Source organism: Marmota flaviventris, chromosome 2 (genome assembly GCF_047511675.1).
Source record: "Marmota flaviventris isolate mMarFla1 chromosome 2, mMarFla1.hap1, whole genome shotgun sequence".
NCBI classification, from domain to species: Eukaryota; Metazoa; Chordata; class Mammalia; order Rodentia; family Sciuridae; genus Marmota; species Marmota flaviventris.
In genome coordinates this window covers 122,757,011-122,878,906 of record NC_092499.1, presented here as the reverse complement: position 1 = coordinate 122,878,906, position 121,896 = coordinate 122,757,011, and the positions used below count along the sequence as shown (strand labels likewise).

Here is a 121,896-nt window from a genome sequence, read left to right as displayed (position 1 = left end):
CAGTCCAATCTCATTGTGCTACAGATGAAGAAACTAAGGCATAGACAAGAGTAGGCCATTTGGCACCACAGAGCTGGTCAGGGCTTGAGCAGACACTTCTTAGTTAAGACAGGGTCCAGCTTGAGGTCAGCCTGAGATGGACTGCTGGGTGACATCTGGAATCACCCAGTGGACACCTAGTAGCCATCCCTGTGTGGCCAGGTCACCTCCTCACCTGCCTTTTGCTTTCAGCCAGTACTGACCTTTTGAGTGGATCTTAGACTCCACCCATGAGACCCAGCTACAACCTGGTGGCCCTGTCTCTAAGGAGCCCTCAGAGTCTTGTCTAGACACCAGGTCTGGACACAGGGCACTCAGGTCTCCTGCTCTGGTCATTCCCTCAGGCTAGGCTAGCTGTTCCTGAGATCCTTCCTGTTTTGTCCTATATCCTTCCTCACCCATGTGTCCCCACCTCTATAAGGGTGAGCACCTGGCTAGCTGTCCCCCTCTGCACTGCCTCCAGAGGAGACAGAGACCAGAATTAACCATCTCCAGATGGAAGATCATAGGGGCCCCTCCTCTCCACCCCAGACCCTGGGCAGACTTGGCTCAGTGCACATTTGTAGGGAAGATCTATCCTTAGGGGCACTTGGCTATGCAACTTTCCCTTCAGAAAAATGGGCTATGAATCCTTACTCTGGGAGGAGGAGTTGAAAGCAAAGGTGCTAGCCCTGAGTCCACAAATGTTAGCAAGAATTATTGTTATGAGTGAAATGGAAACAATCCTCCTCTGTCCTTTGTGGGGCTCACTGGAAAATGTGAGGCATAGGTGTGGTATGCCTTCCTCCCGAAGGCATAGCACTGAAATAAAAGTCAGAGTCTGAGGCGAAAGAGATGTGTGTAACCTTGTGAGGCAAGGCACTCTCAGTGGGATTTTAAGGACCAGGAGAATAGGTACCACTGAACATTTCCTAATGTTGGCAGACACCGAGTGTGTGGGACACAGAGTGTTTTACTACCAGGAGTTCACAAATCTGTGGACAGCACACACCAGTGAGGATTCCACATCATTGGGGAGGTTGGATAGGGTGGTGCTCAAACTCAGGGACAGACAGGGACAGAGCCCTTTGGACCCACCGCTCACACAGCTTCACATTGGGGAGTGGTGGGAAGAGGAACAGGCCAGAGTGGGGCACAGCTCAGCCTTGGATTTTGGAAGAAGATTATATAGCTCATTAAAAGCCTGACCTCTCTCTCTCTCTCTTTTTTTTTTGTATTTGCTCTGGGTGACTGGGGTATCAACCCAGCACATGGTCAAGTCAGACCCCACCACTTCCTGTTGGGTTTTCTTCCGTCTCCTCCCAGGAGGGACATTTCTGATGGGGAGAGAGGGGTGGATGGAAGGATCTGCTCAGGGGCTATGTGTCCTGGGGCTGGACCACTGGGAGCCCTGGGAAGGGTCCTACTCCTCACAACCCACTTCTCTCGTTAAGGTTTTTTCTTTCTTTCTTTTTTGCTGAAAGGGCCACAGGAAATGTTCATGGGTGTAAACCCCAGAGGCTGCCATTCCTTTCCTGGGAAGTATGCAGCCACACCTGTATAGGCAGCAGAGCTGGGTGGTGAGCTTCCAGGTCCTACAGCCTTGGCAGTGTCCTCAGATCCGGATGTGGAAAGTGCTGGAAAGAGAGCAAGGAAAGGAGAGGGTGAGAGGTCCTGGATGGGGCAGGTAGAGGCTCCTTAGGAAAAAAGAACTGGCCCACCCCTGGCCAGTTCCTTAGGGTAATCTGCACAGAGGCACAATTAATCACCCCAAGGGAAGGAAGGTTCAGAGGAACCAACAGCTATCCTCCCGGTTTCCAGCACCCGTCATAACTGAAGGACCTTCCAGTTCTGTATCCTTCCCAGGAGAGTCTGGTCCTTCAAAGAACAAGGCCAGCCACACATGAAGGGGATCTGAGCCTTGAAGATGACCTATTGCTTCCTGGTCTGCACATCATTAACCATGGAGGTACCATAAGACCAGTCCTCCTGGATGTGGCCCCAACATTCTGATCTTCCCTCCCCAAGCCCAGTCCCTGGGGTGACAGCACCTGAGGAAATCAGGGGCCTTGGCGATCATGTCCTCAAAGTCAGCAAAGCCCAGCTTGCCATCGCCATCTAGGTCAGCTTCCTCTATGACTTTGTCACACACGAGCACCACCTCGTCCTCATCCAGCTCTGATTTGGTGAGCCGGGCCAGTGTCAGCTCCAGGTCCTCCTTGCAGATGAAGTTGTCAGTGTTGAAGTCTGTGGGGTGGGTGGCATGGATTGGAGATGTTTAGGCCAGGGGTGGGTTCCTTCAGGTCTGGTCCTATAATACCCCTTCCTCCTTGCTGGTCACACTGACCTCTCCAAGCCTCTAAAGTCCCCAAAGCATTTCTAGGCACACTTTGGGGATACTGGATCTTTGTGCCAGCTGATGGGGTGCAAGAGGGTCTCACCCATAAAATATGGCTTAAATATCCAGTTAACAAGTTAATATTCAGAGTACCTACAAAACCTTACAATGACTATATGTAAACCCAGTCAGAGACAGTTCCAAATCTGAGGCTCCCCAGGAACTTTGGGCTAAGGCCAAATGTCCCTTCTGGCCTTACCCCCTGTGGGCTTCTAGAGCTGAGGAAATCAAAGCTCAAGAAGGCCAAGTGACCGATTTAAGATCACAGAGACAGTCAGAGATGGAACAGAGATTCTGACTGGGGCCTATATGACTTTAAGACCTCTGCTTTTTAAATGGGACCACATTGCCTAAGGCAGGCTTCAAGTCAAACATGTAGTCACACATCATGTTGTACAAGATAAACACATACAATTTCACCTGTCCATTAAACACACACACACACACACACCAAGTCAGGAGATGCAGAAGCCCCTCAGAGGCTATTGGCTGGCCTTCATATGCACAGAGCAGGGAGCATGGTTTGATTGTACTGAAAAAAAAAGGCACTACCACTGCCCCAAACAGCAAAATGATTCAAGGAATGAGCTACACAAAGGATCATCATGGTGATGAACTCCACCCCTCCTCACCATTCTCAGCCCAACTGCCAGATCTTTGCACCTGCGGTTTCTCCTGCCTGGGATGCCTTGCCCAGCAAACACCTGGGGGAAGTTTCCCTAAATTCCCCTCCCCCCAAGAGGGGCTTTCTAGACATAAGGGTCCCCTTCACTGAGCTCCTCCTGACACAATTGCAGATTAGCCTACTAAGCTAACTGACATTAATGGTAGTGAGGAAGAGAATAACTGCAATATGAGCACAGCATGCTTTTCCTCATTTAGTTTTTAAATGATACCTACTAGATAGGTAAACCTAGAATTCTCACTCTATAGATGAGGAAACAGAGTTGGATCGGATGAGACCTGTCTGAGGTCCCCGGCCGGTGCTGGTACTAGAGCCTAAAGCCCTTGGGAGTACCCTGTACTGTCCACCTCCGCACTTGCTTGTGATGGCCTCCAGAGCAGGCACACGTGGGATTCATTTTTGCCGTTGGAGGGACACGCAGGCAGTTCTCTGGAAAGACTTGCTGGCTGGCTGGATTCCTCTGCCCATTTTATGAAAGGAAACAAGCCTTTGTGTGCTCTTCCCCGTCTTTGGTGGATAATAACCTTTCCCAGAAACAACATGTTGGGGTCTAAGTTTGGAGGGATGATGGGTGGAATTTGGGAAGCATTTTATATGGTTCATACATGAACCATGAAGCCACAGTTTGTGGAGGGTAGACAAGCAGGTACTATCTTTCTCATATGCAAACACAATGTGAGTGCACAGATATATCTAAACCAAAATCCTTTGAAATAAACATGACAATGACAAAATGAAGACATCCCCTAATGGGTCCCATTGCATTAGAATCCACCAGCTGCTCAAAATACCAAGGACAAATTTGTCATTGGCTTCTCTGGTCTAGGAAAGGTTCTAGCCCCTCCTTGGACTTCAATGTCCCCCATCTAAGGATAGTCTGAGGATTTGACACCAATGCCCTTGGGCCTGTTGGGCTCATTGCCTCTGACACAGCAATGTAAGCTATGTGAAGTTGTATCCTTTTGAGACTCCTGAGTGCTCAGTGCCCTCTGGTGGCCAGTGAGACAACGGGGCAGAGGGCTGTGCTGTGCTAGGGTGAAATGAAGAGCCTCCTTACCCTTGGCACATTGGGGGCCTCTCTTGCGGCTCAGCCTTCCCACCACGGGCCCACACCTCATCTCTGGGCCCCAGATTCAGTCTGGCTCCTGTTCACACCCCAAAGTTTCTGAGAGATCTTTCAAAACACAGCTTCCCTTCCCCTGGACACCCTGCAGTGCCCGGTGCCCTGAGCATTAGACCCAAACTCTCAAGATGGCTCCTTATAACCTGGCCCCAGTTTACCTCTCCAGACCCACACTGCCACAAGCCCCATCATGTCCCCAACCTCTTTTATCTTATTGAGTCCTGTGCCTTCCTGTTTCTCTGAGTCCTTATAGGCTGCCCCTTCTGCCAGGGCTGACCACTCCAATGTGTCCAGTGGACAAATCTCAAATCCTCCAGGCCCTGATTAAATGACATCACATGTGACTCCCTCCTCACACTAACCCCAACCCATGGTGGGCAAGTCTCTTCCTCCTCTGCTCTTAGGACCCCTGAGGATGGCTCTCAGGCAGAATGTGTCCCTCACTGCCCCCATGCTGGACCAGCACTCTTTAAAAACACACACACACACACACACACACATATATATATATATATATATATATATACACATACATTTTTTTTCTTAGTTGTAGTTGGACACAATACCTTTATTTCACTTATTTATTTTTATGTGGTGCTGAGGATCGAACCCAGGGTCTCACACGTGCGAGGCGAGTGCTCTACCGCTGAGCCACAACCCCAGCCCTGGACCAGCACTCTTTAGAGGTCAGCCTTGTTGTTCTTGGTGTCTCCCATGGTGGGAGCCAGCAGTAACTGGATGGCCAGATGGCCCTGAATACCACTTCCCTGCCTCCAGACCCTTCTTACCATAGATCTTGAAGGCATAGTTTGCCTTGAGCTCTCGGGGAGCTGACTCGCAGAGCACGGAAAACATGTCCACAAAGTCATTAAAGGTGAGGTTCCCTTCGCCATCCTCAGAAAAAGCCTCCACGATCCTTTCCTTGAAGGGATTCTCCTGAGGAAAATAATCACAGCAATCAGCAGACTGCTGACAGGCAGCGTGGCCTTAAATAAGCCTCTGAGCCTCCATTTCCCCATCTGCAAAATGGGAACAGTAATAGCACCTACTCCAAAGAGTTGCTAGAGGATTCAAGAAGTTAAAGTATGTAAGGCCCAGCATAGAAGCATTCCATCAGTCACATCATATAACTAAACAAGCTCTCCAGCTCAGCAGAGCCTCTGTGCACTCATGGGAGGCAGAAGCAGGGCCTTGTGTCATTTCCCAGGGCAGCTCACAGAGGCTTCTGCCTTGATGGATAGGGTTCTGTCCTTGGCAAGAGAAGACATTCCCTGGCATGGGCAGCTCAGGTCATGTCAAGCCAGGATGGTGGGAGCCAGAAGTGGAGCCCCAAAGGGTTGGATGACAGGACATGCTGTGGGAGTCACAGAGATGGCTCAAATACTAGGCCTGCAACCAATTCACCCAGACCACCCCCAGTACTGCCTCCCCGGGGGGCTGTACACTGACTCCTTTCTCTAATACCAAATCGTGCAGAGTCCCACACTCCTGGGTTCCTTCCATCACAACTGGGCTAGCACTTGGCCAGCCCCACTCAGTGCCCAGCCCAAAGCTCAGACACAGAGCACATGGTTTCTGCCCATGAGTGCCTTATGCTCTCCATGACCCTTTGAGCCTGGTCTCCCACTCCTCTTTAGGCCAGGCTGGTGCTTGTCCAGAGGCAAGGCTTGGGCTCATTGTCTCTCATGACTCCAGTCAGCCAGGTGCAATCCCATGAGGATGCTGGGTAATGCTGTGGCCCCACGTCCTAGGAGAGGGGTCATCTGCAAAGCACCATGGCATGTGGAGTTGAACCCAGATATATTTCTCCCCACCTTTGGAACTGGGGATCAAACTCAGAGGTGCTCTAACTCTGAGCTACATCCTGGCCTTTTTTATTTTTATTTTGAGACAGAGTCTCACTAAGTTTCTCAGGCAAGCCTTAAACTTGCAATCCTCCTGCCTCAGCCTCCTGAGTTGCTGACTTACTGCAGTGTGCCAACACACCCAGCTCCCAAATGTTTCCTTAATGTTGGAATACACTTTACATATTCTGGGTGAGGAACTCATGAAATGAACCATTCAAATGTATGGGAGGTTTGAGGACCAGCCTCACCCAGGAGCTAGTGAGAAAATAAAATGTTGACTTACCCCAGATGCACTGAACCTGAATCAGCATTCTGAAAAGATTTTCAGGTGATTTGTGCTATGTTCAATTCTGAGAAGTGAGCCATGGATGCCCACGCTGACCTTGCAAGAAGCCACAGCCAGACAAAGCAGAGACAGAAAAATTGTCTAAAAGGGCAGATATAACATCTGTCAAGTACAGAGGCCACTTCATGAAGGGGCAGGCAGGTGGGCACAGGCCAAAGGCTGAGCAGCAGGGCAGCCACTGATCCACAGCAACCCTATTGATTCCCCACATTTATTCATAAGAGTGCAGATGAGAAAACTGAGGCCCAGAGAGGTTCAGTGGTCAGCTCAGAGCCACAGAGCCACAAAGAGTGCAGCAAGGATTCACCCAGAGCTGGGTGCCTCTGCTGCCCATCCAGAGGTTCAGATTCCCCATCCCCACAGCCCAACTGGGGAGGCCTCTTACATACCCGGAGCTCTGGCATCTGGATGATGAGGCTCATAGGCACATGGACAATGGGGCTCTTCCTGTAGTCCATCGGAACAAGGTTGGGGGCCAGTTCGTAGAACCGTGCATGAAGCCTTTAAGGGAAACAGAGGAAAAGCACTGGAGGGGGTGCCACCCTGATCCTCCAGTGGACCAATGCTGCTGTGTGTGGGCCTCTGCCCCAGAAAACCTACCTCAGCTCTGCCCACAAGACTGTGAAGCTTGGGAGGGAAGAAGATTCTGCCTGAACCCCCGTGTTGACAATCAGACTGTGTCCAGACTCTTCCCGTTTCCACTACACACCACCATCACCATCACCCTCATCCCTGGGACCTGTACCGCTTTGGACTCTTAAGAGTCTTCTGTGCTTCACGCAATATGCTAAGCACTTGACATGTCACCTTACTTGATATCCTCCTTATCATTGGGCAGAAAGATGCATTGTGACCCCATTTTATAGCTCAGCAAATGAAGCTGAGGATAAGAGTGATCTGTCTAAGACCACACAACTAGGACATGTAGAAGGCCAGGGAACAAATCCAGAACTGGAAATCCAGAGTAGAAATTCTTAACCACTCTTCTTTCTGCCACTCCTGCGGGTCTGCAAAACCAAGGCCCAGTTCCCTCTTCCCCAACATGGGCCCTCAGGGTTGGTCTCTGAAGAGCTCCAGCAGCCCTTACATCCTCAGGAAGCCCCTGTGAATGGGCCACCTGCAACTTGCCTAGAGCAGGGAGCCATCAGAACCAAGCCCATTGCCCTGGGTCCATCCCTCCTCACTGATGGCTCAGTTTGCAGGCTCCTATCCCATCTCCTGCCCTGGACTCAGGAACACAAGACCACTTCAGCATGCTGCATGGACCCTTGGGGATGAGAAGCATCCTGACACCATCTCACTTAGAAGGTCCCCATTATCCAGGCCTCCTTTGCCTTATGTCCCTTGGTCCAGGTCCCTGCCATTCCAGAGAATAGCCTCCATCCCAAGGCTGGTAAAATTGCATTCATAAGAATTGTTTCAATGAAGTGCTGCTGGAGATTGGGGAAAACAAGTGATCCTCTAGGGGTTGTGGTAGGTAAACTGTACAAGGTGAGACCCCAGGCTACTGGGATTAGATCAGGTATGGCCCCATATCACCTGGGCCTGGGCTGTCCAACCACCTCAAAGTCTGGGTCAGCCTAGGTCTTCTAAGTGGCCCAACTCAGAACCTCTCTTAGCAAATCCTTCAACACAGCCACCTGAACCTCACTGGGATCCATCCAATTCTTGGTGTTGAGCAGAGCATTTAATTACTGCCCCAGCTCACACACAAAAGGAACTCAGCTCTCAGTGCTGACTTGTGCCAGGCCGTGAGAGTTATTTTTCTTATTTTAATTCCCAAACCATCCTGAGAGGTAGATATTAGCCTCCTATTTTTCAGGTGGGATAACTAAGGCTCAAGGGTTAAATGCCTATTCCCTACTTAAACAACCAGTGAGAAGTGGGGATGAGACTTGAACCTGGATCTCCATGTTTCCCCTGCAAGTCAAGCCACTCTGGCAAGCAGTATGTCATCAACACCTGGTTCAGAGACTGTCCAGGGCAAACAAAAAGCAAAATGCCACAAGCCCACTTCCCATCCTCTTACAAGGGCCTGAATTCACAAAGAAGCTCCATGGCTTGGAGGAAGCTAGAGGTGGGTAAGGCCCGAGAATTTATCCCTTAGGTGTGAGGGAGTCAACAAAAACCAGGGTGGCAGGACCAAGTGGGGATTTTCCATAAGAGGGTGCTCAAGGACTTTCTTTGCTTCTATTTCCTGCACTGAGAAAAACAGTCCCCAAACCCTACAACCACAAATTGTTTTGCAATCCATATATCGACAGATCCATTGTGTTTCCAATTTTTATATTTCCCACTTGACTTTGACACCTAAACACAGTATATGTGCAGGAGTATGATGCTCGGCTATTTCTGGGGGCTGGCTTAAATCTCCATTAAATCACCATTCCCCCAATAAAGGGTACTGAGTTCAAGATGATTTATATATTTGTCTTATACATCTAGGACCAGAAATAATATTTGTGCTACTTGAATTGCTCCAGAGCCTAAGGTAAAATGTGAAGGCTGGCTTAAAGCCTCATGTCAGGCTGCAGCAGGAGCCTCAGGTCAGGCTGAGGTTGGAAACACTCTCTCACTAGCAGAGTGGCTTTGGGTAAGTGGAGTAACCTTTGAAAAATAAATGGTCATTGTACTGTCATGTGTAACTAATTAAAACAAATTAAAAAAGAAAAAGAAAAAGAAATTTCTCTTTCAGAAATGGGGGCCACCCTGCTATTGTCACACTTGTGAGAACTAAACAGGATGATACTCATAAAACCACCTGGCTCTTGCTGAGTGATGGTGGCACACACCTGTAATACCAGTGACTTGGAAGGCTGAGGCATGAGGATTGCCAAGTTCGAAGCCAGCTTCAGTAACTTAGCAAGGCCCTCTGCAACTTAGTGAGACTCTGTCTCAAAAATTTAAAAAGGCTTGTTAAGCACCCCTGGCTTCAATCCCTAGTACAAACAAACAAACAAACAAACAACCATCCTGGCTCTCAACTGTAGCTATTAGCATGTTGCCTGACATGTGTGGGGCTTCCTGGAAGGAGAGGGTTTGGGAGAGGGGCTGAGAATGCTTCTCCAGGGTTGAGGAGGTTCTGTTAGGGTGGGAAGCCAGCTTCTGCTCTAGTACAAAGATCTGTCCTAAAATGATGAATAATGTTAGAATTTTTTTCCTTAAGGTAAACCTAAGAAGAATTTGAAATCCTAAATCACTCTGGAAGATAATCTAAACATTGTCACCATTTCCCCAATAAAGGGTACTGAGTTCAAGATGATTTATATATTTCTCTTATCATACATCTAGGACCAGAAATAATATTTGTGTTACTTGAATTGCTCCAGAGCATAAGGCAAAATGTGAAGGCCTCCAAGTTTATATTAAAGAATCAATAAGAACCCTGATACCAAAACTCAGTGAGTAGCATCCAGAATGAATCGAGGGCACTTGCATGTGCAGATGCAAAACTCTTTTTAAAATAACATACCGGTAAATCAAGTCCAGCAGTTTTTAAGAGAATAATACACTGGGACCAGGTGGGATTTATTCCAGAATGCAAGCATGGTTCAATGCATGGAAATCTTTGACTATAAATGATATTAATAGACAAAAATTTTGATCAATTTGACAGATGCATTTATGACTGTGTGGTTGTACACACCACATGTTCACACTGAGATCCCCATGAGGTGGAAGTGGAGAAGTGTAGTTAGAGGAAAGCTGACTTATTGCTTAATCTATATTTAATTTTTTTTTCTTGGTGGTGGGGGTGGAAATCAAGGCATTATGCATGCTAAGTATGTGCTCTGCCACTGAGCTGCAGCCTCAGTTGCAAAGTTTTTAAATTTTTAAAAGTATTTTTTAATAAAAATTAAAAATGTTAAAAGCATGTGGATTTTTTATTTTTTATTTTTTTGTCAACAGAATCTTAAAATTCTTAGTAAAACAGAAACAAAGAAGTTTCTGCTTAGAAGCAGAACTAAAAGGACATCTTCATTGTAAATCAACATCAAACATCATATTTAGCCAGCCAGGTGTGGTGGCACACACCTGTAATCCCAGGGGCTTGGGAAGCCGAGGCAGGAGAACAGTGAGTTCAAAACTAGCCTCTGCAAGTTCAAAGCCAGCCTCTGCAAAAGTGAGGCACTAAGCAACTCAGTGAGACCTTGTCTCTAAATAAAATACAAAATAGGGCTGGGGATATGGCTCAGAGGACAAAGTGACCCTGAGTGCAATCCCCAATTCCCCCAACAAAAAACAAAAATCATACTTAAAATACTGAAAATAAACCCATAAATGTGGGATGCCTATAATCACCATTATTATATAACATGTTCCCTCTGGAGTGCTAGTTAATATAATTAGTTAAAACAATAAAAGAGTACATATAAATGTTGGAAAGAAGGAGGTAAATCATCATTACTTGTTGGAAAACAAAAAAAAATTATATTTTAATTAGAGCTTAGAAGATTTTCTATGTAAAACTTTCCTATATATCAACATTAGCCTAATAAAAATTGATTAGAAAGACCTAATTCAGTGGCTGGGGATGTAGCTCAGTAGCAATGTGCTTGCCTAGCAAGGGTGAGACCCTGGGTTTGATCCTGGGTACTGCTAAAAATAAATAAACAAACAAAAACACTAATTCACAATTTTAAAGAAGCAATAAAACAAAACCAGCTAAGTATAAAATTAATATGAAATGAATACTAAAAACATGAAACTTTATCAAGGGGTATAATATTTTAGGTAGTTAAGATAATTAGTGTATATTCCTAATAAGAAAGAGTTAATACCAGGAGCTAGGGATATAGCTCTGTGGTAAAGCACTTGCCTACCATAGGCAAAGGCCCTGGGTTCAATCCCTGGTACTTAAAAAGAAAGAAAGAAAGAAAGAAAGGCAATACTCTAATGATGTTGTGTTTTACTTTCACACAGTACTATAAAGTAATTAAATTAAAAGCTGAATTAAAATTTAGAATTTTGTTGCCAACATGTACAAATTAAAAGACTTTAAATTATGCATCTGGATTTGCTAATTATGCTGGGACTGAGGAGCAACTGTTTCTGCAGCTGCTAATTTTAATGAGCCCCAGACTGGGCAGCTTCATATATTTACAGTGCATGCTGGCCCGCAGGCAGCTGTGTTTCAGACTCAAGTCAGAAGACAAAAAGACCTGTAACGATAGTGTGGGCAAAATTCAAAAGTCTTAAAATTCTACTTTGATCCTGAAATCTGTATTTTAAGGAAATAATCCCCAATATGCAGTTATGTGAAGGTGCCTCAGAGATAGTCACCACAGTACTAATTAAAATGGTGAAAACTTGGTCACCTGGATGTCCGCTAAATCAATTAAGGGACACTCAGTAAACACAGCTATTTAAAATGTTCTAGAAGAATACCTAATGATCTTGAAAGTTGGTTGGGGGTGTTGCTGTGGCAGAGCACACGCTTACCAGGAAGAGGCCCTTGGTTCCATCCCCAGCACCAAAGTCCAAAAAAGTTGCTCACACAATGTAAACTGAAAAAAGTAGAATGTACAGTAGGAGTCCATTTAATAATTTTTTAAAAGCTTGTATAAAAAAAAGAAAGACAGAAAAGAAGGTTGTTTACTAAAATGTTAGTAGTGGTTATCTTGGGTGGCGAGGGTGGGGACAGATATATTGTTTTATTTTTTATTAGCTATTTTTTAGTTTTTTAAAAATAGTTCTAAAATAGCAAAATTTACCATCTTAACTACTAAAATTATTTTTTAAAATTTTTTTTAGTTATAGATGGACACAATATCTTTGTTTTATTTATTTATTTTTGTGTGTGGTGCTGAGGATTGAACCCAGTGCCTCACGTATGCGAGGTGAGCACTCAGCCACTGAGCCCCAGCCCCAGCCCCCTAAACTTACTTTTAATGGTAATAAAATGCACATAAAATTGACTACCTCGCCCATTTTTAAGTGTACACTTCATGGTATTAAGGACATTTACACTGTCAGGCAAACATTACCACCACCCATCTCCAGAACTTTCTTCATCTTGCAAAACTGAAACTCTACACCCATGAAACAGTTAACTCCCCACTTCCCCCTCTTCCCAGCCCCTGGCAACCACCCTTCAACTGTGTGTCTCTTTGAATTTGACTATTCTGGGTCCCTCGCAAAGGTGGAATCATACGGTACATCTTTTTGTGACTGGCTTACTTCATGTAGCATAATGTTCTCAAGGTCTATCTAGTATTGCATGTGTCCCAATGCCTCTGTTTTAAGGCTGAATAATATTCTTTTCCCGTGTATACTGTGCTTTGTTCAGCCATTCATCTGCTGAGGGGCACTTGGGTTGCTGCCACCTTTTGGCTACTGTGAATAATGCTCTAAGAACATGAGAGTACAAACTTGTCTTCAATTCTTTTGATTATATACCATAAATTGAATTGCTGGATTGTATGGAAATTCTATTTTTAATTTTTTTGCAGATCTACCATATACTTTCCATAGTTCTCTTGTAAATTCTTACAATTTGTCTAAAAAAAAACCCAATTTTAAGCATATTACAAAACAACATTGTTTGACTTTTTGATAAACAAAAAAGAAAATAAAAGATAAACTTAAAACAAAATATTAGCAGTCATTATTTCATGGGGGGGGTAGGATTATAAGGTACATTTTTTGTCTTCTGTTGACTAATTTTCCTTTTTCTTTTCTCTCTCTCTCTCTCTCTCTCTCTCTCTCTCTCTGTGTGTGTGTGTGTGTGTGTGTGTGTTACTTCCTGGGGATCAAACCCATGGCCTTGCTCATACTAGAAATTATATTCTAATTTTTTTACAGTAATTTATATTACATGTGCAACAAAAAATTAAAAGTAACTAAAAATAGATTACACAAAGTTTTTTAAAGGCTGAGAAAATAAACAGTAAAGTAACAACAAGATGAACATCTGGGGTTACTAACTTGGTGAGCCTTTCTCTGTACCCAGGGGACAAGGACTCCTAAGCCACTCATGCACAGTGTAACGGGGGACGCCACAGTTGAAGCTTCAAGCATCTGATCCACAGACAGCAAGGAGGCTGAAGGGACAGGTGGCCCAATGGGGTGGGCTGCCCATTTGGGCTCAGAGAGCAGGTAGAAGAGCTGTGTCCTGGGGAGCAATTGGATCTACCAGGGTAGGGGTGGAGGGAATAGAGAGAGAATCAGCTCTATGGTTATCTGTGACTCCATGTCACTGACCCAAGGATGCCAGAAAGCTAGGCCCCAAGCTGCAAAGAGCCTCCTGCTCAGGTTTCATCCTCGCCATCTGGTCAGTACTCAGGGTGCAGCTTACCAAGAAAACCATCCGGGTGGGGGCAGGGTGGCTGCACTGAGGTCTTGGGAGGAGGGCAGACTAGCAGAGGCTGGGCCTGGTCAGTCTGGCCCTGCTGCTGCCCTGCTGTGCATTGCTGGGCAGGTCTTTGCTCCTTGCCCTCTCTGGGCTCCAGGTCTTAGTTGAGCTACCTGGACTTGAGATGTAAACAGTAGGGGGGGGGGGGTGCTTCCCTGGGTGGATAGGGATCAGTCACACTGGCCTCTACTAGTACCCAGAGAGAAGGCTGGAGAAGAGTAAAGAAGCTGATACTAAAAAGGAACCAAAGTGGCCATGCCTGGTTCCTCCAGGGACAGGTAATCCCACCTCCTGCCTTATCTCACGGCCCTTCCCTGAAGGTACACAGGTGGGCAACAGAACTCCAAGTAGCTCTTAGTTGTCTTTAAAATACCATTGACATGGCCCTCCCAGAAAATAGCCCCAGCAAACACTGCTGTCCCTACCCTGAAGACGTGGCAAGGAGACACATAAGGTGCCACATAGGAGGGACCAGATGCCAGGCTTCGTCCCTCCCCTTCCCCACATGATCACTTCATAGGAAAAACACTGGGTCTACTCCCTTGGGTCCCCAATGATTAGTAACACAGAGTCTGGGCTTGAATACACCAGTGACAAAGCAGTGGGGTGGGTGTGTCCAGGTGTGTGGAGAGGTCCTTCACTGCTTTTGGGACCTTAGCTGTGGCCTTTGCTCTGCTGTTGAATTATAAAGGCTGGGTACCAAAGGGTGCAGAGGTGGGCAGATGAGACTGCAGAGAGCCAGGACAGTCCTCCCTAAGCACTCTCACTGCCTGGAGTCCCTCATTTGCAAAGAGGCCAGGAACACCCCCAGAGGTCTGTCATATTGACTCCCACTCCTAACCTTGAGCCACTCTTCCCTCGTCCCCCCAGGGGCAACCTTGCTGCTCTCAGTAAAACCACTGGAGGAAAGGCAAGGATCGGCCCGCAGGCCTGCTTCCTTGTGACGGCTGCTCCTCAGGCTGGATCCATCTCCATGGCCAGTCGTCCTTCACCCTCACACTCTTCCAGTCCTCACCAGTGATTTACAGGGGAAATCCCAGGAGCAGCCTGAGAGACCCAAGTCTTACTTGACAACAAGTCCAAGGGAAGCTGGCATCAGCCCACAAACCCACAGAGCACCATTAAGTTGTAAGAACTCTGTGTGATCACTGGGCTGGCAGGGAGTTGGGAGGCTCCCCGGAGAAGGGAGTGACTGAAGCTGGGTGTGGACGGAAGTATGGCATGAGAAAGGGCACCCTGGGCAGTAGAGATGGTCAGCACAAAGACTTGGGGGGAAGGGGCTTTGGTGGCCAGAATGGAAATGGTTGTGGACCTAAAGGAAAAGCAGTCTGGGTCTGGCATCTACAAAATGGATGTTGGGAGCTCCTCACAGCAGAGGACAAATGTGGCAAGGCTTAAATGAAGCTTTGTGTCGAAACTCTGAAAGGTCAGAGATGCCACCAGATCACTAGGAGCAACTGCTGCAAGATTACATTCTGAGAGCCATCTTGTCCCAATGGGGTCCTCACCCTCACAACACTCAAGCTCTGGCCAAATCCCAGTTATCAGATACCACGCTGGGGTTACTGCCTCTTGACAGCAGTACTGTCATCCCATTTCCCAGAAGCAGCTGAGGCTCAGGCAGGGTCAAACCTGACTTGAAGCCATGGAGCTGGGAAGTGGAAGGAGAGCCCTATCTCTTTGAGGGGATGGAAGTGGGGTACACCTCACCCCCCTCAGGGGACAAGTTGAAATGGCAGCCTGGGAAGAGAGGAGCACTGCCTGTCCAAGCAGAGTGGTAGAGTGGTTAGGGCAGTGGCAAACTACAGAACAGCTATCTTGAGAAGCTGCACCAAACTCCAGCCCCAGCCTGTCCATCGATCTCCAAGGAAAGTGATCCTGAGACTTCTCTGGCTTTTAATGCCACCTGATAGCCTGAGCAAAGGAGCCCAGCCAGGGCTATGGAGCAGGTTTCCTGGCATTCTGTGATTCCACTGTCTGGTCCTGGGGCTCTGAGACTACCAAGCCCCTTCATTTTCCTGTCCAGGACCACCCCACAACCTGCAAGGACAGGGAAGGAAGGAGATCCCTGGTTTCTGGACATCCCAGGAGTCAAAGGACATCAAAGCTGGAACTAGAGAGCCCTAACAGGGGATACCTGTGGTAATAGGCCCCAAGATGCAGGGACACAGCAAGGGACCTGAAGTCAGAAGCCAGGTCTCCAATCCCTGGCTATGTAACTTGGGCCAAGTTGCGAGTCCCATCTTTAAAAGGGGATAACAGAATCTTCTTATTATAAAGTCACAGTGAAAATTAAATGAAAATGTACCTGAAACCCCCCACCCCAGCATGTAATGAGTAGATGCTCCCTCCATTCCTGGCAGGAGGATCAGGGCCTTGGGAGCAGTGGGAAGTTCTTGAGTCCACAAGGCAGGCGCTGGGTATAGCTAAGGCCTCAAATGCATTCCAATGCTCTTTCTCAGCTCCAGCTTCTACAGTCAGCCCACATGGGGTCCCCGGCCCCACCCCTGCTGCAGCCCCAGCCCCAAAAGGGTGGACAAGAAGCCACACTTACTTGAGAATGTCCTTCTTATTGAAGAAGGTGCAGTCCTGTGGAGGGAAAATATACACACACAGTGGGCTGTGCGGCCCAAGGCTCCTTCCTTTCTCAGAGCCCTTGAGCCACAGGTCCTCACCACACAGCCCTGTGCTGGGGGCAAAAGAGACTCTATTTCCCCTCCCACATCTGCCCACTGGCCTGGGAAGCCAAAGCATGGGTGGAGTGGGGCTGTGAGACATGCTTGGGGGTGCACAGTAAAGAAGGAGCTGGAGTTCACAGGTGAACAAGGTTGTCTTAAAGACCAGTGGAATAAGCTGTGAGAGAACGGGAAGGTGGCTGGGACACAAAATTCTGACCTCCACTGAGGATCCACATGGCCACCACATTACACTAGTTCAGGTCCTGAGGATGGGGCCTCATGGAAGTGTGCAAGGTACATTGTGCATTCTGGATGGTCATGGGAAGTAGCCCTATGTTGGGAGACAGTAAGTTCCAGGAGTGTGGACAGAGGAAGCAACAGTATATATCCAGTGTCTGAAGCCACAGAAATGGGTAAGGTCACACAGTGGGAAAAGAGGAGGGATGGAGGCTGGGGAAAGAGGCTATGGAGGAGGAGGGTGGGCAGGGAGCCTTGGAAGCATCTGGACAAAAGAAAGGGTGGAGGCTGCTAAGGAGGCCCAGGTGGGTTACCCAGAATGGGCAGCACTCAGCTCCTGAGGTCATACAGATTATAACCTCCTAGGACTTACCTGGTGGCCTGGTCTGCCTATAGTGGGTAAAAACCACTGGCATCTTTGATGGTGTCTATTTATTTGTCAATGGACCTTTATTTTTTATTTATTTGTATGCAGTGCTGAGAATCGAACCCAGTGCCTCACACATGCTAGGTAAGCACTCTACTACTGAGCCCCAGCCACAGCCCTTTGATGGTGTTTTTTATGCCAGGCTTTGGAGGGAAGCAAAGAGGTAAAAAGGATCCAGCACTTCCTAAAACAGTCAACGGAGAAGGCCTTTATGTGTATCCTCCACTGTTGGGCTCCTCTGTCTTTGTCCACTGTTGCAATATGAAGGAAGAAGGCCTCTTAGGCTCTGCAGAGCCCAGAGCCTGAAGGGCCTCCTGGGGCCATATGCTGAGCAGAGCTGCTCTGATGCAGGGTGAATGGCTGCAGCCCAGGCTTGCAGACAGCCAGGCTGGCCTGGATAAGACCTGAAACCTCTGGACATCAGGTCAATTGGATTGCATGTTGAGGCAGGCCAAGAATGATGCCCATAGGATGCCCACAACAGGGAGGGCTCCATTGGGCACCTTCAGCTGGGGATAGTTGGTAAGAATGTCCGGGTCCCATGAAGCCCAATAAATCTGTCCTTCTGAGCAACCTGCAGCTCTCTGGGAGTTAGATGAAGGACTCTATGCTGCCTTGCCCTTCTTGGAAATGTAAGTGCTGCTCCTGGGGGGACTTGGCTTTGCTTTTGGCAATGGCTCCTCTGAGAGAGCCATGAAAGGCTCAGGTTGGGTGGCTCTACCTTCCACCCAGCAGGCAGAAAAAACCTGCCTGGCAGGTCTAAGACTCAGAGAGGCTGGGAACCATGTGGGCTGATACCCTGGAGACCTGGTTCAGGCAGCCTGACTGAGCCTTCCAGGTACAGATGACCCTCTGCTGCAGGCTGGTTCTGAGGTTGGAAGGTGTCAGTCACAAGGGCCAAGACTCTGCTAACTAGCCAGGAGGAGGTTGTTGGCAGACCTGGAATGAAGAGGTCCTGGTTCCTGATCTCCTCTCTTCTGATCTGTCTGCTCCCTCCTCCCCTCCCCTCTCTCATTGGCCCTGGGTTAGAAAGGAAGTATTCAGGTCCTGACCCAAGGGTTCTACTGGCAAAGATGCAAAAGCTTCCCATATAAACCTGGGCCCTTATCATGATTATTACATCTCTCTACATCAATGGTCCTTAAGATGGGGTGCCTGGATCAGCAGCAGCACTGGGACCTGAATTTTAAGAAGATCCCTCCTGTTCTTTGTCTCTGCATTGTTGCACCGAGTCCATAGTCCATAAATGGTTCCCTAGGGTCTTCTACAGCAAGAGGGGACTGGCCAGTGCAGTCAATGCAACTCTTTGTTCATGGATTATTTTCATAGAAAAAATTTGTTTTACAATGATGATATACAGTGTCCACTGAAAGGAAAAGGGAAGAGAGAGAACAGAACAGAAGAGATGAGATAGAAGGGGAAAGAAGGAAGAGGGAGAAAGAGTGAGAGAACCAAGGAACTGTGGCAAAAGCAAGTGAGTGGCTGGGGTGGAGGGAGCAGACAAGAGGGGTGAGGAAGGAGCAGTTAGACCTCTCATTCCCAGGAGACTGAGGAGGTCTGGACCAGGGCTGGGCCCTGGGGTTAAAGGAGAGGTACCCAGATGAGACACAAAAGAGACTTGTTTTTAACTGAAAATGGGGGCTAAAGGAAAATGGAGAGTTGGAATGGCTGGAAGAGCAGCGGTGGGTTCTGGGAAAGGTAGTGAGGCCTGTTTGAGAGTTTGAAGGTTCTGGGGAATAGATTTACAATTCAGAGTGACCTAGACAGAAGCTTAAACTTTGGGAACCAATGACACCTGGGAACTAGGAAGAAGGCACCCTTCCTTAGGAAGAGAAGAATGTCAGGCTGGAAGTCCCAAGAAACCTGGTGATCACTCGGGGCAGAGGTAGCTATAACTCAGGGTCACCCCATCCAGTACTGGCTGGCCATTTTGGACAGCCAGAGGGAAGGAGATGTGGGCCTCTCAGATTTCATGTCTCTCATTTCTCCCACCCGCCTGGCAGGGTCTAGCCAGGCCTGGCAAAGGATCAGAACCCAACACTGGGACTGGCTCTGATGGGTAACCCAATAGGCTGGTCTGAGTGGGAACCCGGGCTCCCTACCCCCGCCCCAGACCATTCTTTGTTTCTGGGTATGGGCTGCTTGCCCATGCCTACCTCTAAGCTTTTATTCAAACTGCCACCTCCACCTGGAATGTCTCCTTCCATGCACTGCTGAGTAAAATGCACCCATCTTCCAAGGGCTTGTTCAAGCACTGCACTGTTTCTAAATCTTGCAGACAAAGCAAAAGCCAGCTACCTCCAGGCATTCCCCTGCCTGCTAACGCTCCTCCCTAGAACACACTCCACACCTGCCTCTATCACAAGGGCCACACTGGAGGTAAAAGTCTGTCTCACTTAAACTTTGAGTGTCTTCTGGACAAAAAAGCACATAGTCCAGCCCACTTCATCCCAAAGGAAGAAAGCCAGCCTTGGGCTTGCTATTCAAATTTCTAAGTGAGACCTGAATGTCCAAGGCTCCTTAGCCTCTGTTTACTCTCCTATAAAATGGAGCGTATGATCCACCTCACTGTGATGGTCAAGTGAGTTGATGCGTGGAGGGCATTGACTATAGTGTTTGATAAACATCTAGCGCTCCATAAATATAGTTCCTCTCTTCCTTCCTGAGCCTCACAAGAGGAACTGAGAAATCTGTGTTACTGATAAGTAGGAGACAAAGGGGCACTTATTTTACCTCCACCCACATCAAAGGACCCACACTTCAAGCTTGCTTTCCTTCATACCAACACAAATATTCATGAAAGCTCCAGGTATCTACTATGTTCCTCTCTCCCAAGACAGTGGTGACAACAGGGTCCTCTCAGTCCTGCCTGGGGGAGTCAGGGGAGGTATCAGAGTAAGGCCTTGAAGGCTGGGAGAGATCACCTGGAGACAGGTGTCTCAGGCCCAGGAAACTGTACAGAAAAGAAAGAAATGGAAGGAGGGAAGGAGGAAAGACCATGGCCAGTTGGGGGATTGTAGACTGTTCTGAGGTGGTGGCAGTGCAGTCAGCAGGCAAGGGACCTGGAGAAACTGAGGCTGCAGAGGTAAGCTGGGAAGTTGGCCAGGGATCCTGGCAAGTCAGGGGTGGGGGCTTCATCTACAACCACAGAAGTTTTTACATGGGTGGGAGGGCAGTGGGATCCTGGATCCTGACAGCTGGTTCTGGAACCTAGAAGGATCTAAGGAGTGCTGTTGGGGGTGCTGACAGAGATTAGAGAAGTGCCATGTAAGAATGGTACCTGGCTTACCTTCTTGTTCCAGTTATTTCCATGTTGGGGCCAGAGGGATAGACTCCAACAGATAAACAGCCCAACTTAAGACCACAATTGGGGCTATAACACCCCACTTCCAACCCTTCTTGGGACTGTGGGGACTGACAAGGCTTTCAGCCCACGTTTTCTGACTCTCCATCTCAGTGCCAGGTGGTCGCTGGGAGGGGTGGCTTGGGTCCAGCCTGGACCCAGGCTTAAGGCTGGATGGGGGAGAGAGGAAGGGAAAGGGAGCAAGGTGTCCCCGACACAAATTTCCACCTGGAAAGCACTGTGGTTCCCCAGGCGGGGAAACTGAGGCTCTGAGAGGGGTAACTCACCAGCCCAAGGTCAGGCTGCGCGCTGAAGGCAGGAGTAGGATTTGAACCCCAGAGAACTGGCTTCCCCGCGGTCTCGGGAAAAGACAGGAGGGCGGAGGGCGCCGCTTCAGGGACCGGGGCGCGCCGGTCTCACCTGGTAGTTGTCCAGCTGCTCTTCGGTGAAGATGGTCTGCTTGTTCCCCATGGTGGCTGCGGCGCCGTCGTTCGCCCGCGGGTGCGCCGCCTCCCATCAGCGGCCGCAGGAGCCGGGAGCCTCGCGCCCCGCGGCCCTCTCCAGCCCCGCGGCGGGCAGCGTCCCCGGGCGGCCAGACCCGCCACCCCGCCCCGCGGCTCGCCCTGAGGAGGTTAGCGGGGGCCAGAGGCGCGGACCGGGACCCGGCGTGGCAGCGACTCCGCCCCCGGAGGGGAGGCGACGGGCGCCGGACTCCGGTGCTGTCGTGCGCTCGGGGCCCGCCAGGCGGCGGCGTGGCCGCGAGAGGACTCCTGGTGCCGCCGTGCGCGCGTCTGCAGGGCCCACCCAGGACTTCCGGCCAGCAGGGCCAGGGTCGCTGCGGGTAAGGGCGCCGGGCCTGGGAAATCCCTTCCAGGGATGGAGTAGGGCGAGTGACACCATCTCGGTGTGGGGCAGGGGTCCCTGTACGGTGAGTGCGGGGACCTGGTTGGAGCCCGACTCTGCCACCGTCTTGCGTGGCGACCTTGGCCAAGCCCTTCTCTTGGGCCCGGTGGCTCCGATGAAGTGGGGGTGGGGTGGGGTCAGTCGAGCTGACCTCCAAAACCCTCCGCGGTCCGATTCCCGCAAACCTTTGGCCGCAGCCTGGGCAGGGCATCTCAGGTCTTCTAGGCTCCTCAGGGAGGAGCACAGGATTTGCTTGGCATTCTCTTGAGAGAATTGGAAGAACTTATTGTATCCAAAGAAGTGTGACAAAGGCCAGTACGTTTTCTTGGGGTTTTAAGCAACTGCAAAACTTGAACCTCAGAAGATGTCAGGGGGTGGTGAAAAAAGCCGGCATGGTGGTGCACCTGTAATCCAAGCAGCTGGGGAGACTGAGGGAGGAGGATGTAAGTTCCAGGCTAGCCTCAGCAATTTAGCGAGGCCCTAGGCAACTTAGCCAGATCCTGTCTCAAAATAAAAAATGAAAAGAACTGGGGATGTTGCTCAGTGGTTGAGCATCCCTTGGTTCAATCCCTGGTACAAAAAAAATAAAACAAAACAAACAAAAAACACCTCAATCTGGGTCTGAGAATTAATTTGGCAAAAGGACAATATTAACAGCAGAGAAGCATACCCATTTATTTAATTAAGTTTTACAGGACATGATAACCCTCATAAGTAAATGAAGATCCAAAGAAGTGGCAATACCTAAATACTTTTATACTAGGTTGAATAAACAGAATTATTGAAAAGTAAAATATATGGGAGGCTAAAGAAAGATAAATATTTTAATAACATCTGTACATATATCTTGTAGAGGTCCAGACCATATGTGTGCTATTTCTTACCTCAAGAACAGCTGACTATAGGTATTAGCTTCAATTTACAGGTAAGGAAACAGGATAAAAGAGGTTTAATAGTTTGCCCGTGGTCCTTTAGCTGAGAAGTAATAGAACCTGGGCTGGTTCAACCCACTATTTTATACCTGCCAATGGACTTTGAGGAGGAGATCAAGATCTCATGGTTTGAAAGATGTGCTTTGCAACAATAATTGTTGGTGAGGATGTGGGGGAAAAGGTACACTCATACATTGCTGGTGGAACTGCAAATTGGTGCAACCACTCTGAACGCAGTATGGAGATGCCTTAGAAAACTTGGAATGGAACCACCATTTGACCCAGCTATTCCACTCCTTGGTCTACACCCAAAAGACTTAAAATCAGCATACTACAGTGACGCATCCATATTATAGCAGCTCAATTCACAATAGCTAAACTATGGAACTAACCTAGATGCCCTTCAATTGATGAATGGATAAAGAAACCATGATATATATATATATACACAATGGAATATTACTCAGCATTAAAAGAAAATAAATTATGGCATTTACAGATAAATGGAGATGGAGAATATCATGCTAAGCAAAATAAGCCAGTCCCAAAAATGCAAAGGCCAAATTTTTCTCTGAAATGTGACTACTGATCCATAATGGGGGGCAGGGGGAAGAATGGAGGAACTTTAGATTGGGCAGAAGGGATTGAGGGGAGGGGAGGGGGTATGGTGGTGGGAAGGGTGGTGGAATAAGACCAACATTATTACCCTATGTAATTGCACAAATGGTGTGACTACATCATGTACAACCAGAGAAATGAAAAATTGTGCTCCATTTGTGAACGATGAATTGAAATGCATTCTGCTGTCATGTATAAATAATTAGAACAAATTTAAAAACAAAGATGTGTTTTGTTTCTTAGGTTAGTGGTTCTGAAACCACTTGGAAGGTGATGCCTCTGGGAGTTTTTGGTTTAATAGACCTGGGGTGACTAAAAATGTGGGTATTCAACAAGTTCCATGGTGATGCTGTGGCTACTGATCCTTAAACCACATTTTGATCCTTAAACCTTCAGTTTAGGCTGAAGGTTCTGGGTTGCCATGGAAACGAGTCTGAGTTTGGCAGATGATCCTTGGTATTTTTACTTTCCTTTAATACTAGAGGTTGATGGTTAGGGCTTTCCAACATTATTTTGCCAGCCTCCAGTGAGAACAGCAGCTATTAGCTAAACAGGCCACCCTGTTGAAATCTCAAGTGTCCCTCAGAGGCACAATCAATTGCTATTGGATGGGCAGGAAGCAATTAAGCATCCCAGGGGATTGTTGATCAGCCTTCAAAGGCGGCCTCATCAGCTTTCATTCATTGTAGACACATCCAATAGGGGCCTCAGCTGCAAGAAAGAAGGTAGGATGTGTGCCCAGAAATTCAGAGAATGTGGAAACGTAGAGCCAAGATACCTTTAAAAGACTCCACCTGCACTCCCCCTTTCTCCCCTGTTATGAGTTGGGGAAACTGAAGCCCTATCGTAACATGATAACTGTTACAAAAGTTTTCCTTCTTTCCATCTTGGAGTCCACATACCCACCCATGAGCAGGCTAGAATTCTGTATGTTCAGATCCTGTTCTGGGACATTCTTGAATAATTGCTAACATGATGATCATTTACATACCAGATATTCCAGGTAGAAAAGCCAGAACCTCTACAAAGAGGAAAAGTGTTTTCAGTCCTGGGAGCCTCTCCTCTCATGGGAGACGGTCAATGCAACCAACCTGAATAGAAAATTCCCTTTTAAAAATCCCTTTTAATTGCTGTTTTCTTTGGTCTAATTGAAGCCCACTCTTCTGAGCTATTATAATACTGTGAGGAAGGCAGGGTATACAAGTCCCATGTTACAGATGAGAAACACAAAATGACTTGCCTGATACCTCCCAGCTAGGAAGTGGCAACGCAAAGCTCTAACCTCATTCTCTGAATTCAGTCCTGTGCATTAGCAGCTCTGGATGTTGGGTGTGGTCCCTGAGAAAGGCTGAGTGTTTGCAAGGAGAGTGGACAAAGGGAGAAGAAACACTGATTACCTATCTGGTGTCCAGGATTGTGTTAGATATTTTATATTTACCGAATATGATTTTTCTATAAACACCTCATAGGTCAGTAGAGTTTGACATTATCATCCTATTTTATAGATGGAGAAACAGTCTCAGAAAAGGGAACTTGTCCAAGGTCACACTGCTGGTAATGGGTGGGTTTAAATCTGAGCCCTGACTCTCCCCTTGATCATACTGTCTAGGGCAAGGGAACATGTAGGTACCCTATTTACAGGAGGCAGACAACTGGTTGACTGCAGTGTTACAAATGGTATCACTCAGGAAGACAGTGACAAGGGGGAGGTGGGGATGTCACTGAGGTGCCTGGTACTTTGCAAACACTCCATAAAATGTTAGCTTTTTTTCATTTCTGACTCACACAATGAAGTCTGTTTTTAAATTTGGAATGGAAACAGATAAATGCTACCAAGTACTCCAAGGAGTACTTGAAAAGAGGGAAAGGGTTTGACTAAATATAATATAATAAAATATATATCTAATAAAAATTAAATTAATCTCTTTTTTTTCTTCCACCTCAACCACATGCTATTCTTTGTGATGAAATACTGTTGATCTGCAAGTTGTTCTTCTAAGACTTGAAATACATATAAGTGGATTGTAATGGTAGAGATTGAATGCGGTAGGCCCAAGGTCTGAATAGGAACATCTCCTAAGCAAATTAACAAACCTGCCTTCCACCTGCCTAGTTGTCTCAGCGACCACTTACCAGTCCTTCACTCAAATCCTTTGCTAGCCTACCTTTACTTTTAAAAAAATTTTTTTTATAGTTTTAGATTGACACAATGCCTTTATTTTATTTGTTTATTTTTATGTGGTGCTGAAGATCGAACCCAATGCCTCATGCATGCTAGGCAAGCGCTCTGCCACTGAGCTACAGCCCCAGCCTCCTACCTCTACTTTTTTTATCAGCTTCAAGGTTCCTGCTGGTTATATCCTGCCTGCTATCATGACTCATCTAATTCTTCTCTATCTTAGGAATAATTTATGAGTATGTTATTTTTGTTTTGTATTGTGTGCATTATAATTATACACAATAGTGGGATTCATTGTGACATATTTGTACATGCATATAACATAATTGGGTCAATTTCATTCCTCAGTACCTCATCCTTTTCTCCCCTCCTCCCTATCTGACCCCCTTCCTTTACCAGTCTCTATTCTGTTTTCATGAAATTTCCTTACATAGTAATTTCTTAATATTTTGTGGATAAAAATGAATACCCAGACTGGGACTGGCTCTTTTGTGGGGAGAGGAAGGTTTATTTCTTCTCAACCACTAAGGTACAGGAGGGCTGGGACCACATCTTGGCCCCAGTTTTTGGGTTTTTCTCATTTGTTTATTTTGTTTTTTGCTGGGTTTTGTTTGTGGTTGGTTTTGGTGTGTGTATATGTATGTGTTACTTGGGATCAAACCCTCCCCTCAAACATGCTAGGCAAGTGTTCTATCACTGAGCTACAATGAATATATCTTCCTGGACCTCGTGTGACTCAATTACATCCCCAAATAGTGTAACTTGGAAAAGATTTTCCAGCTAAGAGATTGAATGACCAGCCGTTTGGTACAGAGCAAACAAAACAAAACACCTCCCTTCCTGAATGACACCTAGGCTTGTTCTGGTCTCCCCTAGGAGACCCTGAATGTGAGAAGTTCTCAAGTAGCCTAGAATGGGACCTCAACCTGATGGTGGCTGTCCTGTTGTTGGGAGGAGGGGGCCAATCTCCCCCAAAACCTCCTACAATCTGCCCTACCCACCTCTTTCAGGTGCCTTAAAAATCCTTGGAGGCATCCTTGATTCCCCTTTACCTTACCCCACATACTCAGTCTGTCCGGGCAGCCTGGATGCACTCCATCAATATCACTGTCATCCAAGCCATCTTACCAGTATCCTGGACTATTATGGTAGTATCTTTCATGAAATAACCTAAGCCATTTCATGCACAATGGGGTTTCCTTGCTGCAGATCTCAGTAACCTACAGTAAAAGTGATAGATAAGGACAATAGCTTCTTTCCTCAGACTTTGCAAAGAGTGGGCCTGACACACTTCAAGCAAATCTCAGACTGAATTCTGTACCCTTTACCATCACTTATTACCAAGCAGGCTCCCAACAATCAGATAACCTGTTCTGTGAACTCAAGGAAGGCCTGGCTCCATGTCCTTTTGGGTGACCAATGGAAAAATAATTCAAGTCATGAATCCCAAAAAACTAAAGGCTGAATATTTTCTCTGATTAGTGGATGCTGATCTATGATGGGGGCTGGGGCATGGGAAGAATGGAGGAACTTTGGATTGGGCAAAGGGTAGGGTGGGGAGGGGTTAACAGGGTAGGAAAGATGGTGAAACGAGATGGGCGTCATTACCCTAGGTACATGCATGATTGCGTAAATGGTGTGTCTCTATACCATGTACAACCAGAGAATTGATATTTGTGTTCCATTTGTGTATGATGAATTGAAATGCATTCTGCTGTCACGTACAACTAAGTAGAACAAATAAAAAAAATTAAAAAATGTTAAACTCTCTAGTAGCCACATTTTAAGATGGAAAAAACAGGTGGAATTGATTACACTGCTATTTTTATGAAGCAGATATATCTGAAACATTGTCATCTCAACAGTATGGTCTTGGAATTCAGTGCACATTTTGTGTTAAGCACACATCTCAATTTAAACTAACTTTATTTCAAGTGCTCATAGCCATTTGTGGCTAGTGGCATGAGTTTTGAACAGCACAGGCCTAGACATTCATTTGATGACTATATGAATTGACTCCCTCTCAGACAATTCCAATGATCACTGCCCTGGGGATACTTTATTTTTTCTTTTCTTTTTCTTCTTTTGGCACCAGGGATTGAACCCAGGGATACTTTACCACTGAGCCCCAGTCCGAGCCCATTTTATTTTTTATTTTGAGACAGGGTCTTACTAAGTTGCTGAGGGTCTCACTAAATTGCTGAGTCTGGTCTCAGACTTTTGATCCTCTTACCTCAATGTCCCAAATCTCTGGAATTATAGGCACATGCCACTGCACCAAGCTGATCCCCACACTTTTTAAGAATAGGTTACATCCATTATTACTGGGAGTAGCTCTTAGTCACCCAAAGACTCATAGAATCCCAGTGAGCTGGCTAGAGAGGGGCATTGGGTCACACTAAAAGAACAAAAGAATCTATCTAGGAGTCCCCCACCTTTCTCAAACTCACCAGTGAGGACCATACTTATGCTTCCAAAGCATTCCATCCTAATATGTACTATCTATGCAGCACCTTCGGATGACCATGGGCTTTTCAAAGCCAGCCCCTAAATGATCAAATACTCATTTCTGTGTTTGGAGGATTGTTTACAAGTCTGCGTAGCAAGGATTCTGATTTAATTCATTTTTTCTTTATCTTTCAGGAGAATGAAATATTCCATAGGTCTTTTGCCATTATACTACCTTCTGCTCACTCAGCATTTTAAAACATTATGCTGGGTGTGGTGACCTGTAATCCCAGCAGCTCAGGAGGCTGAGGCAGGAGGATCACACATTCAAAGCCAGCCTCAGCAACTTAATTGAAGCCCTAAGCAACTTAGTAAGACCCTGTAGCAAAAAAAAAAAAAAAAAAAAAGGGCTGGGGCTGTGGGTCAGTGGTAAAGTGCCTCTGGGTTCAACCTCTGGTATCAAAAAGAAAAAAGAAAAAGAAAAAGATTAGTTATAAGGTGTTACTTACATTAATCAGAGTCCTCAGAACCCTCTCTGGAGTATCAATAACTTCGTTTATAAGTGAGGAAATGGAAATTCAAGTTTATACATCTAGAGAACGTCAGAGTGAGAATAGGGACACAGGTTTACTTGGGGATCTTTCACTGTGACCCTGGCAGCTTCGCAGAGAATAGACAATGTCCTTTTGAAAGCAGCAAGGAGTTCTTCTGTCCCAGTTACTGTGGAAATAAACTTTCAAGTGTTCACTTCATTATCATTGAAGCCTGAGGACCAGCTATTCTAGGAAGAGTGTTAGGCTGGGAGTCTTTATCTGCTTGGAGGGAAGCTTTATCTCTATCTATATGGTGTCCTCTGCACTTGACCTGTGGACTTGGGCAGACAGTGCAAAGCCAGGTCCTGGGGTGTAAGCAAATGGGAGACAGGTCAGGTCAGGTGAATGCAAACCACTACCCAGGATTACATTTCCAGGTCTTATTTTGGGCAGCTCTTGGGATGCTATCCCAAAACAGGCCTCAGGGGGCAAATCTTTTGGTCAGAGTTCACTGAGTAAAATAATACACTCACAAGTAAAATACATGGCTTGTCATATGGTGGCCCGTTAGCTCCTTAGGGCAGAGTCCAAGCTGCTTTCCATGACAGATGTGTGAGGGCCTAGACTCCATCTGTTTCCCCCACTTCTTACCACCTGGCCCTTTGCTGTTGGCCCTTTAGTTCCCAGATACAATCATTCACCTCTGTGCTTTTGCTCATGCTGTCCTTTCTGCTTGACTCCCTTCTTTCTGCTTAGAAAATGGGAAAATGGGCCTCTCTTAAGGTTTTTTTTTTTTAATCAGGGACTGAATTCAAGGGCCTTAACCACTGAGCCACATCCCCAGCCCTTTTTTATATTTTATTTAGAGACAAGGTCTCGCTAAGTTGCTTAGGACCTTGCTAAATTGCTGAGACTGACTTTCAACTTGAGATCCTCTTGCTTCAGGTTCCTAGGCTGCTGGGATTATAGGCATGCAACACCCGGCCTGGCCTCTCTTAAGTTTTGTTTGCTTGTAACAATCTGTCTGCTTTAAGACCCATGATACTCTGTTTCTTCTCCCCTAGTTCCTAGGAATTTCAGGCTTGGGGCACCCACAGACCCTGGAGTTCACATGACAGCTGTCTAAATATCTGTCCTCTAGACCATGTTCTTATGGAAGGGGTACTGCTGCACAAGGAGTGTTTTGAACTCTGTGAGGTATTTTGTGGGTGCAATGATAGGAAGGTGGAATGAACCTCATTCCATTCAATGAATGTGGTCTGAGAATGCTGGGTGTCCCGCAAAACTGGGACAATCCTGCATAGTAGCAAATGCCTGTGTCCGGCAGGACTTTGAAAAGTCCAACCAGATAACTCATGTAAGTAACAAACTTATTTATAATAAATGCATTTGCAACCTAACTGTTTTACAAATAAACTCAGTAGTTTTTGGCATGGCTTTACCATATGCCGATTTTTCCCAGGAATGCAACTACTGTGTTAATCAAGGGAAAACTAAACTTTACTTCCTCACAAACTTTAACTAGAGTTGACATCAGTTTGGAAAACTGTATTATTGATGAACACATGACTTCATTGCTATAACCAAAATTCCTGACAAGAACAATCTAGAGGAAGTAAGATTTATTTTGGCTCATGGCTTTAGAGGTTTGAATCCATGGACAGCTTTCTCCATATCTTTGGGTCTGAGTTAAGAAAGAATATCATGGCAGAAGGGAGAAGTGTGTGGTGAAACAAAGCTGTCAGCTCATGGCAGCTGGGAAGCAGAGAAACAGAAACAGAGAGGAGGAGGGGGCAAGAGGATTCTAGGAGGAAGGAAGGCAGGGGAAGGAGAAGGAGAGGCAGGAAGTAGGAAAGGGAGGAGGAAGGGCCTTCCAGGGCAAACCTCCAGGGACCTACGTCCGCCAACTAGATCCCACCTCCCAGAATTCCATTCAACTATCAATGGACTAACCCATCAATTGGATTAACCTATCAGGGTGGTAGTATTTAGCTGTCATCCCAGCGATGTGGGAGGCTGATGCAGGAGGATTGCAAATTGCTAGCCTAGGCAATTTAGAGAGACCCTGTCTCAAAATAATAAAATATAAAAATGGGCAGAGGATGTAGCTCAGTAGTAGAGGCCCCTGGATTCAATCCCTGGTATGGAAAAAAAAAATTGTCCCCACTGATGAGCTCAGAGCCCTCATGATCAATCATTCAAAAGCCCCATCTCGGGGCTGGAGATGTGGCTCAAGTGGTAGCGCGCTCGCCTCGCATGCGTGCCGCCCAGGTTCGATCCTCAGCACCGCATACAGACAAAGATGTTGTGTCCGCCGAAAACTAAAAAATAAATATTAAAATTCTCTCTCTCTCTCTCAAAAAAAAAAAAAAAAAAAAAAAAAGCCCCTTCTCTGAACCCTACTGCACTGGGGACTATGGTTTCAATGCAAGACATTCCAGATCCAAATCATCACAGTGACTCATGATTTAGAAAGAAGAAATTAACCTTGAAACTGCTGGCAAATCATTTTGAGAACTTTAGCTGTATTCATCTGCATTTGTGGATGTCAATGTGATTTGGTATAAAAGTCTACTTTTTTAGTTCTTATTTTTAAAAGAAAATATTACCTGAATCTTATCTCTCTTAAACTCAAATTTCTTTTTTCAAGTAAGTGCAAGCATATAAGTGCTTTGGCATGTCTTCCAATGAATTGGCATGAGCATTTACATATTGAAAGACAAATTATTTGTTTTAGTCAGCTTTTACATCATTGTGACCAAAATACCTGATAAGAACAACTTAGAGGAGTAAAAGTTTATGTTGGCTCATGGTATCAGAGGTCTCAGTCAATAGACGGCTGACTCCATTACTCTGGGCCCAAGGGAGGCAGTACTTCATCGGGGAAAGGGCATGGCAGAGAGAAGCTGTCCCCTCAGGATAGCCAGGAAACAGAGAAAGAGGCCACAACAAAGATGCACCCTTCCAGGGCACTCCCCCAGTGACCAACCTCCTCTAGCCACGCCCTAGTCAGTTCATTCAAATTAGGATTGACAGATTAGGTTACAGCTCTTTAATCATTTTACCTCTGAATATTCCTACCTTTGCAGGAGTTTGGGCTTGGGAGGCTGAGACAGGAAAATCACTAGTTCAAAGCCAGCCTCAGCAAAAGTGAAGCACTAAGCAGCTCAGTGAGACCCTGTCTCTAAATAAAATACAAAATAGGACTGGGGATGTGGCTCAGTGGTCAAGTAACTTGAGTTCAATCCCCTGCACCAATAAACAAACAAACAAACAAACAAATATGAATGATGAAGTTCATGGTGATACCTGGAGTTATGTTTGGGCCACAAACCAGGTAGGTGATGGGGTCCTTCGCTGAGATGGGGAACACAGAGAGAGATCAGGTTTGGAGGAAAGTGAAGAGTTGTTTTCAGGGTGAAAGTTTGGAGAGCCCTGGAACTTCCAGGTGGAAGTGCTAAGGAACAGTTGCTCTGCAGGCCTTGATTGTTCTCTAAATGACATTGAAGAATTTGAAGTGCAAAGTCATAGTATCAATCTACCTCTTTGATGGGTAAACATTGATGACTTCCTTACAGCATGAACCAACCTGGGGAAGGAACTCAAAATAAAGGTTTGTGTCTCTTCTGGTGGTGATATCAGATCTTCAGAGGGCTGGGGCTCCTACAAGGTAGGGGATGAACTCCTTCATCTTTACACCACACAGCTTCCAGCTCCCGTCTGATACAGTAGGTGCTCTGCAGTGATTACTTGAGGAAACACACAGCAAATCCTGTTTGTGGAAACACCGAGATTCAGGGCAACTGTTCTTTGACCTGTAGTCACCGCAGTAGAACAACTGGGATCAAGTTTTCCCAGAGCCCAGCTCAGCCAAGCAATAACAGGAAATTGTGATAAAGGGAAAAACTGGATGATATGAACTTATCTCAGGCATCTCTTCACTCCTCAAGGCAAAGGTACAATTCCAGGCTTTAATGCCACATAGGGCATAGAAGGTGGCTGTACCTCAGGCAATATATGCCCGGCCATGAGGTCAAGGTACAAGGATTCTTTGAACACATGATTTTTATTGTATAAATAAAATCTGAGGAATACTAGAGGAGATCAAAAGGAAATCATATGCTCTTTACAGCATTATTCATAATAGCCAAAATTTGGAAATAGGGGTAAGAGTGTAGCTCAGTGGAAGAATGCTTACCTAGCATGTATGAGGCCCTGGATTTGATCCCCAGCACTGCAAAAAATAAAAACTAACTTGGAAACAGGGCTGGGGTTGTGGCTCAGAGGAAGAGCACTCATCTAGCATGCTTGAGTCACGGGGTTCAATCCTCAGCACCACATAAAAATAAAATAAAGACATTGCGTCCACCTACAACTAAAAAATAAATGTTTAAAAAAAACACTTGGAAACAACTCAAATGTCATCAACTGATGGATAAATAAAATGTGGTATATCCATACAATGGGACGTAACTTGGCAATTACAAGGAATGAAGTATTGATACATGCTGTGCCACAGATAAATCTTGAAAACATACAAAGTAAAGGAAACCAGCCGTAAAAGACTACACATTGGGGCTGGGGTCGTGGCTCAGTGGTAGAGTGAGGCCTAGCACATGTGAGGCCCTGGATTTGATCCTCAGCACCACATATAAATGAATAAAATAAAGATATTGTGTCCAACTACAACTAAAAACCAAACATTTAAAAGACTATAAGATAATACAAAACCAGACGTTATTTAAAAAAAAAGACTACACCTTGTATGATTCCTCTTATATGAAATGCCCAGAGTAGGCAAATACATAGAAAGCAGCTTCATGGTTGCTAGGTACTGGGCAGGGAGCTGAGGGAGCAAGCCTTACAGAAGAGCTTTCGAGGCTTGGGAATAGCAAGTACAAAGGATCTGAGGTGGAAGCATGGACTGATCCATGCACAGCAAGGGTAGCACATGTGCAAACCTGTAATTCCAGCTACTGGGGAGGCTGAGGCAGGTGAATCAAAAATTTGAGGCCAGTTCCAGCAGTAAGACCCTGCCTCAAAATAAAAAGTAAAAAGGGCTGGGAATGTAGCTCAGTAGTAGAAAACCACTAGGTTCAATCTCCAGTACAAAAAAAAAAAAAAAAAAAAAAAGACCCAAAAAACAAAATAGCAAAGAGGCAGGTATACGTCAAAGGAGACAGTGATGGGAGGCGAAAGCAGAGAATGGATAGCAGGACAAAATCATTTAGGGCTGTATGGATCACTGTCAGTACATTGTTTTTTTTTTTTTGTTGTTGTTTATTGTTTTTGGTCCTAGAGATAAAGCCCAGGGGTACTTAACTACTGAGCCACATCCCCAGCCCTTTTTTTACTTTTAATTTTGAGACAGGGTCTCACTAAGTTGCTTAGAGCAACTTGCTAGTTGCTGAGGCTGGCTTTGAACTTGTGATCCTTCCTGCCTCAGCCTTCCAAGCTGCTGGGATTACAGGTGTGCACCACCAGACCCAGCAGGACATTGGCTTTTACTTGGAGAGAGATGAAATACTATTGGCAGTTTTGAGCAGAAGAGGGTATCTCAGGTTGTGTGTGTGTGTGTGTGTGTGGGGGGGGGTGTTACTGGGGAATGAACCCAGGGCTTATACATGCTAGGAAAGCATTCTGCCTTTGAGCTATATTCCCAGCTCTTCTATCTTACGTCTTAGCAGGATCCTACTGGCAGAGATGGACAGACTATAAGTGGGCAAGTTTCAAAGAACAGGAACCGTTTAGAATCTACTGCATTAGTTCAAGCAAGAAATGACTCTGACTTGGGTCAAGGTGACAGTGGTAGCTATAGACATAGGGAGAAATGCCCAATCTGGCTCCATTTTGAAATCAGAGCTGACATCCAAGCATAGTGGTACACAACTATAATTCCACTGACGCAGGAGGCTGAGGCAGGTGGATTGCAAGTTTGAGGCCAGCCTGAGCAATTTAATGAGACCTGTGTCAAAATACAGAATAGAATAGGCTGGGGATGTAGTATGATGATAGATTGCCTTTAATCCCAGTGGCTTGGGAGGCTGAGGCAGGAGGATCTCAAGTTCAAAACTAGCCTCAGCAGAAAGTTAGGTGCTAAGCAACTCAGTGAGACCCTGAGAAATAAAAGAAAAAGAAAAAGAAAATAGAGCTGACCTTCAAGCTGTTGACCTGAGCAACTAGGAGATTGAAGTTGGATTTTATTGAATGGAGGAAGACTGTGGGAAGAGTCCTGCTCACAAGTAGAAAGAAGGTATAGCAGAGCATAGATCAATTTAAAATCTCTTTTTCTAAACATTAAACCATAATCTTTTACTGAGAAGCCAAGGAATCTTCATAATAATCACTTTTGAGGGCTGTGTGTTCCATTCAATTCATTTAACCTAAATTATACAACTATTTCCTTTGTTAATCATTAAGACTTTTATTTAATTTTCAAAATTACAGATAATACTCTAATGAATATCTTGTGCTGATTTTTTTTCTTTCTGGGTTTTTTTTTTTCCCAAGAGATTAATTCTCAGAAATGGATTTACTAGGTAAAAGAGTAAGAGTACTTATTGGCTCTTGAGACACATTGCTGAACTGTTTTCCAAAAAGATTGTGGCAGATTTTAAGGTCATCCAAAACTTAGAGTGTAGTAATGTCACCACAAATTGGACAATATGTGACATTAGAATTTTAATTTGCCCCAGTAAAAGGGTTAAAAGACTCCTGTTTTTAAAAATTTCGTACACATATTACAGTTAAGATTGAACACATTTTAAGTTCCTTTGTGTGTCTCTGGCTGTGAATTGATTGTTCAGGTCCTTTGCCCACTTATTTACTTAGGTCCTAATATCTCCCTTACTTATTTTTGAATTTTTGCCTAAAATGAAGATAAGGATGTACCCTTTGTCAATATTTTTTAGTAAAAATATTTAAAACAAACAAGTTCTGTTGAAATGATTTCGATGCCTTTTGTGAAAATGAAAAAAGAAACATTATATAATTTTATTCTATTTTGATGGTTTTTTAATTTAAAAATTGCCATCTTGATTGAAAAAAAATTCTTATGGCACACCTAGAATGAGTAGTAGTGGTTACAGATAAGGGCCTACCTTCTAGATCCTTCTCCTGAGTGGCCAAGTTTTCCCATAATCTGGTACAAACTTATCTTACTGATGATGTCTTGGGGCACTACACGGTGAAGGATTGGGGGCAGAGGGCTTGTTCAGAGGAGAGTGGCCTGCATCTTGGAGGAACTGGAGAATGTGTATGAGGAAGACTGATTGGCTTCTGGAGTCTAGGGCCGACACAGAAAACAGATCCCAGTTCTATCCTCCAGCTGCCCCCAGGCAGAGCACTTGGTTGTGGGAATTAGTCCCTTTCAGTATTGAGAAACTGAAGTGCTCAGGGTTCTACACTTCTCTGCCTGTAAGGCTTTGTGGTACCAGTCTCTTCTATATCCCCTTTCTCTCTCCCTTTTTATGAGACAGGATCTCACAAATTGCCTAGGTGGCCTAGAACTTGCAATCCTCCTGCTTCAGTCTCCTGAGGAGCTGGGATTACAAGTATGTACCACCACAGCTGACTGACATTTTTACCTCTTTAAGGACTGAGTCAGATGCTATCAGCTGAGGAATCTTAAATCCTCCCTCCCCTGCCACCTGTCACCATCTGAGACTTCTAAATTTCTCCCTCACTAGACTTGGAGGGCAGGGTTGGATCTTAGTTATTTCTTTGAACCCTCAGAGTACACCATAAGGACTCAGCTTGGAAACCTTTGTTGAACTTAAAGGTCCCTGGAGGAAGTTTCCAAATCAAGAGTATTGCTCCAGTACTTGGGAGATTTCCTAGTGTGGATGCCATCATGCATCATAATTTACTATCTGTGCCTCAGTTTCACAATATGGTTGTTGTGAAGATTAAATGGAGATTGGATAAAGCCATTCAATGTTTGGTTTGTTTTATAATCACCGAGCAGTAAGCACTTGGTGTACTAGTCTCTGTTCCAGAAACAAAGCTATAAGAGGTGCTCTCTGGGCTTGATGGTACACAGCAGGAAATAATTTATTAGGGTTCTCAGGACAAATAGGAGCTGAGTATAGGAGCTCTGAGTAGGAGAGAAGACACATGGATGGGTCTTGGGGGCTTCCCAAAGGAACGAACAGCTGAGCTGAGTCTTGACAAGTGGCTGGAATTTCAGCAGGTGGGAATGGGGCAGAAGGGCACATAGGCAGAGGGAATGGCATCAGCATAAGGGCAGAGGGTGAAACATGGGCAGCATTTGGGGGCTGGGGGCTGGCCAGCAGTCCTACTTGGCAGGTGTTACAGAGCTTTGGGGCTGGAAGGAGTAGTGGAAACTAGGATGAAAAAAGACAGCAGTGGCAGAAGAAAGCAAGAGTGAGTCAGGAGATTTTTAAAAGCAGGATAAGCCCTAGTCAGAGCTGTGCCTGAAGGAAAGGGCTGAGAGAAAGGACTGGAAGAGGCAGGTAGCTGGTGAGGCGGCTGTTGTAACAGTCTGTTCAAAACATAGTCGGGCACAGCGGGGCAGTGAGGATGGAGAGGACTGTAAGAGAACACTGCAGGGCTCGGTGCAGGACGGGGTTTGAGGGGAAGAGATTGATGACAGCCCTGTTTTCAGACTAGGTCGCAGATTAAGCTGCAATTTATTTTATCTAAAGAAAGTATTTGGCATCACTTCTCCAATGCACTCATTGATTTTCTAGGTGGATAGTTCCTCTCCTGATAGAACCCTTTCCAGGATAGGGTGGGAGGAGGAGACCTGGTCGCAGTTACCCTTGGCACCCAGCTAAGGGTCCTGGGGTGGGGAAAGGATGAGGGGGAAGGTATTTCCTCAGAGAAGCCTTCCCGGCCTTCCACGATTGGTTTGAATCATAAGCCATAGTTGACTGGACATTTGTGAGGTACTTGATGGATGATTGTCTTTCCCACTGGAAATATGAGCTCCAGTACTTAGAACAGTGCTTGACATCTGGTTGGCACTTAGAAATATTTGTAGAGCTGTAAAAATCTAAGGACCGATCAGTCGTTGCCCCGGACTGAGAATGGAAGAAGGGACTGACTGCAAATGGGCACTAGGAATATTCCCATGTCAAAAACTGCATTGTGGTGATGGCGGTTCAACTGTTTACATTTACTAAACAATCAGCGAGTACATTTTTTTAAACCTTTATTTTATTTATTGTTATGTGGTTCAGAGGCTTGAACCCAGCGCCTCGCGCATGCTAGGCGAGCGCTCTACCACCTGAGCCACAGCTCCAACTTCCAGAGGGTATATTTTAAGATATATAAATTATACCTCAATAAAGCTGTTAAACATAAAAATTATGATTTGTGGAATGAGTAAATGATTTCTCGGTTCACGGGATTGTAAACTCCCGCGCGTGAGAGGCGCGATCTCTCTCCAACTCTAGAAAACCGGCACTTCGTAGGTGCACAACAAACATCTTACTGAAACAGCGAATCAATGAATGAAAAGGGTGGTGGCTTCCCGGAGATCCTGGACCCGCCTCTTCCGGGTCGCAGAACTGTTCCTGGATCGGTGCGTCACTGCGAGACGAGCCCGGCGATTGGCTAATAGGAACAGCAGGGAGTGAGCGCGGAGAAATACCGAGGCGGGCCGGAGGTGGGGCGGGGCATCGGGGGCGGGGCCACGCGGGGCGGGCTCCGGAGGCCGGTGGCGCGCACGCGCCCTACTACCACCGCTGTCGCTGCAGTGAGAGAAGCTGAAGCGATGGCCGGGTCCGCGTGGATCTCCAAGGTGAGTGCTGGCAGGCCGGCATGTGCAGGCTGGCAGCAAGAGCAGGCAGGCCGGCGAACCGCGTGCTGGGTGAGGACGGCTTACGGGACCCGATGGGCAGGTGGCTCGCGGTCCTCGTAGACAGTTTGGGAGTCTGTTCTCGCCGCTGGTGCGAGGCGCTTGGTGGCCGGCACCCAGGGTCTGGGCAGCCCTGAACCCGGACAGCAGCGCCTCAGGCGACGACGACGTCAAGGTCAAGGCGGGGGGAACCGGCCCTGCTCCGGATATTACCATCGACCTTCTCCAGGGCCACCGCCCGGCCTAGCGAGCTGGGGAAGGTCACGGAGCCCCCGCCTGGGCTCCGCGGTCCTGGCTGCGGCCCTGCGGATGGTACCCATAGCCCCAGAGCACGGCTCAGGCCTTTCTGGGGTCTGCTTGGCTCTCGGCAGGATAACCGCAGGAGCAGGCGTAGGGTAGTGGGATTTCCCAGGTGAGGGAATCCCGGGGCTGTTTTTCATGCCAGATTTTGTCCTCCTTGGAGTTCTTCCCAGTCCGACTCTGTGCTCTTGTGTCTATTTCCCCTTTAAAGGGCACAGGGCATTTACATCTTGGCATTACTATTTGAACCCTGGGAGAGGGAGACTCACAGCATCTTCCTTTTACCTGTTTATTAGTGGGAGTCTTGCGATCTGGAAAGCTCAGTTGCTAGAGCTGGAGAGGATTTCAGATTATCTTCGCAGTTCCTTGGTTTTTCAGAGGAAAGAACCTAACAGATTTGCTCAAGGTCACACAGGAAGTAGGTGGCAGAGCTGGGAGAGGAACCCGAGTGTCTTGATTCACATTTTCAACCTTTTTTAAAAAAATTTGTTCCCCAGTACTGGGTATCAAACCCAGCAACGCATGCGTGCTAGGCAAATGCTCCAAGGTAGGCAGGTGCTATAGAGCTACCTCCCCAGCCCTCTCACTTCCATTCTGCCTGCTCTGTGGCCAAGGTCACATAGTAAATTATGTGTAGTACAGGGAATAACATGCCTTATTAGTATCCTGTTGCTATTAATGGGTGGTCCCCTTGGAGTCTACCATAAGCAACTTAATTTTTCTATAAAACTTGTTACTATTTTTCTCCTTTTTTTTTTTTTTTAAAGTTTAAAGATAGGTTCAGGGATACACTGTTATTTAGTGATAATATTTCTACACTGGAATTTAGGAGTCCTAGGTTTAAATCCTGGCAGTGCCATTCTTTGGTTGCATGACTCTAAGCAAATTAACATCTCTGAGCCTTAATATGCACATCTGCAAAATATCTGTACTTGTGTTGCCAAGTTGTTGGAGACTTAAATAAAATAATGAATGTGAAAACACCTAGAACATGCAGAAGGAACACAAAAATATGAAGCTTTTTTAGCCATCAGAATATTTATCTTGGCAGTCATCAAGAACACAGTGGTTTGTGGGTATCAATAACTGGTTTTTTTTGCTCAGTAACTAGATTGACTTTGTCACTCTTCTCAGATTGGGATTTGCTTGGGATGGTAGCTGTTATATTTACTTCTAAAGGTAAAATAACCTCTGTTTCACTGTTAAAACAATCCCTCAATCACTGGGCTTGCACTTAACACCTAGTTCATCTTTGGTAGGTACATTAAACCTTCAGAAGTGTGATCTGCAAGAAAAAACTCTCATATTGGGAGTCTAGAAAGCGTCAGGCTGTGGGTCAGAAGATGAAGTTCTCTGACATGGACCCCCAGTGTGATCTTTGGCAGAGTCATCTGACCTCTGGGCCAGTTTTTCCCTTTAGGGATTGGTGCCTCAGAGGCTGACCCTAGGATGGAGGGAGTGCTAAGTTGGATGCTGGGTTCAGAGCAGATCCTTTACTGGGTTTTAATTTATTTATTTGAAAAAGGGGATCTGTACCTTAAAAAAGCTTTTCTCATAGAGAAAATAGAGGGGTTCTAAAGACTTCTGACTGTGAAATACTATAATGTCTGAGTTGCCATTAGCAAGCACTTATTGAGCCTGCCTTACATCCATCCAACATTGTATCTATTATGTTTTTAAGATGGTGTATTAAGGTTAAAAAAGGAAGTAAGAAGCCAGGGATTAAGATGGCCCACTGAGCCTGAAGTCAGAAGTTCAGGGATCCAGTAAAGGCTCTGCAAGCCTGGCCTCAGTTTTCTCATCTGAGAATCTCTCTCTCCAGGTTTTATCAAAATACATAATGTGATATATATATGAGAGAGAGAGAGAGATATGTGTGTGTGTGTGTGTGTGTGTGTGTGTGTGTAATATAGGAGATAGGGCTCTAAAAACTCTTTAAAAATTTTTTTTTAGTTGTAGCTGGACAATATCTTTATTTTCATTTATTTATTTTTATGTGGTGCTGAGGATTGAACCCAGTGCCTCATGCTTGTGAGGCAAGCGCTCTACTACTGAGCTATAACCCCAGCCCTAAAAAATCTTATTTTATTGAAGGTTCTAGGTCATCCTAATGTCTTTATTTTTTAAAAAATTGTTTCTAATGTCTTTATTGATGGAGTATTGCTTTAAAAGCTTGGAGGAAAGGTGACAAACATGGAAAAAAACGGTTATTGAGGAAAATTGTTTCATGTATTAAGTCTGGGATACAGGCTATGGCTGTGGCACTGTGGCAGAGCGTTTGCCTGGCATGTGTGAGGCACTGGGTTTGATTCTCAGCACCATGTAACAATAAGTAAAATAAAGGTCCATTGACAACTAAAAAAAATTTAAAAAAATTTTTTAAAAAGTCTGGGATAGAAACAGAAATATGATTGAGGTTGGCCTCAGTGTTTACAAAAGTTTATTGGGCACCTCCTATGAGGCAGGCAATGTCTAGGTACTGGAGATTCAACAGCAAACAAATCATAAAAAAAAAATCTTTGCACTCTTGGGGTTATATTTAAAGCTAGGTTTTTGAAGTCTTGTATCACAAGGATGTGAGTCTATTTTGTGTGTCTTTCCCTCTTTACTGGATGAGGTGGTGAGGTGGAAAGTGGGGAAAAGAACTTTTACAGAATAGCTTTTAATTGGCCTCTTGTCCAATAATCTACCTGCTGGGTGGATGCATCTATGTTCTAGGATGATGATTTGGCTGAGAGCTTGGCATAGACCATTCTTTCAACTTGGCCCTGTCTTTTATTTTTAATCCAGAGACATGACTATGTATATATAGGATTATAGAATACAATTCATACACACTTTCTTGAATATTGGTTTTTGTCCCATCATTTGTAGGGCCAATATTTCAACAAAGGTTCAGGCTCCATAAGGGAAGACTAAGATAGGATGTAACAGATGTCTCTTTGCTCTTGTATTTAGCATGAAAAAAAGTTACATTTAGCATTTTTAGTGAGTTTTAATGCCTTTATTATAATGTGACTTTATCAGTCCTTAAAGAGTGAGTTATTAGAGTTTGAATTAATCTTTTAAAATTTATATTTTTGATGTATGATAATGTTGATTGGGGGACATTACCAGTGGTGATGTCTTGGAGTGGTGGGATTACTGGGTGGCATTTTTTTGTATCTTTTTCTAGTCCCCCCCAAATTAACAATAGTGACCATATTATCTGTATTAGCAGAAGAAATAAAGTTATTTAAAATCTTCATTCTGCATGGCATCAAGTGGTTAGGAATAAACTTTCTTAGATTTTATCATACAGTGTATTTTCTTTCTTTCTTTTTTTTTTTTTTGTACTGTGGATTGAATGCAGGGGCACTTAATCACTGAGTTACATCACCAGCCCCCCCCCTTTTTTTGTTATAGATAAATACAATGCCTTTATTAATTTATTTGTTTATTTTTTATGTGGTGCTGAGAGTCACACCCAGTGCCTCACACATGCTAGGCAAGTGCTGTACCACTGAGCCACAACCCCAGCCCATTTCCAGCTCTTTTTATTTACTTTTATTTTTTGGTACCAGGGATTGAACCAAGGGGTGCTTAACCACTGAGCCATATCCCCAGACCTTCTTTTTTCTATTTTATTTGGAGACAGAGTCTTGCTGAGTTGCTTAGGACCTCACTAAATTGCTGAGGCTGGCTTTGAACTAGTGATCCTCCTGCCTCAGCCTCCTAAGCTGCTGGGATTATAGCCAAGTGCCACTGCACACAGCTTTATTTTTTTGAGACAGGATTTCACTAAGTTGCTTAGGGCCTCATTAAATTGCTGAGGCTGGCCTTGAACTTGGCATTTTTCCTGCCTCAGCCTCCCGAGTCCCTGGGATTACAGGTGTACACTACCACACCTGGCATAAAGTGTAACTTCTTAATATTCATAGGAGAAGAGTAAATGTAAAGTATGGTTGGAGATACACTGGCCAATGAGGCAGAAGAACTGGATTCTGGTTTTCCATTTTGCCAGATAGTCGCTGTGACTGTAGGCATATTGCTACCCTTTGGACCCAATGATTCCACCTGTGAAATAAATGAGCTGTGCTTTGGATTTCATAAGGATCTTCCTGGATCTAAAGTTATTGGTACTTTTCTTAAAGAATATGTTATCCCTAAATTGACCTGGAGGTTAAGAATGTTGATGTAAAACCATTCATATCAGAGAAAATTTCAGTATTTGAGCTTAAAAAGTATAGTTTTATTCTCAGATCATAGATAAAACATGAAATATTTAGGCTTTCAAATCTGAACAAGCTAGCTACATTGAGCTAAGATGTGATAAAGATATTCCTAGGAAGTGCCCAAATTTGCAAATTTGCAGCACTAAATGTTGTTTAATTCTGTGGATAACATTTCTCTGTTGATATTAATGTAGGTCTCTCGGCTGCTGGGTGCATTCCACAATCCAAAACAGGTGACCAGAGGTTTTGCTGGTGGTGTGAGTATAATTATGTCTTTTATTTTTCCCTTTTAGAAGTTTCTCAAGAAAGATGCTCTAATACATCTATTATATAGCATTAATCTCCATTTATTTAAATCTAGGGAAATTGGGCCATGCTTTTAATGCATATTTAAATTATTGGCTAACATATACACAAACCTATTAGGTCACTTGCATATGTAAAAGAATCATATTACAGCTGGCTATGTAAGCCTGTCACATTAATATCTTGAAGGAGCCTTGTTATAAAAATAGAATTACCCTTGAGCCTGTTACTTTATTTCACAATCTCATTTTGGTAAGACAATTTTTTTTCCTTAAAACTAGTGCAAATTGAGAGAAAATTGTTGAGAAGCTTCAAAACCTGCTTTGCATTTTTAATTTGTGAGCTTCCCTAAAAACAGTAGATTGCCAATTAGGAATTTCTCAAATACTTATAAGCCCTGTAGGCTTATACTTTCCTTATACAGTCTTTATAGACTATCATTTTAGTGGATCATCTATTGCTCATTAAATCTGCTGCTTTTAGAATTCCTAGCATTAGAGTTCTGTGCTTTCAGAACTGATACCACATTTTTGGAACATTCTGAGACTGTGGGTCAGTGATTTCCTGTTCATTTTTATTTTATCCCCCTTTTATAGAATCTGATTTGATTTGAATTTCATAATTCCTATACTCCCATATAACATTTTATGCCATGAAGAATTTATAAGACCAGAGTACATTTTTTCCCTTTATTTACTTTTTGTGCTGTGGAAGAAAATTCTAATTTTCTGATGGCCTGATGACATTGGGAGAACAGGAAGAAGCCAAAGGATTCTTTTGGCTCTGCTTATGCAAAAAATGCAGAATGAGGCTTGCACTTCAAGCTCAAGGATGGCTAAGCTGGCATTTCAAACATGTTCTGAAAGCTGATAAAGATGATCATTGCTATCTGCTGTTATTTAATTTTCAGTTATCTGTTCTTTAAAAATATTAGCTTGGTGGAAGGGATTATTTTCAAGAGAAATAAGAGGAGATATTTATTTTTTAAAAAACTTCTTCAACTGTATAGAAAAATTGAGAATTAGTCCACCTGCCCAGGAGGGATCATTGGAAGGCAAAAGCAAGAAACTTCTTTCAAAAAACATATAGATCAAGCAACTGGAGCCTGTTGAAATGAAGTTCCCAAATAATAAAATGATAGTTCCCAAATGGAAAGAGAGGGTCATTAAAATCTTCTGATTTTCCCCCCTTACGTATTTTTATTTCTACATTTGAAATGCTGGCTAATTTTGGACAAATCATTGATGTTACATCATAAGTAAACTTACTGTTGTTCTAGGTCTAATTCAGGCTTTGCAGGTCTGCTCATGTTTTATTTTTATTGGTTACAAATCACATTGCTTATCATTTATATTATACTTATCATTAAGAAGGCAGTTTTTAGGGGAACTAAGAAAAGTGAAGGCCCTCTCTTGATGTAAGGCCTGTTTTTTTTCTTTTTCTGAGTGTCAAACAGAGCTCTGATATTCTAGAAATGTGTCTGAAAGAGCTTTGTAAGCCTGAAGAAGTTGCAGAGGGAACTTTTCCAGGATTACATGGACAGGAAAGTTGTCTTCATGAGGAACTCTTCTAAATTTTAGTGTGAGAACATTGTTGAAATGTTTTTGCTATCTTTGTTTTATAGAATTAATTAGTCTGGGAGCTTGTCTGAAAAGAAATATCAGTTGGGAGGTCTACTTGGTGGTTTAATTTATTTTTGTTTTATTTAAAAGAGCATCATTTGGGTTCTTTTTAAAACCTCTGAACTCAGATAAAGAACAGTTAGGGAAAAGAGAATGTGCTGGAAGATGGAATCAGATTTCCCAGCCTCACACAGCAGAGGAGGAAGTGAGGGAGAAAAGCGTGGCAGTCCCCATGAGGAACCAGGAAGAAAAAGGAGCAACCGCAAATTCAGACTTGAGGTGTCTGAGGTCCAAAAAGCGGGCTTGCAGCCTTGACTGGAGAGTAAATCTGAGCAGAGAGTCACTGGAGGTGCCAAGAGATGGGCAGAAAACCTAAAGAAGGATAAGGACACAGTATACATCAAGTTAATAAGGAAGCAGAAGTCACCAGGACAGTGAAGATATTTAGCAAAGAAATTTTAGAGGGAAAAATATATAATAAAGTTAGTTTAGTGATAAATGTTTAGTATAATTTTTGATACCAGTATAAAAGTGAATTCCGTATGTAACGATATGGGTGTGTTTAAGGGAAGAAAGAATTTTTGGACTCTGGTTTGTCTTTAGAACCCTGCAAGGGGTCCACAAGGGGCATTGCTGCCCAGTTTCTCAGTGGTTACAATTTATGTCTGGGGCAGCTGGGCAAAGCATGTTTCCTTCATATTGCAGAATAAAGCCCTGCTTCCTGAAAAAAAAAAAAAAAAATGAATAGAATTGTGGAATATCTTGTCTATTGATTCCTATCTCCACTTTGATTGTCCTGGGGAAGGTTTGTCTATTTTCTTAGCAGCATTTGAATCTTTCTGAAGCATCCCTATAAAGTGGATTTCTGTCACTGATGTTTTTTTTAACCCTTCAAAAATCAATTCTTACTATTTTCCTTTAATGATTTCTTGTATTCAGGTTCAGACAGTAACTTTAATTCCAGGAGATGGAATTGGCCCAGAAATTTCAGCTGCAGTTATGAAGATTTTTGATGCTGCCAAAGTAAGTTGGCTTTAAAAAAAAATCTATATAATAGCAATTTGTGGAAGAGTTTCTATGAACTCTTTGGATGAATTGCATACCATAGAGTTGGTAAGGTCTGTTAGTCTCCATGGATTTTCAGTTTAATAATGCATGTTTCAGCATTATTTGTTACCCACCATTTTATTTTTGATATATTTCACAGTGCTTATCACTGAGAAGCTTAGTGTTTACTAGATTTAAAAAATATATATCCTTTAATGGATATTCAGTACAATATTGTTAATATAAATTACACTAATATAAATTTTGCCAATATAGTTTTGTTCATGATCATGATAATACTTAATGACAGACTGAAGCAGTGGGCTTAGAAATAGAGTAAAAACTTCCAGACCTGTCAGACCTAAAATCAAATTAGGGCTTCAGCTCTTACCAGCAACTGCCTCACCTTAAATAAGTTGTTTTATCATTATGGATAAATTTTCACACAAGGTTATAAAGATTAAATATTAGGAATGTAAAGCCCTCAACTCAATAATCTCATCCTTCACGATCCCTGAATAAATGTGTTTTCTAGGTGTACCAAACATCTAAGTTTTAGATGATCAGTGTGTAAATCTTAGTGCTAACTTGAGCCTCTACTGCTTGAAGTTCTTTCTCCCTGTGCTCTGACTGGAGCATAGCTCCCTCCTGTCCTTTGACACAACAGATACTATCTGAGCTGGTGGTGCCAATGGCAGTGTGTGTGGCAGAATCTCAGCAGTGTCTTGGCACTTAGTCCCATAGCAGCTTTGAATTTGTTCTGTGAGCTACTCCCAATAATTCTTTTTATCTTTAAGCAAACAGTTCTTATTGTTTCTAAACAAGACCTCTAACTTGTATACTTTCATAAAACGAATGAACTAAATTAGAAACAGTGCCATGAAATTATTCCAATCTTTTCCTTTGTGACTAAATATACATAGACAATGGAATTAATGAGTTTTTCTGTTGTAAGAGAGGTGCAGTATATCAAATTCCACTTGTTGAGTTTTATTCAAATAGTCCTCCAGAGAAACATTTTTTCCCCTTACTAGGGATTGAACCCAGGGGCATTTTACATTGAGCTACATCCCTAACCATTTTTGTTTTTTATTTTGAGACCGGGCCTCACTTAGTTGCTTAGGGCCTTGCTAAATTGCTGAGGCTGGTCTTGAATTTACAATCCACCTTCCTCAGCCTTCCAGGTCACTGGGATTACAGACATGTGCTGCTGTGCCTGGCTTGCATGAAGATGCCTTATACCCAATATTTCTTAAATAAGGAAGAGAGTCTAAGTGTTATTAGCGTAACTTTCAAGTTTCTGGATTTTTTGATATGCTTCATCATCCATATTTTTTTCTCTTTCATCAGTGATTTTCTTAAGCCATCAGTTAGATTATGTCTCTGACAGCCTTTCATAGCTTCGTTGCCACAGGCTGATATGGTGGATTATTACAGTATATATTTTTCACAGTTTTTTTTTCTTTTTTCTAACACTGCATTCATAGTAGTCCAGTTGTTTTCTCAGACACTTGAGTCCTCAACTAGCCTGAGCCAGTTCTGCATTGAAAACTCTCAGTGCAAAAGCAGAGCTGGAATTCTGCAGGAAGCAGCCAGGAACATAAGTAACTTTCATAATCTCATTTCTACAGCAGCTCCAGGCAGTAGTGGTCAGTACCTGAAGCATTCTCAATCTGCTGATTTCCACCACATTCTGCTGGTCATAGTATAGGTGTTCAAAAACCCCAGGGCTCTGGCCATCATAGGTACAGGTGATCGAGGCTAAGCCACAGCAGGCCGGGCAGAGAACCCAATGTGGAGGCTCTTGTTACTGTCATTGTTGGTAGTTTAAAATCTGCTATATATTAAGTTATTGAAAATAGTACTGCTGTATTTGTGGAACTTTGAACCCTGCCTGGATTAAGGTTCTTAAGCTCTGCCAAGTTACCTGTCTATCTTGGTATACCTTCATGTCAAAACAGAGAATATAATTGATGTTTAGTTAAATAGAAAACTTTTAAAAAATCTTTTCTTTTTCTGGTGCTGGGAATTGAACTCAGGCCCTCATGCACATGCTAAGCACATACTCTATCACTGAACTATGCACCTCTCCCCCAACCCCCTGAAAGCGTATTTTTTAAAAAATTCTAATGTGGTATTTTCATTAAGACTGGGATGGGTTGTGCTCTATATGTGTAGTAAGAATTGTAATGCATTCCGCTGTGTGTACTTAAGAAAATAACAACAATTAAAAAAAAAAAAAAAAGACTGGGATGGGGTATTACTACTTCTGGTAGCCCAGCCGTAGATTTAGGTAAATATTTTAAAATACTTTTGGGGGTTTAGGAAACTTGATGCTTTATTATTATTTATTATTATTCCTTAAACATGCTAGGTGAAATAATGTGTAAAATTAAATAAGTGCCTATTATAATACTAATAGTTATAAGCTGAGCAATGAAATCCACTTAAATTATACAAACATTTTTTTTCCTATGTTAGTTTCTAATTAAAACTCCTATAGGTCTGAGGTTGTGGCTCAGTGATGGAGCACTTGCCTAACATATGTGAGGCATTGGTTTCAATTCTCAGCACCACATACAAATAAATAAATAAAGTAAAAGATCCATCAACAACTAAAAAATATTTGGAAAAAAGCAAAAACAAACTCTAACAGAGGACACAATGCTTATAAAGTGATAGATTCCCCAAAAAAACTGCAATATGATTGCTCAACTCGCTCTTAAGCTCTATAGGAACAAAGACCTTGTCTTATTCTGTACTTTTGACCCTAGGACATGCTCGATGTGTTGGTTGTCGAATATGTGTGTACATACACACAAGGATGTGGGTAGAAAGAAAGGGGACCCTGGTTTATACCTTAAGTTGGTACCTTTAGGTTATATAACATTTCTGATTTTTTACAAACAGTTTTATTGAGATATTATTCTCCATACTTTTCTATCATTAAACATATACAATTCAGTTTGATAGTTTTAGGTATATTCACAGAGTTGTGAAACCATCTACAGAATTTTGAAACTTTGTGTGCGTGGGGGGTACTGGAGATTGAACTCGGGGCCTTGCACATGCCAGGCAAATGCCCTACTACTGAACTACACTCCCAGTCCTAATTTTGGAAAATTTTTATTTTTCTTATTTATTTTTGGTACTGAGTACTTAACCCAGGGGCACTTTACCACTGAGACATATCCTTAACCCTTTATTTTTTAATGTTTTGAGATAGGGTCTCACTATGTTGCTGAGCTGGTCTCGAACTTGAGATCTTCCTGCTTCGGACTCCTGGGATTACAGTCCTTCACCACAGTTCCCAGCTTGAAAGATTTGATCAACCAAAAAGAAAACTATTACCCAAGAGCAAATTTTTATACCCTGATCCCTGATCCTTTCCCCTCCCTTGCCCTAGGCAACCACTCATCTACTTTCTTTTTTTAAGAATTTAACCTTTATTTTACTTATTTTTACATGGTGCTGAGAATCCCAGTGCCTCACCTGTGCTAGGCAAGTGCTCTATCAATGGGCTACAACCCCAGCCCTACTTTCTATTTCTATAGATGCCTTTTCTGGACATTTCATGTAAATAAACTTCTATAACATATGGTCTTTGGAGCTGGGGTTGTAGCTCAGTGGTAGAGTGTTTACCTAACATGAGTGAGGCCCTAGGTTTGATTCTCAGCATCACCTGTAAACTTAAAATATTAAAAAAAAATATGATCTTTTATGATTGACTTCTTACACTTATTGTAGTATTTTCAAAGTTCATCCATGTATCAGTACTATAAAGTGTTTCTGTGAACCACAATTCTCCACTCCTTAGGATAGTTTAATTATAGCCACCTTAAGAGTCCTTGTAAAGAAAATAAGTGAGCAGATGGCAACTGGGAACATTGACTGGGCCAGAGTAATGTGGAGACTCCCTGTGGGCACGCTAGAGAATGACACCTCTGTTCTCGTGCCATTAACTATTTGGACCTTATTGTATGTGTTTTTACCAGTTGTGCCCCAAATTCCAAGTCTATTTATCAGACCGTATGTTATAGAAGTTTATCATTGTAGTGTGAATGTCAGTCTCATTGAGTCTTTCCAGTTCACTGTGCTCTGGTGTGGCATCTAGGCACCTATTCAGTGGGAGGAGCGGAATGTCACTGCCATTCAAGGACCTGGAGGAAAGTGGATGATACCTCCGGAAGCCAAAGAGTCAATGGACAAGAACAAGATGGGATTGAAAGGTAGCACTGAAGTGGAAATGATGGTTATTATTGATTTCTGCTCCAGGTGTCACATTTTCAAAAGTTCCTGCACATAAGCTAAATAAGACCTGGCATCAATTAAAGTAAAGCAATCCTTTTGTAAAGTCAACCCTCGGAGTAAGATACTTTGTTTTTTGAGACATTCTTTTCAAACTCCAGAAAAAACATTGAAGTATTACTAGCCAATACCAACGGACAGTATGTGTTTATCTTCAACTAGATTTGTCTTGTGCCTAATTTCTACATTTTTATTTTAATACACATTTAAGGTCATGATTCAAAATTACTAGCATGTGACATAGAAATTTGGCACAGGCTATAAATCCATAGACAGATCCACATATGAATCTCATTTTGCCACTTACTGACTGAGAAGCTTGGGCAAATTTCTTATCTTGGAATTGTTTTTCACCCTTCATTTTTGAATGACCCTTGTTCAGTGACTGAGGTTTGGATAATGTTCAGCAGCTGTTATAGTGCTTGTCCTCAGGATGTTCTGAAGATGAGAAATGCAGTTCATGTTCCAGAAAACTCCTGGGAGGATATGTTCCTCCTTACCTGGATCTGAGGGAGTGGGTAAAGTTTGAGACAGAACACAGTTTATAAGGGGGCTTCTAGTAGGATAGTAAGACTAGAATGTATTCTGTTGTCATCTGGGTATTCTTTATTACAGGCCCTTTAAAGACCCCAATAGCAGCCGGTCACCCATCTATGAATTTATTGCTGCGTAAAACATTTGACCTTTATGCCAATGTACGACCATGTGTCTCAATCGAAGGGTATAAAACTCCTTACACTGATGTAAATATTGTCACCATTCGAGAGAACACAGAAGGAGAGTACAGTGGAATTGAGCATGTGGTATGTTCACTTCAGATACTTTTCTGTTCTTAAGTTGCTTTCTGTGTACTTGGGACAATTGTTCAAATTCTCAGTTGAAAATGTCTTCCAAAGACAGCTCAGATTTACCATGTGAGGAGTTGTGTGTGTTTGTCTTGGTGCTGGGTCTCTGGTTGACTCTACTCAAATGGAGGCCAGGAGGAACAGAGCTTGGTGTGGCTTAGGGTACAGGCCTGGGCATCTGGGCATTCCCCATTTCTTGGGCAGGTGACTACCTCTGTACTTCAGTTTTGCTTCTCTGTACAGTTGGGGCTGATACCTACCTCAGGGCCTGGTTTAATGTTAACTCCATTGACATACTATCTGTGTGATGTGGCCATGCTGGCCGACCCCATGCAAGCATGCCACAGTGATGTGGTTTACATGTGGCTAGCCAATGAGTTGTTGCCACATCCTTTCCAGTGTGCAGGGCTTTTTCTTCTTTCAGATTGTTGACGGAGTTGTGCAAAGCATCAAGCTCATCACTGAGGAGGCGAGCAAGCGCATTGCTGAATTTGCCTTTGAGTATGCCCGGAACAATCACCGGAGCAATGTCACAGCTGTGCACAAAGCCAACATCATGTGAGTTCCTGTAGGGGCCAGTGCTCCATTTTGCTTTATTGAGGGGAGAGCAGTGACCAACCATCCCTTCTCTCCACCTTGCTCCTCCATCTAGTATCTTTGAAAAAGAACCTTGTACCAATCAGAGGGTCCAGCATTTCTCTTCTGTTAATCTGCTATTTGTTGGGCCTCACTGGGTATATGACAGGAGTAAAAGGCAAGGGACAGAATTGAGGTCCTGGAAGTTAAGAAGAGACTAAGGGTTACCCGAAGAGAAAGGTGGAGAAGATTTGGGGTCCTCAGATGCTGTGTCCAGTTAGCAGAGGCCATGTTATTTATGCTTTAGAAATAAACTAGTGGGGATGTTTTAGAAATGGCCTCATGCTCAGGGTCTTAAAATAGTCAGTGCTAATGTTGTCTGATATGTTCCTCTAAATAGTTCAAATTATCCTCATGCCCAGGCTATTAAAGGCCATCTCTGAATATATAAACACTTCCTAACAAAGAAAAGTTAACCATTTAAATAATGAAATTAGATTAACCTTTAATATAATTTTAATAATATTAATGGGGTCTGGGAATGTAGCTCATTGGTAGAGTCCTTGCCTAGCATGCCTAAGGCCTTGGATTCAATCTGAAGCTATACACACACATACAAGTTAATAATATTAATGGTTATTTCTTAGATCTTGCTGGGTTAATATTATAAAGATCTAATCTTCTCTATCATGATCAAACTGTTTTACATTTTTATTCTTTTATGCTTTCAAAGGGATCCCAAAATATTTTGAACTTGCATTTTATTAACTGCCTAAGAAACCATTTTGCCATAATGAAATCAGACATCTTAGCTTTTGGAACTTAAATTTCTTGCATATAATTTACTTCTTTGATTTGATCCTTTTCTTTCTGCAAGCCTTTGTTTTTCAGCAGTTTTTATTTAATTAAATACAGGCGAATGTCAGATGGGCTTTTTCTGCAGAAATGCAGGGAAGTTGCAGAAAACTGTAAAGACATTAAATTTAATGAGATGTACCTTGATACAGTATGTTTGAATGTAAGTATATATTTATACTTTCCTTTCTTTGAACAGTGTGCACGGTGTGCAATTTTTGATTGCTAAACGCACAATTGTATTCCTTGTAGATGGTACAAGACCCATCCCAATTTGATGTTCTTGTTATGCCAAATTTATACGGAGATATTCTTAGGTAAGTCTCCCCACTTTTTAAAATTTTTTATTACCTATAATTTATAAATATTTGTGTTAGCTTTCTGTTGCTGTGACAAAATACCTGAGATAAATCAAGGGAGGAAAGGTTTTTTTGGCTTACAGTTTCCGATATTTCAGTCCATGGTCTCTTGGAGCTATTGTTTTTGAGCCTGTGTTAAGGCAGAACCTCATGGTGAGGAGGGCATGATTGTTCATCTGCCATGAGGTGAACCAACTACCTTTTGACATAATTTCAGATTTTCTAGTAAAGTTACATGAATAGTACAGAGAATTCCCTTATAGTCAGCACCTAGATCCCCCAGATGTTAACATTTTACCTTACTTAATCTTTTCCTCTTTCTCTCCCTTTTTACTTCCTCCCTTTCTCCTCCTTTTTCTTCTTCCCCTCTCTATTTCTCTCTCTCGCACGCGTGTGCATGCGAGCGTGCACACACACACACACACACACACACACACACACTTGTACACAAATATGATGTTGGGGCTGGGAGTATAGCTCAGTGGCAGAGTGCTTGTCTAGCATGTGTGAGGCACTGGGTTCAAGTCTCAGCACCACATAAAATAAATAAAGAAAGGTACGTGTCCATCTACAACTAAAAAAAAATATGATGTTGGCCAAATGGTGACTTTCTAGACCCATCTTTCTACGTTTGTTAGTTGGCATTTTAATATAAAGATAAACTTTCCTTCTCATTTATTACTTGTTTACTTATTTATATCAATGTGGACTCATGGTTTTCTGTTTTCTTGAGTGGCATGTCCATGACTGCCATCACTAATTGATACTCAGATTGTTCCCACTTGGCCAGGGAAGCTCGCTTCCCCATGGCTCCTGGGTCCTTTGAACTCAGCCCTTATTTGGGCCTCATTTTGCTTCCTGGCATAGTAAGCTGCTCCAGGATTATCTGCCTTTTTCTAATCTTAGCCTGGAATCAGCCATTGCTCCAAGGAATCCTGGTTCTTTTAGTGGTGAATAGTATTTATAAACTAAAATTTCAATGCTAGAGGTGAGATGTTTCTTTTTAAAATGTCCTTTGAAATGTTTTTCTGCCCCCAGTGACCTGTGTGCGGGACTGATTGGAGGTCTTGGTGTGACCCCAAGTGGCAACATTGGAGCCAACGGGGTCGCCATCTTTGAGTCGGTAAGAACCCTCACACATAAGCAGAGTTGGGGTTGGATTAGCATGAGAATTCGGGAGGGATTATCAGTATGCATAGGCTTTAACTTGGGAGTTTTGCCAATGTAAAAAAAAAAAATGACACTTTGTGTATTTTTTTTTTTTTTAGTGTGGTGCTAAGGATCGAACCCAGTGCCTCACACATGGTAGACAAGTGCTCAACCACTGAGCTACAGCCCCAGCCCCTGTATATTGTTTTTTATATAGCCTTGTTTTTGATCATTTCTCTCTAGATATATCTTTATATATCCTTCCTCACTTACAATACTTTACCAAAAATTGACTGGAAAAAGATTGTTGGTCCATATTTTTTGAAATTAAATTAAAAAGTAGCTCTGTTTCTCCAAGGCTTTTCTTTTCTTCCTCTCCTTCCTCTCCTTCCTCTCCTTCCTCCCTCCCTCCCTCCCTCTCTCCCTCAGTACTTAGAGATGGAACCCAGTGCCTCACTCATGCGCTGAGCAAGCCCTCTACTACTAAGCTACATCCCTCCAGCCCCTTTTATTCTTTAATTTTTATTATTGGTATTGGGGATTGAACCTGGGGCCCAGCATATACTAGGCAAGTGCTGTACCACTGAGCCAACCCCAAGTCCTATTTCTAAGATCTGTGTCAGAAGAATTGCACATAGTAGTTTTCAATAATTTTTTTTGTTGTTCTTGATGAGGAAAGATGATTGAGACCCCAGCTTCCCCAGAAGTAGGCAGCTTGATTTTTTTTTTTATTATTCATGCTGGGGATCAAGTCCTGGAGCTTCTGCCTGCGAAGCACATGTTCTACATCTGAGCTCATCCTCAACCAAGGGCTTCTTGTTCTTGTCTCTCTCTTGCTAATGTTACTTTTCTTGATGTGTAGGTTCATGGGACTGCCCCAGACATTGCAGGCAAGGACATGGCCAATCCCACAGCCCTGCTGCTCAGTGCCGTGATGATGCTACGCCACATGGGACTTTTTGACCACGCTGCAAGAATTGAGGCTGCGTGTTTTGCTACAATTAAGGATGGAAAGGTATCTGTAATGTGACCTACTTGTGCTAGGTAAAATGCATTTCTTTCATGTGCATTATCTGCATGAAGGGTACACATAATAGCTCTTAAGAGAACCAGAAGATTTGACATTAAACAGGTATTCTAACTGTGGGCTCCCTGAAATGTGCGCACACACGTGCATTTTCTGAGGTGAGGATCTGAACACTTTATCTGAACAGGGTTAAGGAGCATTGATGGACAGTGTGCAATGGAAAGAGCAATGGGAGCCAGCCCAGGTATCCTGTTGTTAACTGTGTGATCTTGGCCAGCTCCTTTTCTTCTTAGCATAATGTTGTCAAAGCTGACCCCATTAATAAGAAACAAGGAAAGAAAGAAAATCTTATAATTTGAGATTACATTTTAGTCAAAATATAAGAAATGCAAGCTTTTGTTGTTGTTGTTGTTTTTAAGTGCTGGGGTTTGAACCCAGAGCCTCTGGCCTCTTGCATGCTGGGTAAATGCTCTACCACTGGACCACATTCTCAACTTGAAGCTTGTTTTTAATAAGCTGACAGTAACTTTAGGGGTGTTGTCTTTTTTCTGAAGCTATATTTGAAGAATTATGTTCTAGAACCCAGCAAAGAAATGCTTAACTTACACAATAGACCTTCTTAATTGTGTAGAATGCAGATGTAAGATAATTAAACATATCAAAATCTGTTTATATTAAAGAGAGTGAGTTGTTAGAAAACAGATTGGTTGTATGAGAGATTTTTCTTGCAAAGAGTGAAATGTCAGAGTTAGTCATTTAAGTATTTCCTTAGTATTTGTTTCTCAGCCTCCAAAAATAGATCAGAGCCTGTCTAAAATTTTTTCAACTTTAAAAATTCCCCAAGGACTTTTCATGAAACCACTTGTTTAGATTTGTTTTCATTTAAATATCCATGATCAAGCACTATTTTTCTTAGGGTCTAATGTAAGAACAAAGGGAAAATTTTGGAAGATTTTCTTGGTTACTCCCTTTGTAGCAGGAGCAGCTCATTTTTTGTGTTTTTGTGTATGCTAGCTAGTTGGGTTTTCCCAGGCCTTTCTGGTGGGTGGATGGCATGTGATGGAATGACTTTGAAATGAGGAACTAAGCAAGTTATAGCAGGCAAGTTCCTTGCTCAGTTGGCATCTCACTGAGGGCTTTAAATAAAAATTCTTTGCTTTAGTGTAGTATGTGGAAATGTTTTTACTTTTGCCTTTTTCTTTCCTCAGAGTTTAACTAAAGATTTGGGAGGCAATGCAAAATGCTCAGACTTCACAGAAGAAATCTGTCGCCGGGTAAAAGATTTAAATTAATGCCTCTACAGATGGCACTAGCTGCAGTCACTCCCAAGGGACACCACCGCATAAACCTCTCTCTAGAATACCTGCTATTATATGTGCATTTGGTTTGCTTGTTCCTTGACAGAGTACATTTTAGATCTGACCTTTTCTTAGGAAAGTCTGTGCAAAGGATGCAGGTGTGATGTCCCTAGGCCTGTTTTCGAAGGACTTTTTCCAAGTATTTCTTTTATTTATTAAATGTCTATCTGATAAACCTTTTTTGTAAACTGTACGTGGACTGTATCATTTGCCATTGTTAACCATTTTACACTTCAGTTAAAATAATTTTTCCTCAACTGTAAATATTATGATACAGATTAATAAGAGAAAACATCTAACTTTTTAAACAAAAGTCCTATTTTTTTTGGTATATGAAAATAAACTGGGATATTGGCATAATAGCACAAGATGACATAAAACTAAATGGGCATAAGAGAAACTTCTTGGGAAAGTTCATATCAAAATAGTGAAATGATATATTCCTTGATGGTATGGAAAATAACAGATTTGTCCTTTACATGAATTAATATGAATAAAAATTTCAGATCCAAGAAATATATAATGAGCAATGTAATTTTGTTAATAAGATATATAATATATTGGGTTCAAATCCAAAACTGCATTGTGTATTCAATTATTTTGTTAATCTTAAAATTTAATATTCTTTGCAAGAGCTCTTAGTGAAGCAAAGTAATTCTTTTTCACTGGACACATCATATGTGTCATGAATTGTCACAGCTTATGAGCCCCTGTACTGACACCCTGAGTTCAGGCCAAGGAGCTAACCATTGTGCACACTTACTCTTGCATGTCACTGTCTGGAAACAGACCGCACTCCAACTGGTACTGCCCAGGTGACACTGCTTAGTGGCCTGATCACTTTTTTGGCTGCAGTTAAGGAACTTGGGATGTTGGCTCTTGATTTTGCATTTCAGTGGCTTCCCCTTCGCCTCCCTCTGAGCACCAAATCACTGCCCTCTGCCACAACAGCACCAGTAAAAGATGCCATTGCAGAGACAGGAGCTGACAGCTCGAGCTGATTGACAGAATCATGCCATAATGGGTCCTGGGCTTATCCGCTTATGACCTTCAGGCATCTTCTTTCCCCAGCCCCCTCTCTTCTGCTACAGCATGAATAGTTACCCTTTGGCCCCATACCAAATGCAACTCATGTCCTCCCTTGGCTCTTGTGTAAATTTGCAAACCCGTGGCTTTGCATAATGTACCCAGGTCACAAGGGTATTTCTTAACAACAAATATCCCTGTCTGGGTCAGTTTTTAAGCTTGTAACCAGACTTATAATCTTATGTGTATTTTACTTTGTTTTAAGCTGCCGCTTCCTCTGTTTTATTGGAATGTGCTAATAATCAGTGGCTCTTGGGTTCACGGTAATAAAGAATTCCAAAACCAATTGAGATGTATGCCTTCTCTGCCTGTTTCCTGGTCAGGCGCCTTAGGGCATTTTGGCTCAGCTTGTTGCTAAGAATGGAAGGGGTGGCCTGGTGGCTACAGGCTAACACTAGAATTGGCGGTTCCACTTGACCCTATCCCTGCACCTTTGTTTATTCCAGGGCACTAATGGTGCACTAATGGTCACTCATGCCTGTTGCATATAGTCCTGTGGGTTAAATACTACTCTGTCCAGCCTGCTCAATTGACACCCCCCCCCCCCCCCCCCGCCAAAAACAAAATTCAGGTACTTGTTGACAGTTATGTTAAAAGTTTAATATTCAAATTACACATTAAATACAGCAGCAGTTTTATTAAGCATCAAGTCGGTGTGTGCATGGTAGAGGAGTGCCTGGTAATGGATAATGGCATTGGCAGTGTTCAAGAAGATTCCAGAGTAAGTCAGACCATTAGGTGAACTATGACTTTTTGCTTTCCTTGCAGCCCACACTAGCAGCACAAGCTGTCTTCCCCTCATTCTTCTTCCCCAATAGCCTGTCACTGGTTGACCTATTATGTGAGCTTGTTAAATCTGCCTGGAACTAAGGCCAAAAATTAGCCCTTTAGTTTTGGAAGGAGAACCAATCTCACTTGTCAACTGAACATGAAACAATTACTTAAGCAGGATTTAAACTATCCACACATGAGGCTTCTCAGATTTGTAGATGAAAGTGCCATACCCTGACCTTGAGATAATAGATTTTGACAGTTCCCAGGCCCAGATTGAAGAGAATCTAGAGCCATCTATTCAGTAGAAACCACAGGGATGACTCCTGATTACTTTTTTTGCGCTTGGTAAAAGGAATCGATAATATCTTTGTACTTCTCCAGAACTATGAGCCGTTTTAATTTCATGGTGGGACCTAAAAGAGAAATTGGAAGAAATGCATGAGAGCCAGGCTCTGATAACTGAGGTGTATGTCAAAGATGCAGACTTAGTGAGTCCCCTAACTCAGGAAGCCAGACAGGTATTGAGGACCAGCTGACTATCCCACCTCCAAGACAGTGGGCCCCCCTCTGCATCACACCCCTTGCGGTGTTCCAGGGAACCCAGGTCTGTGTGACCAATGAAAAACAGGAAGTGATGTGATGTCACTTCCAGGAATAGGTTGAAAAGACTACATTTTCCAGTGCCTAATAAAGTGGTGTAAACCACATGCACCTTACTCATTCCAGATCCTCAATTTATTGCAATTGTCTCTTAAATGAATACATGCCTTTGTATCCATGGGGGATTGTTTCCAGGAGCCCCTTTGAATACCTAAGTCTGAAAATGTTTTTAGGTCCTTATATAAAATGATGTACTATTTGCATACAACCTATGCACATCCTATATATTTTAAATCATCTCTAGATTACTTAAAATACCAGATACAGTGTAAATAGTTGTTACACTGTATTGTTTATGGAATAATGACAGGAAAGAAAGCATGTACTGTATATGTTCAGTATAGACATAATTTTTTTTTTCCTGAAATTTTTCATTTGTGGTCTGTTGAGTTCATAGGTTGAGGAACCCATAGACACAGGGCCTCTTGGATATTCTACAGATTATAAAACCACAAGTCCATGCACTGAGCAATCACTGTTCTCCCCAGGAGAGAGATGGTGTCATCCAAAGCCTTGTCTGAGACCCACTGCCCACGGCTACTTCCCAGCACTGCCATAGCCACTGTCTTCCCACACAGCCCCTGGGAAAACGAAAAGAAAAACCTACCCAACTCTCCTCCTGAAATGGAAAAGTCCCTCTCGAGAATGGCCCACTTCTGGATATGGTAGGGCCGGGCGGCTGCATTGGCATTGACCCTCTGGATCCCCTCTTCAATGGCCTGATACACAGCTTCGTCCTTCTTCCCCACGATTTCAGACACGGTGCTGGCTCTGCTGCCCACCCTCTGGCAGAACTCCACAGCTTGTTCAGTCAGATTATCAGTTGGGTCAGAGGTGTCTGGGTCCAGGGTGCACTGAAAAGCCACAGGACAGATGAAGACCAAGCCTTGCTCTATAGGACACAACCCATGGTCTTGGAGGTCTTATTGCTGAAAGCAGAGGTGTGGACCACTGTGAGCTACTTCAGAGAAATGGGTCTATAATGAGCTGAATATCACCAGGTTGGGCTCTGTGGTGTGGTGGAAGGGACAGTGATCTGAGAGAGACCTCAATGAAGTCATCTGTGAAACAGGGCTATCCTCCTGCCTGTCTGCAGCCCTGGGAGCCCAGGAATGCAGGAATGCAGGGAATTCCTTGCTGCAAGGAATGCAGGTAGGCAGCAGCACTTTGCACAATGAAATGCACTGGTAACAAGGAAAGGATCTTCTCAGTGGCTTGTTGGGGACAGAGGAATTTACCTGTGTATAACTGCTCCCGGAGTGCCAGTGGCACTGACTGCAGTGATTCCAGAACAAAGCCTTGAGATCCAGATGTCTCCTGGACTGAATGCAGATTCTGCTAGGCCCAACCCTCAGAGCACCTACCAGCTGCTCCTCCAGAGCAGTGTCCACCCCACACATACCTTCAAGGTGAGCAGCATGGACAGGAACTTCCTCTGGTCCCCGATCAGCATGGCATTGCTGATGATGGGCAGCTCCATTTTCACAGCCTCCTCAATAGGCACAGGGGGTACATTCTCCCCTCCGGCAGTGATGATCAATTCTGGGGAAGCAAGACCAGGCTGCAGCCTAGCCTATAGTCCAGGTGCCCTGGCTAAATGTGACCTGACCTGAGTCACAGCCTGGGAGGCTGGAGAGCAGGAAGCACTGCTGGGGATGCCTCTGGAGGAAGAGGCAGGCCAGGCTCTCCAAAGCACCTTGTGCCTGCTGGGGGATGGCAGCAGTTTCCCAGAGGACAACTGCCCACCCAGTATTCCCACTCTTCAGCTCATCTTTCAAGACTTTGCCTGCTCAGACAGTGTAGCCCCAGGCCCCTTCTGTTCTTAAACAGGCCTCCCACCCCATTCTCTGAATAGCTGGTGTTGTTCCCCTCCTTCCTTGTGCTTTACCACCTCTCCATCACTCACATGGCACTCACCACGCACCAGTCACCGTGCTAGGTGCTTCAACAGTCATTCACTCAATCCTCGCAATAAGACTAAGAGGGAGGCTGTCTTATCATTTTGCAGATGAGGAAACTAAGGTACAGAGAGGTTCAGTAACTTTTCTAAGATCATATACCAGTAAGTGGTAGAGCTAAGATTTAAATCCAGTCCAGTTCCAAAAGTCCAAACCCACCCTGCTATGGTGCTTCTTGCTGTCCTTGTGTCTCTCACGGTATGTCCTCCTCCCTTCCCATCTGTCCAGCTCCGTTGCCTCCATCAAGAAGCCTTCTCCAACTCTCCCAGCCACACTGACCTCACCCTTCTCAGAGCTCTTCTAGCATCCTTTTGCCCAACCATTAGTGATAAAAACCTTTAGCAGATGAAATATGGAAAGAAACTTTTTAAATCTGATAAAGAATACCTATAAAAAATCCACAGCAAACATACTTAATGTTGAGAAGTTTCCCTCTGAGATCAGGACTAAAACAAATAACCACCATCACTTTTTTTTTCTCCCTCAGTGCTAGGAATCAAACCCAGTGCCTTATGCATGTGAGCATACACTCACCACTGAGCTACACCCCCAACTTGACTTTTGCCAATTCTGTTCAACATTCCTCTGGAGAGAGGTGCTAACCTGTGCAATAAGGCAAGAAAAATTCACAAGGGATGAAAGGAAGAAATAAAACTGTTATTATATACAGATGATATAATTGTGTCCATAGAAAATTTAAAGTAAGACACACAGTACTGAACTACTATGTGAATTCATCAAAGTCATTTGATATGAGGCCAACATACCAAAAAAAATTGCATTTCTATTACCTGCAACAATTTCCCCTGTGAAATGGGGCTATGGGATTCCCCTGTCGGTGCTAGGGGAATGACACCCAGTTGGGCAACAGGATGGAAACACCTTTCCGTGGAGGGATCTCCAATTTCCTTTCTCCACAGGATAATTCTTTGAAGTCTAATGTTTCACTTTAAATTTAATATTTGATTTATGTGTTATTCTCTATCACATCCATGTTTGCATATAAAACTATATAAGATTAATGCCTTGAATGTTCTGAAGGTCTTGCCTTTTTGCTCTCTCTCTTTTGGGGGAGGGTATAGGAGATTAAATCCAGAGGCACTGAGCTCCATCCCCAGCCCATTTTCATTTTTTAAAAAAATCTTTAAAAAAATTTTTTTTAAAGTCTCACTAAATTGCTAGGCTGGTCTCAAACTTGCTATCCTCCTGACTCAGCCTCCAGAGTTGCTGGAATTACAGGTGTGCACCACTGCACCTGCCCTTGCCTTGTTTCTCTCAGAAATGTAAATCCACCTCTACCATTTACCAGCTAGGTGACCTTGGGTAAGTTACTTAACCTCTCTGGATGTCCTCATTAAGGCAGGGTAGTAATAGTCCCTGCCCTAGGGGAGAGTAAATAGACTAAAATTATGTCAGGAAATGTGTGGCATGTAATAAGGGTAGGTAACAGGTAGCAGGTATGAATAATGGTGGAAGCAGAATTTCTCTTATGCCTCACTGCGGCCTCCAGTGCCCAGCTGCAGCTGCCATGGGGGCTTACCTTTGAGGCGCCCAGTGATGTAGAGGAAGCCATCGGTGTCCAGGCGGCCAGTGTCACCTGTGTGCAGCCAGCCTTCAGAGTCTATGGCCTCACACGTCTTGTCCTCCATGTTCAGGTAGCCCATGAAGATGGTGCGGCCCCACAGGCAGATCTCTCCAATGCCCTCAGTGTCCTCATTCACCAGCTTCACCCTGCAGCCTGGCACCACCTTACCTGAGCTGAGATGGAGAGGTGGGCAGGAGGGTCAGAGGATCCCATTAGGGAGCCTCAAGTCCCCAACCTCTCAAACTTCACTGATGACCAGGTATCCCCTGCCAGGGTTTTGGGGTTTTAAAGGGGGACTTAGAGCCTATAGGGCCAGCTAAAGGTTTTTCAGTGAATAAATGAATGAAATGCTAATGTTAGAATTTGGAGCGCTGTGATAGGCCGGCCAGGGAGGGAGGAATCGGAGCACAGCAGACGAGCCTTCACACCACTCCCCAGCCCTGACTGTCTTCCTTGCCTACTGGAAGGCTGGCCCTGACCCCTGGCTCCCACCTCAACTGAAGCCTGGCCATCAGCTCTCCTGGGACCCCCTCCAATACACCCCATTCTACTGGAGGCAATGGGGGAAGGACATTCCTTCATCAAGAGAAGCCTGTTCAGGGGGTACTGAGCTGTTAAGGCTATTTTCAGCCATAGATCCACATGTCATGGTGGAAAAGACCCCACTGCACCAAGGAGGACAAGCAAAGGGCCTGGCCCAAAATGATGATGTTGGCTCTTGGAGGCTCCCAGCCCAGGGGCCAGATGTCCAGTGTGGAAAGAAGAGCCAGCTCTTGGGGCACTCAATAGGTAGGCACAGGGACATGCGGGCATGCGTACATGTTGCAGCTTGGGACCTCACCTATATAGCCGGTAGGTGTAGGGGCTGGACATGAAGTGGGGGCCTGTGGTCTCACTGAGGCCATAACCCGCATATAAGCGGATGTTGAGGCCCAGGAAGAAGCGCTGTGTCTCTGCAGTCATGGGGGCAGCCCCGTAGAAGCTCTTCTGACACTTGGCAAAGCCCAGTGTCTGACGGACCTTGGCTAGCACCAGGTAATCTGCCAGTCTGGTTGTGAAGGGCTTCAGGTCACTGGTGGGAGAGGAAGAATGGTCCATGGAAAAAAGGGAACACACAGACATGTGAAAGGGTGTGTATTCCATGTGTATATACTGGCACAGCCATTCTGGTTGTCTAATTGTTGATGTCAATGCTGAACCTGTTGTTAAATAATTTGAATATTGGCCCTGCCATATCCGTGTATGCGAATGAAGATGCAAATGCATACAGTTTTGGGCAAATATGCCTTGAGCCAGGAAATCAGATAAGCAGGTTCAGCTGTATACAGATGCACAGGCAACAATCAGATACATGCAAATTTGCAACCCTATAACACACACACACACATAGATTTTAAGTCTATATTCACAGACACACAGGTATAATTATACACACAAGTATGATCCTATTTGAGATCCACAGATATTTGCACGCATATTCACTTCATGTGTATAAATGAAGCTGTAGGTGCATAGATGTGTCCACAGTTCTCATGAAATATGACACTGTTTCATAAACATACTGGTAACAGAAACTATTGCTATTTGAAATTGAAACCTCACTAGATTTATATGGTTACCCATGTAACAGTACTTTGTGAGAATTTAAAAAGCTATCAGAAAGGGTGGGAATGCCAGACACGATGGTGTACGCCTACAATTCCAGAGACTTGGGAGTCAGGATTGCAAGTTTGAACCCAGCCTGGGAAACTTAGCAAGACCCTGTCTCAAAATAAAAAAATTAAAAGAGCCAGGTACTGTAATCCCAGAGGCTTGGGAGGCTGACAGAAGGATTGCGAGTTTAAAACCAGCCTCAGCAACCTAGTGAGGCCTTGAGCAACTTAGCGAGATCCCATCTCAAAACAAAAAAAAAAAAGAAAGGGCTGAGGATGTGACTCAGTGGTAGAGCGTTCAAGCCATAGTCTCAGTCTCTTTCTCTCTCTCTCTCTCTCTCTCTCTCACACACACACACACACACACTCACACCACATGGGTTGGGGGTTAAGGAGAGGTCTGAGTGGCCGTGTGGGATGCCTGAGAAGGCTGGAAAGGATGAACCTTCATAACAGTGGGCTCTTCTATCCCCACCTATCGAGGTCAAGGGACCTCAGGAGACTGGTAGGGCTGCTGCCAGGAAGGTGGACTTCTCTTTAGAGGGAGACAGTCTTCCCATCCAGAACCCAAGATGCCAACTGTCCCCATAAGGGCTGCAATGAGTAAAGGAGTGCAAGTCTCACTTGTTGATGTGGCCTCTGCACAGGGGTCCTCAGAACTTTCAGGCCCCTGGGGCTGGGACGAGCCTATTGGATCTTTGGTGTATATAGATAGTGAGCCAGCCCTGCTGGCTCCTATTCCCTGGCCCTCTGTACCTGGTAGGGCAGGTGAGGTTCTGCTCTAAGGTCACCGACATGGCCCACAGCAGCATCTTACGACGGATGAAGCCGGACTGAGCCGCCACCTCTTGGATCTTTTCCATGATCTTCTCCCACACGCGCGGCACACCCATGTGGGAGGTGGGCTCCACTTCCCGCAGTGTGTTCACCAGACTCCCCTGTTCACCAATTGGGAGAGTCAGGCCTCTTGTTCAGGGCCAGCCGGGTCCTGCATCTGATCAGGTGTGCACACACCACACAGCGCAGCTGCTGCACACAGATGTGTGCACACACTCACACCCGGCCTGCAGCACAGGCTATTGGCTGTGGCTCAACAGTTGTCCCCTCACACTCCACTAATAGAAACTTGGTGTCATTTGGGTACCAGATGGCCAGGTGCTTCAGAAGTACCTTGGTCTCTTTCTGCCCCCGAGGTTGGTGACTCTTTGTTTGTCTAACTTAAATCTAATAACCTCATTCCTCCGAGTAGCTAATGCTTTAGGATTGAACATGGTCCTAAGGACATGTGGCATTGTGTGGGCCAATGATGCTGGGTCAGGAAAGCCTGCTGAAGGGTTTCTGGGAAACTTTTCTCATGGTTAAAATAAGGATCCAAAGAATAGGTGTAGTTTATGCAGCGGGAATACAGGGAGGGGCTGTGGCCACCTGTGATCATCTCATGATCCTCCTCTGAGGAGGTCTCCTTGATGGTGCTATAGACCCAGCAAACCATTCTGACTCAACTTACTGTAAAGCCATCAGTTTCCCTATTTGTTTGGTCATTTGAGTCAGGCTATGCAATGTGCAGCTGGGAGAATTCTGCCAGATAAATGCACAAGGAACTAGCAGACCCACAGATGTACACGTAAGGTCCCAGATTAGAGTATGGATCAGGCATGCTCTTGCTCATACACTGGACACACACACGGCAGAGAGGCAGACTGACCTTCAGGGCATCGGGCTCAGCAAAGCAGACCTGCGCTCCCCACTGGATGCCCGTCCACAAGTCATAGATCTGGGCAGCAATGTGGCTGAGGGGCAGGTAGCTGACCACCACCTCTTGCTGGACTTCCGCTGGCTGGATGTCACCAGCCTGGCTGCCAAATCGTGCTGTCCACGTGATCTGGAGGGCAGGCAGATGGGCCCCAGCAGTGTTCACAGCCAGCTCTGGCAATGCTCACAACTGTGGCCATGCTGGGGACTTGGAGCTACTTCTTTGGGGACCCACTGAGTGGATACCCTCCCAGGTCATTCTGCAGTTCCTGGAAACAAACCTCCATGGATAGGCCTCCCCTCACTCTTTCCCCTCCCAATTTCTGTGTTCAGTCTGGGCCACAGACCTGTGGGCATTAACTTATCCCAGCTCCCTGAGCTGAGGACCTCCCCAGAAGTTATTGGGACAGAGCCACCCAAGCCACCCATCTTGCCATCTGTCCTACATTGTCCTGACTCAGCATCACGCCCTTGGGGTTCCCAGTGGTGCCCGACGTGTACACTAGTACGCAGCACTGGTTGGGCTGCTGAGCATCGATGATGGTGTCCAGGGTCTCTTCGGATATCTCATGCCCCAGCTCCATGAATTCTTCCATCTGTGGCCAGGTGGGGAAGAGCAACCAGTCCAGATCATCTGGGTGGGCCCAGACAGCCCCATCTGTCACCCAGGGGTATACACACTACCCTACCGTATACACATTGGTTATCTTCTTTGAAGGAGATTCTCCGTATATCACTACTGCCTTCAGATGTGGCAAATTTTTCCAGATCTGTATTGACAGGGGAAGCAAACCAGGTTTCAGCAAGAAAAATGTTACTTTCTGAAAAGAAATCCCATCCTCCCACCAGCAACAGTCTGTTTGGCAGGCACTGTGTGACAAAAGTCTCTGGGTTCCCTAACTCTGATCTTTGACCCCAGCAGAACAATTGCCACCCTTTGTCCATAGATTTACATCATGGGAACTTGGAAGCAGTGTCAGTGGGGACAGGCAGGGGCAGGGGAAACCACCAAATGATATAGGACCTGGGTGAATACAATGATCCAGCTGCACAATGGAGCACTAGGTAACCACAGGTTAGAGAGGGACAGTGCTAAACACTGGTATAGAGTGGGTTTTTAAAAAATATTACTGACAAAGGAAATGTGTACAATAAGCATGTAGCATGCTACCTTTGTATAAGAAAGGAATACAACGCAAACATACATGAATATATATATATATATATATATATATATATATATATATATGCAAATATTATTTGCTTATGTTGTCAAAAGGAACCCTGGAGGGTTAAACCCCAAACTAACAGACTAAGTATAAGCAGAGAAAGAAACAGGGGTAAGAAGCAGGGGGGCAAGAATTCTTTGAGTGTCTCATAGAATTTTGATTTTGTCATCATGTAAATATTATAATCATTTGAAAAATAAAATTATGTAAAAGATGGAAACAACAATTCTCTAAGAGTCAAAAAACAATCTGAAAGAAACTAAGATTATAGACGAAGTTGGTGACACAATCATGCATATGCACACATATGAGCACATGAGCACAGACACACAGAAAATTACATGAAGGGATTTAAAACGGTGCACTTTGATTCTTCTTTCTTAGTGGAATGCACTCTAAGGACAAAAGAGAATTCCAAATTTCATTCTGTAGTCTTATTGTTGGGAATAATATCTACATTATTATTCGGAAATTATTTGATATATACCATAAAATTAGGTTGATGTAATTAGGAAGTAGGATTTTTAGGGTCAGATAAAAGAAATGCAAGAATAAATCAAAGAAAGTAAGTTAAAATCCTTCCGTGTAATGTTTGAATCCAGAACTATCATTGTGAACTCATGATTTATATATATATATATATAATTAGATCAGAGCTCAGAAAAGTCAAGGTGGCTCAAATGTGTGAGACACTACACCAGAGGGGAGAGAACTATATAGAGAAAGTTCCAGAAATATTTCTAGGGGTCTTCTTGAGCAGTGTTCATGGCCAGCTCTGGTAAGCTGGGTGGGCCCAGATAGCCCCATCTATCACCCAAGGGTATACACACTACCCTACCATAGTGTCCTACATTGTCCTGACTCAGCATTACGCAGAGTCTTATCTACTTGCACAGACATAAGGGGAAAATCCATGAGGCTGGAGGAAGCTAAGGACTGGACCGACAAGACAAACAAGGAGGCACCTAGGAATTCTTCAAGCTTCCATCAACCAGTCATGGGGGACCTCCTGGGGCATTAAGCAGAGACCCAGAAGGGTCATGTCTACTATGTGAGGCTAAATTAGCCTTGGTAGAGGCTATCTACACCAGTACTATAGTGCCTCAAAATGAAGTTTAGAAAAGAGAAAAATTATTTGTAGGACAATATCAAGACATCTAACATCCATGTAACTGGAGTCTCTCCCAAATTTTTTTTCAAAAAAATTTTTTAGTTGTAGATGGGCACAATACCTTTATTTTGTTTATTTATTTTTTTTATGCAGTGCTGAGGATCGAACCCAGTGCCTCACACATGCTAGGCGAGCACTCTACCACTGAGCCACAACCCCACCCCCCAAAATATATTTTAAAATAAAAGAAGTCTGAGAAATTTCTAAGTTGGATTAAAACAATAAATCTACCAATTCTAGAATCCCAAGCAAAATAAACATCAAGAAAACCTACTCCAAGACACAACATAACCAAATTGCTGAAAACTAGTGATTTTAAAAGAAACAGGCACATTCTGTGGAGAGGAACAAAGATAGGAACTCACAGACTTCATACCAAAAACCAAGAAAATGGGACTGAGATCTTTAAAATGCTGAAAGAAAAGAGGAAATCTTGTCAACCCAGAATTCTATACCAGATGAAATTATTTTTTTCTTAAATGAAGGAAAAAATAAACACTTTTCAGACAAAGAGACGCTGAGGATATCTGTTGACATCCAGCCTGGAATGTCAGCAAGGGATGTTGAAGGTAGTTCTTCAGTCAGGAGGAAGACAATATCCAATGAAAACTTGGATCTACACAAGGAAGGCAGGGTCAGGAATGGCAAAAATGTGGGTGAACGTAAAAGACCCTCTTCTTTTAAAATTTCTTCACAAGATATTCAACTGTTTAAAGCAAGAATAGTACCAATGTATTGGGGTTTACAAGCTATATGGAAGTACCGTGGATGATGATAAAGACGGGGGAGTGGAAGTGCTATGGTCTTCTGCATCAGAAGGGGATTTTGCCCAGGACTCCCTGGTATTGGAGGATACCAAAATCCAAGGATGCACAAGTCCCTTACATAAAATGGCATGCTATTGTGTGTAACTTTTGCACATCCTCTCACAGATTTTAAATAATCTCTATATGATTTATAATGCCCAATACAATGTAAATGCTATGTAAATAGTTATTATTATTATTATAATTGTATTGTTTAGGGAATAATGACAAGGGAAAAAGTTTGTTCATGTTCAGTACAGATGCATTTCCTCTCCAATTTTTCCATATGAGGATGGTTGAACCGCAGATATAGAGGAACAACAGTATGTTTTGTGAGTTCCACATTACATGTGAAGTGATGTGATATTTAATGGTAGTAGCTGGATGCAGTGGCACACTCCTATAATCCCAGTGGCTCAGAGGGTGGAGGCAGGAGGATCATGAGTTCTAAGCCAACCTCAACAGTGCTGAGGTGCTAAGCAACCCTAAACAAAATACAAAATAGGGTTGGGGATGTGGCTCAGTGGTTGAGTGCCTCTGAGTTCAATCTCTGGTACATGCCCCCCCCCCAAAAAAAAAGATTATACCATAATGGGGGTTAGGGATGTAGCCTAGTGGTTGAGTGTGTGATTAACATGTGTGAGATCCAGGGTTCAATCTCTGGTAAACCTCCCTATCCTAAAAAGAAAACAAGAAAAGAAAGGAAAAAGAAAAGAAAAGCATAATGTGATAAATTAAAGATGTATATTTTCTCAGGAGATTGAGACAGGAGGATCACAAGTTCAAGGCCAGGCTAAGCAACTTAGTGAGACCATCTCTCAAAATAAAAAATAAAAAGGGTTAGGGATGTAGCTCAGTAATAGAGCACCCTGGGTTCAATCCCCAGGACTGAAAAAAAAAAAAAAAAAAGCAGCAAGCATATTGTAAAGTCTACAGCAAACAATGATATAGAGGATAGCTAATAAGCCAATGGAGATAAAATGGAATACTAAAACAAAACGAAAACTCAATACAGAACAGGAAAAGGGAGAAAATGAAAAAAGAACAGGGCTGGGATATTGTAGCTCAGCTGTAGAGCATTTACTTAGCATGTGCGAGACGCTGGGTTTGAGCCCCAGGACCTCAAAAGAAAAGATGGAAGGAAAGAAGAGCAAATGGGAAACAGAGGAAATAACCTAGTTATATGCTGCCTACAAGACATAGCTAGGTTAAAAATAAAAGAAATCTAAAAATGTATCCATGCAGGGCTGGGGTTGTGGCTCAGCGGTAGAGCACTTGCCTTGCACTTGTGAGGTACTGGGTTTGATCCTTAGCACGGGCATAAAAATAAATAAAGACATTGTGTCCATCTACAACTAAAAAAATATTTTAAAAATGTATCCATGCAAACATTAATCATAAGAAATCTGGAATGTCCACATCACTTGAGGCAAAGTAGTTTTAAAACCAGAATTATTACAATGGAGAGGGAAGGGTTAATTCATCAAGGACATAACAATCTAAATATGTGCATGTCTAATAGCAGAGCTCCAAAATCTGTGAGGTGAAAACTGGTATAACTGAATGACAAAAATACATAAATCCAAAATAACAACAGAAGATTTCAACACTCCCTTTCTCAGGATTTGTTCTTGTGTGTGTTTGTGCTGGATATGGAACGCTGCACCTCACATATGCTGAGCAGTCTCTCCACCACTGAGTTACACCTCCAGCCCCTTTCTCAGTGTTTGATGGAACAAGCAGGTGAAAAATCCATAGGTATACAGAAGACTTGAATAACATTATAAACCACAGACCAGATCAACATAATTAATATTTATAGAATACGAAATAACATATTCTTTCTAATCCTCATGGAACAATTGCCAAGATGGACGATTATTTCTTCTACCACACCTGCTCTGTGCAAACAGTATTTCAGGTACCAAAGAGCCTCAGGAGACAGCAAGTTCTTCTTTTGGAGAATAATTCTGGCTGATGCATTAGCAAATCAAATCACCAGCAAATCAACATTTTCCACCTCTCATGAAATAATTAGTTCAGCCAAAGCAAACCAATGGATGCTAAAAGCATCAGGGGAAGGTTGCTGGGGAATGTCGCAATGAAAGAGAAGGTGATCACCACTTGGGTCCAGATGTTGCTCAGCATCACTGAGAATGCTAGCACCTGACATCTGAGTCGCTTGAGGCCCAGCATTATGAAGTACACAGCGCCACCTAGCGGGTGTCCTTGCCAGAAAAATTCTCATCTGAAACATTTTCCCTTAGGAAATATAGAGGTTACAGGAACAAGTTAAAGGACAGCAAGAGAAGACACATCCAGACCGTGAAGCCTTCTGCAAGATGGCTGACCTGGCTTCAGCAGCACCTCTACAGCAGAGGTTATCACCTCCAGTATGCTTCAGAACCCCAAAAGGGCTGGCTAAACACAGTAGTCCTAGAATATATTTAATAGGGCAACAGGGGTGAAAAAGAATTTGCTTGACTCTGTCTCATAAAGGAATAATGGGTGAACTATTACTAAGGCTGTAATAATGAATGGTAAAATGAAGTTGAATATGAAGAATTGTGTCTTGGTTGCTTTATCTACAAAAAATCTACCTCAGATTCATTCTAAACTAGTTCTATTGTAAGCAATAGCTGAGAGATTAGTAATTATGGTTCCCCTCGGAAGGATACTTGTCCTTACAGTAGTATGTAGCCTACAAATTCTGTTGCTGTTTACTGTGAATAAAGAACAATTCTGATATGTCATGTTGTTGATTTTCTTTTTGGTTTTGGGGGTTGAAAGACTTTTTTTTTTTTTTTTTTTTTTTGAGACAGTGTCTACACTAAGTTGCTGAGACCGGCCTCAAACTTGCAATCCTCCAGCCTCAGCCTCCCAGGTCACTGGGATTACAGGTGTGTGTCACTGCACCCAGATGACATTTAATGTTTTAAAATAGGTATAAAAGCCATAGTAAAAGTCTAAGCCTACATGTAAGAATAAACAGATAAACAATATGGAGGCTCTATTTGCATGTAGATATCAAACAAGTCAGTCATACATTATATCTCAGAAAATGTGGGTGGTAGAAGAAAATGGAGTTATTGCACTGGACTTATAACTATGGCTATAAAAAATGCCATGAGAATTTGAATGATGAGGCATACTCCTAGGAAGGAGCCACAACTTCATCATGCCCAGATTTTACATGGGACTGGTAAGTCAGTGAATGAGTGGTTGATAGTTTTGATTAGGGGGTAGGTTTTTGAATGTTAGTTATTAAAGTTTCTATAGTTGAATAACAATGATGATTTTCATGTCATTAGTCACGGTTGGATTCCATGGAAAATAATGACACATACTGTATTTTTATTAAGTATACTTTAAATTTTTTTTCGTAGTTGTAGATGGACAGCATGCCTTTATTTTATTTATTTATTTTTACATGGTGCTGAGGATCAAGCCCAGTGCCTCACACGTGCTACCTATGGGGTGTCCTGCCACTGAGCTACAGCCCTTAAGTATACTTCCCCCCCCAACAAGATCTTCTTCAAAACCTCACCAATTCATGGTAGGTTGAGTTTAATTATTAGTGCAGGGAGGATTGGTTGTGGGATTGTGTATATTTTGGTGGGTCGTTTATAGGATTAATAGTCTCTTAAATTTATTTAAGGGGAATGTAATATTTGGGTATAGTACAGCTATAGCTATGGAAGAGTACCCTGAAACTAGAGGGTCTGATATGATAATTTGAGGTGCTTTGTTGTTGGGATTTTTTTTTCAAAGTTTTCACTTAGCGTATATTTAAAAAATATTTTTTTTATTATAGATGGACACAATACCTTTATTTTTATGTGGTGCTGAGGATCGAATCCAGTGTCTCACATGTGCCAGGCAAGTGCTCTACAATTGAGACATAACCTCAGTCCCTGTGGTTGGGATTTTTAATGGAATTAATAATTGTAATTTGTCAAGAAATGGAAATTGTTATTTAATTTAAAAAGTTATAGCTCAGTTGGTAAGTGCTTTTCTAGCATGCACAAGGCCCTGGGTTCAATCCCCAGCACCACAAAAACAAATAAACAAACAAATAAATAAAAATTTTAAAAAAAGAATTTAGGGGATGGAATTGTGGCTCAGTGGCAGAGCACTCATCTAACATGTGTGAGGCCCTGGGTTCAATCCTCAGCACCACATAAAAATAAATAAATAAAATAAAGATATTGTGTCCAACTACAGCTAAAAAATAAATATATATAAAAAAAGAATTTAGAGGATTGGGTTATGTTTGAGGGTGAAGAACTTGGTTTCACTCATGAAGATTCTATGGGTGTGGCTGCACTGTATAGTTATGGAAGTTGGGTAATAGTTGTAACTGGTTGATCTTTGTTATATTTTCATTGTGATTAAAATTACTCATGGAAAAGTGTTGAGACTAAGATTATAGAGAGTATAAATGATAAGAAGTAAAATTTAATTAGTCCCTTTTGATTACAGGTGAAGGTGGAAGCTATAATTTGAATGTGGGAGACAGATTTGGGGGTTGTTTTTTCTAGTCAATTAATTAAGTCCAGTATCTAGGAGTGGTGGTAGGTGGTGGATAATTGTTGGAAAGAATCCTAGAAGATTTGAAAATTTAGAGACATTAGAGTAGGGTTTGATTAAGATTTGTTTAAGATTAAAGGTCAGCAGGTGGAGATTTATGGCAATGGTAAAATCTAAAGTATTAACTACTAGAACTGTCTATGGTAAGTAGGGTGATATAGGTATAAATGGGACGGTTATGGGGGTGATGTTACTGAAGATGCAGATGCCAGCAAAAATGATGCCAATTGTGAGATGCTTAACTGAGTTAATTAATAAAAAGCTATTTTCATTAATACAAACTAATGTTAAAAATGGTGTCCTAGTAGAGGGAAGGAAATGATGCGTGTCCTCTGAACAGCTGTGAGGGAAGCAGCAGTGAGCATGACTGGTAGTGGTCAAGGTTGGTATAGGTGTGTTTGCTGTTGGCGGACTCGGTGATGAAGTCTTTGGAGTAGAAGATGCTAAGAAATTATGTTCCTGTGAGTGGCCAGCCCCACACGAGACCTGGGTGGGGCCTGAAAACTTGTTTTTCTGGAAAGTTCCCATGCAATGCTAATTTGGGGACAACACTATTCCATGGGAAATAAAAGGCAATGCTTTGCTCTTAATTAATAGCCACCTAAGAGACACCCCACATGCAATGTGTGGGCCTGCTTTAGAGCCTGATTCAAATAAATCAACTGTAAAATGATAATCAGTGGGGAGACAGAAAGCAGAACAGTGGTTGCCAGGGGATGGGAGCAGGTGTAATGGGGAGTTTTTGTTTTTGGGGGTTATTTTTTTAATTAAAATTTTAAAACTGACACATGATAATTATACCATGTGCTTTTTGGATACATGTAATCATCGTGTAAGGATCACATCAGGGTACTTCGCATAATAATCACCTCAAACATTTATCATTTCCTGTGGTGAGAACATTTCAAAATCCTCTTTTTTAACTATTTTGAAAGGGAGCTGTTTAATGGGTACAGAGTTTATTTTGCAAGATGGAAAGACTCTTGGAGATGGACAGTGCCTTCTAAGAAATATTGCCCCGAAGATCTGGATCATAGCCTGAGCCTGTCCTGGGAAGGAATTCTGCTGCCATCTATATAGGAGTGACTGGCTCCAGACTGTGTTTTTGTTTTTGTTTTTCTTTCGGATTTGAGGAGACTTCCCACTAAGGATGAGGGAAAGCACCCACCCTGGCCTCTCTGGAAATCCTGTGGTCCTGGAAGGTTGGAGACCACTAGACCTTCAGGTACAGATGGGGAGACTGAGACCCAGGTGACATCTTCAAAATCAGAGCCAAGCCAATAAATCCATCTGAACTCTCCTCTGGAATGCAGGGAGACCTGGCAGACCTCACAGGCTTCTGGGTGCAGTTGGGGCACATAGGCGTCACCAGGCCACTGCAGCCCAGAATGGAGCATGTGGGATGGAACCAGTCACTGGCCGGCTTTAAATGAATTAGGGAGAATTGACAATGCTCCAGAAAAGATCCATCTGGCTCAAGAGGTACTTCAAGCTCCTGCCATTGCCCATCATTGGAAGGCACTGGGGTGCTTGCTCTGACTTGGCGTCACCCCCACCCTGAGGCAGCCCTCATCCCCATTCCCATTTAGACAGGATTGCTCAAGCTGTTAGAGCCCAGAGCGGCCCTCATACACACATCCTTTCCACCAGCAGAGGGCCCCACTGCCCACCACTCTTGTTCCCCTTCTGGGGAGACCCTGTCCTGAGAAGGGAAGCTATGGGAGGCAGTGGGCTGCCAGGAGTCCTAGTCTAAGACCTGACCACTCATTTCCTGAGTGACCTAGTCCCTTTAGCTTTGTGGACCTCAATTTCCTGACCTATCAAATGGGTAGGTAACTATCGCTTGCTCCATGCACGGGTGTAGGTCGTGGGAGATCGGAGTTGCTATTGAGGATCAGGGGAGACTCTGGATGGGAGCAGGGAGCATCCTTGGTAGGCTAGAGTAGAGGTCCATGAGAACAGCCAGCCTCTGACCCCATGCCCACTTCCCCGTTCCCCCAAACCTTCAGGATCTTCTCCAGCTGCTTCTGTGTGTCGACCACAATGATGTTGGCGCGGCAGTCACGGGCGATATATTGGCAGGCCTCAGGAGAGCTGGTCGTGTAGATGCCGGTGACAATGCCACTGAAGGAGATCCGGGAGGATTCATATCTGGGCAGGTGCCAAGGGGGCATCCCCTGGCCTTCACTCCCCCATAACTGTAGCCCCGGGCCCTAAAGAGCTCCCATGGTCAGAGCAGCCAGGGTTCCCTTGTCATCTCAGCACAGCTGCCTCTGGCAGAGAGGGGACAAGAGGAAGGTCCCAGGGAGAGAAGGGATGTTGGGAGTGGGGGACCGCTACAAAGAGAAAGTGATCTTTTTTCTACTTTCTGCCTACCACCAACCCACTGCAGACACCACCCACCCCTACCCAGCCACTTACCCTGCAAATACTGTGCCCACTGCAGAGAAGAACCACTCTGGGGAGTTGAAGCCGAGAATGGCCACGCTGTGGGCTCGCTCCAAGCCAAGCTCCAGGTCAAAGGCAGACAGTATAGGTCAGCCAGACAGTGAAGGGGGCCTCACCCCACCTCCCCTGTGCCCTGGGACTCGGCAGGTTTATCTTAGTCAGAGATCCCCCTGGGGGATCACGCAACAACCCTTGTGGCCCCCTCCCAGGGCTTTCCTAGGGAATCCAGCCCAGCACACGAGGCTTCCCAGGCCTCCTTGAATGTGATATCAAATGTAAAGCTTTATGGAGTTCCTGGTACATGAGGAAGGCTCAATAGATATGAAATCCTCAGTAGAGGTCCCAGCACAACGTATTCGTTCAATGAATGGGGATGTTTTTTAAGATTATGACTTCTAAGGGCCTCCTTTGGCAGGGAGTCAGGGAGGAGGCCTTTGAGGGCCCAAGCTGGAAGGCAGGTCTGGGGAGAGGAAAGGACATGCTCTGAGGGGCTCCTCACCTTCAGGAAGCCCTTGGCGACTTTGCGGGCAATCAGGTAGTACTGAGAGTAGGAGACATGCTCCCACTTGCCCTGGCGCTTGAAACCCAGAGCATTGAGGTCCCCATATTTGTCCAGGGCCTCATAGAACATCCGGTGCACGGTGTAGGGAAGCTGTGGGCAGCAGGGGTCCAAGCGCAAGCGGACTCGCCCATCAGCCCGAGTCGTCCATAGTGCTTCTTCTGCAGGGAAGAGACCACAGCTTGGTCAGGCCCTTTTGGGGTTGTTTCCAGGGGAATTGCTCCTGTCCTGGGAAGAACTTCCCTGCCCTACTGGTGCTAGAGGAGGAGGTGAGACTCAGCCTTCAAGGATGAGCAGAGTCTAGGGATGCAGCAAGGAAGAGGAGAGGGAATGGCTACAGGAGAGCTGGGGGCCCTAGGGACGCTGAACTTCCAGACCTCGTTCACCCCAGCTGGGGTTTGCCTCCCAAGTTTGGGTGGCTGGCAGCGGAGCTTGCACTGTCTGGGAAGAGTAGGACTGTCACAGCTCCAGGGTTTTCTTGCTTTCTGGGAATGGGTGGGGACAGGTTCAGTTGGACAGAAGGTCAGAGCATCAAGGAGAGAGAGCATCCCAAGGACCTTGGGGGTGGTGGGCTGGAGACCAGCAGGTCCTGGTTCCTAACATGTAAAGTCTTCAGTGCTGGAAAGTAAGAGCAGCAGACTGCTCATTCCGCCTCTCTTGAACCCTCTCACCCAGGCTTCATAGGATGGGCTTGGAGAGGCCCCATTCACAGATGGGCGGCTGCAGCTCAGACAGGCCAGGCACTTGCCCAAGGTCACACACCAAGGAGTGGCAGCAGAGTCAGGACTCCAACACAGGTGTGCCTGATGCTTCAGCCCATACTTGGGACACTTATTGAGGCACCACCCAGCCTTTGTGGCTTTCTTACTCTGTATGGCAGATGGGGACACAGACTGGCAGTTTAGTATGTGAGATTTCAGGCCAGCATCTCACCCCTGAGTCTGTTTCCTCAGGGGAAAGGTGAAGATCCCATCCTCAGGGTCAATTTGATGGTTGAAACAAATGGTGTACATCAAAGAGTCCTGGTATATAGCTGGTGCTCAGTAAATGCACTTTCCTTCTTCCTCCTTTTCCAAGTTCTTCAAATTGTTTAAAAAGGAAGGTTGGGGCTAGGGTTATGGCTCAGTGGTAGAGTGCTCGACTTGCAAGTGCAAGGCTCTGGGTTTGATTCTTAGCACCACATCAAAATAAATAAAAAAAAGTTAAAAAAAAAAGGAAGGTTGGATGAGTGATCTGGAGCCTTTGGGTCTCCTTTCCTGGGGCAAAGATGGTCATCCTAGAAGATGACCACAGAGAAAGGAAGGGGCAAGGTTGGCCAGGACAAATGGGGTTGCACTGCTTTCTGCTGGCCAGACCCCCACCAGTTATCCATTTTGGAGGTGGCACTGAAGCCAGAATTAGACAGGCAGTCAGTATAGATAGGTAAATAGAGTCAGGTCAGATCTAGTTAGGCCAATTTTGAGTGAGTCCTGGGAAGTTGGAGACTGTCCCCTGAGGGAGTGAAATATTCCTTCCTTCAGAGCCCTTCCTCCACCCTTATCAAGAATCTCCCCCTGCTCCAACCTGTTGCTAAGGTAACCTGTCCCAGGGATTGCCCCTCCTACAGGGAGCCATAAAGTTGTTAATTAATGTGTCCTGGGCTGCTCCATTCTGCCCTTCCCCCTTCAGCCCACCTGTTTCCTACCTTTTGGCCAGCCCACCCGAGCATTCCTGGGCCAAGTCAAATGCCTAGTCGGTATGCAGGAAGGAGAAAGATAAGGGGAAGAGGCAGGAGAACAAAGGAAAACTAGGTGTATAAAAAGGCAAAGCACTCTCGCTTCTTGGGATACCAGGATACCAGCTATGGCCTCCTTCTCCCTCCCAGAAGAAGTCTATGTTATCCCTTTTTAAATAAACTCTGCTTTATTTGCTGGTCTCGGCGTGCTTCTCTAATGTTCAAACTTCAACATGTGAGGAAGCAGAACTCCACAGATAACCGAGGGTATCAGCACAACAGGATGCCCTGTCATTGGTCCTTATCCAAGTTCGAGGGCTGGATGCCCTCATCCCTTCTCTTTGATACTCATAGGTTGCATGCAGACTCTGAGGTTGGCAGAAAGAGGTAATATCTGGGGTCAGAGTTAGGACAAACCATTTCTCTTCTTCTGGAGGGCCAAGTGTTGGGGACAAGGGGACATATCCAGACCCAAATAAGAGAAGAGAATATGCCTATGGCTACAATTCCAGATACTCAGGAGGCTAACGCAGGAGGATCACAAGTTCAAGGCAAGTCTCAGCAACTTATCAAGGCCCTAAGCAAATTATTGAGGCCCTATCTCAATAAAAAGTAAAAAGTGGGCTGGGATTGTGACTCAGCGGTAGAGAGCTCGCCTAGCACGGGCGGGACACAGGTTTGATTCTCAGCACCACATAAAAATAAAGGCATTGTGTTGTGTCCATCTACACCTAAAAAATAAGATAAAATAAAAAAGTAAAAAGTGCTGAGATGTAGCTCAGTGATAGAGCATCTCTGGGTTCAACAATCTCCAGCTCCAGAGGGGGCGGGGTGGGGGCAGCGTGCCTCTGTATATATGAGGCAGGAAGGTGACAGTCTGTGGGAAATGCAGATTGGGCCAGGGGAGGGCAAAAGAGAGGTCACTCATCAACAGCCCTGTATTGGTAGAAGACATCCTCCACCCCCTACCTGTTTGGGACTGAGTTCCCTGGGCTGGCCACTGCTGGAATCCAGTGCATTTGGGCTGCTGACCCTCCTCCAATTCCTTCTCACACTTCCCCAAATTCTTTTTCTACATCCTGCAACCTCAACCTGGGCAGACTCCATGATCAGCTTCAGAGACTCCAACTTCTACTTTTTGCTAAAGTCCACGAGAAAGCACAAAGATGGAAGCAGGAAGGACCATGGAGACAGGGAAATTTGGGTTCCAAACCCTGATTCTGTCACTCCCTGCCATGACTTGACAAGCCATTCTCCTCTTGGCAGCCCTGTAAGCAGGTAGAATGATCTGAGAATGGGAAGGGGTTGGCAGGGAGAAGCTGGAGCTGAGACTTGCCGTGAAGCTGGAGCCCTTGTGCCAGTGAAGATGTAAGATGTACAGCCGTGTTGGCAAACAGTTTAGCAGTTTCTCAATGCATTATAGACTTATCACACTCCAGCAGTTCCATTCCTGGTATTTACCCAAGAGAAACAAAAACACACATCCCTGCAAAGACTTATATACATATATTCATAGCAGCATTGTTTATAATATAAACATTATATTGTTTATGTAAACATTGTTTATATATAGTCAAAAAATGTTAACCACCCAATGTCCACAGACTGGTGAATGGAGAACAAAATGTGCTTTATCTCTATAGTGGGATATGATTACTCGCTAAAAAGGAACAAAGCTATACTGGCTGCAACATGAATGCAACTCAAAACATGTCCAGTGAAAGAAGCCAGATGCAAAAAACGATGGGTCATATGATTACATTTGAATGAAGTACCCATAAAAGACAGAAGCATATTAGTGGTTGCTTGGGGCTGGGGGTGAGAGTGAGGAGTGACCCCAACACAAGTGCAAGAGACCTTTTGGGGAGAAACATTCTAGAGTTGGATTTTGGTGATGATTGTGCAAGTCTATAAATTTGCTAAAAATCTTTGAATTGCACATTAAAATATATAAATTTGATGGCATATAAATTACACTTAAATAAAGCTGCTTAAAAAAAAAAAGGGAAGAAGAATGTTTACCTCCCAAACAGTGCAAGGACCCTAGGGAGATGGCCCAGGTAGTGTGCATGGAACCTGTATCCTGTCTTTGCCCCTCTGCCAATTCTTCCTTCCCCAGCACTAAGTCTTCCCGCTGCCCAGCCTAGAAAAGGTAATTTCCTTCTGAAGCACTTCTAGAAACTCATGCACCACTGCACTCACCTGTTCCCCAAGGTTGCCAAGACAAGCAGAGGTAAGTTCAAGCCTTGTGATCTGGTCCTAAATCCTCCCTCAAGCCAAAATTCTTAACTTGAACATTCATCATCTTTTTTAATATTTATTTTTTAGTTATAGTTGGACACAATATCTTTATTTTATTCATTTATTCTTATGTGGTGCTGAGAATAGAACCCAGGGCCTCATATGTGCTAAGTGAGTGCTCTACCACTGAGCCACAACCCCAGCCCCTCATCATCTTTTTTTTTTTAATTTTTTAATAAAAATATGATACTTGTTCTAAGAAACATAAAACAATTCAGTAGTCTATGATATAAAAAGTGATAGGTTCGGGGCTAGGATTGTGGCTCAGCGTAGAGCGCTCGCCTAGCGCGGGCAGGATCCGGGTTCGATCCTCAGCACCACATAAAAATAAAGGCATTGTGTTGTGTCTATCTACACCTAAAAAATAAATTAATATTAAATAAATAAATAAAAAGTTATAGGTTTGTCTTATACAAATATAAAGCTAGGTTTTATTTTGTTGTTGCTGCAGTTATTATTTTTTAGTTATTTTATAAGTAAACTAAATATATTTTACAATATATTTATTTAACTTATTTAACTTATATACATATTTTACATATATATATATTTACAATATATTATTTTTACTTATAAAATAATTTACTTATAAAACTTACAGGGGGTTGTGCTTGGGGCCTTGGGGCCTCATGCAATTGAGCCACACCCCCAGCTCTGCTCTGTGTGTGTGTGTATGTGTTTGTGTGTTTTAGTTAAAAAGGGGGGAGTCTTACTATTAACATATTAATCAAGGGCAGAAAACTTCAAAATGCCCATGAGACATTTTGGTGGCTACTGTATCAGCACCATAATAAATAACGTATAATAATAAATAATAAATGAATAAAGTGCTCTAGGATTTGCAAGTGAAACCAGAGGCACAGTCTTTATTTTCACAAAGAAACAGGCTCCTTCCTATCTTCCTTGAGATGCACAGCCATCAAGGTCCACATTTTGTTTCTCTGCCTCTGATAGAAACCCTGAATAGCAAGATATTTCTCTATTATGAGAAAAGTTTCAGAGATCTATTGTACAACACAATGGCTTTAATTAATAACAATATGTTATATTTTTGATAATAGCTAAGGATAGATTGTGTTCTTATTACAAAAAAATAGTCTGTGAAGCAATGCATATATTAACTGGCTCAGTTCAGCCATTCCACAATGTATACATATTTCTAAATATATTGGCCGCCATAAATACATACAATTTTAATTTGTCAATTAAAAAAGAAATAAAATATTTTAAAAAGGAAAACAAAGCAACAATACAAGAGCGATGATAATTGTACTGACCAGCCTCAGTGTCAAGGAGACAACGGGGATTGGTGGGGACTGAGCACTTAGGAGAGTGTGCGCCCCATCAAAAAGGGATGTTGTTCCACAGATGTAGGATTGGTGCCCAGTAGGAGTGGAGACCAAGAGTTACCAGAAATCTGTGCATTTATATTTTTTAATTATGATTTTATTTGAATACTTAAATATTTTTACAATATTATGTGCACTGAATCAAACATGGCCATTTGCCAAAGTGTCCCTCTTTGGCTTTGGTGACATTCATGTGTCTTTCTCTTCATGTGTGTAGGTTCACGTGGCTGCATAATATGCTCTTCTTGAAACTTATCAAGAATATCAAGTGGTTTGCTCAACTACTTCCCCATTGAAGGACTTGGTTATTTTCCAGTTTTCAGCCCTTGAGCTAGGCTTTCCAGAGGCTAGATTTTTATGATTGGTATCACTGTATCAGAAGGAAAAATGCTTAAAAATTTTGGGAGAATGGTGCTGGGTGTCTCAACTAGGGCCTCCTGTATGCTAAGTATGGGCTCTACTCCTGCGCTACATCCCCGGTGTGTTTAAAATTTCTAAGGATATTTTTGGACATAGTTCTTCATCTAATCTTCTTCCTCTATTAACTACATGGCTCTGTCTTTTTCCTGTTGTAATCCTGGGGTTTTGTGTGAAGTCATCTCACATTCATTTTGGAATGGGAGGGGAAGGAAGGTTAATTGGTCTACAAGTCCAGTCTCATCTTAGCCCAGCTGTTTCATGATGGATGTGAGAGCCCTGACCCCTATAAGACCCCAACAAGGCAACAAGGCTCACTGGCCAGCAGCTTGGCTCCGCCCGCTTTGTCGACAGGCCCAGTGGAGCCAATAGGACCCGTTGGAGCCCCTAGACCAGCCAGAAGCGGAGACTCTATGGGAAAGGGCCTGCCCTCCCTTTCCTGAGGCCCCAGTATTCTCCTCCACAAGAAGGATTTAGCAAAGTCACAACTTCTACCAAGCCCCTGCCATTGTCAGGTGGACTTTGTGCCATTTTGTTGTGTGCCCACAACCTTCTGTCACCTCCTAGATAAAGCTGTTGGTCTCAGACTGAGTGCAGGCAGAACTGGAATCCAAACCACACAGTCTGTCACCCACACAATCTGTCGCCCAAATCCACCCATTCTCATCAGGCCTGCTGCCACAGGTGGTGATCTTCATGGTGAACCCCAGCACCCACATTCTCTGGGAAAGCACCATCATGCCTCCTGCCTAAGTCCTGTGCTGGGGTCCAGACAGGGTAACCTTGGGCAGCCATGGTTTCTAGCCACTGGCCTTTTCAACACTCCTGAGGCACCTGGAATGACCTCTCTAATTCAGAGCTGACCTGCTCAAAAGCCTCCCTCAGCTTTCCTTGGCCACAGGGTTACATCCACCATGGCCTCTCAGACAGGCCCTCCCCAAAGCGGTTCACTTTCCTTTCTGGGACTTAACACACCCTCACGGCCAGCCTTCCCAGGTCTCTTTCACTCCCTGCCTTGTGCCTTTGCCTGTGCTCTGACTCTGGCTAGAATGCCCTTCCCTGCATCACATGGTCACTTTCTACAGGGCTGCAGGGTCCACGCCTCCTCATTGAAGACTTTGGTGCCTGAGTCTAACCAAGTGCTGAGTCCTGGTCCAGCTGCCTCTCCTGCCACACTGAAGCTCTCCAGGGCAGGTTGCCTCCAAGGGTCCTGATTGCCAGCAGCAGCCTGGCTCAGAGCAGAGGCCAGAGGGTCTTTACAGAAGAAGGAGTTGGTCTCTTTCCATCCCAGTCCCAGGAGAGCTGGGCCAAGTGACTGTGTATCATCTTTCTCTGCCTCACCCTTGTCCCTGAGGAGGTCATGAGGCAAAACATTTTGCTGTCCAGGTGCAGCGAGTGACACCTGCAGAGCAGGTGCACATGCCAGGACATGCCAGGCTGAATCGCCATCCTGTTGGGCCAGGTGAGGCCCTAGCTGTTCATTGTCCCTCTGACCTGAATCCACCACAACTCACTGGCCTCTCAGTTGCTGGTGTCAGCTGCTGAGCCTGCCCTTGGACTTGAGAACTGAAGGAAGGGAGGATAAACAAATCCCCCATCCTCCCTTTTTCTCATGTCCATGCATTCCCATCTCTGAGCCTATACTCAGTGCCCACTTTCAACCTCCAACTCTGTGGTTGAAGAAGAAATCTCTGGAGAATGAGTTAGAAAGCCTCAGCTCAAGCATTAGCTTGTGCTAAATGTAAGAAAGAGCAATCTGAAGGGTCCCTTGACTCTGACTCTGACTCTCACATGTGCTGAGCCTTGGATAGTGGCCCTGCTATCCAACCACACAAGTGAATTCAGGGCTCCAAGCCCTGGCCACAGGTCTATGAAGTTGCTGTGCAGGAATGCAGACCAGCAGGAGTGTTGTATAGGTAGTGAGTGACACAATCAGAGCCTCTCTCATACAGAGTTTGGAAGTGACTTGCAGATATCAGAAGGGACAAGCTTAGATAAAGAGGTGGTAGAAATCAGAGCCTAGTGTGTGGAGTGGAGAGAAGCAGAGGGTAGCAACGATTCAGAGAGGAACCATGTTGCTCCAGCAGGCAACCATGGAGGCCCACTTCTTTCCACTCCCCACAGGTCTCTTTCTGAGCCTCTTTTCTTCCCTACCTGTCCTCTTGATAACTCCCATTCCCTGAAGCCACCTGAACCCACTTACCAACCTCCCTACCTCCCAAGGATTCTCCTGAAGGAAAGGACCTGAAGCAATAAAGATATAGCCAGGCAAATAGGCAGTCCCCATGCATGGTGGGACCTAAATTGATACCCCTTTCCCAGGGATTATTGGCAATGAGTTATCAAAGGGCTTGAAAAAGGACTGTCCTTGGAACCAGGAACCACACTTTTAAGAAGTTATGCAAGGGAGACAACCAGAGTCAAGTACCCTAAGAATGTTGGGATAGGCATCTTTACAGCCCCAGTGCCTAAGAGGAGACTGGTAAAATTTATTATGGTATGGCCATAGCATGGATTTCCATGGAGCCAGTAAAATAAGATGTTAAAAAAAAATACTTGATGATATTAAGAAAGGTTCACAGTACAGCATCAAGGTAAAAAAGAAGCAAACAGCATATAATGTGTGTAGATGAAAGTGAAAATATTTGCTAAGAGGCTTAGCATATTGTAGGGCCCAAGACTTGGCACTCTAGCCTTTCTAACTAGACTTGGCCTCTGGTGTAAGCATTAGACTTGCAATAGGTGTTAGCCAAAAACACAAATAAAATAAAGCATGTGATATCTCTACCCCCTCTGGAGTATAGCCTGAGACCTCAGGAGATGGGTCATCCTTGAGAAGTGAGGGCAGGGAGTATATAGAACATGGAGATGGTGCTTTCACAGATAAGTAAACTGAGTCAGGGGAGGCATGGATGGCCAACATCACAGCAAGTTAGGGGGAGGGTTGGGACAAGATCTAGATTGGTCCTGGAAACTGCCTTGTGTCCAGTAATTGGGGGGAGGGGGAGAGACTGGGCAGTGAATGTGGTATAGCTATGGGCTATGGTAGGTGGCTCAGAATCAAGCAGGAGGAAGGCATCATCAGCCGGCCCAGGTCTGCTGTGGGCACCTCTCTTGGCCATCTGTCTAGGGGTGAGTGATCTGCTAGGGCAGGAGAGACTTAAGAAATCAGGTTGGGTTGTCAGTGTTTGAAGGACCCCCCATCTCCCCCATCAAAGTTCAATAGGGGCACAACCATCATCTCTGTCCCATGTCCAAACTAAGATCACTGCTGCAGTCATAGCCAAGAACACCACCAGGACCAAGTCGAGATCTCTAGCACCCAGCAAGGCTCCCATAATGCAACCAGAGCTGACTTCAAAAAGCAACCAAAGCCGGGTGTGGTGGCGCATGCTTGTAATCCCAGCCGCTTGGGAGGCTGAGCAGAAGAATCACGAATTCAAAGCCAGCCTCAGCAAGGGCAAGGCATAAGCAACTCAGTGAGACCCTGTCTCTAAATAAAATACAAAATAGGGCTGGGGATGTGGCGCAGTGGTCGAGTGTTCCTGAGTTCAATCCCCAGTACCCAAAAAACAAACAAACAAAAGAACACCCAAATCAGATCTAAAATGCAGCCAGGAACCTAGCTAGCCCATAGCCTGTGCCAACCACCACAGCCCTGGCACACAGCTCAGGCACCCACCTCACCCACCAAGACCAGGTGTCTGAGGGCTTCTGGTGGTCTTCCCCCAAGCCCAGGCTATATTTTCTGCCACCTTCCTCTTCCTCCTGCTCTCTCTTGTGTTGACCACTTGACTTGACTGGACCCTAGTCTTTTTTTTTATCATTCTGCCCACTATGCTGGGAACAGCTAGGCAGGCAGAGATCTGTGTTCTCTGGGATTCTGAAGGGAGGCATCTGCACAGCAGAAGAAATTACTCAATTTGCTGGGAAGGAGAAAAACACCAGCTCAGAGAGAGGGAAGCCAGTAGGGGGCTGGGGGTGGGGTAGTGTTTTCTGTAGTCTGTGGGAACAGCTTTAGCAAAGAAGTGTATTGTGCAGATGGAGGGATAGAACAAGGTGGCACTCTGGCCACGCACTGATCTCTCTCCAAGAGTGCTCTCTCAAGGCACCAGACGCTACCGCCCCTCCTCCAGTGGCTAGGAGGGCCTCTCTCCACACAGGAACTTTGGCACCGGCACAGCCCCATGCCAAGCAGTCTTGGGAATATAGAAGACAAAGAAGTCACACTGACCTTAGGACATGATGAAAGATAAGGATAAGCCTGGCATAGAACAAACTGTCAGGACTTTGGCAATGTGGTACAGAATGTACTGACCGAATGGCTGCTGATTTTGTTCTGTGCTTGGTGGGAGAACACCTTGCAGCTGTCAGCCACTCCCCCGCCTTCTCGCTGAAGGGTCAAGAGCTCTGAGTTTGGGCCACTACAGTTACAGTAACCCTGAGCAGACAGATCCTTGCCATCTCCGGGCCTCTCTCCTCATCTGAATTACAGTGAGGATAGACAAAATAATCTCTACAAGCCCCTCCAGGTCACTGTTCTAGGTTTGATGGCCTGCCCCCATGGTTCCACACAACCTGGCCTGGACCACTGAGTTGGGGTGCTGAGATGGCTGGGCTACCCCTGTGGTAGGAAGACTTAGGAGGAGGCCCTGGGCTGATTGTCCACCTGCTGGGGAGGAGTGAGGTCTGGGAGATGAGTTCAGACCTTCCCTGCACAGGCAGGGTCACAAAAGGGGACAGTGGGTGGAAGACACCAAGCAGAATCTGAAGAATGTCCAGGCAGGGGCAGAGTGGGTTCCTTGACCCCTGTGGAAAGGTCTCTCCAAGGATCCCCAGAGGCTGGCAGGACACGGATCACCACCCATTCCCATTTCACAGAATAGGAATCACCTACCCTTGTTTCCTCCCACTTCTGGGAAGTCCTTCCTACCTTCCTCCAGTCCCACTCCACCAAAGGCTGAAGCAACAGATGGTCCTTTGCCTCCTTCTGTTCCTTAGCCCTCTTCTTGATCCTCAACCTCAGACTGTGATCTCCCGAAGGACAAGGTAATATTCTGCTCCTTCCTGGTTCCCCAGCTCATAGCTCCAGCCTGAGACACCACTTATACCCTTAGGACATTGACGAGGATGGGAGCAAGGGACAGAGGGAGGCACAGCAAGATCCCTGGGCCTTCAAGAGCCTTACTGGGCTGCAGACCAAGCAGGGCTGAGCATCTAGCTTCCCAGTCTTTAGCTCGGTGCTCTCCAGTGGGTGCTAGAATTTCCTAGGGAGAGTGGGGGTGGAGAGCTGGCCCTGGGCAGTACCTCTACCAGCTCCGGTCCCAGAAGTTGCTCTCCCTAGGTCCCCTCCCCTTCTTCAGCCTGGGTTCATGCTCAGCCTTGAAAGGCTAGAAAGAAATGTGTCCCAGGACCTGGCACAAGGCTGCCTTTGTGTGGAGGTCAGATTCCAGTAGCTCCATGGCCTGGCTCATGGGGGCTGCTCCCTGGGAGCACAGCTGTTTGGGCAACTTGGAGCCTAGCCTGGGGACCAGAGTCAGAGACCCTCAAGCTTCTTGGGAATTCAAGGAGACTAGGTAGCTTCCAAGGACTCCAGGTGAACCCTGATTCCTATAGGCAAGACTCTAGGAGCTCCTCTGAGGGGCCACCAGCTCAGCAGTCAGGTAGTATGGAAGCAGGAGCTAGCCAGACCTGGAGGGGGCCATACTGTGTGTGACACAGTCAATCTAGTTCCCAAAGAGACAGGATGGCCAGTTAAGAGTTTTTGTTGTTGTTGTTGTTGTTGTTGTTGTTTTTAAGTACTGGGAATTGAACTCAGGGGCAATGGACCACTTAGTCACATTCCAGCCCTATTTTGTATTTTATTTGGAGACAGTGTCTCACTGAGTTACTTAGCACCTTGCTAAATTGCTGAGGCTGGCTTTGAACTCATGATCCTCCTGTCTCAGCCTCCTGAGCTGCTGGGATTATAGGCGTGTGCCACCAAACCTAGCAAGAGCTCCATTTTTAGTAAACTGTGTGACTCAAAGAAAATCAGTAAGCCTCTCTGAGCTGTTTCCTCTCTCAAATGAATGGTCAATGTACCTTCCCCACAGCTGCAATAAGATAAAATGAAAGACTTAAGAAAGTCCCTTAGCACAGGGCCCAGCTCATAGTGAATGTTCAATGAAAGTTTGCTCTTCGTACTAAGGGTCAGTTCTGCAAGAGAGGACATTCAGCCTTATCCCAATCCTACAGATGCCCCTCTCCAGGTCTTTGAAATGGAAAGTTGCCTTTTCTAAATCTTATGAAAAGTGCGTTGAGAAAGAGCAGCTTCAAGCTCCCTCTCAACCTGTGACTGCTCCCATCTCCTACTCCAGCAGCACCTAGAGCCCAGGGCCCTGGAACTTCTGGGCAGATGATGAGGTAAAGGACTCCTAACTCCAGGCCTGGCACACAGTGGGCATTCAGTCTGTGCAGCCCCATCCCAGCACCTTCCCCTCGCCCAGGGTTGCATTAGAGGACTGGGGAGAATGTGGCTATACACCAGGTCTGTGGGAGCCCAGGAGCTGTTCAGCACTGCTGGGGCATCACCTAGGGGCCCCTGGGACCCTCTGCTCCCAGTGCCTGTTGACAGCCATGGTACCCAAAGGCCCGTTAGTTCCTCCCAGACTGTCCCTTCATTCTTAGCACCATCCCCAGATGCTGAACCCAAAGGGCAGACCATGCAGCCCAGACCCAGGCCTAGATGGACAAAAGGTTCCAAGGACAGCTGGAGATCCTGTTCATCCCTGATATCCCCATGACCCCCCAGTTTCCAGAACACAGGCCTGCCTTCCTCTGCCTGTCCCTGCCCTCAGACTGGCAGTTCTTCAGGGGCAGAAATGGGTGTGTTTAGCTCAGCAGTCCCCAAAGCCCAGCACACAAGAGGAGGTCCTGGTGCACATTTAGCCAGGCCATCCCTGACAGTTTCCTATAGTCCCAATAAACTAGACTGAGGTGGCCCTGTCACTGCCTCTGCAGAGACCTACCCAACCTAGCCCAGCTACTCTCCAGCCCCTCTGTTTAAAAGCTGCCCACTCCTGTGCCATTGCTGCAGATCTGTCATGTGACAATGACTCAAATTGAACAACTGAGGCACCCAGGGCTGCTCCAGGCACTTTTCAGGGGCTCCAGGGGACACTGATCTTGCCACATCAGCCCCCTTCCTGCACTTGAGTTACAAGAAGACCAGTGCTACCTTCACACCCAGCACTCCCCGAGCCCCAGGGCTTCACTGTGCCCACGTCCCCTGAAACTGACAAGTGCCCCTTGCGTGCCCCAGGGAAGCGATTAGGGAGTCTTGGGTGTCTGGACCGGAGCCAGCAGTGGGGCTGTCTGAAGAGGCCAGCAAGTCAGTGGGGTGCCCCACACATCTTGGGAAGATGGACACTGAGGCTGCCTGGGCCTTGCCGAGCCCATTCCTGGCCTCCTCCTAAGCCTTTCAAACCACTCTCTGAAACCAGGGAGTCCCCACCTAGGACCACTTCCTTCTTCACCTCTGAGGAGGGGCATGAGAGGCAATGTCCACCTCTGGAAGGCACCTCACCCCTCAGCCAGACCAGCCAAGCCCACCCCGAGACACTCAGCCTGGGAGAAGGACGTCTTGCCTGATGGTAGCAGCAAACCCAGCTGGAGCAAGGGGACTGGCATTTGGTCTCCAAGGAGGCTAGTGGCCTGGGGAATGGAGTGCCCAAAGCCCTGACCCAGGGTCTCCATTATTATACTTCTGTACACCTTAGTGTCCTCGCTGAGAATGAGCATAGTGACCAGTGTCCTTTAACCCATGACGATGCTGTGACATAGCAGAGGAGGCCTGGCCCTGGCCTTGTCCTCTGCCCTCATCCCAGGTTTCAGGAAAACCTGGTCAGAAGAAACCCCAAAGAAAGAGGACTCGAACAAAGGCCCGATGCCTCCCCTGCTTCCCTGGCCCTCTGGTTCTGGCCTCATCACTCTGCTGGTTCAGAGACCCTTGGAACTGGCCCTTCTCCAGCTGGGCTCACTCCAAACACTACTGCCCACTCCCCTCAGCCATTTGCCCTCTAGGTGTGAGGAAAATGGCCACACTGAGCGCAAGGACATTCTACAAGTCATGCCAGTCCAACATGGCACCCAACAGGCAACCTGTCTTCTCTGCAGCCAATTTTCACCTAAAGGCCCAAAGACAGGCGGCCTGGGGTGGGGGTGTCAGCCTGCCTGCTCTAAAGACGGGCCTGCAGCTGCCCCAGCCAGGAAGTCCAGCAACACAGGGAACACTCTGCCCTGAGAGGTGACCCAGGCCAGGGGCAAGAGCTAAGGTCCCAGGGCAGCACCAATAGCAGGAGGAGGGACCCTCTGTGTTAGGCACTTACTCTTTCTTTAAAAAAAAAAAAAAAAAAAAGCTGTTGTTGCTATAATGTTGTTGTGCAGCCAATAAAGTGAACAAAAACTGTATTGTTCCTGTTATTATCTTTCAAATAACTTTTCAGGGTAAATGATAACTCTCTCTTCCTTGAGATGCACATATCTAAGAGGAAGGTCACTAAAAGAGCATGTGACTTTCCAGCCTTCAAAATAAACCCTGCTAGCCTCCACCCATCTGATTGCCCTGTGCTCCAGTTATCCAGGCCAAAAACCCCAAGGTGCTGCTTATCTGTGCTTCAATGTCCCCCAGCAACCCCAGCAGCTGTGATTTGGCCCGGAGGAAGCTCTGGCTGTGCCCCTTCCCTGGCTTCTCTCCTTCCCGACCTTACTGAAGAACTCTTCCCCCACTCTCTTCCGCCATGCCTGGCTCTGATGGTGTCAATAGTGGCCATGAGGGAAGAGCTTGGTGAGGTCCCTGGGAATGTGGAGATGGCAGGGTTTGTGCCTGCCCCTCCCCCAGTTTTATGCAGTGCTCGGCAGAGCCCCCTGTAGCACCCCAGCGTAGTTCCAACCTCCCTCCAGCCTGCCCCGCCCCGCCCAGCTCACCTGGACAGTCCAGCTGGGCATGCTTGGTCTTCTTATGGGTGGAGAACTCAAGATCATGGCTTAGCGACTCTCTGGAGAGCGTCTGCCTGTCTGTCAGGGAGCTGGCGGGGGTTGGGGAAACAGTCATTAGAACATGGTGCATGACCTGGGCTCCAGATTCTGACCCAGCACAGACCTCAGCACCCCCAGGAACCATCTAAGAGAGGGTCCCGATGGGGGCCAGGGGAGGAGACTTCAGTCCTTGCCAGGTTAACACTGCTCTCCCCGGCCACCCCCCATAGGCTCTAAGGGCTCAGTAGAAAAAGAAGTCAAGTCCCACTCTGCTTTAACATGCTGTGTGACTCTGAGCAAGATCATACATCTCTGAGTCTCAGTGTCCCTATCTGGACAAGGAAGGCATTGGAGTCTGGCACTCTCCCCTCACCCCCCAATACCCACTAGTCCTCAGCCCTGCTTAGAAACTGAGTGGAGCCAAGGACATTGCTGAGATTCTCGGGGGTCCTAAGTGGGTCCCTAAATGAAGGCCTCACCTTCTCAGTCGTGCTTATGAGTGCACCCCATGTCTGTTCACCTCATGGAGAGAACAGGCATAGACAGGGAAGGCTGGAGCCCAGTGCCATTCATCTTTGCCCCTGGCCCATATTTCTCTTGGTGGCTCTGGATAAAGGGCCTTTTCTCTTAGCCAGCACAGCTCAGACTCCCATTATCATCTCAGCCTCACTGTCCCTTATTGTTTACCCGGCTACACCTCCACCTCCTGGGTGGATGAGCAGATACGTGTTAGTACACACCTCAGGACCGCATAGGGCTGCAAGACTGCACAACCCGGAGGGACATTACAAAGTCATCAAGTGTGTAAACAGAGCACCCAGGAATTGTGCAGCGGGCAATCTGTGCAACCGGTCACAGCAACTCTGAAAATATGTCCCTGGCTCCTGGGAGTCCCATCTATGTGTCAGGGTGGGGTTAACCCCATCCCTGACTAGTTCCCAAGAAGCCAGGCCCATTACCTGCTCTGTACATTCAGCCTTACTCCTTGCTGGTACTGCAGGTGCAAACTAAGTTTCCGAACACACCGTGGCCCACCTGGCAGCAGTCTGCTTAAGAACCTGGGGTAGGTTTTAAAGCAAAAGACATCAGGAGGTTATGCAGGGGGTGAGACCGGGGCAGGGGAAGGAGTGGGGCACCGAGCTGGTCCCCCTTCTTGGGACCACAGGGCTGGAGCTGCTCTTCTGTTGTTATGGCAACCTGCTGCAGAGGAGACAGGGTGACATGTTTCTGGGCGAGGCCACTGTGCTGGGCAGAAGGAGGTGGGGTTTTCGGAGTGCTATGGGACTAGACCATCAGGTACCTCCTCTACTTTCCAGGGTTGTCAGGGACAAGCTGTCCTCACTGAGGGACAAAGAACCCTGTAATGTTCAAACAAACAGCCATGGAGCTCTGAGCAGTGGCCTGGTAAATGCAGGGACCGTACACCAGGGGGTTGGGGTCCCCCGCTGAGCATCCAGGGAAGGCACTGTGAACTTGGTTAATGTCCTTGCTCTATCTCAGCCTGTGTCTTCAAAAGATGGGGCCCAACAGCAGGACAAACCCTGTTCTTAGAGCTGATGGGCCTTTGAAATCACCAGCTGGTGGGCCACCCCCCAATTAGCAGAGACTGTAATCTCCCACCATCTTAACTGCCTGTTCACAAACAAGAGTGTTTTTAAACCCTCACCATTAAAGCTACAGGCAGCATTTCCCCCACCTAATTAACTTTGGGTAAGGTGGTTCTGGTTTTAAAATAGCTAAACAAAGACTAAATGAAAAGAAAACCACCTAAGGAAGCCAAGGGCCAAGTGTGCTCACGAAGATTAGTCTTCAGTCTATGAGGGTTGAGGCTGGTGGAAGTGCCCCTGTCCCTGGGGGCCTCTTCCCTGGTGTCTGGCACCCACTGCCCCGAAATCTGTCACTCGGACACAGTTCTTATCCAGCCACCCTGTTCTGCCTTTTCCCTCACTGGACCCTGGTCCTCCGCCAGTCCTTGGTGTGACAGGGACTGCTCACTTACCCTCGTGGCTGGCCCAGGGAGGCTCTTATTCAACTCTTTATGCTTACAGAATTTGGGGTGCCCAATGAAGAGAAAATCGAAACCTAATTTTCCCCCCAAAATTAAGCTTACTCCGCCCGCTAGTGGCTCTGAGGTGGGTCCTCTGAGGGAGATCATGGGGATCAGCATGCGCTGGCCCTCCCTGCTGGCCATCCCTGCAGCTCTCTCAGGGCTCTACCCAGAGCTGACTTCCTGGCCCACAGAAGTGGGTCAAATGGCGTCACGGCTGGAATCGTCCCTTCCCAGCACGGTAGCTGCCTGAGTTTCCCTTGTCGTCGTTGGCACGTTGGCAGAGGCTAGCTTGGTTTTCTTTCTTTTAATTTTTAATCCTTTCTGACATTTCTAGCAGTCACTTCTTGCCACTGTCCCCTGGCTGGCTTCTAGCCCTCGGTCTCCCACTCCCTCTTGCAGAAACCAAATGAAGCTCGCTGGGATCGTAGGACAGGAACCCATCACGTTTTGCTCAAAACCCTATTGTCTTTCGGCTCCTTAAAAGCATTTGGGCCCTTCTCCTGATTCTTGCTGCTATTTCCCTGCAAGGACAGGTGGCTAATAAATGGCCCCAGCAGGCGAGGTGACACTGCTGTCTTCGAGGTCCCTAATGAGCCTGTCAAGGAAGGTGATTAACACTTCATTCCTGTCATTCTGGAAACTCATACCCTCCTGGAATGCGGTGCTTCACAGTTGGCAGGTGTCCCAGAGGAGGAAGCCATCTAAAGTAATAAAGTGACAAGAATGGTGGAGAAGGGCCCGAGGAGGCCGACTTGCTTCTGTCTGGGTTTTGAAATCCCAGGAGGGAGAAGAAGACCCTGAGAAAGGGCAGGTGAAGGCTCCCTTTCACTTGGTGAGGACGCGGTCTGTGCTCATTCCTGACACAGGGATGCACTGGGAGCGCCTCCACTCACCCTCACAAAAACAAATGAATAAAGCCCAGCTTCCTCAGCACCTCCCCAGGGGCACTGGAGCAACATCCAAAGGCAAGCTTGAGCAAATGCACACAGCCTCTCTCTTTCAATGCCTCCTTCAGGAAGCCCTCCCAGATTTCCCCAACAATCTCTCACCCCCGTGGCCCTTGGACACTCAGGTTTGGGCTTGGATGCTCCTGGAAACAGGGGTCACTCTCGACTCTGCTCTGTCTTCTGGCTATGAGTACTTGCTGTGGGAATTTAGTAAATATTATTTGGACCTACCCCTTCTCAAGCCATCACTCTGTGTGTGACATGTAAATCACGGAGAGCCCCTCATTTTCCATATGAATTGCTTATGGAGGAGGACCCATTTCTTATTTGTTATTCTTTCTTCCCATTCAGTCCTCAGCTGCCACGCTATGGCTCTATATGGAGTAGGTACTCAATAAATGTCTTCTTGAAACAACCTAGGATTGCAATTCACCCCAGTCTCTCTGTCTGCCTAGGTTCAACTCACTTTATTAGCTGTGTGACTGTGGCCAAGTCACTGCACCTCTCTGAGCCTTGATTTTCTAACTAGATTGAGGAGATGAGGTGATACCTGAAAACTAAAAGTGTTTAGTGCACAGGGAGCTCTCGTGGTCACTGGTGGGTGCTCATGGACCTTTTTAAGGAATGAGAAGAAAATTCTCAGTGAAATGGGGAGGTGACTGAATGAGGTTAAAAAATCCCAAACCCCAGTCTGGAGGTCCAGCAGCTATGCCAAAACCTCCTCCTGGGAGACAGGGTGGGGGCTGGGAGGCGGGAGGGAGGAGGGACCCTTATTTCTTACACAGTCCTCAGGATGGAGCTGGCAGACCTGAGCAGAAGCACCTCTGGCATGATCCCTGTGGGGCAGCTGCAGCCCTCAAGTTCACCCGGGAGAGAGCGAGGACCTCAGAGAGTGTCCCCCGGCGTCCCCCGGGGAGAGCCACGGGAGCCCCAGAGAGGCCCAGCGCCACCAAACCGCCCTGCAATAGAGACACTGTGTGAGTCACGGCCCCAGGCCTGGCTGGGAGAGGGGTACTTGCCCTCCTTTCAGGACATGACTCACTGCTCCTGAGGCTGGCACCTGGCTGTAATTTACTGCCTCACAAGCCCACAGGTTTGTAGGATCAGGCTGACAACAAGGTACACCTCACAGGAGGTGGCTGCCTTGGGGCTCTGGCCTCCCAGAGGGCCAGTCACTCACCAATAAATCAAATTTCTAGGACTCCTGCTTTGCAAAGACTTCTGACCACCCTTCCCTACCTCACCTGTTATCCTCTCCTCTCTGCACAGGGTGTAAAAAAAAGAATCCATGTCCTAGAAGGCCAAAGAAAGTTCTCAATGGAAGGTGCTGCCTAAGTACCTTCCCCTATTCTAAAAGCCCCAAAGAGAGGAGGGGTGCCTCCTCCAAATCCTATGGCCCTGGCCACATGGGCCAGCCCCGGCACTAGCTAGCATTCCCGATAGCCACAGCCTCATCTGCAAGCTTGATTTCACCCTGGCCTCCTGTCACCTCGCATGGCAGACCCCATGGCCCCCACCACCTGCTGCTTCCTTTTGGTTTGGATGGACTACCTCAAAATCAGGCCTCTGGCAGCTCTCTCCTGATTTCTGGCTTGCAGACCCCACAGAAGACTCAGGGCAGAAGCAGAGCCAGGGGGGTCTGGCTGTCCCGGGGCGCTCACCTTCCTCCTCCTCGAGGTTGGCAGGCACTGGGTTTGGCATCCCTTTGCTCCACGGCTAAGCCATGGCAAGTCTGGGAGCCAGTCGCTGCGGTGCCTCAGGTTCCGGGGCTGGGCATGAGTGGGGACCCGCCCCAGACCGCCCTGGGGTGGCTAACAAGGTGTGGCCCCAGATACCTCTGACCCACATGGCATAGGTCCCAGCTGCCCACCTGTGTGACTCTTACATAAGAGGGACGGGAAGCAGGACAGGGACCTGCCAGTGCGCGTAAGGGAGGTGGTTTGTTGGCTGCGATCCTTGGCAGAGTCTTGGAAGAAATTGCTCTGTCTACTGGGCCATTCACCTGGAAGCCACCCCCAGGCCTCTGGGGCTGGGTGGGAAGCTGAACATTTTGTGCACGTGCCATTTTTACTTCTCTCTCCCAAGGACACACAGCAGGTCAAGTGGTTTGCAGGGCCTGCATAATAGGTTTTATCAGTAGTCCCATTTTCCAAATGGAGCAATGGAGGCCCAGAGAGCTCTAGACTTGCTCCCTGTTACATAGTCAGTAAGAGGCACAGCTGGTGTTTTAAACCCAGGTCTCCCCCGCTGGCTCTGAAGCCAAGAAGACATCACTAGCTTTACCCCTTATTTATTATTTGCATCTTTACATCTTGCCCCACCTCTGGTAACAAATGTCCCCATATCTTGCCCTTGGCTAATGCCACCCCCCCCCCACCTCCTTCTCCATTCCAGGGTCTAGGACATTTGTGACAGCAGCCGGCCCTTTTCAGCTCTTTCTAAAACCAGGACTTCTGCTCCTGGGAGAGCCCCTTCTCACCCTGTGGCCCTGCCTTCCCCTCCCCCTCCTCCAGAGTTCCCTAGGGGTGACCTAGTGCTTGCCTCCTGTCTCCCTTGGAGGGGCTCATCTACCTTGTCTTTAATTATCACCTGGGAGCTATAACTCCAAATCCTAAACTGCCTCCAAGGTGAGTGGGTGTTTAGATGAGGGGAGAATGGCATTGGGGGAAATTTCAAATCCTCATTTTAAGGCCACGGGGCAGGGCATAGAGGCAGCAAGGGGGAGAGGAGATGGTTGTTCAGTGGCCCTGGTGGAGAGCCCCCAGATTGAAGCTGGTAGGTCAATGCTAGCACCTTACTTCAAAGGAATTGGGCCCTTGAACAAATTCCAATCCCATAGTGATCCCTGTCTATCGCCACTCAGGACACCTGAGTATTAGCCCACTCCTGGCCCTCATCCCTGCATTTCTGAGACTCGTCCTGCCTCAGATTCCCCTGGGGCTCTAGAAGCCCAAGCTATTTTAACCATACCCACCCTGGTTGGGTCACCCTCAAAGGAATCCAGACCTCTCCCCTGTCCTGGAGAGCTCAAACTGAAATTGTTCTTCCTCTTTTACACTAGCTTTACCCATCATAAAACTCATCCAACCACTCCATCTTGCCCCATTATGGTAACAAATGGGAGGGCTGAGCAGTGGTGTTCATGATTGGCTTGTCGTGGGTAAAGATTGGCAATAAATGTCTCCACCTCAAGGTTAGCAGGAATTCCATATCCAGAGCCTTAGCCCCTGGATGGCTTGATGACCACTGTGGATGTAGTTTCTAAACTGATGAGATTTTGAAACCTCAACAGTTGGAGAGCGAGCACATGCCTCCTTCTGAGGCCAGGAGACCTGGGAAATATGTAAGTCCCCTTCTATCCCCTTGCAAAACCCCCCAGCTGGCCTACTCTGGCAGAGCCTCCTAATTCTTCAGTCCCTTCTTCCTCTGGGAAGCAGTCATGATTCCAGCCCAAAGCAAAGGTGACTGGAAGATCTCCATCTTCCCATTGGTCAGCGTGTTTATTTGAAGCAACATGCTTCAATATGAGACCCCAGCTCTCATGCTTCTTCCTGAAGCTGCCCTGACTGATCATCTCCCAGGACACTAGCATTTAGAGACTGATATTGCTTTCTAAAACATAATTATATGCTATGCAATAAAAATATTAATTAACTTCTTGCTCCCAGAGTTGGGAATGATCTCTTCCTGTCCCAATGACTGACAGTTCCCTAAGGATCTTCTTTTCCTACAATGAATATTGATTTAGTGCTTCTTATGTGAGGGATAGAGGTGAGCAAGCTGGTTGTAGCTTACAGAGGATAGAATGAAAGGTCAATTAACACAGATACATTCAAGGTCATGAAGGATCATCAATCCCAGGCTGGGGGTAGGGTACATTAGAGTTAAAGGGAGACAGATGACAAGAAGTGAATTTTGATTATTCCATGTGAGGCTGTGGGACAGTGGGGGAGGCTGGTGCAGAGGTTCAGAAGGGGTAGGGCCGTGGGCTGAAGCAGTCATCTTCTGGGATGCAAGGTCTCTTTCAGAAACAGTCAGGGTAGGGCAGCAGTGGTCCAAGACATGTCCCACAGGTCCACCAGAAGGAACACATTGGCCCACTGAAGTCCTAACAAGAGTGTTTATTGAGAAGCTTCACCCTCCAAAGGCTCACCCAGCTTCTCCTCGGCTCTTGCCTTGGTGGGTGGGGCAGTCTAGTTAGACAGCTGACTTTTAACCCACTTGGCAGTGCCTGGCGGGTCCAGCCCTTCAAGCCAAATCCCACTGACTGCTTTAAGGAAATAAATGTGTCATTCATCAAGTGCTACTACAAAGCCCCAAAACAGTCAGCAAGCAATGTGATTAGCCGCAAGACAAAGTTCTCTGGGCACTTGGGCCTCTGGATTCTAGCTCATACTCTGATTGTCATGTGATCTTGGGCAAGTCCCTTCTCCTCTCTGCGACTCCATTTCCTCAGATGTCAGAGACAAAGGGCCTCACAGTTTTCTGTCTGTGATTGATGATTTCGGGGCCTGGACTGATAGTCTGTTGTACCAAATGGAGACAAAGCTGGAAGATTTGGTGTTACTGGAATCCCAGGGGGCTGGGGAAATCAGGCAGGAATAATAATAATACTTATACTAGCTGGTTGCTAACATGTATCCTGCATTTCCTGGGTGCTGGGTGATGTTCTATGCACCTTGCATGTACAATAACACCTCTGACTCTCACTATAGTCTAATGAAATGCTATCACTCCCTCCATGTTACAGATGAGGAAACAGGTACAGATAATGGAAATGGCCCATGGTCTTTTGCTTAGCAGAATCAGGATGCAAACTCAGGCAGATGGGCTCCGGAGTTTATGACCTTATCTAACCATCTATATGCAAGAGCCTCAGGTCCTTTGGGTGATTGGTATGAAGGGGGCGGGAAGGAGTGGGGAGATGTAGAGAAAGAGACATCTCAGAGTCCCCTGCTTCCAACCACCTGTCATTAGACCCTTTTATCATACCCTCCCCCATCGAATGTTTGGAAAATGCTGTGTAAAGGCAAAGTGCATGCATTAAGTCATAACTTTCTTAAGTTGTATTGGTGATAGACACAGATAATTGACAGTTGGTGGATTTGATCAGCAGAGAGAAGGCAGTGTGAAGCTGAGAGCTGACATAATTCCAGCCCAAAGCAAAGGTGACTGGAAGATCTCCATCTTCCCATTGGTCAGCGTGTTTGTTTGAAGTAACACAAGCATGGCTTTGGGCATGTTCCTCTTCCTGTTAGGGCCTCAGTTACCCTGTCTATGAATGGGGGGGTGGATGGGGACAGTGTCTAAGTACCAGCTCTGATGATAGGTGACGCTCCACGTTTCTTCCAGGGAGACAAGAGGAAGGAAGAGCCCTGCCTGTTATTCCTCAGGCTCCAGGAGCCCACAGTCTACAGAAGAGGGTAAGGAAGAAAACCATACACCTGGTCTACACACGTGAGAGGCGTCTCTGAACAGGGCAGGTGAGAAGGGCATTCGATGGGGCCACAGGGCAGCAGGAGACAGGTCTAAAGAGGACTGTAATTTCGCTTTTTCAAAACTGAGAACTCACATTTATTGAGCACTGGCACTATCCCAATGGCTTTACATAAAATGAGTATTTAGTCATCTCAATCCTATCAGGGAGGTAGTGACTATGATCTCCATTGTATAAGGGAATCGAAGCATAGGGAGGGATGACGTAAAGAGCTAAAGGTTGCTGGACATGGTTGTGTGTGCCTGTAATCTCAGAGGCTTAGGAGGCTAAGGCAGGAGGATGGCAAATTCAAACCCAGCCTCAGCAACTGAGCAAGCCCCTAAAGCAACTTAGTGAGACCCGATCTCTAAATAAAATATATAAAAGGGCTGGGGATGTGGCTCAGTGGTTAAGTGCCCCTGAGTTCAATCCTGGTACCCACCACCCCAAAAGAGCTAAAGTTTAGGCAGCTAGTAATGGGGATAGCTGGGATTCCGATCCAGGGAATCTGACTCCAGATTTTTTGTTCTTAACTACAATCTGCACTGCCAAGGTTGAGTGAAGCTCTGTGGATCCCCTGAAGCTTCTCCACATGCCTCAGCAACATGGGATTTCCTAGGAACCACTGACTCAGAAAGGCAGAACGCTGTGACTAAAGCAATATTTTAATGTGCACTTTTGTTTTTTTTAATTGACATTGTAATCCAGGTATTCTTACATTTTTTTTATATCTTTATTTCATTTTTATGTGGTGCTGAGGTTTGAATCCAGTGCCTCATATGTGCTAGGCGAGCATTCTACCACTGAGCCATAACCCCAGCCCCTTGTTTTGTTTTTTTAGTACTGGAGACTGAACTCAGGGGTGCTTTACCATTTAACTACATCCCCAGTCCTTTTGTTTTTTATTTTGAGATAGGGTCTTACTAAGTTCCTGAGGGCCTCACTACATTGCTGAGGTTGGTTTCAAATTTGCAATCCTCCTGCCTAAGCCTCCTGAGTCACTGGAAAAACAGCCATGTACCAACCACCATGCCCTGCAATGTGCATGTATTTTAAAATTCTTCAAATCAGTGTAGTCCTGATATCATTCATGATATCAGCATACAACAAAAAATGACTAGACAGCTGAAAATTTTCAAACTATGAACCAAAACTAAGGAAAAAAGCAGTTAACACAAAGAAGCAAATCTTTCTATGACACAGATGTTGGAATAAGCATAAGGATTTTTTTTGTGTGTGTGGGGGGATACTGGGGATTAAACCCAGGGGCACTTAACCACTGTGCCACATCCTTTTTAAATATTTTATTTAACTCAGGGTCTCACTGAGTTACTTAGGGCCTTCTTAAGTTGCTGAGATTGGCTTTGAACTTGCGATCCTCCTGCCTCAACCTCCCAAGCCACTGGGATTATAGGCATGTGCCACCAAGCCTGGCATCACAAGGACTTTGAAGCAGTTATTAATACAAGTTTGAGAATTAAAGGAAAAACTAGACATAGGTGAATAAAAGGAGAATCTTATTATAAAAATGGAAGTATAAGTAAAGTATAATCTCTAAAATGAAAACTTCACTAGATGGGGTTGACTTCATATTGAAAGTTGAAAAAAGAAAGTGTTAGTGAGATTGAAGGCAAAATGATAGAAATTATTTAACCTAAATTAGAGTAGAAAGAAAAATTATTTTTAAATTGAGCATAACAAAACATTGCTGAAAGAAATCAAAGATTTTATGTCCTTTTTGTGGTACTGGGGATTGGACTCAGTTATTTTTACTTTTTTTTTTTTTTCTTTTATAGTACTGGGGTTGAAGCCAGGGCTTCATGCATGCTAGGCAAGTGCTCTACTACTGAGCTACATCTCCAGTCTTGAATCCAGTTATTTTGACATAGGATCCCACTAAATTGCGGAGGTTAGTCTCAAACTTGCTATCCTCCTATCTTGACCTCCAGATTAGCTGACTTATAGGTATGCACCACTGCACTCACCCTGAATTTTTAAAAATTAAATGAATGGAAAGATATGTCAGGATCAAAAAAATTAATATTGTTAAGATGGTAATATCCCCCCAAATGATCTATAGGTCATACAATTTCTATCAAAATCCCAGCTGGCTTTTTGCAAAAATGGACAAGCTAGTCTGAAAATTCAAGAAACTTAGAATAGCCAAAACAATCTTGAAAAAGAACAAAGTTGGAGGATTTCAAAACAAAATGCAAACCAGAAATAATCAAAGCAAAGAGGTACCAGCATAAGAGTAGACATATAGATGAGTGGAATGGAATGAGAAAAGCAGAAATCAGTTCAAATTTACAGTGAATTAATTTTCAACAGGGATGGCAAGACAATCCAATGGAGAAGGAAAGTCTTTTCAACAGTTGGGGCAACTGAATAACCAAAAGCCAAAAAATGAAGTTGGGAGTCCTTCCTCACACCTTACACAAAAAATAATTCAAAAGCTATCAAAGATCTAAATGTAAGAGCTAAAACTGTAAAAGTATTAGAAGAAATTATAAATAAATTTTTGTGACCTTGATTTAAGCAAAGCCTTCTTAGAAATAACACCAAAGTGCAAGCAACAAAAGAAAAACAGATAAATTAGACCTCATCAAAAATAAAACCATATATGCTTCAAAGGGTACCATAAAGAATGTGAAAAGTACCAAGTGCTATGGTACACACCTGTAATCCCAGCAATTTAGGAGGCTGAGGGAGAAGGATTGTATATTCAAGGCCAGCCTTACAAACTTAGTGAGATCTTGTCTCAAAATAAAAAATAAAAAGGGCTGGGGGTGGGCTGGGGTCGTGGCTCAGTGGTAGAGTGCTCGCCTAGCATGCACGAGGCACTGGGTTCGATGCTCAGCACCACATAAATATAAAAGAAAGATATTGTGTCCACCCAAAACTAAAAAATAAAAAAAGAATTAAAAAAAGGGCTGGGGGTATAGCTCAGTGGTAGAGTGTCACGGGGTTCAGTCCAGTCTCTAGTACCACACACACACACATACACACACACACACACACACACACACACACTCACACAGATACCATGAAAAGTCAGCCAAGAAAATACTTGCAAAGTGGATATATGACAAGGGAATGATATTTAGGGTACATAAAGGACACTTGCAATTCAGTAATAATAATAATAAAAAAGACAAATAATCCAATTAAAACTGGGGAAAGGATTTGCATGGACACTTCTCCCAAGAAGATATTCATATAGACAATAAGTACTTTAAAAGTTGCTCAATATCATCAGCCATAAGGAAATAACAAATTGAAACTGCATTAGAGACACTTCATACCTGCTAGGAGTGCTGTAATTAAAAGGATAATAGTGTTAGCCAAGGTGTGGAGAAATTAGAACCCTCATACACTACCAGTGGGAGTGTAGCTGCTTTGGAAGACAAGCTGTCAGTTCCTCAAAAGGTTATGCCTTGAATTACCATATGACCCAGCAATTTGGCTCCTAGGCATATACCAAGAAAAATGGAAACAGATGTCTAATAATAATGTCGATAGCAGCAATACTTTCAAAACATGAAAACAACCCAAGTGTCCACCAACTGATGAAAGGTAAACAAAACATGCTATGTAACGGAATATTATTCATCCATAAAAGAAATGAAGTATTGCTGCAAGCTACAAGACGGATGAATTGGGAAAACATTATGCTAAGTGAAAGAAGTCAGCCACAATAGATCATATATTATATCAGTCCATTTAAATGAAATGTCCAGAAGAGGTAAATCTATAAAGATAAAATGTAAAGCCAGGAATGGTGGCACATGCTTGTAATCCCAGCTATTCAGGAGGCTGAGGCAAGAGGAGCACAAGTTCAAGGCCATACTGGGCAACTTGGTGAGACCTGTCTCAAAATTAAATAAATAAATAAATAAATAGGACTGGAAAAGCAGTATGGATATTCCTTAGAAAACTTGGAATGGAACCACCATTTGACCCAGTTATGTCACTCCTAGGTCTATACTAAAAGGACTTAAAATCAGCTTACTAGAGTGAAACAGCCATATCAGTGCTTATAGCAGCTCAATTCACAAAAGCTGTGGAACCAACCTGGATGTCCTTCAACAGATGAATGGATAAAGAAAATGTGGTATATATACACAATGGAATATTACTCAGCCATAGAGATGAACGAAATTATGGCATTCAGTGGCAAATGGATGGAATTGGAGAATATCATGCTGAGTGAAATAAGCCAGTCCCCCAAAATTATAGGCCAAATGTTCTCTCTGATACATGGATGCTAATCCACAACAAGAGAGGGTAGGAAGGGGAAGAATAGAAATTCACTGGATTAGACAAAGGGGAATGAAGGGAAGGGAGGGGGATAGGAATAGGAAAGACAGTAGAATGAATTGAATATAACTTTCCTATGTTCATATATGAATACACGACCAGTGAAACTCTACGTCATGTACAACCACAAGAATGGGACCCTTATTAGAAGACGTCATATTCCATATATGTAATATGTCACGGTATACTCTACTGTTATGTATATCTAAAAAGAACAATTTTTTTTAAAAAAAGTACTGGAGGTATAGGTGAGTGGTAGAGAGCCCCTGGATTCAATCCCCAGTATAGTAGCAAGGGGAAAAAAAAAAAGTAAATTTTTGGTATCCTAGGGCTAGGGAAGTCGAAGGGAAATGGGAAGTGATTGCTAATGGGTATAGGGTTTCTTTAGGGGATGATGAAAATGTTCTAAAATTGTTTATGAGGATTGGGGTGTAGCTCAGTGGCAGAGTACTTGCCTAGCATGCATAGGCTCTGGGTTCCAGGCCCAGTAACACAAAGATAAAATAAAATTGGTTGCAGAACTCTGTGAATATATTAAAAAATATTAAATTGTACACTTTTTAAATGGGTGAATTTTATGATGTGTGAATTATATCTCAATAAAACTGTTATATTTTAAAAAAAAACTGAATCAAGCCACAGTGACCTAAGGAGACTATATCAAATGGTATACTATACATATACACCCACATATATTTTTGGGTACCAGGGATTGAACCCATGGGAGCTTAGCAACTGAGCCACATCCCCAGCCCTTTATTTTTTCTTTATTTTGAGATAGGGTCTCAATAAGTTACTTAGAGCCTCAATAACTTGCTGAGGCTGGCTTTGAACTTTCGATCCTCCTACCTCAGCCTCCATAGCTGCTGGGATTACAGGTGTGTGCCACCATGCCCGGCCTCTCTCTCTCTCTCTCTCTCTCTCTCTCTCTCTCTTTCTTTTCCAGACATGGGGATCGAACATAGGCAAGCTCTACCACTAAGCTATATCCCCAGCACTTTACATTTATTTATTTAATTTTTGAGACAGGGTTTCTCTAAGTTTCCCAGGCTGGCCTTGAACTTGTGATCCTCCTGCCTCAGTGTCCTGAGTAGCTGGGATTTCAGGTGTGCACCATCACACCCAGCCAGGACTGGTTTCTAAAAAGTACAATGTGGGAGAAGTAACACTATATGATTTCCAATGCTACTTATAAAAAGTGATATATGTTTCTTCCTGACTCTCTTAGATCACAGAGTTTTGGATTCCTTTTTTAAAAATACCTTTATTTTATTTATTTATTTTTATGTGGTGCTGAGGATCAAACCCAGGGCCTTGCACGTGCTAGGTGAGCGCTCTACCACTGAGCCACAACCCCAGCACCAACCCCCCCCCCCAACTGTTTTGGATTCCTGACCCACCTTGTCAGAAGTCCATCTAGCTGGAAGGCATGAAATTGGAAATCATAAGGAGAAACTACATAGAAATAGAGTTGTCAAGGAGCCCCAGCTGGTCCAGGTCCCAGTTTATTAAGTCTTCCCAGCTCAGGCACCAGCCATTGAGTAAGGAAGAGTCTCAGGTGGCCCTAGACCCATCACAAGCTGCCATGTTGGAAGGACTCCAGCAGCTTATGGGGAGGCTCACTGGCAGAGAACTAAGGTATCCAGTCAGAGCCAGTATGTAGGTTGAAAATGTACCCCAATATATCCACATCCTAATCTCTGGGGGCCTATGAATATGGCCTTATAAGGGGGAGAAGAGAGAATTTTGCAGATGTGATTAAGGGGGAAAAAAGTTTGTCCCGTACTATCCAAGTGGGCCCTAAATGCAACTACACATATTCTTGCAAGAAGGTAGCAGGGGGAGGGGCTGGGGTTGTGGCTCAGTGGTAGAGTGCTTGCTTTACATGCTTGAGGTACTGGGTTATGAGCCTCAGCACCACATAAAAATAAATAAAATAAAGATATTGTGTCCATCTACAACTAAAAAATATATATTTTAAAAAAAAGAAGGTAGCAGGGGTGTGCAAAATAATGGACTATCGAAACATTCAGCAATATGGATGACTCTCACAAATGAGTGAAAGGATTCAGACCAGAAAAGTGCATTCTCTACAATCCCATTCATGTGATATTTGAGAACAGCCAGAATAGTGGCTGTTCAAAAGAGTGGCTGCTCATGGGAGAAGGGGGTAGACATGAAGGAGCTTTCTGGGGTGATGAAAATGTTCCATATTTCAATTGCAGTTTTGGTTACATGGATACATTTCTCAAAAGTCATCAAATTATACCCTTAATATATGCACATTTTATTGTATGAAAATTGGACTCTGTGAATAAAAACTTCACGATCCATTCATTACATTTTACAGTTGTAAACTCTGCAAATGTAAGTTCATAGTTCACAGCCCCTTGGGGCCAGAGTCTGAACAAGGCCCCACACGTCCTTCACATGGCCGTGACCCTTTCCATTTCCTAAGCACCTTCCCAGTCCTGTTCTGGAGTGTTCTTCACAGCCTCCTTTGAAAGGAGTCAGAGCCAGGACCCAGTGTGAGACAGAACTTCCTCCCACCACTCCTTCCCCAGATGAAACTGGTTTTTATTTTTTATTTTGTGTGTGTGTGTGTGTGTGTGTATGTGTGAAAAAGTAGGTAGCAAGCTCCTCTTCCCTGAAGGGATTCAAGTCAGAGATTGATAATAAGTGGATGTTGTAAAAGAGTGATTTGGACTTTGTGACCTAAGACACCCCACTGGCCTGGAGTCTGCCACTCAGAGAGGCTTGCCTGGGGACAAAGTGCTTAGGTTCAGCATCCTGACTCCAGGCAAACTTGGGTTTTGCTGCCCCTGGGCAACAAACGGGCAGCCCTATAAGGACCTGTAGCCAGCCTGGGTTGGTGTGTATCCTTAAGACATCCAGATCTATTCAGATGTCTGGGACCCAGGCTAGTTTGCCCCAGGAACTCTGACTTCCGGTTTTGCCCAGCTCTTTATTCTGGTGCTCTTGACCCCAGCAACTCACCTTCCTGTCGCTCTTATAATACAGTTCCAAATCTGTCCTGTGGCCACCTTCCTTCCTTCCTTCCTTCCTTCCTTCCTTCCTTCCTTTCGATTGAACCCAGGGACATTCTACCTCTGAGCTACATCCCCAGCCCTTTTTATTTTTTATTTTCAGAAAGAGTCTCACTAAGTTGCTCAGCCTGGCCTCAAATTTGCAATCCTCCTGCCTCAGTGTCCCAAGTTCCTGGGATTACAGACATGTGTCACCACACCTTGCTAGAATGGCCTTTTAGTTTCTTAGATACTACAAGCTCCTTCCCACCTCAGAGCCTTTATACATGATGGGCTTTTTTTCTCCCTACGAAACTCCCCCCGCCCCCAGTACCTATGTATCTTTCAGGTCTCAGTTTAAATGTTGCCTTCTTAGGGAAGTCTTCTTTAACTCCCAAGACTAAGTCAGATCTCTGTTAGATTCCATCCATAATTTTTTTAAAATTCCAACATTTAAAAAATTTTTTATTGTAATATATATACATATATCATAATAGTTGTCATTTTAACCATTTTACTTGTATAATGCAGTAATATCGATTACATTTTCTCCACATATTTTTAATCCTTCATGGTGCCTATCACAATTAAAGTTAAACAGATAGCTGTATAATTATTTGTTAATGTCTGTCTTCTCTGCAAGTCTGAAAACCCTTCATGGCAGGAATTTGCTTGATGTTCTATGATATTCACCAGTGCTTAGCACAGTACCTGCCTATTCAACAATAAGTAATTTTGAATACATGAATGTATCATTCTTAGGAAAACCGAAAACAATAAAGATAATAAATACTGAAGAAAAAAAGCCAATCATGTTCATATAACGTGGGAAAACGGGCTGTGGGAGTGGGAAAGAATTCCAGAACTAGAAGGTCCTGGTATTCCATGTTCCGTCGGAGTAGCTATATCCTTTTGGGTACATTTTCATTATGCTTGTTCCTCCTGGGCTAGCACACTCCTGAGACTGGGAGCTCACTCTGTCGTCCTTGGAGGGTTTCGCCAGTGAGAAGGGCTTGCTCGCTGGGCTTGCAGCAGCCTCCTGTGAGTGTCCCACATTCTGAGCTCTCGGTCTTTAGCAGGCAGGTTGGGACAGGCAGCAGGCAGCCCTGGTGAGTAGGTCAGTTCAGAGCCTGTCATCCTTTCCTGAGCCAGGAAAGACCCTGGGGCTCCCATCTCCTGGCCTCCAGCCTCCAGCCCACCCCAAGTCTAGCCTGCACTCACCACTATGAGCCCCCCAGACCAGGCTCTCCCAGGCTTCTACTACTTCCACTCCTTCTCTGAGCTTCTTCATCAGGCCCCGGCTGTCCTCATGCCTCGCTGCCCCTAGCCTGGCCACACTAGCATCTCTAGACCCAGGACTAGAGAGACCCAACCTCTCTGGTCTGGTGATCACCTGTGACTACTCCATAGCACAGCTTCAGCCAGCACAGTGCCCCCTGCCTGCCATTCTGGGCATCCAAAATCTTTCAAACCCTGGATGTACTGTCCTCTTCTCAGTTTCCTTCAAAGACTTTCCTCCATCTTGTGCTTCTCCAGGCTCAGTACAGAGGACTTAACAGGCCCAAGACTCAAGGCCAGGTCAACAAGTGTCCCTGATGGGTAGGCCTCAAAGAGCACAGAACACAGATTGAGCTGTGCCAGATGGGTTCAGCTGGGGCCCAGCAGGTACTGCCTCTCCTGGCTCTGGCCTGGCTGCCTCTCTCTAGAGCCCCTCTCATTCCCAGCCCTGCAACTGGGATGGCACAAAAGGAAATTCACATGGGTCAGGCCAAGGTAGAGATCCTCCTCTGGCTCCTAGACTCCCTTCTCTACCTCCAGCCTCCTGCTCTGAAGTGCTGGGGAAGGAATGGGGAGCTAAGTCCCTCTCAGGCTGTTGGAGGATGCAGGCTCACCTTTCCCCAGATGCAGCTGACTCTAGCTACATATAGGCAGGCCTGGGATGGAGCCTTGCTGCTACACTTGGCCTGCAGGGGCAGAGGAAGCGAAAGTATCACAGCAGCTGCAGCAGCAAGTGCCTCTGACCTTAGAGTGATGCTTAGCGAGGGTTCAATGTCCTTTCCTTGCAGTAACTCTGCAGGGCTGGCAGAGCAAGTTTATCTGCCCCATTGACTAACAGGTGGAGGAACTAAGGCTTAGAGAGGGTGTCTTGCCCAGGGTCACAGAGTAGGTCAGGAGGGTGTCTTGCCCAGGTCAGGAGCAGAACTGGACTGGAACCAAGGTATGTGCCTTCTAGCCTTCTGCTAAGAGAGCTGGGAGGTGCTCCAGGGGTTACCAGGCCTGTAACAAGTTTTTGGAAGCACTTTAATATTCGCTAGTGGATACAATCCATTCAACCTTTCCTCCTGTCATGGAGGTCGGGCCTTTTACTTGCATTTGCAGAAGGTGATATTAAGGCTCAAAAGGGTTCAGCAATGTACCCAAAGTCACTCAGTCAGAAAGTAGTGGAATTCATATTCCAACCTGGGCTCTTTAGCCCTTCTCTTCCCTCACTGGGTCCTGAATCTATTTACCCTAACTTAAGGGAGTCCTTCCTGCCCCAGGCTAGGCTCTGTCCCAGGGTTGTCCACGTTCCTTTAGTGGGATTTGCAAAATAGTCCTAGACCTCTGGGAGCCCATGTGCTTGGCCTTCCCCTGATCAGGGGCCGGCCCTTATCAGGTGCCGCTCTTCTGCACATGAGCCTCAAAAACCACTCAAAGAGCTGGGCGCAATGGAGCAATCCTGTAATCCCAGCAGCTCAGGCAGCCCAGGCAGGACGATTGCAAGTTCAAAGCCAGCCTCAGCAATTTAGCAAGGCTCTGAGCAACTTAGTGAAACCCTATCTCAAAATAAAAAACAAAAAGGGTTGGGAATGTGGCTCAGTAGTTAAGCTCCCCTGGGCTCAATCCCAGGTACCAAATCAAACAAAAAACACTGTGTTCCTGACCTCCCTGTGGCCCCTCGTTCTCAAGGTTCCTTCTTCAGGGAACCTTGAAAAGAGAAAGCGGCCTTGTTATATTCAAGGACTGAGATTTTGAAGCATGCGTGGGAGCATCGGGTGGGGTGGGTAAGCCAGGCTCTCTCTGAGCCCATGACCCGAGGGAGAAGGATGTGGAAGACAATCAGTGCCCAGAGAGATTCAGCCACCCCTGGCTGAGGAAGTCAGCTTTCCTCCAGGGGCTCTTGCCTCTCTGTGCAACTGGTCCATGTCCAGGGAAGGGCTGGTCCTGGGCTCTTGGAGGTCTTGCAGGTGTCTCTCCTCTAGGAGACAGGAGTCCTCGCTGGCTTGGGGAGGTTGTCCAGAGACCCAGGCTGCCTGCCCTTGCTAGGACCTGTTTCTGATGACGCGTCAACTTTCACTCCCTTTCTACCCACCCGTCTTTCTCGTACCCCCTGAGAACAGAGACCATATTCTTGTAGCTCAAACACTGGTAGTAGTTTCTCCCCATTACCACCGAGAACTCAGATCCTGGCGCTTGCTCTGTTCTACCCTCCAGCCACCCATCGCTCTCCCATCTCCAACCTCCCGGTCTTCCATTGCTGTGGTGTTCTCCTGCCTGCTGCTCTTTATCTCTTCTCTGATAGCCCAGGTCCTCTTGGCCACTCAAGGCGTATCTCAAGCACCCCCAGATAGAGACTTCTCACCCTCCTCCCCTAGACACAGGTCTCAGATCTGTGTGGCCCTGGAATTCCTTTCTCCCTACTGCTGGGTTGGAGAGTCCTGGGGCTGGGACTATGTCCTATCTTCTCAGGATCCCCCACTCCTGCGATTGACAGGGCATGGGCCAGAGTGGGCATTGGCGAAGGCCTGACAAAGTGAATCCACTTCCTTGGCATTGCAGACTAGTAGGACATACAACTTGGAAGGGAAAACTTCAGGGAAACTTCAGCCACCGCACTTAAGTACCGATAGTGAAATCGCAGCCTAGAGAGGCTCAGGGACTTGCCAAGGTCACACAGCACACTGGAGTGGAAACCTCTGGCTCCTCCCTGAACAACTTCTCCCTCACTGACCCCACATGCCAAAGCTCCCCTAAGAAGACAGGGAGACATTTTTATTGACTAAAAATTCTTTCTTCATGTAACTGTAGCCCCCAGCTCACACCCCTGGGATGTGATTCATTCCTCAGTTGAACCGCTCTTGGCCACTAGGGGAGCAGACACACTAAATAGTGCTCCAAATGACAAGAGTCTGCATCCAGTGCTTACTCCATCCTAGACACCCATCATCGAGACCCTTCCTTTCATTCTTTCCCAAGTGAAGAATCTGAGGCTCAGAGAGAGAAGTGGTTTGCCCAGGATCACACAGCAGCATAGAATCTAGAACTTGGCCCCATAGTCTTGGTCCACTGAGACCCAACCACCAACTTACCTGGTTCCCAAATTGTCCTGGGTGGTCCTCACACTCATGCCTTGCAGGCTCTCCTGTGTGATCTCTCCGCTATCCGGCATGCTGGGGTCCTTAAGGATGCAGCTATGTCCGGCTCCAGAATTCTGTGGCATCTGCTGCAGGCATCTGCTGAAGAGAACTGGGTCTCCCACGACAGGGAGGTTGGCCTTGAGTGGGCAGTGGAGGCGGGCAGGGGGCGGAGGAGGCGGGGCCTGGAGTCACCCAAAGGGGCCCATTTCCTCTCTATTTTTAGAAGCTCAGAATGCTCCTCAACAGCAAAGTTGTTCAGGACTAAAACTTTCTTTTTCTTGGTGGTTTTGTTTCACTCAGGATGAGGAGAATTTCAATGAAGCCAGTGTTCTTTTTGATGCAAATCTGCCCCGGTTCTCCCAGGAGGTCTGGCCAATGGGCTCTGGGCTTCTGGGCACCCCCAGAAAACCTTCTCACTGGCTTTAAAAGGGCCACTTTGGAGCAAAGGGTTCTCAGAACAAAACCAGACACTGACCCTGGGGTGTCTGTGTACCCTGGTGCCCACACTGCCACCTCAGCTTCCTGGGAGCCCAGTATACCCCTGGGGGGGGGGGTTGCTTCTCAGCCCACCTCTCCCAGCCCCTGAGCTGGAGGCTGGACACCCAAGGAGGGCCCATAGCTCCGGCTCTCTGGGAGCCCAGATTGAGGGAGGAAAGTGACATCACCAACACCGAGGGCTGTCATGGAGTTCACAGAAGCATTTGCACTAAAGCGGACAGGAGAGAAGAGACCCCAGGGTGTGACCACCCAGTGACACCTGAATACAAACATGGTTCTGCCTCTTCAGCTAAGAGAAGGGGGAATGCTAACAGCAGGGTTTTAGGCAGCCATAAATACATGCGAGAAATTCATGTAGGGCAGGGGCTTTCTCTGAATACCAGAAATCTCCCCTCTAAGATTAACTGCGCATCAGTTCCTATGTCTGCCATACCAAATACGATGGCTTAACACCACCAAAATGTATTCTCTTACAGTTCCAGAGACCATAAGCCTGAAATCAAAATGTGAGCAGAAGCCCAGGTGTGGTGGCTCACACCTATATTCCCAGCAACTCAAGAGGGTGAGGCAGGAGGGTTGTGAATTCAAAGCCAGCCTCAGCAAGTTAGTGAGGCCCTGAATAACTCAGCAAGACCCTGTCTCTTAGTAAAATATAAAAAAGGGGTGGGGATATAGCCCCGTGGGTAAATACCCCTTGGTTCAATCTCTGGTACAAAAAAAAAAAAAAAAAAAGAAAGAAAAGAAAAGAAAGGAAGAAAGAAAAAGAGAAGAAAATGTGAGCAGGGTGAGCAGGGCCAGACTTCCCGCAAAGCTCTAGAGAAGATTCTTTCCTTGCTTCTCCTAACTTCTGGTGGCCCCTAGCAACCCGTGGTCTTCCTTGGCTTATAGAGGCATCACTCCAGTCTCTGCCTCTCTCTTTACACGTCTGTCTTCCCTATGTGGGTCTAGGTCTCTGTTTTCTTTTCTTGTGAGGACACCAGTCCTTGGACAAGGGGACACCATCCCGCGTGACCCCATCTTGACTACTTTCATCTGCAAAGACCCTATTTCTAACTTAGGTTATATTCTGAGGTTTTGGGTGGATGTGAATTTTGGGGACACACAATTCAAACTGTGTACAAGAAATGTCCATGGGGATTCCTCTAAGATATCCCCAAGAGGGTCAGTGAGTCTAGCTGGGTTACAGTGTGCTGTCTTAACAGGGGAAGGCAAGTGATTGAGAAAAAGCTGGACTGTGTCTGAGCAAATTCAGGGTACAGACCTCAGACCCCCGAATGCTGCCTCCCCCAAGTCTGGGCTCCTAGAGAGCAGGAGCTAGGGGCCCTCCTTGGGTGCCCAGCCTCCAGCTCAGGGGCTGGGAGAGGTGGGCTGCACAGGAGGCCTGGGGTCTGATTTGAGACCTGAGTCTTGCATAGACCACTACACCTTCCCTACAACCTTGGGAAGGTCCCTGGCCCTCTCTGGGCCTCCTTTTAAACTGTTTGGGTCACAAGGGTGGAGGCCTGGAATCTGGCCAAAGTGACTCCCAGTTCCAACTGGACAGGAGGAGATGATGGAGAGAGATTTGCCCATGAGCCATGGTTATACCAAGAGGACCATCAAGATGAGTGATAGGCCAGTGTGCCACCATGTGAGAGGCAGCTGAATCAGAGGGAAGAAGATGTTGAATTCCTGGCTTTTCAGAAGCCTTGGTCAAGATGAAAGCCAGGGAAGCTATGTGATAAGGCAGAACAAGTTCTTCTGCCTGCAACCCTCAGATTCCTACAGATCCTGGGAACTGGCAAGGGGAAAGTTGAAAGGGCAGAAAGACCCAAGCAGCTCTGGAGAAGACCTCCCTTGGGTAGATCTTCAAGGTCCGTGTGATCTGAGGGTAGTGAGGACCCTAGATCACCCAAGAGAGTGACAAGGCCACAGAGTGCCCAGTAAGGCCACAGAAGACAGGTAGTTGAGGAGAGAATTGGCACAGTGGCAATAGAGGCTTGGGAACAAGATTCTCAGCAGTCACCCGGGGACCAGGACAAAGGGTGCATCTATCTCAACAAAAGGTCAATGCTGGGTCATGGTGCCAAAAATGATAGGGAATGGGGGAGTCTGGTTTAGCTGACTTTAAAGATGGTGAATTTCTTTTTGGAAGGTAAATATAAATAACTTGCTGGTTTTTCTGTTGGCCCCGAGTCCCTCACACCCTCTCCTCTGGCTCTGCCCCTGGAGCAGACCCATATGAGGGTCTCCTCATCAGAAAACAGGCCTCGGGCTTCTGGCTGAGTTAGGCCAATGTGGGGTGGCAGCAGGAGAGCAGAGGGTGGCTAGAAGGAGAGGTTGGGGGTGGGGGTTCCTCTTGCTCCTTCCCTGCTGGCTGATTGGCCTTGTCCTCATAACTGCAGCTTCTGTCTTCTCCCAGCCCACTCTGGCTTTGAGCAGGACATAAGTGTCCCTCCTACAGATTCCCACAGACCTGAGTTCACCTCCTACCTCTTTGGTTTATGAATGGAATGATCTTGGGCAAGGGACCCTACCTTTCTGAACCTGAGGTTTGTCATTGTGAGGGTGGGCTGAAGTTGTGGGTGAACACTGAACAGAAGATTGGGAAGGTGTCTGGACTGAGCCATCTGCTGGGATGGGCTCTCTGTAGCATTGTCACATGTGGTTTTCAGCCACCCTCTCTGCCTCCTTCCTTCCCATTGGCACTCCGAGGAGTCCTAAGTCCTCTCTACTCCACACCAAAGCAGAAAAAATTATGACCAGAAATAGCTGGCCTAACTTGGGGTGAAGCAAATGTATAACAGGGACTTAGACTCCACTTTTGCCTGGAAATGTCCGGTGGGTAGCTAAAAGTAGGATTAAAGATTTGGCACTTTTGCCTTCCTTTTATATCCATCTGCTTTGTTCTGAGGCACCCTGGATTCCAGAATAAGGTCTGATAGATAAATATCTTGTGACAATTGAAGCTACCCCCAGGCAATAGCAACACTTTTGGCCAGGAGCAACTTTCTTATTGGAGACAAGGTCCCCCCAACTGACTATTCTGAGCTAGTGGACAGACCACACCTGATCAAGATCACCTCCTTCGCCAGGTGTGCAAAGCCTCCATCCCTTGCCTTCTTCCTTCCTTATCTTAGATTTCCTTTCAATAAAACCTCAAAGTCATTACCAACCCCTCAAAGACAGGGTAAGGACAAGGGTCCTGTTGTCTTCCTGGTGCCGCTGCACTGATTAAAGTTCCTTCCATGATCTTCACTATTACCTTTCCTGTTTGTTTTTTGGGGCAAGTGGTTGGACCTGACTTGTTGGCTCTCCTTTAGTCAGGACCAGAGGACTCTGGTGACAAATGGGCATGCCAAGCCTGATTTTCTTCCAACCGTTAGATGAGGATTAGTTAAGATGGGGCTTGAGATAGGAGAGGGAGGGTGGGGTGTGAATTGAAGTGGAAAATGAGCCACATAGGGTAAAGGGAAATGAGAAGTCCTTGAAAAGCCAGGAAAGGATCAGCTCAGAGTACAGTGTATGCTGAGGGTTGAGTCCCTGCCCACCTTCAGCCACGAAAGACTGGCTTTCATAGTCCTGGGCCTGTGTGAACCACCAGAACAGACTGGGACCCTGGACCCTTTTGCAGGGATGAGGCCAGAAAGGACCTTTTAGAATTCAGGTCTGATATCACACTGTTCCTCTGCCAGAAGCTTCCAGAAGTTTGCCTTCTCTGAATAACAGCTGAAGTCCTTGCTTGGCTACTGCCTTCTGCAATCTGGCCCCACCTTCAGCCCCTCCAAAGTGGCCCCCCTGCAGCTACACTACATCCTTGCTGCTCCTCAAACTCACAGGTACAGTCCTGCCTCTGGGCCTTTCTTTTGGTGGCCCCCTTTACCTAGGGCACACTTCCCCACATATCTGCAGACTCACTCCTTCATTTCCTTCAGTCTTTACCTAAATGTCACCTTCCCTGACCAGTCTAAGAACCATACCACCTAGCTCTCCTACCACTTTCTCTTTATTTTTCTCCATTCCTGTTCTCATCATCTCATTCTAATATGCTGTATGTTTTGTCATTTATCTGTCCTAGAGCACATGCTCCTTGAAGGCAGGGATTTCTGTCTCTTTTGCTCTCTATCTTCAATCGTCCCCCCTTATCTTAGATTTCCCTTTCCCCAGTTTTAGTTACCCACAGTCAACCATGGTCCAAAAATATTAAATGGGAAATTTCAGAAACAAACAATTCATGTGTTTGAAATTGTGCTCTGCTCTGAGGGTTACTTGAACATAAGCACTGAGATGCCATAGCAATTAATCTGATGACTGAGATGGCTAAGTGACAAACAGGCAAATAGTGGATACAGTACAGATATGCTGGACAAAGAGATGATTCACCTCTCGGGCAGAGGGAGAGGGATGACAGGATTTCATTACACCACTCAGAGCGGCTTACTGAGGATCCATGGAGAAGATCAGTGGCAGCCTGGCAGCCTGATGCCATGTCACAGAGCCTTTGTCACCCACCCCACCTCATCTCACCCCGTAGACACTGTTGTCTCACAGCGTCACAAGGGGAGTATGGTGCTGTAAGATATTTTGAAAGAGAAACCAAACTCTCATAACTTTTACTGTGCTATATTAGTATAATTGTTCTATTTCATTATTAGTGGTTGTTCATTTCTTATGGTGCCTTATTTATTTATTTATTTATTTTTTAGAGAGAGAGAATTTTTTAATATTTATTTTTTAATTTTCAGTGGACACAACATCTTTATTTTATTTTTATGTGATGCTGATGATCAAACCCAGTGCCCCGCACATGCCAGGCGAGCACGCTACCGCTTGAGCCACATCCCCAACCTGGTGCCTAATTTATAAATCAAACTTTATTGTAGGTACATATGCATAGGAAAAAACATAGTCTATATAGGGTTCCAAAGTTTTAGGCCCCAGCTGAAGGTCTTGGATGGATCCTCAGTGGATGGGGGTGGAGGGCACTGATTCCAAAGCAGCACCTAGTACAGAAGAGTCTCTCAATAAATATTTGTCAAATGAAGGACCTGTAACCCAGGTGTAAAAGTGGTGAGCCGCAGAGCCCTGCCAGTGTGGCACAATAAGTGTATCCTTGTAGAAACAATTTCTGGGTTGGGGATGCAGCTCAGTGACAGAGCACTTGCCTATCATGTTCAAGGCCCTGGGTTGAATCCCCAGCACTGTAAAAAAGAAAAGAAACATTTTTGGAGTGTTTCCAACTAAAAGGGGAGCGCATGAAATATACAGTATGACTGAGATGATGCCTCAACCTGAGGTGATGGCTTTTAGTTAGTAAGCGTAAAAAAGGTTGTGAGAAAAAGACTTCAAAAATAAGTCATGATATAGGTGTGACTGTGGCGTGATTATAAACAACAATCAATTGTAAGGCAATTGAATCCACCTGTCTTCCATGAAAGACACATTGTTTTCTCTTCTTCATTTTTCTGTTTTTTTGTTTTTGTTATTTTTGTTGTTGTGGTGGTGGTGGTCGTTTTATTGGTGCATTATAGTTGTACTTAATGATGGAATTTGTTGTTACATATTTGTACATATGCACAATATGACAATATAATTTGGTCAGTATCCCTCCCCAGCCCTCCACCCCCACCACTCCCCTCCTCCCATCTCTGGTCTCTTTCCTCTAGTCTACTGATCTCCCTTTAATTTTCATGCAACACCTGCACCCAACTTTCTTTTCCTTTTTCCCCTCTAGTTTCCACATATAAGAGAAAACTTACAACCCTTGACCTTCTGAGTTTGACTTATTTCACTTAACACAATGTTCTCAAGTTGCATCTGTTTTCCTGCAAATGAAATAATTTTATTTTTCTTTAGGGCTGAATAAAACTCCATGGTGCATATATACCACATTTTCTTTATTTGTTCATCTGTTGATGGACACCTAGGCTGGTTCCATAGTTTGGCTATGGTGAATTGCTCTGTTATAAACCTGGGGGTGCATGTATCACTGTACTATGGGGACTTTAATTCTTTAGGAAACATACGAATGAGTGGGATAGCTGGGTCATATGGTAGTTTCCTGACTAGTCTTTTGAGGAAACTCCATACTGATTTTCATAATGGTTATACTAATTTTCAATTTCACCAACAGTGTAAAAGTATTCTTTTTTCTCCATATCTTCTCCAGCATTTATTATTATTTGTATTCTTGATGACTGCCATTCTGACTGGTGTGAGATGAAACCTCAGTTTTAATTTTGATTTGCATTTCTCTAAATGTATGAACACTTTTTTCATACATTTGCTGGCTATTTGTATTTCTTCTTTTGAGAAGTATCTGTTTAATTCATTTGCCATTTACTAATTGAGTTATTTGTGGCGGGGGTTTGGTGTTAATTTTTTTTTTTTTTTTGGTTCTTAATATTGTTTAGAAATTAATCCTCTGTCAAAAGAGCAGCTAGCAAAGATTTTCTACCATTTTGTAAGTTCTCTTTCCACATTCTTGTTTCCTTTGCTGTCAGAAGCTTTTTAATTTTATGCTATCATTTATGAACTCTTGGCATTATTTTCTGAGCTCTAGGGCTCTTATTGAGGAAGTCATTGCCTGTGCTTATGTGTTGAAGTGTTGACCCTACATTTTCTTCTAGGAGCTGCATAATTTATGGTCTGAGTCCTAGGTCTTTGATTCACTTTGAGTTGATTTTGTGCAGGGTGAGAGATAAGGGTCTGATCTCATTCTCCTGCATCTGGAGAACCAGTTTTCCCAGCACCATTTGTTACATTGTTTCTTGCACAAGAAGGAAATGTTGCCAATGTCTGCTCTGCTCTGCATTGGATGATACTGTCAGAAGATTGCTGTGCTCACTGGTTTTCAACTTTAAGACTCAAGATCACTGTTTCCCAATCAAATTCTTAAGCACCTTCATGAGTTTTGCTGTATCCTGACAGGTACATCATTTAATATTCTTATTCATCTCAATTTTTTTTTTGTCTGCTAGGGACTGAACCCAGGGGATACTTTATTACTGAGCTACATCCCCAACCCTTTTTATTTCTTACTTTGAGACAGGGTCTCACTAAGTTACTGAGGCTGGCCTTGAACTTGTGATCCTCCTGCCTCAGCTTTTCTACTCTCTGGGATTACAGGCATGAGTTACTGTGCCTGACTCACCTCAATTCATTTTTAAAATTTAAAAATGGACTCTAGAGTTATCCCAGGCAATTTTATCTGTGAAATAATAAATAGAATATATACATACACACTTCTTAATGTAATGAAATTAACATGAGGTCATTTATTAAATGCTTCTTGATGGATAATATTGTATAATAGGACACTTATGGAATCTTCTACAGAAAGAGCTCCGAAAACTTAAAATTTTTGTTTTAATTAGTCAAAAACCTTTTTGTTTTCCCTAAAGTAAAGAATGGCTGGATGCCGTGGCACTTGCCTGTAATCCCAGTGACTCAGGAGGCTGAGGCAGGAGGATCCCAAGTTTGAGGTCAACCTAAGTAATTGAGTGAGACCTTGTCTCAAAAGTGGGGTGGGGTGGGTGGACTACAGATGTGGTTCTGTGGTAAAGGGCCCCGGGTTCAATCCCCAGTACATACAAATAAAAAAATCTTTAAAATAAAGAATGTAAATGTTATTAATTTTGACAATTCAAAATAAAGGAACTGCTGAGAAAGGGTGGGAAGAAGAAGGGAGTGGAATTGCTCAAGTCCTCATGGTGCAGGGGACTCATGTTTAGAGGTCAGAAGCTATGACAGAACCAAAAATGTGTAATAATCAATCACTGGAGAAGGAAGACAGGGAGTCAGCCAAGTGCCATGAGCTAAATGGTAGGCAAGTGTCCATTTCAGTGGGTAAACCAGGACCTAGCAGAGAAGCATATGCCTCAAACCCGTGGAACCCTGCAGCTTTCGACAGCACTGGGGTTTGTTGTTCTCGTCAAGGTGCCTCTGGAGCTTGGGCAGGAGGAGCACTGCTGTGGATTTCCAGCATCAGTTCTGGGTAACTTTTTTGTTCTGCGCATGTATTACCATGGCGACCAGGAGGAGCAGGAGAACTACTGGCCTTTGCTGACCCCTGCTGGCCCAGTGCCTCCACCCAGCCATTGCCCGAGAATTCGGCATTCTACTGCCACCTGGCCTGCACCTCAGAAACTGCCTTCCTGCTTTCGCTGCCCCCAGGATGCCTCGGTGGGCCTCCGCACTGCACCCTGGACCTTGGCTCTCTGGGCCCATCTGTGAGGCCCCTGAGTTCCGAGGGCACCGCGGATCCCAGCTGCATTCTAGTCCTCTTGGCCCTGTCTACATGGATTGGGTGGGGTTCGGGTCCTAGGATAGGAAGCCAAGTCTCTTCCAGCTCCAGGTGAACCCAGCAGTTGGGGGAGCTCCAAGACCTCTCCTAGGATCTTAGCTCTTTCAACAGAGCAGAACTTCCCTGTGCAGGGACAGAGAAACTTGGGTTGTGAGATTCTGGCCAGTGGGGACAGATCTGGGATTACCACCAACCACTGAGGATCAAGCCTTGGAGGAGGAAAGAGCAGCGAGATGGGAGGAAGCAAGGCCCACATACCTAACCACCCTCTGCAGACTGGGCCCACTGAAGTCTGTCCTCAGGATCTTGACAGTTCAGAGCAGAGCTGAGCTCACTAGGTTTTAGATTCAGGCTAAGTCACTTCATCTTCCTGAGCCTCATTTTTTTAATCTGTAAAATGGGAACTCCCAATTCCAAGGGGCAGAAACCCTAACTGAAACCAGCTTCAGTGAAAAGGAAGATTAAATGACTCAAGCAAGCTGAGATGAGGGAGGTGAGGGGTTGTCTGCCACCTGAACAGACTCCCACCCCTCCCACCCCCGCTGCTCTCCTTCCTAGTTCTGCTCATAGCTCACTCTGCATTGGTCCCTGCTGTGGAGACACAGAGATGGGAGAGAGACAACAGTAAATTCCCTCCCTTTCTCCCCTCAGCAGCACACAGTCAGAGCACAGGACCTGTCCAGAGGTCCTGCATGGCATAGAAAAGGACTCTGTTTTCTGTGCAGTGGTGAATGGCTCTGAAAGTCACTCACTACCTTCTATTTGCTTTCCTTTCTTTTCTGCCTCATTCTCCTTTTCCCCTCACTCTGTGCCCTAGAATTGTACTCTCCAGAAAGGCTTAGGACATGAACTTTGCCTTGGGTATTGTTTTCTAGGGAATCCAAGATAAGCTAGTTGCTTGTAAAATGGAGTCATAATAATTCCTATTCTATGGGGTCATAGGGAGTTAAATACACAGAAAGCACTTAAAGCCATGTGTAAACTTTCAATAAAAGTTAGTGTTGCCAGGCGATGTAGTGCGTGTGCCGGTCGTCCCAGCTACTCAGTATGCTGAAACGAGAGGATTGATTAAGCCCAGTTCAAAGCCAGCTTGAGCAGCATAGTGAGACCTCCTGGAGCAAAAAAGAAAAAAAAAAATAGGGTTGGCATTTGTTGTTTTTAGCACCCTGGTGCCCAAGAAAAATCTGGGCACTGGGACAGAGGCAGGTCATCAAGAACAGAATGGAGGCTTGGATGACTTTTCCCAGGGCATAGTGACAGAGCCTTGGGACTGAGGGTGCTTCCCCAGGCTGCACCCCTTGACTGGGCTTGTGGCATTGGAGAGAGAGAGAGGAGTGTGTGGGTGGGGAGGGGGTACACAAGTCTTTCTCTCTTAGCCTAAGAGCTGGCCTGGGAATACCTTCCTCTGGCACAGACCCAACATCAATGATCCCAGAAGTGATCTGTCTGCTGTGAGTCTGGGGACCTCTCCAGTCTCTGTCTAGCCTGGTGGGTGTGGCTGGGAATGAATGTGAGTGGTGGTGGGGAAGGGGGGGGACACTAAGGTTCAGGAGTCCTGAAAGGCCCAGAGAGCCAGGAGCCAAGGCCAAGGCTGGTTGGGGCAGAGCAGTGCATCTACCTGGGAGCTGCTCACCTAAGCATGGAGAATTTGCTCCCCTGCTTTAACTCCATGTCCTATTTAATGACAAACTTCTCAGATCAGGCTCAGGGGGGTGTGCAAGCAGGGGGGCATCTTTGGTGGATCCAAGTGCTCTCAGGTTCTAGCTGACCCTTGCTTCTTCTACCTCCTGCTCCTTCATGTCCAGAGGACAAAGAAAGGAAGTTCCCAGAGAATTTCACCCTCAGGGTGACTGCCTATTTTCTGGACTTCCAAAACAAGGAGGGAGGGGTGTCACACCAGTGCCAACTTACCTATAGCCACTGTGCCAGGCACTCATGTCTAAGACTTAATGTGTGCCCACAACAGACCTG

At 45.3% G+C, this 121,896-nt stretch overlaps 3 protein-coding genes across 8 annotated transcripts; 1 reads left to right on the top strand and 2 right to left on the bottom strand.

The window, feature by feature from the left end:
* Positions 1-973: 973 nt before the first annotated feature.
* On the bottom strand, positions 974-21,122 carry Cib2 (calcium and integrin binding family member 2). 5 transcript variants are annotated; one of them, XM_027925739.3, is made up of 6 exons: positions 20,877-21,122; positions 16,326-16,360; positions 6,807-6,918; positions 5,013-5,160; positions 2,070-2,265; positions 974-1,655 (listed from the first exon to the last, which is right to left on the bottom strand). In XM_027925739.3, exons 1-6 carry the CDS (start codon positions 20,925-20,927, stop codon positions 1,634-1,636), a joined length of 564 nt encoding a protein of 187 aa, XP_027781540.1. In that variant the 5' UTR covers positions 20,928-21,122; the 3' UTR covers positions 974-1,633. The 5 variants fall into 5 exon arrangements, with proteins under 5 accessions (XP_027781540.1, XP_071464640.1, XP_071464639.1 ...); XM_071608539.1 differs by lacking the exon at positions 20,877-21,122 and adding an exon at positions 20,744-20,817; XM_071608538.1 differs by lacking the exon at positions 20,877-21,122 and adding an exon at positions 18,053-18,076.
* A 16,605-nt stretch (positions 21,123-37,727) lies between these two features.
* Idh3a (isocitrate dehydrogenase (NAD(+)) 3 catalytic subunit alpha) lies at positions 37,728-57,230 on the top strand. Of its 2 annotated transcripts, none has more exons than XM_027925742.2 (11): positions 37,728-37,835; positions 42,601-42,663; positions 45,274-45,357; positions 49,496-49,610; positions 50,305-50,492; positions 50,959-51,092; positions 52,026-52,128; positions 52,218-52,282; positions 53,363-53,447; positions 54,336-54,488; positions 55,709-57,230. In XM_027925742.2, exons 1-11 carry the CDS (start codon positions 37,809-37,811, stop codon positions 55,790-55,792), a joined length of 1,101 nt encoding a protein of 366 aa, XP_027781543.1. In that variant the 5' UTR covers positions 37,728-37,808; the 3' UTR covers positions 55,793-57,230. The 2 variants fall into 2 exon arrangements, with proteins under 2 accessions (XP_027781543.1, XP_071464637.1); XM_071608536.1 differs by having other exon boundaries at positions 37,794-37,904.
* Positions 57,231-58,045: 815 nt separating this feature from the next.
* Acsbg1 (acyl-CoA synthetase bubblegum family member 1) lies at positions 58,046-111,226 on the bottom strand. The gene is made up of 14 exons (XM_027926151.2): positions 111,096-111,226; positions 90,877-90,977; positions 76,069-76,289; positions 75,543-75,631; positions 75,125-75,245; positions 66,015-66,095; positions 65,772-65,921; positions 65,279-65,455; positions 64,330-64,511; positions 62,763-62,993; positions 61,877-62,094; positions 59,781-59,920; positions 58,986-59,232; positions 58,046-58,131 (listed from the first exon to the last, which is right to left on the bottom strand). The coding sequence occupies exons 1-14, from the start codon at positions 111,224-111,226 to the stop codon at positions 58,046-58,048; spliced, it is 2,175 nt and encodes a 724-aa protein (XP_027781952.2).
* Positions 111,227-121,896: the final 10,670 nt, after the last annotated feature.

Coding starts and splice junctions, on each gene's coding strand:
- Cib2 (XM_027925739.3), bottom strand. CDS start 20,927: ATGGGGAACAAGCAGACCATCTTCACCGAAGAGCAGCTGGACAACTAC. Junction 16,361..20,876: donor AGCAGCTGGACAACTACCAG/GTGAGACCGGCG, acceptor TTCCCTCCACAG/GACTGCACCTTCTTCAATAA. Junction 5,161..6,806: donor TCCAGATGCCAGAGCTCCGG/GTATGTAAGAGG, acceptor TATTTTCCTCAG/GAGAATCCCTTCAAGGAAAG.
- Idh3a (XM_071608536.1), top strand. CDS start 37,809: ATGGCCGGGTCCGCGTGGATCTCCAAGGTGAGTGCTGGCAGGCCGGCA. Junction 45,358..49,495: donor AGATTTTTGATGCTGCCAAA/GTAAGTTGGCTT, acceptor TGTGGCATCTAG/GCACCTATTCAGTGGGAGGA. Junction 52,129..52,217: donor TTGATACAGTATGTTTGAAT/GTAAGTATATAT, acceptor TATTCCTTGTAG/ATGGTACAAGACCCATCCCA.
- Acsbg1 (XM_027926151.2), bottom strand. CDS start 111,226: ATGCCACAGAATTCTGGAGCCGGACATAGCTGCATCCTTAAGGACCCC. Junction 65,922..66,014: donor AGATAACCAATGTGTATACG/GTAGGGTAGTGT, acceptor ACCTGGCCACAG/ATGGAAGAATTCATGGAGCT. Junction 62,095..62,762: donor TACACCTACCGGCTATATAG/GTGAGGTCCCAA, acceptor TCTCCATCTCAG/CTCAGGTAAGGTGGTGCCAG.